Source organism: Mya arenaria, chromosome 16, assembly GCF_026914265.1.
Source record: "Mya arenaria isolate MELC-2E11 chromosome 16, ASM2691426v1".
In the NCBI taxonomy this organism is placed as follows: Eukaryota; Metazoa; Mollusca; class Bivalvia; order Myida; family Myidae; genus Mya; species Mya arenaria.
This window is the reverse complement of record NC_069137.1, coordinates 2,623,968-2,768,146: the sequence shown is the minus strand read 5'-3', so window position 1 is coordinate 2,768,146 and position 144,179 is coordinate 2,623,968. Positions and strand designations below refer to the sequence as shown.

At 35.1% G+C, this 144,179-nt stretch overlaps 4 protein-coding genes across 7 annotated transcripts in view; all 4 read right to left on the bottom strand.

The window, feature by feature from the left end:
• LOC128222352 (unconventional myosin-Va-like) overlaps positions 1–4,180 on the bottom strand; it is a 5,876-nt gene extending 1,696 nt beyond the window's left edge. The window contains exons 1-4 of the mRNA XM_052931328.1: positions 4,144–4,180; positions 2,711–2,838; positions 1,910–2,067; positions 499–670 (exon numbers count right to left, since the gene is read on the bottom strand). Coding sequence (XP_052787288.1) covers positions 499–670; positions 1,910–2,067; positions 2,711–2,838; positions 4,144–4,180 — 495 coding nt within the window. The remainder of the gene's footprint in view (positions 1–498; positions 671–1,909; positions 2,068–2,710; positions 2,839–4,143) is intronic.
• Positions 4,181–12,202: 8,022 nt separating this feature from the next.
• LOC128222351 (unconventional myosin-Va-like) lies at positions 12,203–18,260 on the bottom strand. The gene is made up of 5 exons (XM_052931327.1): positions 18,224–18,260; positions 16,793–16,920; positions 15,992–16,149; positions 14,397–14,568; positions 12,203–13,465 (listed from the first exon to the last, which is right to left on the bottom strand). The coding sequence occupies exons 1-5, from the start codon at positions 18,258–18,260 to the stop codon at positions 13,226–13,228; spliced, it is 735 nt and encodes a 244-aa protein (XP_052787287.1). The 3' UTR covers positions 12,203–13,225.
• A 7,996-nt stretch (positions 18,261–26,256) lies between these two features.
• Positions 26,257–32,309, bottom strand: LOC128222350 (unconventional myosin-Va-like). Its single transcript, XM_052931326.1, has 5 exons — positions 32,273–32,309; positions 30,842–30,969; positions 30,042–30,199; positions 28,451–28,622; positions 26,257–27,519 (listed from the first exon to the last, which is right to left on the bottom strand). Exons 1-5 carry the CDS (start codon positions 32,307–32,309, stop codon positions 27,280–27,282), a joined length of 735 nt encoding a protein of 244 aa, XP_052787286.1. The 3' UTR covers positions 26,257–27,279.
• Positions 32,310–36,832: 4,523 nt separating this feature from the next.
• On the bottom strand, positions 36,833–124,174 carry LOC128222244 (unconventional myosin-Va-like). Of its 4 annotated transcripts, none has more exons than XM_052931197.1 (47): positions 124,028–124,174; positions 121,760–121,870; positions 117,645–117,698; positions 115,766–115,877; positions 115,096–115,152; positions 106,721–106,865; positions 105,738–105,894; positions 103,623–103,753; positions 103,044–103,138; positions 102,011–102,118; positions 101,186–101,292; positions 100,246–100,275; positions 95,980–96,111; positions 94,618–94,751; positions 94,205–94,286; positions 93,198–93,338; positions 92,704–92,798; positions 91,518–91,629; positions 91,107–91,232; positions 90,493–90,590; positions 89,774–89,972; positions 89,332–89,385; positions 88,511–88,668; positions 86,472–86,586; positions 86,132–86,323; positions 85,553–85,642; positions 85,118–85,260; positions 84,562–84,646; positions 83,290–83,392; positions 82,866–82,999; positions 82,256–82,369; positions 80,741–80,884; positions 80,239–80,330; positions 79,215–79,287; positions 78,917–78,997; positions 73,656–73,782; positions 71,741–71,930; positions 55,239–55,359; positions 50,954–51,031; positions 50,081–50,174; positions 46,737–46,883; positions 46,340–46,491; positions 45,651–45,891; positions 44,903–45,030; positions 44,102–44,259; positions 42,499–42,670; positions 36,833–41,566 (listed from the first exon to the last, which is right to left on the bottom strand). In XM_052931197.1, the coding sequence occupies exons 1-47, from the start codon at positions 124,052–124,054 to the stop codon at positions 41,327–41,329; spliced, it is 5,679 nt and encodes a 1,892-aa protein (XP_052787157.1). In that variant the 5' UTR covers positions 124,055–124,174; the 3' UTR covers positions 36,833–41,326. The 4 variants fall into 4 exon arrangements, with proteins under 4 accessions (XP_052787157.1, XP_052787160.1, XP_052787161.1 ...); XM_052931200.1 differs by lacking the exon at positions 78,917–78,997 and adding an exon at positions 76,678–76,701; XM_052931201.1 differs by lacking the exon at positions 78,917–78,997.
• Positions 124,175–144,179: the final 20,005 nt, after the last annotated feature.

Sequence of the window (144,179 nt, the reverse complement as noted above, 5' to 3'; positions counted from 1 at the left end):
AGAGATTAAAGATTTTGACAATCTTAAAATCGAAAAAAATCAGTACATAATTCTCACAGGAATTATGGAATTATAAATGCAACCAGACCCTACCTGGACAGAGGAGAGGCGATATGTCTTGTTTCATTTTAAAAATGCTGTCTATCTTTTGGTATAATATGACAACAGCTAATACAATTGCTGCTAAATATAACACTGTTATCGGTATTCAATATAGCACTACTAGGGTCCATATAATATCACTCGAGTCCATACAAATCAGGTCCAAAATTCTGAGATCCATATATAAGGAGTTTCATTCAACTGAAGGTAGCTGTTCAACTACTGGTTGGTGGAGATAAGGGTGACCGCCAACCACAGGTTTTCAAAGGCGCAATAAAAAGACTGCTGATTGGGTTGCCACTAATTGCTATTTTTTATCCATCTACTTGGTAAATTTGAAAGCCCTGCAGTAACTATAACACTACTCAGTTCTATGCAGTAAAAACAGCCCTTTACCTGGGGAACAGTGAGTTTGGAGCACATGTCACACACACTGTCCACGTCAGCGTCGGTTTTTCGTGCCTGAAGAAGCTGGGAGGTTTGGACGATGGGTTCCAGGCTGGAACCCGCACCTGATTCCTGGAGTTTGTTATCACGTAACCATTGTTCCATGTGGGATAGGTTGTACCTGGAAGATAGCAAGGTTAATGGATAGTTCAACATCAAGAAATGCGATGGGTGGCTTAAAGATTTTAAAGTTGCACTCTCACAGAGAGACCATTTGACAACTTTTGATTTTTTCGTCCTGGAATGAGCCAATTTTGCATCTGATATAAGACTGCTGACAAAAGATCAGATCGGAGTTTTTATATTTACTTGAGGAAGTTAACATTTAATGGCCAAAAGTGCTACTAATGCTTTAAGGAAACATAATTTTTTCGGCATAATAAACAATATTGATGAAAACCTGTGATCTGATCCTATGATCTGGCCCCAATTTCTCCAAACATCTTAAGTCTCTTAAAGCAGGATTAAGCTAAACTCACTATTTTTTTTCAATAACTTGTATAATATTTACTTCTTTAAGAGTTTTTATACTTTAGATAGTAATTATCTGTATGTTTATTACATTTAACCATTTTTCATAAATCAAAAATGAATTTAAGTATGTATTTTGGCTAATTGAAATAAGCTACTTAAGTCTGTTAAGCTTAAGAAGTTTTTAGAAATTTGGGTCTGAGCATCAGTAAAGAGTAACTAGAAATGTGTCCATAGGACACGGATGCCCCCACTTCGATTTTTTGTCACAGAAAATAAGCCATAATGATTATTCAGGATAATCTGCACATATAGGATAAGTTGAGTTGAGTTGGGTTTTACGGCATCGCAAGACTGTATAGGTTATATGGCGCCATTCAGGCAGGAAAAAACTTGTTGGATCCACATTGGACACATACTTTTCAAGAATTAGATTGGAAACATATATTTTTGAAGTATTTTTGGCAAAAAAGGGCCGTTACTCCTAAATGACTAAAGCGATTTCCATGACTATCGAACTTGATCAAGATATTATGGTCACAAACATGTTAAAAGTTTGGTGAGGATTGGACAAACGGTTTTCAAGAATTAGATCGGAATATATTTTTGAAGTATTTTTGGCAAAAAAGGGCCGTAACTCCTAAATGACTAAAGCGATTTCCATGACTATCGAACTTGATCAAGATATTATGGTCACAAACATGTGTTTAAAGTTTGGTGAGGATTGGACAAACGGTTTTCAAGAATTAGATCGGAAACAATCTTCGGGACGTACTAACGTACAGACAGACAGACAGACAGACAGACGTACGGACAAGGGCAACCCTATATGCCGCCACTTTGTGGGGGCATAAAAACGAATACAAAGGGTGTGTAACCACTGACTCACCGTATCTGCATGCCTTTGGACCAGTTACACATCTCCTTCCTGAGTAGGAGATTGTTGAGTGCACTCGCACCGAGGAAGTAGTACACTTGACGAAATATCTGTTTAACCAGCTCCGGGTCCACAGCGTGTTGTGTAAGAACTCGTACAAATTGGTTCATCTGTAATTTAGAGTTAAAGCGTATGATTATTTTTATGTTAATGGGATTTCCCATTCAGAAATGTGCAATTTTACAAACACAAGAGTGATAAAACTACTCACACATGCCGCCTTGGCAAAAAATTTTAACTTAAAAATCCATTGCATAAGCAGCTTTTTTATTATGCTGATTATAACAAGAGATGTTTGTCAAATACAATACCACTTGAGGGCTGCTTGGTTAGAGTTGTATAAAGGTGTTTTAAGAACGAAACATGTTATGCAGATTATAACAAGAGATGTTTGTCAAATATTAAACAACTTGAGGGTTGCTTGTTCAGAACTGAATAAAGGTGTTTAAGAATAAAATCATTGATTTTAATGCTTGTCTTAGGAAAGTGAAGACAAACATTTTAAACTGAACTGTGAACTCAGTTTTCATACAAATATTGACCTTGACCTTTGACCAACCAACTGATATCCAAAAGGTCTTATATATGTATTTTAAATTATAACACAAAATATAAATATGGTTTTAACATGGATGCATTTATTTATTTTGTATTTTTATCATGTATTTAAATGCCATGTTATGTACATTTTATTTCTGAAATAAATCTATCTAACTATCTATAAAGCATATAAAATATTAAAAAATTACATACAGCCTTCATGAGACTATCGAGAGAATGTTCTGGCGTGTCATCTGCACGACTGGAGCTGCGACCTCGGAGCCCGCTTGGTTTGCTACCCGTAAGGCCCGCAATAGCTTCATGGTCTAATACTGCTGCCACTGTAAAGGGAAGAAAATCCTGACCATTTTGTTCTCAGCTATTCATATACATGTACCTATACAACACGATTATAAAGGAGCGAACATCAGCATTGGTATGTCGTGTAGCAGCTGATGAAGGGGAGTAATTCAATAATTATCTAAGCATTCAAGGAGTTATTGGCGATGCTCTACATATGTGTACTGTAACAAGTTTGTAATCAGTTTCATGTGAATATCTACAGACTGCGTTGTGGGATTCAGTTTCTGTTTTAAACTGTTTTTTTTTTTTTTCAATTTTAAGTAACAGTGATCTTGACATTGACCCTATTGGCTCCAAATGCAATCCCATGGTAGTCCTGTATTAGGTCTTCCTACATACCAAGTTTAATCACAATATGTCTACCCTAACAAACTATTCAGTACAATACAGTTTTAAGCCAGGACTGAAACTACAGTCTTTCTACATTGCCCACAACAACATCCAAACTATCATACCTCAACAAAAATAGATAGGCTAAAAAATAATCTTTCAATTGAATAGCAAAACAATTGTTGTGTAAAAGATCCATCAAAATAAAAGATAAAGTGTGTGTTAACTTGAGGCAAGATACTATGCAGCAGAATTGACTGAAACACCGCGTTGCGTTCTCGATATATGCCTCTTGGTTTACAATGAGGCAATATACTATGCAGCAGTATTGACAATAGCACCGCCTTTCCTCCCCATTACATGCCTCATGGGTAACATGGAGGCAATATACTATGCAGCAGTATTGACTGAAACACCGCGTTGTGTTCTCGATATATTACCCCATGATGACATTGAGGCAAGATAATATGCAGCAGTATTGACCATAACACCGCCTTGCCTCTCCAAAACATGCATCATGGTTAACATTGGGGCAATATACTATGCAGCAGTATTGACCATAGCACCGCGCGCCTTGCCTCCCCAATACATGCCTCATGGTTAACATGGAGGCAAGATACTATGTAGAAGTATTGACTATAGCACCGCCTTGTATTCTCGATATATTACCCCAGGTTAACATTGAGGCAATATACTATGCAGACGTATTGACTATAGGACCACCTTGTATTCTCGATATATTACCCCAGGATAACATTGAGGCAATATACTATGCAGAAGTATTGACCATAGCACCACCTTGTATTCTCTGTTACCCCAGGATAACATTGAGGCAATATAATATGCAGAAGTATTGACTATAGCACCGCCTTGTATTCTCGATATATTACCCCAGGATAACATTGAGGCAATATACTATGCAGACGTATTGACCATAGCGCCGCGCGCCTTACCTCCCCAATACGTGCCTCCCTTGCCTCCCCAATACATGCCTCATGGTTAACATTGAGGCAATATACTATGCAGCAGTATTGACTATAGCACCGCCTTGCGTTCTCGATATATTACCCCAGGATAACATTGAGGCAAGATTATATGCAGCAGTATTGACCATAACATCGCCTTGCCTCCTCGATGTATGTCTCATGGTTAACATGTACGCAAGATACAATGCAGCAGTATTGACTATAGCACCGCCTTGCGTTCTCGATATATTTCCCCATGATAACATTGAAGCATGGTTCTATGCAGCAGTATTGACTATAGCACCACCTTGCCTCCTCGATATATGCCTCATGGTTAACATTGAGGCTAGATACTATGCAGCAGTATTGACCATAGCACCACCTTGCCTCCTCGATATATGCCTCATGGTTAACATTGAGGCAAGATACTATGCAGCAGTATTGACCATAGCACCACCTTGCCTCCTCGATATATGCCTCATGGTTAACATTGAGGCTAGATACTATGTAGCAGTTTTGACCATAGCACCACCTTGCCTCCTCCATATATGCCTCATGGTTAACATTGAGGCAAGATACTATGCAGCAGTATTGACCATAGCACCACCTTGCCTCCTCCATATATGCTTCATGGTTAAAATTGAGGCAAGATACTATGCAGCAGTATTGACCATAGCACCACCTTGCCTCCTCCATATATGCTTCATGGTTAACATTGAGGCAAGATACTATGCAGCAGTATTGACCATAGCACCACCTTGCCTCCTCCATATATGCTTCATGGTTAACATTGAGGCAAGATACTATGCAGCAGTATTGACCATAGCACCACCTTGCCTCCTCCATATATGCCTCTTGGTTAACATTGAGGCAAGATACTATGCAGCAGTATTGACCATAGCATCACCTTGCCTCCTCCATATATGCCTCATGGTTAACATTGAGGCAAGATACTATGCAGCAGTATTGACCATAGCACCACCTTGCCTCCTCCATATATGCTTCATGGTTAACATTGAGGCAAGACACTATGCAGCAGTATTGACCATAGCACCACCTTGCCTCCTCCATATATGCCTCATGGTTAACATTGAGGCAAGATACTATGCAGCAGTATTGACCATAGCACCACCTTGCCTCCTCCATATATGCTTCATGTTAACATTGAGGCAAGATACTATGCAGCAGTATTGACCATAGCAACATCTTGACTCCTCGATATATGCCTCATGGTTAACATTGAGGCAAGATACTATGCAGCAGTATTGACCATAGCAACATCTTGACTCCTCGATATATGCCCCATGGTTAACATTGAGGCAAGATACTATGCAGCAGTATTGACCAGAGCACCATCTCGACTTCTCGATATGCCCATCTTGGTTAACATTGAGGAAATATGCTATCTAGCAGTATTGACCATAGCAACACCACGCCTCCTCGATATATTCCTCATGGTTAATATTGAGGCAATATACTACGCATATTGTATTACAACAGTCTAATAGCAATGGTTTGAATATCGCCTGAAGTATTTCATTAAGAATAAAAAAATGACATATTTTGTTAGATATGACTTTAAGCAGATATTACGATATTTATATTTTTAAAGGTTTTGAGTGTCATTGAGACAAGTGTGAGGTTGCACAATGATTATTTAGTTGTACCTCCCAACCTGATTGTGCCAAGGTGGTGGTAACCCCAGCATTTATTGATAAAGCTATGTTGATGCATGTATAGTCTGTCTGAGTTGTTTATACGTATTGAGTCTCTTCTTCGTTGTATTTCGGGCACGAGCCAAGCGACGTTTAACAGTTGACGTCATGTTGTTGAATGTTTGGCAAATGGACATGTCCCTGTATTTTCCTTTTCGTAATATTTTCTCTGACGTCCGTTGAATGAATCATTAATAAACTAGTTGTGTAAACATATGTGTATGTGTATGCAGTTTAGCTTGTTATTTAGTTTGCTATTTTACAAATATTTAAATATCAACATGTCTCTTTGTTAACAACAATGCCGTTTTATATTCAATTGTACACGAGCTGATAACATTTTACTTGAATAAATACAATATTTGCTTGAATGTTTTGCAAATGGACTAAGTTCCTTAGTCACTCACAGGACATAATTTGTATTAATGATCCTATGGAGGATCCTTCCCTTAAACGTAAACCGGACGCCGACGCCAGCACCGGGGGCTATTAGTAAAGCCTCATTATTATTCGAAAAGTCGAGCGAATAATTACTCACTTTTTTCCTGCGGAGTCAAGCGTAAGATAACATCATGATTTATTGCGCTGTCAAGAATAAAAAAAACAGGATATTGTACTGAAAATCAAGCATGACGAAATACAATATTTTATTTCGAAGTAAACCATGAAATAACACATTGTTTTACTGGACAGTCAAGCATAATATAACACCCGTGTTTTACTGCACAGCAAGCATTCATTAAACTATATTTTACTGTGATTTTAAAGATAAAAAGCAGGATGTTTTTCTGCGAAGTCAAGCATAAAATAACAAGATGTCTTACATAAAATAAAGCAATTCTTACTGCGCACTTTAAGCATAAAAGAAACCGATGTTTTGAACACGCACGATTTAAGCAATAACAATTCAAAATAAATATACAATAAACTCATCATATATACCAAGATTGGTCATAATATGTCAACCCTTAATAAGTTATTCAGTACTAACCATTTGTCTATTTTTAGAAAGTGGCATTGATCATGACACTTGGGACCCCAAACACAATCCCATAATAGGTCTCAATAAACTCATCATATATACCAAGATTGGTCACTATATGACAAACCTTTACTTAAATTAATTGATACCATTGGTGAATTTGACGCTGCCCTCCCGCCCGAGCAACGACACAAGTCATTCTAATAACCAGTCTTTGTGTAAACCAAACAAAACAATGTGCCTGTCAAAAGCAATACAAGGTAAAGAAAGTATAATTAAAAGGCCATATATTGTATTAAGGGCTAATATGGAGTTATGTGACCTAATTGCAAGATGGTCGTGAATAAGTGTGTTAAGTATTCAGTCTAATGTGCCATTAAAATGAAGGCTAAAACTTTAACCTGACACAGTGCGTCATAAAACTTTAACCTAAGTTCCTTCGTCAATCACGGGACATAATTAATTTGTATTTATGATAATATGGAGTTATGAAACATCATGTGTGATGGTCCTGACTAATTATGTGTGATCAATTATGTGATGTATTAAGTGCATTAAAAGGGTTTTGGAGTTAGAAGTGAAAATGCCAACCTGCCCTTAATCTTTAACCGGACGCCGACGCCAGCACCGGGGCGAGTAGTATGAGCCTCATTATTATTCGAATAGTCGAATTAAAAATAAGTTTTACTGCGGAGTCAAGCATAAAATAACACCATGTTTTATTGCGCTGTCAAGAATTAAGAACAACAACATGATATTGTACTGAAAAGTCAAGCATAAAATAAGGTAATACTTACTGCGCACTTAAAGCATAATAAAAGACGATGTTTTGAACATGCACGATGCATGTTACGCTTTATTATTCCATAGTTAGCAATCACAATTCAAAATAAATATACATTGTACAAGTGGGTTGAATGCAAAACTCAATTAACATATTAAAACAACTCTGATATTTGACACAGTTTAGTAAACACTAAATGCCATATAGTAAATTATTTAAAACTACAATGATAACCACAATTTTAAAGGGGCGTTCTAACGTTTTATAGTATCAGACTGAAGTAATGTATAACTAAATCTCAGGGTCGCTTGTCGGATGAATATATCAACAAAAGATGTAAAACTAGAGTTCCGCGAAGCGGATTCACTGCCGCCTGTCGGAAGTGATCATCAATATTTTCTTAAACAGGTCACAACGACCTTGACCTTTTAACTACTGACGACGAATTATATACGGGTCTTCTACTGACCAAAAGCAATGTGCATATCGAGTTTAAAGACTACTCATATTCGGCTTAAACAAAGACTTTAAGATAGGAAAAATCAACTCAATTGTATCACATTTTTGAAAAAAAAACAACGATCATCCCCATACAACCTGTGAGAGTCCCTTCTTAACGGCTCAGGTATTTAATGCAATCTAGAAATCTTCTAAAAAAGGCGTTCAAGGAAGCAGACAATTACACACAACAACAATAATATAGTTTAAGTATCATCTTTAACATACAGTTATAAAATAACTTGGTTTAGATGTAGCAGCTTATCAAGGTATACGAATTACAACATTCTTTATACTATTGCAGTTTGCCATCGTTATGCTTTTGCAGAAATTGTGTGTATATTTTTTTTAAATTTTTGGTACCCGATGTTCAACCATGTGATATTTAAATGCCCAATGATCCTATAGTATTCTGCTATTATTTGACAGGGTGTGATGTGAATAGAAATAATATGTTAAAATTGATACTGTAAGCTATTCCAAACATCTTCTCTCGCCTTGAAAACATACCAAACTGGTCAGTTCATGGTCGACATCAGTAGATAAACAAAGTGCAATAACGACATACAATGAGTTGTTGTTGTTTTTTTTGTATAAAATTACATATCATTATTCATTACTCTAGTCGTCTTTGAAATTCTACCAAAATTATATTGGATCAAAAGATATCAAACCTATGATACTATTGCTAACGGCTTGATGATAAGACAAGCTAAAAATTACATTGCATACCTTAATATCAAATATATTGAAAGACGAAATCAATGGAATGCATTTTAACCATCTAAATACTTCCGGGTAGCTCATATGAACAACATATAATGTTTATGATCTTATATTCATATCTGTACATGATTTGTTTTTGTTTGTGTTACAAAATATTAATATAGTTCAATCTTATATATAAAGATATATATAAAGTTATATATAAAATAAATGTACATTGAAGTAGTCTGTTTTACAAATTTGATTTTATCTACTAAATCTTTAGCATTAGATATCCAGGAAAAAAACACAATATTTTTTTAAAGTCTCAGAATTCTTCAAATAGAAAATATTCACAAATTGTACTAAAACAAATACTGTGAACTTACACTGATCATGTTGACTTAAGAGATTTCAAGAAATATGGGTCAGAACATGCAAATGCACTACAGACTTTGACAAGCCAAAATATTATTTATCAATTTCAGATTTTGACAATATATCTTGACATCGTATAATTCACAAAAAAATCGTTTTAGCATACACCATTTGTTTATTTTGAACGTATAATTACCACATTGAATACTTTGATTGTGCTCATATTTTGTATATCTGGAATATAAAAATGTTTTTATTATTGTTTCAACGGAATATACTTCAACAACAACAGTAAATCACCATCCACAAGATGCCCATGACCATCAGAATATGTCGACACTGCATGCTAAGTTGCTAACATCTTTGTGCCATTATATAAATACATTAGTTATTTTGTTGTCATTTTCCTCCGAAATACCAATTTTCATCAAAATGACCATAATATTTTCTTTCAGCATGGTACATTATAGATTTCTTCCTGTGTTGCTGTTGTTGATTTTTACAGTAAAAGCAGACTAGAGCACATTTCTAATGTACATATACAACAAATAAGCAACAAACACGCATTAGATAAATATCCAATCAAGTATGACTATCACTCAATGGGCTGATTGTTGAGAACAGTATTAAAATTAACAACAAGATACAAGCATCTTTATTTGAAGTCGGTACATATACATATTAAGTTGAATTAACAACGTTGATACCGTGGTCATCGTCAACTTTCAAAGTGATACTGTTCTGGAAGATTAATGGATACACTTGTGATCAGCTGTATTTAATCTCACTAAAATTGAAAAACTGTTTTAGCTGAACTAGATTATAGTTTAATATGTGCGCACATCATCAAATGTTTCACCTTTAAAACTTCAAATCAATGACGCTTATCACGTTGTTAACTTTAACAAAGTTCTTAACAAACGGCCCGTTGTTTATTTATTATACATTTAATACAATATTTAATGACATTTGTGTAAACTCATAACAGTAACAAAAGCCATTTTCCTATACTTATATTGCATATATGTATCTGGGGAAAAAACTTTGTAGAAAATGTCTATGTATCAAACTTAACAGATGTAAATTTATTTACAAAATCTAACAAGTAAACAAAATATCTGTATAATGTGTATATTAACCATAAAATAATGCATACTTGAAAACATACTTGAATGTGCTAGTATACTGTAGTTTGTTTTAATTTCCCAAATGTTTAAGTTTTGCAAAGTTTCCACAATCAATCAGGTTGCAATTTGAAATCTAACACAATATTTTTTTCACCATTGCATTTAGGTGCAATTAAGGGCCTCGCATAATTTAGACCTCGCCAAATAGGCCAAAGACATTAACTTTGGTAAAAATAGTGAAACTAGTGTCTATGGAAATTAAAGCATTCTACAGTTCACTGAACATTTCCAAAAAAATGTCATGCAGAGGGAACCAATTTATTAAGTTATAGAAATATTTAATAAAAATATTACAGTGTTTTCGTTATGTTAAAAAAAACGGTAAAAAATATGCGAATTGTAAATAAAAAAAATATGTTTTAATATGTAGCTCTTTAAAGAATATTCAATACAAACTCTTGTCTACAAAAGTACAAAATAGAAGCACAATTTTCTAAACAAACTACAAAAATGTTTGACATATTATGTATGCGCTTTGTGTATATTTATCCGGATAATTACATGAAGGAACATACATATGATTTATTAACATTATATGTGCTATTCGACTGACAAAATTGACCTTAGATTTAAAATTTCAAAATCATAGACAAGAATTGAACTCAGTTCCATTCTGGAGTAGGTTATTTTAAGTGACATGCCCCTGGAATATAAAAATTAAGGTCAAAACTAAATTGACAAACAAATGTTAACACTTATGCCTTAAGTCGATATATTTATATCCTGAAATGTATGCTGTATATTTCTATTCCAATCTGCAAACAAAGTTAAAAGATTGTCTCTGTAAAAACTGAGACAGACAAATCCTTTGTATGGTATCAGTTTTTGTGTCAGTATATTAATGAAATCTGCTCATATTTATGATTACATGATTACATGAACTTCATAAACAAATGACAAAGATATCAAAATGATTTGATACAATAAATCGAGCACACATGTAATGAATATGTAGAAGCTTTTTTGCACTCACATATCAAAATGTATGCCATTTAACTCTTAAAACAGTGGACATGTAGTAGTAACTATGTCATTTTATATTTTAACAACAAGAAAATGATATGCTTAAATAGTTAACAACCATTTTTTATACACACTAAATGCAAGTTCAACTATAACTTACTGTTTACAAATGAACGTAGCATTTCAAGTCTTTGATGCATTGAATGTTCATGGCTTTAAGTACACCCCAAGTTATCCATTAATGAATCATACCTTTAAAATAGTGTTGATTTTTTAGCAGTACGAATTATTTTTAATTCCAAAACTTATTAAAAGACTGAAAAGTATGCTCTGCTACATTCATTTGCAAACAGAAGTATTTAACAGAAAAAATATCCCTATATTGTAAACACTGAAAAACAATGCATTAAACTGAGTTTGTTTTTAACATGATATTTATCACTTTCATGATATTCTTCAAATAAAACAATGCTTAACATAACAACAATCATTTATTTATAACAATATAGCAATACTTGTTTTATCATTATAAATTATACAATTAAAATACATAATCAAAATTCTTATATTCTACTTTTAAAGAAACCTAAAGTAGTTCAAGTACAATTATGGAATGTGCCATATGACTCATTATTAGCCACTACTCTCGAAACACACACTATTGGATATGACAAAATTTACATATTGATAAATAATGTTTTAAAAACAAAAAACCTATTGGGCTCTATGGAAGGGAAATTTGGGGTTGGAATAGAACTGCACTACTTGAAAGCATGCAAAATCATCCTTTTCTTTCATAATAAGCCATTTTGAAAAAGTATTTGTGTACACAACGTGTGATATAAAGATTATATTTTCACTTATACTTACTGATCAGCATGCAATAAATAACCACTCATGATAACACATCACAATATGACTATCAACAAAGCCATGAATATCAGCATGACTTTTCACATTGGCATACAAAATCACATGGCTGTGATAAGAAGACATTTACTACACTATCCGATGGGATCACTGGGAGAGAGATTTGGGGTTGGAATGAAACAGCATCACTTAACAACATGCATGAGATAAACAATGAACTCATTGCCTCTTTATTTATTTAAATAAAGTTATTGAATAAAGTTCTTTTTGCTACCAACTTAAAAATGATATAATGTACAACAATGATAGAATCAATTCTGCTATATAAAAAAAATCTTTATCCAATCCTAGGCTGACTTCATTAAATGAGACAACTGTTTACATACACTTATGGCAGTGTGCACAGCTAAATGTATTTCTAAGGTGATTTAGGATTTACAGAAAAAGTGGAAAAGCTTTCATCCAATAGATAAAATCATCCTTGGATCTATAGTGCACATGAGTATAGGTAAAAAAGTTGACCATTATCATTGAAACATGGTTAAGTGTCAAAATAATATCAATCCATCAAAAAAATGTGATTCGAAAACATGTAATTTATCTTCATTCTACAACAAAACTTAACGATGGCAACTACAACTTTCATATTTGACATTGCTACAGCTTGCCATAGCTAAGGCTACACCTTAAATAAGCCATTCATATCTTACATGTAGCTAGAAGGTCACCATGGATACAATGTTATTTTAAGAATTGGTACAATTTAACATTACCATGGTTAAGTGTAGTTTACCATTACTATAACTTTTCATTGGTACAACATAGCATCACAATTGCTACAATTTTATATAAAACATGGCAACTGGCAAGCTAGCATCTGCAGTTGTTTCGGCATATCATTGGCTAAACTTTTATTTTGCTATTGGTCCAGTTTTATCATTACCATAGCTACACACTTAATGAATCACGAGAGCTTGTAAGTTACAAGCTAACATCTTGAAACAAGCTTGTTTATATGCAGTTGTTCAGGGACTTCTATGGTTTCTAGGATGATTTTGGAAGGGGTGAACGGGAATGTAACAGAATACGAGAATTTCAGGTCCATAAGGAGGGAATTGTCAGTGTTTACACGTTCTTTCAACTTCTGCTGAATTTTGCGTATGAACGATATTGGAACCCGCTCCTTAAACTCGTCCACTGGCGTGTAGAGGTTCAGGATTTTGACAATCTGTAAATAGAATAAAGTACAGTACATATTAATAGAGGTAACAAAGACAATGCTGTTAAAATCTGACAATTTAACATTTGCCACTTTTGACCGATTTTGATCTCGCTGGACTGATTGCAGTTAAAGAAAATGGCTAAAAAATGGTCAAATCTGATTTTTACTGTTTATATAAATGTCAAAGGAATTATTAATTCCCCAGATTAGGTTCAAGATATCTGTAAATAAAACAAAATACATATTGCATAGCATACTAGGATTTATGAACACCCCAAGGTTCAAGATTTTGACAGTCTGGTCATAGAACAAAATACTACAGCTATAATAGGATTTATGAACACCCCCAGTTGAAGCTCAAGATTTTGACTGTGTGAAAATAGTTCAAAATACAGAACATAATACAAGAGCTATCACAGGAATTACGAATACACCCAGAAGAGATTAAAGATTTTGACAATCTTAAAATCGAAAAAAATCAGTACATAATTCTCACAGGAATTATGGAATTATAAATGCAACCAGACCCTACCTGGACAGAGGAGAGGCGATATGTCTTGTTTCATTTTAAAAATGCTGTCTATCTTTTGGTATAATATGACAACAGCTAATACAATTGCTGCTAAATATAACACTGTTATCGGTATTCAATATAGCACTACTAGGGTCCATATAATATCACTTGAGTCCATACAAATCAGGTCCAAAATTCTGAGATCCATATATAAGGAGTTTCATTCAACTGAAGGTAGCTGTTCAACTACTGGTTGGTGGAGATAAGGGTGACCGCCAACCACAGGTTTTCAAAGGCGCAATAAAAAGACTGCTGATTGGGTTGCCACTAATTGCTATTTTTTATCCATCTACTTGGTAAATTTGAAAGCCCTGCAGTAACTATAACACTACTCAGTTCTATGCAGTAAAAACAGCCCTTTACCTGGGGAACAGTGAGTTTGGAGCACATGTCACACACACTGTCCACGTCAGCGTCGGTTTTTCGTGCCTGAAGAAGCTGGGAGGCTTGGACGATGGGTTCCAGGCTGGAACCCGCACCTGATTCCTGGAGTTTGTTATCACGTAACCATTGTTCCATGTGGGATAGGTTGTACCTGGAAGATAGCAAGGTTAATGGATAGTTCAACATCAAGAAATGCGATGGGTGGCTTAAAGATTTTAAAGTTGCACTCTCACAGAGAGACCATTTGACAACTTTTGATTTTTTCGTCCTGGAATGAGCCAATTTTGCATCTGATATAAGACTGCTGACAAAAGATCAGATCAGAGTTTTTATATTTACTTGAGGAAGTTAACATTTAATGGCCAAAAGTGCTACTAATGCTTTAAGAAAACATAATTTTTTCGGCATAATAAACAATATTGATGAAAACCTGTGATCTGATCCTATGATCTGGCCCCAATTTCTCCAAACATCTTAAGTCTCTTAAAGCAGGATTAAGCTAAACTCACTATTTTTTTTTCAATAACTTGTATAATATTTACTTCTTTAAGAGTTTTTATACTTTAGATAGTAATTATCTGTATGTTTATTACATTTAACCATTTTTCATAAATCAAAAATGAATTTAAGTATGTATTTTGGCTAATTGAAATAAGCTACTTAAGTCTGTTAAGCTTAAGAAGTTTTTAGAAATTTGGGTCTGAGCATCAGTAAAGAGTAACTAGAAATGTGTCCATAGGACACGGATGCCCCCACTTCGATTTTTTGTCACAGAAAATAAGCCATAATGATTATTCAGGATAATCTGCACATATAGGATAAGTTGAGTTGAGTTGGGTTTTACGGCATCGCAAGACTGTATAGGTTATATGGCGCCATTCAGGCAGGAAAAAACTTGTTGGATCCACATTGGACACATACTTTTCAAGAATTAGATTGGAAACATATATTTTTGAAGTATTTTTGGCAAAAAAGGGCCGTAACTCCTAAATGACTAAAGCGATTTCCATGACTATCGAACTTGATCAAGATATTATGGTCACAAACATGTGTTTAAAGTTTGGTGAGGATTGGACAAACAGTTTTCAAGAATTAGATTGGAAACATATATTTTTGAAGTATTTTTGGCAAAAAAGGGCCGTAACTCCTAAATGACTAAAGCGATTTCCATGACTATCGAACTTGATCAAGATATTATGGTCACAAACATGTGTTTAAAGTTTGGTGAGGATTGGACAAACGGTTTTCAAGAATTAGATCGGAATATATTTTTGAAGTATTTTTGGCAAAAAAGGGCTGTAACTCCTAAATGACTAAAGCGATTTCCATGACTATCGAACTTGATCAAGATATTATGGTCACAAACATGTGTTTAAAGTTTGGTGAGGATTGGACAAACGGTTTTCAAGAATTAGATCGGAAACAATCTTCGGGACGTACTAACGTACAGACAGACAGACAGACAGACAGACAGACAGACAGACAGACAGACGTACGGACAAGGGCAACCCTATATGCCGCCACTTTGTGGGGGCATAAAAACGAATACAAAGGGTGTGTAACCACTGACTCACCGTATCTGCATGCCTTTGGACCAGTTACACATCTCCTTCCTGAGTAGGAGATTGTTGAGTGCACTCGCACCGAGGAAGTAGTACACTTGACGAAATATCTGTTTAACCAGCTCCGGGTCCACAGCGTGTTGTGTAAGAACTCGTACAAATTGGTTCATCTGTAATTTAGAGTTAAAGCGTATGATTATTTTTATGTTAATGGGATTTCCCATTCAGAAATGTGCAATTTTACAAACACAAGAGTGATAAAACTACTCACACATGCCGCCTTGGCAAAAAATTTTAACTTAAAAATCCATTGCATAAGCAGCTTTTTTATTATGCTGATTATAACAAGAGATGTTTGTCAAATACAATACCACTTGAGGGCTGCTTGGTTAGAGTTGTATAAAGGTGTTTTAAGAACGAAACATGTTATGCAGATTATAACAAGAGATGTTTGTCAAATATTAAACAACTTGAGGGTTGCTTGTTCAGAACTGAATAAAGGTGTTTAAGAATAAAATCATTGATTTTAATGCTTGTCTTAGGAAAGTGAAGACAAACATTTTAAACTGAACTGTGAACTCAGTTTTCATACAAATATTGACCTTGACCTTTGACCAACCAACTGATATCCAAAAGGTCTTATATATGTATTTTAAATTATAACACAAAATATAAATATGGTTTTAACATGGATGCATTTATTTATTTTGTATTTTTATCATGTATTTAAATGCCATGTTATGTACATTTTATTTCTGAAATAAATCTATCTAACTATCTATAAAGCATATAAAATATTAAAAAATTACATACAGCCTTCATGAGACTATCGAGAGAATGTTCTGGCGTGTCATCTGCACGACTGGAGCTGCGACCTCGGAGCCCGCTTGGTTTGCTACCCGTAAGGCCCGCAATAGCTTCATGGTCTAATACTGCTGCCACTGTAAAGGGAAGAAAATCCTGACCATTTTGTTCTCAGCTATTCATATACATGTACCTATACAACACGATTATAAAGGAGCGAACATCAGCATTGGTATGTCGTGTAGCAGCTGATGAAGGGGAGTAATTCAATAATTATCTAAGCATTCAATGAGTTATTGGCGATGCTCTACATATGTGTACTGTAACAAGTTTGTAATCAGTTTCATGTGAATATCTACAGACTGCGTTGTGGGATTCAGTTTCTGTTTTAAACTGTTTTTTTTTTTTCAATTTTAAGTAACAGTGATCTTGACATTGACCCTATTGGCTCCAAATGCAATCCCATGGTAGTCCTGTATTAGGTCTTCCTACATACCAAGTTTAATCACAATATGTCTACCCTAACAAACTATTCAGTACAATACAGTTTTAAGCCAGGACTGAAACTACAGTCTTTCTACATTGCCCACAACAACATCCAAACTATCATACCTCAACAAAAATAGATAGGCTAAAAAATAATCTTTCAATTGAATAGCAAAACAATTGTTGTGTAAAAGATCCATCAAAATAAAAGATAAAGTGTGTGTTAACTTGAGGCAAGATACTATGCAGCAGAATTGACTGAAACACCGCGTTGCGTTCTCGATATATGCCTCTTGGTTTACAATGAGGCAATATACTATGCAGCAGTATTGACAATAGCACCGCCTTTCCTCCTCATTACATGCCTCATGGGTAACATGGAGGCAATATACTATGCAGCAGTATTGACTGAAACACCGCGTTGTGTTCTCGATATATTACCCCATGATGACATTGAGGCAAGATAATATGCAGCAGTATTGACCATAACACCGCCTTGCCTCTCCAAAACATGCATCATGGTTAACATTGGGGCAATATACTATGCAGCAGTATTGACCATAGCACCGTGCGCCTTGCCTCCCCAATACATGCCTCATGGTTAACATGGAGGCAAGATACTATGTAGAAGTATTGACTATAGCACCGCCTTGTATTCTCGATATATTACCCCAGGTTAACATTGAGGCAATATACTATGCAGACGTATTGACTATAGGACCACCTTGTATTCTCGATATATTACCCCAGGATAACATTGAGGCAATATACTATGCAGAAGTATTGACCATAGCACCACCTTGTATTCTCTGTTACCCCAGGATAACATTGAGGCAATATAATATGCAGAAGTATTGACTATAGCACCGCCTTGTATTCTCGATATATTACCCCAGGATAACATTGAGGCAATATACTATGCAGACGTATTGACCATAGCGCCGCGCGCCTTACCTCCCCAATACGTGCCTCCCTTGCCTCCCCAATACATGCCTCATGGTTAACATTGAGGCAATATACTATGCAGCAGTATTGACTATAGCACCGCCTTGCGTTCTCGATATATTACCCCAGGATAACATTGAGGCAAGATTATATGCAGCAGTATTGACCATAACATCGCCTTGCCTCCTCGATGTATGTCTCATGGTTAACATGTACGCAAGATACAATGCAGCAGTATTGACTATAGCACCGCCTTGCGTTCTCGATATATTTCCCCATGATAACATTGAAGCATGGTTCTATGCAGCAGTATTGACTATAGCACCACCTTGCCTCCTCGATATATGCCTCATGGTTAACATTGAGGCTAGATACTATGCAGCAGTATTGACCATAGCACCACCTTGCCTCCTCGATATATGCCTCATGGTTAACATTGAGGCAAGATACTATGCAGCAGTATTGACCATAGCACCACCTTGCCTCCTCGATATATGCCTCATGGTTAACATTGAGGCTAGATACTATGTAGCAGTTTTGACCATAGCACCACCTTGCCTCCTCCATATATGCCTCATGGTTAACATTGAGGCAAGATACTATGCAGCAGTATTGACCATAGCACCACCTTGCCTCCTCCATATATGCTTCATGGTTAACATTGAGGCAAGATACTATGCAGCAGTATTGACCATAGCACCACCTTGCCTCCTCCATATATGCTTCATGGTTAACATTGAGGCAAGATACTATGCAGCAGTATTGACCATAGCACCACCTTGCCTCCTCCATATATGCTTCATGGTTAACATTGAGGCAAGATACTATGCAGCAGTATTGACCATAGCACCACCTTGCCTCCTCCATATATGCCTCTTGGTTAACATTGAGGCAAGATACTATGCAGCAGTATTGACCATAGCATCACCTTGCCTCCTCCATATATGCCTCATGGTTAACATTGAGGCAAGATACTATGCAGCAGTATTGACCATAGCACCACCTTGCCTCCTCCATATATGCTTCATGGTTAACATTGAGGCAAGATACTATGCAGCAGTATTGACCATAGCACCACCTTGCCTCCTCCATATATGCCTCATGGTTAACATTGAGGCAAGATACTATGCAGCAGTATTGACCATAGCACCACCTTGCCTCCTCCATATATGCTTCATGTTAACATTGAGGCAAGATACTATGCAGCAGTATTGACCATAGCAACATCTTGACTCCTCGATATATGCCTCATGGTTAACATTGAGGCAAGATACTATGCAGCAGTATTGACCATAGCAACATCTTGACTCCTCGATATATGCCCCATGGTTAACATTGAGGCAAGATACTATGCAGCAGTATTGACCAGAGCACCATCTCGACTTCTCGATATGCCCATCTTGGTTAACATTGAGGAAATATGCTATCTAGCAGTATTGACCATAGCAACACCACGCCTCCTCGATATATTCCTCATGGTTAATATTGAGGCAATATACTACGCATATTGTATTACAACAGTCTAATAGCAATGGTTTGAATATCGCCTGAAGTATTTCATTAAGAATAAAAAAATGACATATTTTGTTAGATATGACTTTAAGCAGATATTACGATATTTATATTTTTAAAGGTTTTGAGTGTCATTGAGACAAGTGTGAGGTTGCACAATGATTATTTAGTTGTACCTCCCAACCTGATTGTGCCAAGGTGGTGGTAACCCCAGCATTTATTGATAAAGCTATGTTGATGCATGTATAGTCTGTCTGAGTTGTTTATACGTATTGAGTCTCTTCTTCGTTGTATTTCGGGCACGAGCCAAGCGACGTTTAACAGTTGACGTCATGTTGTTGAATGTTTGGCAAATGGACATGTCCCTGTATTTTCCTTTTCGTAATATTTTCTCTGACGTCCGTTGAATGAATCATTAATAAACTAGTTGTGTAAACATATGTGTATGTGTATGCAGTTTAGCTTGTTATTTAGTTTGCTATTTTACAAATATTTAAATATCAACATGTCTCTTTGTTAACAACAATGCCGTTTTATATTCAATTGTACACGAGCTGATAACATTTTACTTGAATAAATACAATATTTGCTTGAATGTTTTGCAAATGGACTAAGTTCCTTAGTCACTCACAGGACATAATTTGTATTAATGATCCTATGGAGGATCCTTCCCTTAAACGTAAACCGGACGCCGACGCCAGCACCGGGGGCTATTAGTAAAGCCTCATTATTATTCGAAAAGTCGAGCGAATAATTACTCACTTTTTTCCTGCGGAGTCAAGCGTAAGATAACATCATGATTTATTGCGCTGTCAAGAATAAAAAAAACAGGATATTGTACTGAAAATCAAGCATGACGAAATACAATATTTTATTTCGAAGTAAACCATGAAATAACACATTGTTTTACTGGACAGTCAAGCATAATATAACACCCGTGTTTTACTGCACAGCAAGCATTCATTAAACTATATTTTACTGTGATTTTAAAGATAAAAAGCAGGATGTTTTTCTGCGAAGTCAAGCATAAAATAACAAGATGTCTTACATAAAATAAAGCAATTCTTACTGCGCACTTTAAGCATAAAAGAAACCGATGTTTTGAACACGCACGATTTAAGCAATAACAATTCAAAATAAATATACAATAAACTCATCATATATACCAAGATTGGTCATAATATGTCAACCCTTAATAAGTTATTCAGTACTAACCATTTGTCTATTTTTAGAAAGTGGCATTGATCATGACACTTGGGACCCCAAACACAATCCCATAATAGGTCTCAATAAACTCATCATATATACCAAGATTGGTCACTATATGACAAACCTTTACTTAAATTAATTGATACCATTGGTGAATTTGACGCTGCCCTCCCGCCCGAGCAACGACACAAGTCATTCTAATAACCAGTCTTTGTGTAAACCAAACAAAACAATGTGCCTGTCAAAAGCAATACAAGGTAAAGAAAGTATAATTAAAAGGCCATATATTGTATTAAGGGCTAATATGGAGTTATGTGACCTAATTGCAAGATGGTCGTGAATAAGTGTGTTAAGTATTCAGTCTAATGTGCCATTAAAATGAAGGCTAAAACTTTAACCTGACACAGTGCGTCATAAAACTTTAACCTAAGTTCCTTCGTCAATCACGGGACATAATTAATTTGTATTTATGATAATATGGAGTTATGACACATCATGTGTGATGGTCCTGACTAATTATGTGTGATCAATTATGTGATGTATTAAGTGCATTAAAAGGGTTTTGGAGTTAGAAGTGAAAATGCCAACCTGCCCTTAATCTTTAACCGGACGCCGACGCCAGCACCGGGGCGAGTAGTATGAGCCTCATTATTATTCGAATAGTCGAATTAAAAATAAGTTTTACTGCGGAGTCAAGCATAAAATAACACCATGTTTTATTGCGCTGTCAAGAATTAAGAACAACAACATGATATTGTACTGAAAAGTCAAGCATAAAATAAGGTAATACTTACTGCGCACTTAAAGCATAATAAAAGACGATGTTTTGAACATGCACGATGCATGTTACGCTTTATTATTCCATAGTTAGCAATCACAATTCAAAATAAATATACATTGTACAAGTGGGTTGAATGCAAAACTCAATTAACATATTAAAACAACTCTGATATTTGACACAGTTTAGTAAACACTAAATGCCATATAGTAAATTATTTAAAACTACAATGATAACCACAATTTTAAAGGGGCGTTCTAACGTTTTATAGTATCAGACTGAAGTAATGTATAACTAAATCTCAGGGTCGCTTGTCGGATGAATATATCAACAAAAGATGTAAAACTATAGTTCCGCGAAGCGGATTCACTGCCGCCTGTCGGAAGTGATCATCAATATTTTCTTAAACAGGTCACAACGACCTTGACCTTTTAACTACTGACGACGAATTATATACGGGTCTTCTACTGACCAAAAGCAATGTGCATATCGAGTTTAAAGACTACTCATATTCGGCTTAAACAAAGACTTTAAGATAGGAAAAATCAACTCAATTGTATCACATTTTTGAAAAAAAAAACAACGATCATCCCCATACAACCTGTGAGAGTCCCTTCTTAACGGCTCAGGTATTTAATGCAATCTAGAAATCTTCTAAAAAAGGCGTTCAAGGAAGCAGACAATTACACACAACAACAATAATATAGTTTAAGTATCATCTTTAACATACAGTTATAAAATAACTTGGTTTAGATGTAGCAGCTTATCAAGGTATACGAATTACAACATTCTTTATACTATTGCAGTTTGCCATCGTTATGCTTTTGCAGAAATTGTGTGTATATTTTTTTTAAATTTTTGGTACCCGATGTTCAACCATGTGATATTTAAATGCCCAATGATCCTATAGTATTCTGCTATTATTTGACAGGGTGTGATGTGAATAGAAATAATATGTTAAAATTGATACTGTAAGCTATTCCAAACATCTTCTCTCGCCTTGAAAACATACCAAACTGGTCAGTTCATGGTCGACATCAGTAGATAAACAAAGTGCAATAACGACATACAATGAGTTGTTGTTGTTTTTTTTGTATAAAATTACATATCATTATTCATTACTCTAGTCGTCTTTGAAATTCTACCAAAATTATATTGGATCAAAAGATATCAAACCTATGATACTATTGCTAACGGCTTGATGATAAGACAAGCTAAAAATTACATTGCATACCTTAATATCAAATATATTGAAAGACGAAATCAATGGAATGCATTTTAACCATCTAAATACTTCCGGGTAGCTCATATGAACAACATATAATGTTTATGATCTTATATTCATATTTGTACATGATTTGTTTTTGTTTGTGTTACAAAATATTAATATAGTTGAATCTTATATAAAATAAATGTACATTGAAGTAGTCTGTTTTACAAATTTGATTTTATCTACTAAATCTTTAGCATTAGATATCCAGGAAAAAAACACAATATTTTTTTAAAGTCTCAGAATTCTTCAAATAGAAAATATTCACAAATTGTACTAAAACAAATACTGTGAACTTACACTGATCATGTTGACTTAAGAGATTTCAAGAAATATGGGTCAGAACATGCAAATGCACTACAGACTTTGACAAGCCAAAATATTATTTATCAATTTCAGATTTTGACAATATATCTTGACATCGTATAATTCACAAAAAAATCGTTTTAGCATACACCATTTGTTTATTTTGAACGTATAATTACCACATTGAATACTTTGATTGTGCTCATATTTTGTATATCTGGAATATAAAAATGTTTTTATTATTGTTTCAACGGAATATACTTCAACAACAACAGTAAATCACCATCCACAAGATGCCCATGACCATCAGAATATGTCGACACTGCATGCTAAGTTGCTAACATCTTTGTGCCATTATATAAATACATTAGTTATTTTGTTGTCATTTTCCTCCGAAATACCAATTTTCATCAAAATGACCATAATATTTTCTTTCAGCATGGTACATTATAGATTTCTTCCTGTGTTGCTGTTGTTGATTTTTACAGTAAAAGCAGACTAGAGCACATTTCTAATGTACATATACAACAAATAAGCAACAAACACGCATTAGATAAATATCCAATCAAGTATGACTATCACTCAATGGGCTGATTGTTGAGAACAGTATTAAAATTAACAACAAGATACAAGCATCTTTATTTGAAGTCGGTACATATACATATTAAGTTGAATTAACAACGTTGATACCGTGGTCATCGTCAACTTTCAAAGTGATACTGTTCTGGAAGATTAATGGATACACTTGTGATCAGCTGTATTTAATCTCACTAAAATTGAAAAACTGTTTTAGCTGAACTAGATTATAGTTTAATATGTGCGCACATCATCAAATGTTTCACCTTTAAAACTTCAAATCAATGACGCTTATCACGTTGTTAACTTTAACAAAGTTCTTAACAAACGGCCCGTTGTTTATTTATTATACATTTAATACAATATTTAATGACATTTGTGTAAACTCATAACAGTAACAAAAGCCATTTTCCTATACTTATATTGCATATATGTATCTGGGGAAAAAACTTTGTAGAAAATGTCTATGTATCAAACTTAACAGATGTAAATTTATTTACAAAATCTAACAAGTAAACAAAATATCTGTATAATGTGTATATTAACCATAAAATAATGCATACTTGAAAACATACTTGAATGTGCTAGTATACTGTAGTTTGTTTTAATTTCCCAAATGTTTAAGTTTTGCAAAGTTTCCACAATCAATCAGGTTGCAATTTGAAATCTAACACAATATTTTTTTCACCATTGCATTTAGGTGCAATTAAGGGCCTCGCATAATTTAGACCTCGCCAAATAGGCCAAAGACATTAACTTTGGTAAAAATAGTGAAACTAGTGTCTATGGAAATTAAAGCATTCTACAGTTCACTGAACATTTCCAAAAAAATGTCATGCAGAGGGAACCAATTTATTAAGTTATAGAAATATTTAATAAAAATATTACAGTGTTTTCGTTATGTTAAAAAAACGGTAAAAAATATGCGAATTGTAAATAAAAAAAATATGTTTTAATATGTAGCTCTTTAAAGAATATTCAATACAAACTCTTGTCTACAAAAGTACAAAATAGAAGCACAATTTTCTAAACAAACTACAAAAATGTTTGACATATTATGTATGCGCTTTGTGTATATTTATCCGGATAATTACATGAAGGAACATACATATGATTTATTAACATTATATGTGCTATTCGACTGACAAAATTGACCTTAGATTTAAAATTTCAAAATCATAGACAAGAATTGAACTCAGTTCCATTCTGGAGTAGGTTATTTTAAGTGACATGCCCCTGGAATATAAAAATTAAGGTCAAAACTAAATTGACAAACAAATGTTAACACTTATGCCTTAAGTCGATATATTTATATCCTGAAATGTATGCTGTATATTTCTATTCCAATCTGCAAACAAAGTTAAAAGATTGTCTCTGTAAAAACTGAGACAGACAAATCCTTTGTATGGTATCAGTTTTTGTGTCAGTATATTAATGAAATCTGCTCATATTTATGATTACATGATTACATGAACTTCATAAACAAATGACAAAGATATCAAAATGATTTGATACAATAAATCGAGCACACATGTAATGAATATGTAGAAGCTTTTTTGCACTCACATATCAAAATGTATGCCATTTAACTCTTAAAACAGTGGACATGTAGTAGTAACTATGTCATTTTATATTTTAACAACAAGAAAATGATATGCTTAAATAGTTAACAACCATTTTTTATACACACTAAATGCAAGTTCAACTATAACTTACTGTTTACAAATGAACGTAGCATTTCAAGTCTTTGATGCATTGAATGTTCATGGCTTTAAGTACACCCCAAGTTATCCATTAATGAATCATACCTTTAAAATAGTGTTGATTTTTTAGCAGTACGAATTATTTTTAATTCCAAAACTTATTAAAAGACTGAAAAGTATGCTCTGCTACATTCATTTGCAAACAGAAGTATTTAACAGAAAAAATATCCCTATATTGTAAACACTGAAAAACAATGCATTAAACTGAGTTTGTTTTTAACATGATATTTATCACTTTCATGATATTCTTCAAATAAAACAATGCTTAACATAACAACAATCATTTATTTATAACAATATAGCAATACTTGTTTTATCATTATAAATTATACAATTAAAATACATAATCAAAATTCTTATATTCTACTTTTAAAGAAACCTAAAGTAGTTCAAGTACAATTATGGAATGTGCCATATGACTCATTATTAGCCACTACTCTCGAAACACACACTATTGGATATGACAAAATTTACATATTGATAAATAATGTTTTAAAAACAAAAAACCTATTGGGCTCTATGGAAGGGAAATTTGGGGTTGGAATAGAACTGCACTACTTGAAAGCATGCAAAATCATCCTTTTCTTTCATAATAAGCCATTTTGAAAAAGTATTTGTGTACACAACGTGTGATATAAAGATTATATTTTCACTTATACTTACTGATCAGCATGCAATAAATAACCACTCATGATAACACATCACAATATGACTATCAACAAAGCCATGAATATCAGCATGACTTTTCACATTGGCATACAAAATCACATGGCTGTGATAAGAAGACATTTACTACACTATCCGATGGGATCACTGGGAGAGAGATTTGGGGTTGGAATGAAACAGCATCACTTAACAACATGCATGAGATAAACAATGAACTCATTGCCTCTTTATTTATTTAAATAAAGTTATTGAATAAAGTTCTTTTTGCTACCAACTTAAAAATGATATAATGTACAACAATGATAGAATCAATTCTGCTATATAAAAAAAATCTTTATCCAATCCTAGGCTGACTTCATTAAATGAGACAACTGTTTACATACACTTATGGCAGTGTGCACAGCTAAATGTATTTCTAAGGTGATTTAGGATTTACAGAAAAAGTGGAAAAGCTTTCATCCAATAGATAAAATCATCCTTGGATCTATAGTGCACATGAGTATAGGTAAAAAAGTTGACCATTATCATTGAAACATGGTTAAGTGTCAAAATAATATCAATCCATCAAAAAAATGTGATTCGAAAACATGTAATTTATCTTCATTTTACAACAAAACTTAACGATGGCAACTACAACTTTCATATTTGACATTGCTACAGCTTGCCATAGCTAAGGCTACACCTTAAATAAGCCATTCATATCTTACATGTAGCTAGAAGGTCACCATGGATACAATGTTATTTTAAGAATTGGTACAATTTAACATTACCATGGTTAAGTGTAGTTTACCATTACTATAACTTTTCATTGGTACAACATAGCATCACAATTGCTACAATTTTATATAAAACATGGCAACTGGCAAGCTAGCATCTGCAGTTGTTTCGGCATATCATTGGCTAAACTTTTATTTTGCTATTGGTCCAGTTTTATCATTACCATAGCTACACACTTAATGAATCACGAGAGCTTGTAAGTTACAAGCTAACATCTTGAAACAAGCTTGTTTATATGCAGTTGTTCAGGGACTTCTATGGTTTCTAGGATGATTTTGGAAGGGGTGAACGGGAATGTAACAGAATACGAGAATTTCAGGTCCATAAGGAGGGAATTGTCAGTGTTTACACGTTCTTTCAACTTCTGCTGAATTTTGCGTATGAACGATATTGGAACCCGCTCCTCAAACTCGTCCACTGGCGTGTAGAGGTTCAGGATTTTGACAATCTGTAAATAGAATAAAGTACAGTACATATTAATAGAGGTAACAAAGACAATGCTGTTAAAATCTGACAATTTAACATTTGCCACTTTTGACCGATTTTGATCTCGCTGGACTGATTGCAGTTAAAGAAAATGGCTAAAAAATGGTCAAATCTGATTTTTACTGTTTATATAAATGTCAAAGGAATTATTAATTCCCCAGATTAGGTTCAAGATATCTGTAAATAAAACAAAATACATATTGCATAGCATACTAGGATTTATGAACACCCCAAGGTTCAAGATTTTGACAGTCTGGTCATAGAACAAAATACTACAGCTATAATAGGATTTATGAACACCCCCAGTTGAAGCTCAAGATTTTGACTGTGTGAAAATAGTTCAAAATACAGAACATAATACAAGAGCTATCACAGGAATTACGAATACACCCAGAAGAGATTAAAGATTTTGACAATCTTAAAATCGAAAAAAATCAGTACATAATTCTCACAGGAATTATGGAATTATAAATGCAACCAGACCCTACCTGGACAGAGGAGAGGCGATATGTCTTGTTTCATTTTAAAAATGCTGTCTATCTTTTGGTATAATATGACAACAGCTAATACAATTGCTGCTAAATATAACACTGTTATCGGTATTCAATATAGCACTACTAGGGTCCATATAATATCACTTGAGTCCATACAAATCAGGTCCAAAATTCTGAGATCCATATATAAGGAGTTTCATTCAACTGAAGGTAGCTGTTCAACTACTGGTTGGTGGAGATAAGGGTGACCGCCAACCACAGGTTTTCAAAGGCGCAATAAAAAGACTGCTGATTGGGTTGCCACTAATTGCTATTTTTTATCCATCTACTTGGTAAATTTGAAAGCCCTGCAGTAACTATAACACTACTCAGTTCTATGCAGTAAAAACAGCCCTTTACCTGGGGAACAGTGAGTTTGGAGCACATGTCACACACACTGTCCACGTCAGCGTCGGTTTTTCGTGCCTGAAGAAGCTGGGAGGCTTGGACGATGGGTTCCAGGCTGGAACCCGCACCTGATTCCTGGAGTTTGTTATCACGTAACCATTGTTCCATGTGGGATAGGTTGTACCTGGAAGATAGCAAGGTTAATGGATAGTTCAACATCAAGAAATGCGATGGGTGGCTTAAAGATTTTAAAGTTGCACTCTCACAGAGAGACCATTTGACAACTTTTGATTTTTTCGTCCTGGAATGAGCCAATTTTGCATCTGATATAAGACTGCTGACAAAAGATCAGATCAGAGTTTTTATATTTACTTGAGGAAGTTAACATTTAATGGCCAAAAGTGCTACTAATGCTTTAAGAAAACATAATTTTTTCGGCATAATAAACAATATTGATGAAAACCTGTGATCTGATCCTATGATCTGGCCCCAATTTCTCCAAACATCTTAAGTCTCTTAAAGCAGGATTAAGCTAAACTCACTATTTTTTTTTCAATAACTTGTATAATATTTACTTCTTTAAGAGTTTTTATACTTTAGATAGTAATTATCTGTATGTTTATTACATTTAACCATTTTTCATAAATCAAAAATGAATTTAAGTATGTATTTTGGCTAATTGAAATAAGCTACTTAAGTCTGTTAAGCTTAAGAAGTTTTTAGAAATTTGGGTCTGAGCATCAGTAAAGAGTAACTAGAAATGTGTCCATAGGACACGGATGCCCCCACTTCGATTTTTTGTCACAGAAAATAAGCCATAATGATTATTCAGGATAATCTGCACATATAGGATAAGTTGAGTTGAGTTGGGTTTTACGGCATCGCAAGACTGTATAGGTTATATGGCGCCATTCAGGCAGGAAAAAACTTGTTGGATCCACATTGGACACATACTTTTCAAGAATTAGATTGGAAACATATATTTTTGAAGTATTTTTGGCAAAAAAGGGCCGTAACTCCTAAATGACTAAAGCGATTTCCATGACTATCGAACTTGATCAAGATATTATGGTCACAAACATGTGTTTAAAGTTTGGTGAGGATTGGACAAACAGTTTTCAAGAATTAGATTGGAAACATATATTTTTGAAGTATTTTTGGCAAAAAAGGGCCGTAACTCCTAAATGACTAAAGCGATTTCCATGACTATCGAACTTGATCAAGATATTATGGTCACAAACATGTGTTTAAAGTTTGGTGAGGATTGGACAAACGGTTTTCAAGAATTAGATCGGAATATATTTTTGAAGTATTTTTGGCAAAAAAGGGCTGTAACTCCTAAATGACTAAAGCGATTTCCATGACTATCGAACTTGATCAAGATATTATGGTCACAAACATGTGTTTAAAGTTTGGTGAGGATTGGACAAACGGTTTTCAAGAATTAGATCGGAAACAATCTTCGGGACGTACTAACGTACAGACAGACAGACAGACAGACAGACAGACAGACAGACAGACGTACGGACAAGGGCAACCCTATATGCCGCCACTTTGTGGGGGCATAAAAACGAATACAAAGGGTGTGTAACCACTGACTCACCGTATCTGCATGCCTTTGGACCAGTTACACATCTCCTTCCTGAGTAGGAGATTGTTGAGTGCACTCGCACCGAGGAAGTAGTACACTTGACGAAATATCTGTTTAACCAGCTCCGGGTCCACAGCGTGTTGTGTAAGAACTCGTACAAATTGGTTCATCTGTAATTTAGAGTTAAAGCGTATGATTATTTTTATGTTAATGGGATTTCCCATTCAGAAATGTGCAATTTTACAAACACAAGAGTGATAAAACTACTCACACATGCCGCCTTGGCAAAAAATTTTAACTTAAAAATCCATTGCATAAGCAGCTTTTTATTATGCTGATTATAACAAGAGATGTTTGTCAAATACAATACCACTTGAGGGCTGCTTGGTTAGAGTTGTATAAAGGTGTTTTAAGAACGAAACATGTTATGCAGATTATAACAAGAGATGTTTGTCAAATATTAAACAACTTGAGGGTTGCTTGTTCAGAACTGAATAAAGGTGTTTAAGAATAAAATCATTGATTTTAATGCTTGTCTTAGGAAAGTGAAGACAAACATTTTAAACTGAACTGTGAACTCAGTTTTCATACAAATATTGACCTTGACCTTTGACCAACCAACTGATATCCAAAAGGTCTTATATATGTATTTTAAATTATAACACAAAATATAAATATGGTTTTAACATGGATGCATTTATTTATTTTGTATTTTTATCATGTATTTAAATGCCATGTTATGTACATTTTATTTCTGAAATAAATCTATCTAACTATCTATAAAGCATATAAAATATTAAAAAATTACATACAGCCTTCATGAGACTATCGAGAGAATGTTCTGGCGTGTCATCTGCACGACTGGAGCTGCGACCTCGGAGCCCGCTTGGTTTGCTACCCGTAAGGCCCGCAATAGCTTCATGGTCTAATACTGCTGCCACTGTAAAGGGAAGAAAATCCTGACCATTTTGTTCTCAGCTATTCATATACATGTACCTATACAACACGATTATAAAGGAGCGAACATCAGCATTGGTATGTCGTGTAGCAGCTGATGAAGGGGAGTAATTCAATAATTATCTAAGCATTCAATGAGTTATTGGCGATGCTCTACATATGTGTACTGTAACAAGTTTGTAATCAGTTTCATGTGAATATCTACAGACTGCGTTGTGGGATTCAGTTTCTGTTTTAAACTGTTTTTTTTTTTTCAATTTTAAGTAACAGTGATCTTGACATTGACCCTATTGGCTCCAAATGCAATCCCATGGTAGTCCTGTATTAGGTCTTCCTACATACCAAGTTTAATCACAATATGTCTACCCTAACAAACTATTCAGTACAATACAGTTTTAAGCCAGGACTGAAACTACAGTCTTTCTACATTGCCCACAACAACATCCAAACTATCATACCTCAACAAAAATAGATAGGCTAAAAAATAATCTTTCAATTGAATAGCAAAACAATTGTTGTGTAAAAGATCCATCAAAATAAAAGATAAAGTGTGTGTTAACTTGAGGCAAGATACTATGCAGCAGAATTGACTGAAACACCGCGTTGCGTTCTCGATATATGCCTCTTGGTTTACAATGAGGCAATATACTATGCAGCAGTATTGACAATAGCACCGCCTTTCCTCCTCATTACATGCCTCATGGGTAACATGGAGGCAATATACTATGCAGCAGTATTGACTGAAACACCGCGTTGTGTTCTCGATATATTACCCCATGATGACATTGAGGCAAGATAATATGCAGCAGTATTGACCATAACACCGCCTTGCCTCTCCAAAACATGCATCATGGTTAACATTGGGGCAATATACTATGCAGCAGTATTGACCATAGCACCGCGCGCCTTGCCTCCCCAATACATGCCTCATTGTTAACATGGAGGCAAGATACTATGTAGAAGTATTGACTATAGCACCGCCTTGTATTCTCGATATATTACCCCAGGTTAACATTGAGGCAATATACTATGCAGACGTATTGACTATAGGACCACCTTGTATTCTCGATATATTACCCCAGGATAACATTGAGGCAATATACTATGCAGAAGTATTGACCATAGCACCACCTTGTATTCTCTGTTACCCCAGGATAACATTGAGGCAATATAATATGCAGAAGTATTGACTATAGCACCGCCTTGTATTCTCGATATATTACCCCAGGATAACATTGAGGCAATATACTATGCAGACGTATTGACCATAGCGCCGCGCGCCTTACCTCCCCAATACGTGCCTCCCTTGCCTCCCCAATACATGCCTCATGGTTAACATTGAGGCAATATACTATGCAGCAGTATTGACTATAGCACCGCCTTGCGTTCTCGATATATTACCCCAGGATAACATTGAGGCAAGATTATATGCAGCAGTATTGACCATAACATCGCCTTGCCTCCTCGATGTATGTCTCATGGTTAACATGTACGCAAGATACAATGCAGCAGTATTGACTATAGCACCGCCTTGCGTTCTCGATATATTTCCCCATGATAACATTGAAGCATGGTTCTATGCAGCAGTATTGACTATAGCACCACCTTGCCTCCTCGATATATGCCTCATGGTTAACATTGAGGCTAGATACTATGCAGCAGTATTGACCATAGCACCACCTTGCCTCCTCGATATATGCCTCATGGTTAACATTGAGGCAAGATACTATGCAGCAGTATTGACCATAGCACCACCTTGCCTCCTCGATATATGCCTCATGGTTAACATTGAGGCTAGATACTATGTAGCAGTATTGACCATAGCACCGCCTTGCCTCCTCCATATATGCCTCATGGTTAACATTGAGGCAAGATACTATGCAGCAGTATTGACCATAGCACCACCTTGCCTCCTCCATATATGCTTCATGGTTAACATTGAGGCAAGATACTATGCAGCAGTATTGACCATAGCACCACCTTGCCTCCTCCATATATGCTTCATGGTTAACATTGAGGCAAGATACTATGCAGCAGTATTGACCATAGCACCACCTTGCCTCCTCCATATATGCTTCATGGTTAACATTGAGGCAAGATACTATGCAGCAGTATTGACCATAGCACCACCTTGCCTCCTCCATATATGCCTCTTGGTTAACATTGAGGCAAGATACTATGCAGCAGTATTGACCATAGCATCACCTTGCCTCCTCCATATATGCCTCATGGTTAACATTGAGGCAAGATACTATGCAGCAGTATTGACCATAGCATCACCTTGCCTCCTCCATATATGCCTCATGGTTAACATTGAGGCAAGATACTATGCAGCAGTATTGACCATAGCACCACCTTGCCTCCTCCATATATGCCTCATGGTTAACATTGAGGCAAGATACTATGCAGCAGTATTGACCATAGCACCACCTTGCCTCCTCCATATATGCTTCATGTTAACATTGAGGCAAGATACTATGCAGCAGTATTGACCATAGCAACATCTTGACTCCTCGATATATGCCTCATGGTTAACATTGAGGCAAGATACTATGCAGCAGTATTGACCATAGCAACATCTTGACTCCTCGATATATGCCCCATGGTTAACATTGAGGCAAGATACTATGCAGCAGTATTGACCAGAGCACCATCTCGACTTCTCGATATGCCCATCTTGGTTAACATTGAGGAAATATGCTATCTAGCAGTATTGACCATAGCAACACCACGCCTCCTCGATATATTCCTCATGGTTAATATTGAGGCAATATACTACGCATATTGTATTACAACAGTCTAATAGCAATGGTTTGAATATCGCCTGAAGTATTTCATTAAGAATAAAAAAATGACATATTTTGTTAGATATGACTTTAAGCAGATATTACGATATTTATATTTTTAAAGGTTTTGAGTGTCATTGAGACAAGTGTGAGGTTGCACAATGATTATTTAGTTGTACCTCCCAACCTGATTGTGCCAAGGTGGTGGTAACCCCAGCATTTATTGATAAAGCTATGTTGATGCATGTATAGTCTGTCTGAGTTGTTTATACGTATTGAGTCTCTTCTTCGTTGTATTTCGGGCACGAGCCAAGCGATGTTTAACAGTTGACGTCATGTTGTTGAATGTTTGGCAAATGGACATGTCCCTGTATTTTCCTTTTCGTAATATTTTCTCTGACGTCCGTTGAATGAATCATTAATAAACTAGTTGTGTAAACATATGTGTATGTGTATGCAGTTTAGCTTGTTATTTAGTTTGCTATTTTACAAATATTTAAATATCAACATGTCTCTTTGTTAACAACAATGCCGTTTTATATTCAATTGTACACGAGCTGATAACATTTTACTTGAATAAATACAATATTTGCTTGAATGTTTTGCAAATGGACTAAGTTCCTTAGTCACTCACAGGACATAATTTGTATTAATGATCCTATGGAGGATCCTTCCCTTAAACGTAAACCGGACGCCGACGCCAGCACCGGGGGCTATTAGTAAAGCCTCATTATTATTCGAAAAGTCGAGCGAATAATTACTCACTTTTTTCCTGCGGAGTCAAGCGTAAGATAACATCATGATTTATTGCGCTGTCAAGAATAAAAAAAACAGGATATTGTACTGAAAATCAAGCATGACGAAATACAATATTTTATTTCGAAGTAAACCATGAAATAACACATTGTTTTACTGGACAGTCAAGCATAATATAACACCCGTGTTTTACTGCACAGCAAGCATTCATTAAACTATATTTTACTGTGATTTTAAAGATAAAAAGCAGGATGTTTTTCTGCGAAGTCAAGCATAAAATAACAAGATGTCTTACATAAAATAAAGCAATTCTTACTGCGCACTTTAAGCATAAAAGAAACCGATGTTTTGAACACGCACGATTTAAGCAATAACAATTCAAAATAAATATACAATAAACTCATCATATATACCAAGATTGGTCATAATATGTCAACCCTTAATAAGTTATTCAGTACTAACCATTTGTCTATTTTTAGAAAGTGGCATTGATCATGACACTTGGGACCCCAAACACAATCCCATAATAGGTCTCAATAAACTCATCATATATACCAAGATTGGTCACTATATGACAAACCTTTACTTAAATTAATTGATACCATTGGTGAATTTGACGCTGCCCTCCCGCCCGAGCAACGACACAAGTCATTCTAATAACCAGTCTTTGTGTAAACCAAACAAAACAATGTGCCTGTCAAAAGCAATACAAGGTAAAGAAAGTATAATTAAAAGGCCATATATTGTATTAAGGGCTAATATGGAGTTATGTGACCTAATTGCAAGATGGTCGTGAATAAGTGTGTTAAGTATTCAGTCTAATGTGCCATTAAAATGAAGGCTAAAACTTTAACCTGACACAGTGCGTCATAAAACTTTAACCTAAGTTCCTTCGTCAATCACGGGACATAATTAATTTGTATTTATGATAATATGGAGTTATGAAACATCATGTGTGATGGTCCTGACTAATTATGTGTGATCAATTATGTGATGTATTAAGTGCATTAAAAGGGTTTTGGAGTTAGAAGTGAAAATGCCAACCTGCCCTTAATCTTTAACCGGACGCCGACGCCAGCACCGGGGCGAGTAGTATGAGCCTCATTATTATTCGAATAGTCGAATTAAAAATAAGTTTTACTGCGGAGTCAAGCATAAAATAACACCATGTTTTATTGCGCTGTCAAGAATTAAGAACAACAACATGATATTGTACTGAAAAGTCAAGCATAAAATAAGGTAATACTTACTGCGCACTTAAAGCATAATAAAAGACGATGTTTTGAACATGCACGATGCATGTTACGCTTTATTATTCCATAGTTAGCAATCACAATTCAAAATAAATATACATTGTACAAGTGGGTTGAATGCAAAACTCAATTAACATATTAAAACAACTCTGATATTTGACACAGTTTAGTAAACACTAAATGCCATATAGTAAATTATTTAAAACTACAATGATAACCACAATTTTAAAGGGGCGTTCTAACGTTTTATAGTATCAGACTGAAGTAATGTATAACTAAATCTCAGGGTCGCTTGTCGGATGAATATATCAACAAAAGATGTAAAACTAGAGTTCCGCGAAGCGGATTCACTGCCGCCTGTCGGAAGTGATCATCAATATTTTCTTAAACAGGTCACAACGACCTTGACCTTTTAACTACTGACGACGAATTATATACGGGTCTTCTACTGACCAAAAGCAATGTGCATATCGAGTTTAAAGACTACTCATATTCGGCTTAAACAAAGACTTTAAGATAGGAAAAATCAACTCAATTGTATCACATTTTTGAAAAAAAAACAACGATCATCCCCATACAACCTGTGAGAGTCCCTTCTTAACGGCTCAGGTATTTAATGCAATCTAGAAATCTTCTAAAAAAGGCGTTCAAGGAAGCAGACAATTACACACAACAACAATAATATAGTTTAAGTATCATCTTTAACATACAGTTATAAAATAACTTGGTTTAGATGTAGCAGCTTATCAAGGTATACGAATTACAACATTCTTTATACTATTGCAGTTTGCCATCGTTATGCTTTTGCAGAAATTGTGTGTATATTTTTTTTAAATTTTTGGTACCCGATGTTCAACCATGTGATATTTAAATGCCCAATGATCCTATAGTATTCTGCTATTATTTGACAGGGTGTGATGTGAATAGAAATAATATGTTAAAATTGATACTGTAAGCTATTCCAAACATCTTCTCTCGCCTTGAAAACATACCAAACTGGTCAGTTCATGGTCGACATCAGTAGATAAACAAAGTGCAATAACGACATACAATGAGTTGTTGTTGTTTTTTTTGTATAAAATTACATATCATTATTCATTACTCTAGTCGTCTTTGAAATTCTACCAAAATTATATTGGATCAAAAGATATCAAACCTATGATACTATTGCTAACGGCTTGATGATAAGACAAGCTAAAAATTACATTGCATACCTTAATATCAAATATATTGAAAGACGAAATCAATGGAATGCATTTTAACCATCTAAATACTTCCGGGTAGCTCATATGAACAACATATAATGTTTATGATCTTATATTCATATTTGTACATGATTTGTTTTTGTTTGTGTTACAAAATATTAATATAGTTCAATCTTATATAAAATAAATGTACATTGAAGTAGTCTGTTTTACAAATTTGATTTTATCTACTAAATCTTTAGCATTAGATATCCAGGAAAAAACACAATGTTTTTTTAAAGTCTCAGAATTCTTCAAATAGAAAATATTCACAAATTGTACTAAAACAAATACTGTGAACTTACACTGATCATGTTGACTTAAGAGATTTCAAGAAATATGGGTCAGAACATGCAAATGCACTACAGACTTTGACAAGCCAAAATATTATTTATCAATTTCAGATTTTGACAATATATCTTGACATCGTATAATTCACAAAAAAATCGTTTTAGCATACACCATTTGTTTATTTTGAACGTATAATTACCACATTGAATACTTTGATTGTGCTCATATTTTGTATATCTGGAATATAAAAATGTTTTTATTATTGTTTCAACGGAATATACTTCAACAACAACAGTAAATCACCATCCACAAGATGCCCATGACCATCAGAATATGTCGACACTGCATGCTAAGTTGCTAACATCTTTGTGCCATTATATAAATACATTAGTTATTTTGTTGTCATTTTCCTCCGAAATACCAATTTTCATCAAAATGACCATAATATTTTCTTTCAGCATGGTACATTATAGATTTCTTCCTGTGTTGCTGTTGTTGATTTTTACAGTAAAAGCAGACTAGAGCACATTTCTAATGTACATATACAACAAATAAGCAACAAACACGCATTAGATAAATATCCAATCAAGTATGACTATCACTCAATGGGCTGATTGTTGAGAACAGTATTAAAATTAACAACAAGATACAAGCATCTTTATTTGAAGTCGGTACATATACATATTAAGTTGAATTAACAACGTTGATACCGTGGTCATCGTCAACTTTCAAAGTGATACTGTTCTGGAAGATTAATGGATACACTTGTGATCAGCTGTATTTAATCTCACTAAAATTGAAAAACTGTTTTAGCTGAACTAGATTATAGTTTAATATGTGCGCACATCATCAAATGTTTCACCTTTAAAACTTCAAATCAATGACGCTTATCACGTTGTTAACTTTAACAAAGTTCTTAACAAACGGCCCGTTGTTTATTTATTATACATTTAATACAATATTTAATGACATTTGTGTAAACTCATAACAGTAACAAAAGCCATTTTCCTATAATTATATTGCATATATGTATCTGGGGAAAAAACTTTGTAGAAAATGTCTATGTATCAAACTTAACAGATGTAAATTTATTTACAAAATCTAACAAGTAAACAAAATATCTGTATAATGTGTATATTAACCATAAAATAATGCATACTTGAAAACATACTTGAATGTGCTAGTATACTGTAGTTTGTTTTAATTTCGCAAATGTTTAAGTTTTGCAAAGTTTCCACAATCAATCAGGTTGCAATTTGAAATCTTACACAATATTTTTTTCACCATTGCATTTAGGTGCAATTAAGGGCCTCGCATAATTTAGACCTCGCCAAATAGGCCAAAGACATTAACTTTGGTAAAAATAGTGAAACTAGTGTCTATGGAAATTAAAGCATTCTACAGTTCACTGAACATTTCCAAAAAAATGTCATGCAGAGGGAACCAATTTATTAAGTTATAGAAATATTTAATAAAAATATTACAGTGTTTTCGTTATGTTAAAAAAACGGTAAAAAATATGCGAATTGTAAATAAAAAAAATATGTCTTAATATGTAGCTCTTTAAAGAATATTCAATACAAACTCTTGTCTACAAAAGTACAAAATAGAAGCACAATTTTCTAAACAAACTACAAAAATGTTTGACATATTATGTATGCGCTTTGTGTATATTTATCCGGATAATTACATGAAGGAACATACATATGATTTATTAACATTATATGTGCTATTCGACTGACAAAATTGACCTTAGATTTAAAATTTCAAAATCATAGACAAGAATTGAACTCAGTTCCATTCTGGAGTAGGTTATTTTAAGTGACATGCCCCTGGAATAAAAAAAATTAAGGTCAAAACTAAATTGACAAACAAATGTTAACACTTATGCCTTAAGTCGATATATTTATATCCTGAAATGTATGCTGTATATTTCTATTCCAATCTGCAAACAAAGTTAAAAGATTGTCTCTGTAAAAACTGAGACAGACAAATCCTTTGTATGGTATCAGTTTTTGTGTCAGTATATTAATGAAATCTGCTCATATTTATGATTACATGATTACATGAACTTCATAAACAAATGACAAAGATATCAAAATGATTTGATACAATAAATCGAGCACACATGTAATGAATATGTAGAAGCTTTTTTGCACTCACATATCAAAATGTATGCCATTTAACTCTTAAAACAGTGGACATGTAGTAGTAACTATGTCATTTTATATTTTAACAACAAGGAAATGATATGCTTAAATAGTTAACAACCATTTTTATACACACTAAATGCAAGTTCAACTATAACTTACTGTTTACAAATGAACATAGCATTTTAAGTCTTTGATGCATTGAATGTTCATGGCTTTAAGTACACCCCAAGTTATCCATTAATGAATCATACCTTTAAAATAGTGTTGATTTTTTAGCAGTACAAATTATTTTTAATTCCAAAACTTATTAAAAGACTGAAAAGTATGCTCTGCTACATTCATTTGCAAACAGAAGTATTTAACAGAAAAAATATCCCTATATTGTAAACACTGAAAAACAATGCATTAAACTGAGTTTGTTTTTAACATGATATTTATCACTTTCATGATATTCTTCAAATAAAACAATGCTTAACATAACAACAATCATTTATTTATAACAATATAGCAATACTTGTTTTATCATTATAAATTATACAATTAAAATACATAATCAAAATTCTTATATTCTACTTTTAAAGAAACCTAAAGTAGTTCAAGTACAATTATGGAATGTGCCATATGACTCATTATTAGCCACTACTCTCGAAACACACACTATTGGATATGACAAAATTTACATATTGATAAATAATGTTTTAAAAACAAAAAACCTATTGGGCTCTATGGAAGGGAAATTTGGGGTTGGAATAGAACTGCACTACTTGAAAGCATGCAAAATCATCCTTTTCTTTCATAATAAGCCATTTTGAAAAAGTATTTGTGTACACAACGTGTGATATAAAGATTATATTTTCACTTATACTTACTGATCAGCATGCAATAAATAACCACTCATGATAACACATCACAATATGACTATCAACAAAGCCATGAATATCAGCATGACTTTTCACATTGGCATACAAAATCACATGGCTGTGATAAGAAGACATTTACTACACTATCCGATGGGATCACTGGGAGAGAGATTTGGGGTTGGAATGAAACAGCATCACTTAACAACATGCATGAGATAAACAATGAACTCATTGCCTCTTTATTTATTTAAATAAAGTTATTGAATAAAGTTCTTTTTGCTACCAACTTAAAAATGATATAATGTACAACAATGATAGAATCAATTCTGCTATATAAAAAAAATATTTATCCAATCCTAGGCTGACTTCATTAAATGAGACAACTGTTTACATACACTTATGGCAGTGTGCACAGCTAAATGTATTTCTAAGGTGATTTAGGATTTACAGAAAAAGTGGAAAAGCTTTCATCCAATAGATAAAATCATCCTTGGATCTATAGTGCACATGAGTATAGGTAAAAAAGTTGACCATTATCATTGAAACATGGTTAAGTGTCAAAATAATATCAATCCATCAAAAAAATGTGATTCGAAAACATGTAATTTATCTTCATTCTACAACAAAACTTAACTATGGCAACTTCAACTTTCATATTTGACATTGCTACAGCTTGCCATAGCTAAGGCTACACCTTAAATAAGCCATTCATATCTTACATGTAGCTAGAAGGTCACCATGGATACAATGTTATTTTAAGAATTGGTACAATTTAACATTACCATGGTTAAGTGTAGTTTACCATTACTATAACTTTTCATTGGTACAACATAGCATCACAATTGCTACAATTTTATATAAAACATGGCAACTGGCAAGCTAGCATCTGCAGTTGTTTCGGCATATCATTGGCTAAACTTTTATTTTGCTATTGGTCCAGTTTTATCATTACCATAGCTACACACTTAATGAATCACGAGAGCTTGTAAGTTACAAGCTAACATCTTGAAACAAGCTTGTTTATATGCAGTTGTTCAGGGACTTCTATGGTTTCTAGGATGATTTTGGAAGGGGTGAACGGGAATGTAACAGAATACGAGAATTTCAGGTCCATAAGGAGGGAATTGTCAGTGTTTACACGTTCTTTCAACTTCTGCTGAATTTTGCGTATGAACGATATTGGAACCCGCTCCTCAAACTCGTCCACTGGCGTGTAGAGGTTCAGGATTTTGACAATCTGTAAATAGAATAAAGTACAGTACATATTAATAGAGGTAACAAAGACAATGCTGTTAAAATCTGACAATTTAACATTTGCCACTTTTGACCGATTTTGATCTCGCTGGACTGATTGCAGTTAAAGAAAATGGCTAAAAAAATGGTCAAATCTGATTTTTACTGTTTATATAAATGTCAAAGGAATTATTAATTCCCCAGATTAGGTTCAAGATATCTGTAAATAAAACAAAATACATATTGCATAGCATACTAGGATTTATGAACACCCCAAGGTTCAAGATTTTGACAGTCTGGTCATAGAACAAAATACTACAGCTATAATAGGATTTATGAACACCCCCAGTTGAAGCTCAAGATTTTGACTGTGTGAAAATAGTTCAAAATACAGAACATTATACAAGAGCTATCACAGGAATTACGAATACACCCAGAAGAGATTAAAGATTTTGACAATCTTAAAATCGAAAAAAATCAGTACATAATTCTCACAGGAATTATGGAATTATAAATGCAACCAGACCCTACCTGGACAGAGGAGAGGCGATATGTCTTGTTTCATTTTAAAAATGCTGTCTATCTTTTGGTATAATATGACAACAGCTAATACAATTGCTGCTAAATATAACACTGTTATCGGTATTCAATATAGCACTACTAGGGTCCATATAATATCACTCGAGTCCATACAAATCAGGTCCAAAATTCTGAGATCCATATATAAGGAGTTTCATTCAACTGAAGGTAGCTGTTCAACTACTGGTTGGTGGAGATAAGGGTGACCGCCAACCACAGGTTTTCAAAGGCGCAATAAAAAGACTGCTGATTGGGTTGCCACTAATTGCTATTTTTTATCCATCTACTTGGTAAATTTGAAAGCCCTGCAGTAACTATAACACTACTCAGTTCTATGCAGTAAAAACAGCCCTTTACCTGGGGAACAGTGAGTTTGGAGCACATGTCACACACACTGTCCACGTCAGCGTCGGTTTTTCGTGCCTGAAGAAGCTGGGAGGCTTGGACGATGGGTTCCAGGCTGGAACCCGCACCTGATTCCTGGAGTTTGTTATCACGTAACCATTGTTCCATGTGGGATAGGTTGTACCTGGAAGATAGCAAGGTTAATGGATAGTTCAACATCAAGAAATGCGATGGGTGGCTTAAAGATTTTAAAGTTGCACTCTCACAGAGAGACCATTTGACAACTTTTGATTTTTTCGTCCTGGAATGAGCCAATTTTGCATCTGATATAAGACTGCTGACAAAAGATCAGATCGGAGTTTTTATATTTACTTGAGGAAGTTAACATTTAATGGCCAAAAGTGCTACTAATGCTTTAAGAAAACATAATTTTTTCGGCATAATAAACAATATTGATGAAAACCTGTGATCTGATCCTATGATCTGGCCCCAATTTCTCCAAACATCTTAAGTCTCTTAAAGCAGGATTAAGCTAAACTCACTATTTTTTTTTCAATAACTTGTATAATATTTACTTCTTTAAGAGTTTTTATACTTTAGATAGTAATTATCTGTATGTTTATTACATTTAACCATTTTTCATAAATCAAAAATGAATTTAAGTATGTATTTTGGCTAATTGAAATAAGCTACTTAAGTCTGTTAAGCTTAAGAAGTTTTTAGAAATTTGGGTCTGAGCATCAGTAAAGAGTAACTAGAAATGTGTCCATAGGACACGGATGCCCCCACTTCGATTTTTTGTCACAGAAAATAAGCCATAATGATTATTCAGGATAATCTGCACATATAGGATAAGTTGAGTTGAGTTGGGTTTTACGGCATCGCAAGACTGTATAGGTTATATGGCGCCATTCAGGCAGGAAAAAACTTGTTGGATCCACATTGGACACATACTTTTCAAGAATTAGATTGGAAACATATATTTTTGAAGTATTTTTGGCAAAAAAGGGCCGTAACTCCTAAATGACTAAAGCGATTTCCATGACTATCGAACTTGATCAAGATATTATGGTCACAAACATGTGTTTAAAGTTTGGTGAGGATTGGACAAACAGTTTTCAAGAATTAGATTGGAAACATATATTTTTGAAGTATTTTTGGCAAAAAAGGGCCGTAACTCCTAAATGACTAAAGCGATTTCCATGACTATCGAACTTGATCAAGATATTATGGTCACAAACATGTGTTTAAAGTTTGGTGAGGATTGGACAAACGGTTTTCAAGAATTAGATCGGAATATATTTTTGAAGTACTTTTGGCAAAAAAGGGCCGTAACTCCTAAATGACTAAAGCGATTTCCATGACTATCGAACTTGATCAAGATATTATGGTCACAAACATGTGTTTAAAGTTTGGTGAGGATTGGACAAACGGTTTTCAAGAATTAGATCGGAAACAATCTTCGGGACGTACTAACGTACAGACAGACAGACAGACAGACAGACAGACAGACAGACAGACAGACAGACAGACGTACGGACAAGGGCAACCCTATATGCCGCCACTTTGTGGGGGCATAAAAACGAATACAAAGGGTGTGTAACCACTGACTCACCGTATCTGCATGCCTTTGGACCAGTTACACATCTCCTTCCTGAGTAGGAGATTGTTGAGTGCACTCGCACCGAGGAAGTAGTACACTTGACGAAATATCTGTTTAACCAGCTCCGGGTCCACAGCGTGTTGTGTAAGAACTCGTACAAATTGGTTCATCTGTAATTTAGAGTTAAAGCGTATGATTATTTTTATGTTAATGGGATTTCCCATTCAGAAATGTGCAATTTTACAAACACAAGAGTGATAAAACTACTCACACATGCCGCCTTGGCATAAAAAATTTACTTAAAAATCCATTGCATAAGCAGCTTTTTTATTATGCTGATTATAACAAGAGATGTTTGTCAAATACAATACCACTTGAGGGCTGCTTGGTTAGAGTTGTATAAAGGTGTTTTAAGAACGAAACATGTTATGCAGATTATGACAAGAGATGTTTGTCAAATATTAAACAACTTGAGGGTTGCTTGTTCAGAACTGAATAAAGGTGTTTAAGAATAAAATCATTGATTTTAATGCTTGTCTTAGGAAAGTGAAGACAAACATTTTAAACTGAACTGTGAACTCAGTTTTCATACAAATATTGACCTTGACCTTTGACCAACCAACTGATATCCAAAAGGTCTTATATATGTATTTTAAATTATAACACAAAATATAAATATGGTTTTAACATGGATGCATTTATTTATTTTGTATTTTTATCATGTATTTAAATGCCATGTTATGTACATTTTATTTCTGAAATAAATCTATCTAACTATCTATAAAGCATATAAAATATTAAAAAATTACATACAGCCTTCATGAGACTATCGAGAGAATGTTCTGGCGTGTCATCTGCACGACTGGAGCTGCGACCTCGGAGCCCGCTTGGTTTGCTACCCGTAAGGCCCGCAATAGCTTCATGGTCTAATACTGCTGCCACTGTAAAGGGAAGAAAATCCTGACCATTTTGTTCTCAGCTATTCATATACATGTACCTATACAACACGATTATAAAGGAGCGAACATCAGCATTGGTATGTCGTGTAGCAGCTGATGAAGGGGAGTAATTCAATAATTATCTAAGCATTCAATGAGTTATTGGCCATGCTCTACATATGTGTACTGTAACAAGTTTGTAACCAGTTTCATGTGAATATCTACAGACTGCGTTGTGGGATTCAGTTTCTGTTTTAAACTGTTGTTTTTTTTTCAATTTTAAGTAACAGTGATCTTGACATTGACCCTATTGGCTCCAAATGCAATCCCATGGTAGTCCTGTATTAGGTCTTCCTACATACCAAGTTTAATCACAATATGTCTACCCTAACAAACTATTCAGTACAATACAGTTTTAAGCCAGGACTGAAACTACAGTCTTTCTACATTGCCCACAACAACATCCAAACTATCATACCTCAACAAAAATAGATAGGCTAAAAAATAATCTTTCAATTGAATAGCAAAACAATTATTGTGTAAAAGATCCATCAAAATAAAAGATAAAGTGTGTGTTAACTTCTAGTTTCTTTTTTTAAAGATTTTTTAAACCCAAAACATACCAATAGATGGCTGTATTGTGGCTTCCATCAGCTTAATTAACGTCTGGTAAATCCACACGGCAAGGTCACTGAAGACTTGCCGATATTCGGCAAGATCAAAGTTCCGTAAACAATGTTCATTTTGCCGAGGAGTGTTTTCTTGTTGGAATTGTTTTTCTCCGCTGTACTGTTTTAATGTGTGCAGGAAACGACAGGTGTTTGCAAGCCACAAAGTGACACGGTCAAGGTCGTCATGATGTTTCTAAAATTAGATATTACATAATGATTCTAAAAATAGATCTGGATTTCACAAGATTTGTATCATTTCAATGAGTGAAAAATTTGTCAAGAATTGGCAGGCAATAAGACTTAATGTCACACTATGAAGGTCATCATGATGTTTCTTAATATAGATATAACAGTTCTTATGTTTAATTTCATTGGCACAGTAGTCACAGAGTGTGATGTTTTTCTGTGTGATAAAATGATGAACAACATTCCTACAAAGTTTTTCCAGACTAGGTCAAGGGAGAGAAGCACTTGTCATAAGATTCTTGGATAATACCAATCAATATATCATTATCAACATTTTTTTGTTGTATGTAACTAACATTTAGCCCATGTTAGGATGAAGAGACAAATTTGTGTTAATACTTTCTAACTAAAATTATCATTAAATTTGCAAAAAAATCAAATCAATAGAACATTACCTTGACAACTTTCTTGATTCCGTTGATGGTGCTGGTCAGGAATGATCTAACTTTCTCATCATCGTTCACATAGTCAGTGTGACGAACGCACATGAACAGGACGTAGGCTGGAAGCCCAGGTAACAGACCAGAAGCCACCTTTGGTTTTAGCTCTGAAAAACAACATTGTATTCTTATATACTTATTGAGTTAGTTAACATCATCATCATCATCATCATCATCACAATACCAATCATCAGCATCATCATCATCACGATTATAGCTCCAAATTTAATCATCATTTTATTTCATAAAATTTGAAACTAGTTTATAAAATGTCTATGTGAAGAAAGCTCTAAACTGTGAAAGACAAAATGGCCAGAAAGAGACTAAACTTGCCAAGACAAACATACAGTACCTAGTATTAAAGCTTTCAACAGCGCAGTTTCATCTTCTTTCTTATATTCCAGCATGCCCATGTAGTTCCTTTCCCGATGTTTCACCTGGGCCACATTTTCCACGCTCTTCGTCTCTTCTCTCTCTAACTCTGCTTGAATTTCAGCAGCTGAAAAGGGGAGATAATCAATTCAAAGGCAAGAAATGTCTGTTCAAACAGAATAACAACTCCCAAAGCATCTTTTGTTGGCCAGATGCATCTATTGTGTTACATGTCCGGTTTCTTTTTATTTATTCTCTCTAATTCTGCTTGAACTTGTGTCATTGAAACGGTGGAAACAATTCAAACCTCAAGGGAGGTTATGACTAAGGGGAATAACTGTTGCCCTTCCTCATAAATGTCCCTATGTTTTAAATATATTTTCATTTCGTTTTTCTAGTTCTGCTTGAATTACTGTCACTAATAAAAGGGACTGATCATAATCTTTGAATGCAACATTTTCCACAGTCTTTGCTTTTTCTTTTTCTAAATCTGCAGGCCGGTTCTACAATTTAAATAGTGAAGAAAAATACTGATGACCCAAGGGAAGTAACTCAGGGTTTTAGGCTCCTCATACTCTGCCTTATTAATTGCCACAGAAAAGGGAGATTATAAACTTCCTCTATGATTGTCCTAAGCATTATTTTCAGAGCATTCTGTATTATTTTGCTCTTCACTTGTAGTAGAAAAAGGGAGGTAAATATGCATGAAAAAAACTTCAATTTGACTTTATTACAATTTACTTCCTGCTGTTATCTTTTGCAAAAATTAATATAGAAGGTATAAATATTTGTTATGATTATATTTATAAATATTCCCTTGACAATATATTTTTACAACACTGATTCATTCACAATTGAAGAAAATACACGTTTTAAGACAAAAATGAACAAAATATTTAAATTAAAAGAAACCACAACTACAGATAAACATGAAAAAAAATCATTGAAACTCGCCTCGAAGCATGCAATATTCACTTCCTACTTTAATTTGATCAATAGCAAGTGTAAATGGATATTAATTATGGAGATTGGACGTCCTATCATTAAATAATGATAACAAACACGTTCAACGTTCAATCATTAAATACTGATAACAAACACTTTCCAAACTTCCTATTTGAATGATGTAACTTGGTCCTGACAAATACAGGTAGTGACTGCCATTTGACATGCAACCCTTTAGGACTATGTAACCATTGTTAGTATTTAAACAAAACGTAAGAGGATTTAGAACAAAACAACACGTCATCTTAGTGCAATAACGTAATAACTGCATATAAAAATTGAAGCAGATATTGAGTTCTTGCACTACAGTAACTAATAACCTGCCATTTATTTATCTATCATCTCTAATGACATTGCAAAATTCACCAGGAAAATAAACATACGTGTTTGTTTACAACGCTTTCTCTTCCTTACAGTAAGAAATCTTTGTCTTCACAATAAGGCATTTTCTGTTTAGTTAAGTAAGGTATTGAATGTACAATTATGTGAAATGTTGATGCCTGCAGATAACCTATCCAGCTTACTATGAAGGGCTATCTAAGCCAACTGTTGTTATGTATATATATTTTTTTCACAGGTCTTTTGACTAATTTGGACATAAAGCAATTTTTTTGGTCAACATTTATTACTGGATAAATATGGACCAATCAATAAACATTTAACTCTGACCAAACATTAATATAACCATTTTCCCACAATTGGCTGCTTAAAATTTATTATTTCACTTTTGAAGCCCTAGAAATAGTTTTAAACTTGTTGTGTACAGTTTGTAAGAGGTACTAATGAATCAATCGTTTGTATTTAAAACAAGTTTATGCAAGAATACATTTCATTGGGTCACAATGAAAACACCTCCTATTATCTCTTGAATGGTTTTTACAAATTATAAAAAATAAACATTTTTATTGCCATGCAAAGTCAAGCAAATAAATAAAGTAAGTGATAATGAAGTGTTTAATATTTTAAACAAAATTGGCTCACTGTTCAGAACTTTGTTTAAGATAATAATGGTGTTAACAGCTTTGTCGTTAACCTCAAAAGGTGAACTATTTGACCTCATGTACTCATATGTCTAAATATAACAGGCACAGACGAAACAGTTATCTCAAATCTTATCAGAAATGCTACAGAACACATGTGAGTCCATGCAACTTCCCGTGCAGTAAAGCTTTATAAGTCAACAACAATGATGTTCACCACGATGTTAACTTTCATGAAGTTCTGAACAATCGGGACACTCATTTTAAACAAAACACAGACATTTATAATTATGTTTCTTCTTACCAGTTGTAGGGCTAAGGGACATTGAGGATGTAAATAGGGGGCGGTAGGGTCTCCCTGGGGCTCCTTTAGTATGCATTGGTCAAGAAACAGAGTTATAATAACACAGTATAAGCTACAGGACACGCCCACCTGACAAACATTTAACTATGTTTAATGACAGAGTTCCATAGCTGATGGACATTGACAGGGATAATTCTGATAAGCAATTTCGCAATTTCTCACATAAAAATTGTCTAAATCGCATTGAAAATACATAATTCAAAGATATTCTTGCGCTTCCGCTCAGTTTTTCGTGTTTTGTTGTTTATTGCATAACAGCATCATGGTATTATAGATTACGCCTATGGATTACAGCGTGGTTGTCGACTATGGTCTACCTGTACGTTATAGAATTATTGATATTATCACGAAATACAATACTGTCCATCATTGTTTTATCACTGCATTATCCACTTCTTATTAAAAATCTCACTGAAATTAAAATTCTCTCACCAATTTTGAACACATAGGAGCAATTTTCTCATGGAAAATCTGACATAGAATTTACCCTGCATTGAGGATGCAAATAGAGAACCACATGGCTTCCTTGGGGATCTGTTGAACTTGAACTACTTTCCCACTGCAAGGCTAGCTTATAGTAATAAGAATAGAACCTACAGTTTCAGCCAATGAGATTGCAGATAGGCAATCAATAAGTAGTAGACTCAATCATTAAGAATTTTTTAAAAACTTTTGTGTGTGTTTAAAAGGTCCGCCTACTGCCACTCATCCAATACACACTCCTTGCGTCAGAATTTGCATTGAAAATGTATCTACCAGGTTGTATTCTAAGTCAGTTAGATGACCTGAAGTAATATCTTAATGATTAAGAAGGTCTTGTTCATTACGCTCACTCCACCTATTCTAAATCATTAAGAATCTAACTAAAACATAGATTCAGCTGAAGTTTATTTCTTTGGTACATTTGTAGATACTTTGAATACCTTTGGTAATACTTCCAATTAAAGGCAATAACTGAATCAAGAATAAGCCTACCTTCACCCTCTTTCAACCTCTTGGCATACACCTTCAGCATTTTCTTCAGCTTTCTGATCTGCTCAGCTTGCTGGTCTACAAGTTCGCTCAGGTCCTGAAATGAATGCAGACACTTCTATAAAGATCAAACTAAGACTAAAATTCCGCAAAGCTGTTGGAAGCACCCATACATAATTCTAGTTAATGTCACCATGACATTGACCTATGACCAAAAAATCAAAAGGTTATCCACTGACTGTTCTTATTTCACAGAAGTTTGAAGACCCTACAACAAATTAGTCAAAAGTAATAGTCAATACTTAACGATCGCACTCGGCAGTGTGAGGACGACGTGGACAGCAATGTCAAACAAATTTATCTACATTGTACATGTGTCTGCATTGCTTTGCCAGCGTCTTAGCAGTTACTCTGGGGTTTTATGTATATGTTAGCAAGATTGACTTAATCCAATAAAAAGTAACATATGAAATATGAGCTTTCAGACCTTGTAGCAGCTAATTTGTTATTTTTTATAAAAGCTAGAGTATGTGTATAATGCTGTAATAGTGGCAATAGTTGCGTATACAACTGTACCAAGTTTCTCCTGAATAACCTAAAAGTTTTTTTATTTATGCAGTCATCGAAATTAGACTTTTGGATGAACAAGCCCAAATTCTTATACTATTGCTTGGAATCAAATTTTTTAACAAGCCTTGCTATATAAAATTCAGAATTTGAGCAAGCCATGAAGACATTTTTCCAGTGCAGGGCTTGCGGGCTTGTGCTAATTTCGACCACTGTTTATGGCTAAGGTCAAGGTGTTTGCAAAAAGACGACAATGACGCCAATAATACTTCAAACAAAAACAGACGAGATAATTAAGACAAGGTTTACCAGGTTTTCTGAGGTGAGTCTGGTGATTTCATGCTGCATAGTAGCATCGATTTTGGCTTCACTAGTGAGGGACAGCGACTGAAATGTAGAAGATGGGTGTTAGTTGACCTTTATACCCAAAAACAAAAAATCGATATGGAACATCTACAAAACGTGCTACATGTGCAAACAAATAATGGCGACGCTGCCAGACAAAATATTCCCCAGTCGTCTGTTAAACAAAGATTGAATTAGGAACTTAAATAAGAGAGCTTAAAATGATTTAAATAACAAATATTTCAGGGCTATTCCAGTAAAACATTTAACCCATGGGGGGAAGGCAATTATTTAAAAAAAATATATAGGTGGGTGTCTTTTCTTGCTAATTTGGACCCCACAAGAGTAATTTTACTTCTGTAGAGGGGTGGCATAATTTATAAGTGCCGTCCCCCTGGGGGATATATGTTTAAATGGAATAGCCCTCAGTTTAGTTCTTACTTTAAATAGAGTAATTTACTTCAATACTAAATATTGTACAGTAAAACGTATAGAATCAACATTTATACACTAAAGACAACCAACATACTGATGCATAACTCACAAATAATGCAACATAAAGGGTAACACTCCATACAAAGAAGAATTGTTTATGACTTCAAAAAATATTGGGTATTTCTTTTTACTATACCTTTCATAAAATAAAAAAAAGATTTTTTTTTTTTTTTTAAATCTATTCCAACTTTGTTTTTGGTGTAAGATGCATTTTAATACAGATATTCTAAGTACATTTATCAAATAGATTCTGCCCGTTATATTACAGTTGAATCGGAGCACTCTTTAAAGCAGCTTAAGGTTTTACGACCAAGATATGTTATTGAAACAGCTCCTAGACATTTAAATACAAAACATTTTCTCATGCATGCCATACCAAAGCATCCTTGAGAACACATCGTTACTCATGTTTTGTGGGTGTTTAAGCCAAACAAGGGACACAACTCAATTTCTATTTGAGCCAGAGTAATTGGCCTTGCTGTACATGTTCATAATATCTCTCAAAACAGGTGTACTATATTCCATTTGGATATCATGAACATTTTATTATGGCCAAGTTTTTACTATATTACGACGACGACAATGATACCAACAACACTGAGGCTAAAACAATACCTAGACAAACTTAAATGTAACCCACTCAACTACTCAAAAACTGAACCATGCCTTCATACACAAACATGTTAAATTTCATGACATTCAACTAATCTTTTTCATATATTAATTAACCGTAATACTAATTTATTCAAGACTCATTGTGAAAACAGTTGTTAGCTAATATAGATCACATTTAAGTCCCCTCACGGGTAGAAATCATAAAACTTGTGCCATTTTGGAGAGGCCATGAGAAATTTTCCAAAGAGGGGATTGGACGCAGAACCTATTGGGAAAGAGGCGGACACAGTTACCACTAATGTTACTTTTTCTAATTTTGGACCTACTGTCACAAATTGCATTCTGTTAATAGAGGAAAATTTCTGACATTCCAGGTTGATGGTACATGATGCTCTCAAACTTACCCGTTCTTGCCTTCGTTTTTTGGCATTCTAAGGACGATTAAGCAATATTTAAATGCAACAAACCCTGATGACCTATGCAGTAACTTTGTATCCTTATTTCTAGTGTTGCAATGCAAACCCTAGACTTTTTTACGTTTCCTACATTTACATGAAAATCCTAGAATGAATTATAAAGTTTTGACTGCTGGGCATATCTATGAGGACATAATCTTGGTTTAACCAGATGAATTCAAATATGCAGTAAGGAAAAGTGATCTTAAACCTAGTTATCATCTTACATACATAATAACTCAAAACAATTGTTTTATATAGTTTCAGTATTGTTTCTTGTACCCATCCATGACAACAAATACAGAAATTGTGGTTTTACCAAAGTAATTAAAGTATACAGTACATCATATTTGTCTTAAACATACTTATCCTCGTACATACATATCAACAAAAAACTTTTTTTTTTGTTAGTTTCGGTACTGGTTCCGTTTTGTAGTGGGCACATCCATGACAACAAAAACGGTAATCGTGGTTTTACCAAAGTGATTCAAGTATGTGGTATAATTATATTTATCTTAAACCTAGTCATCACCTTACATACACAACATCCCCATTCAAAACAAAGTTTTCTTTACTTTCAGTTTTGTCATACAAACACAAGAAAGTTTATATTTTATTTCTTGTAATGGGCACCCATATGAGGATAAATACTGTAATCATGATTTTACCCTGGTAATACAACTATTCAGTAAGGAGGAAAACGAATATAACCTTTAGCCTAATAGCTATCTTACATACATAAACAACACAAAACAAAATTGATAACAATTTGACATAACAAGAGCTGTCACAGAGACAGCGCGCTCGACTATTCCGCCGCTTTTCAGTGTAAGGATTGAAAAGTTTTGGCAAAACATGCATGGATCACTGTTAAATTAGATTTCAATGCAATACATGATGTGCGGAGATATTAACATAAATGTGGTTACATGCAAAATTTTAACCAGAATTTTTAAGTGTAATAATAAAGGTCCATTATTTGCAAAACACAGTTATCTAACTTGATTATTCAATTAGGTTGGGTGGTTGAATACCATTGTATAAAGTCTCAATGCAATACCGTATTTTCTCGACTATAAGGCGATTCGCTTATAAGACGGCCCCCTAACTTTGCCTATGAAATCGGGTGCTTTTTGTTTCGACTCGCTTATAAGACGGGGTCAACTTTTAAGCAAATCTAAAATGCTAAAATTCTTCCTAATGTGTAAAAATGTTCAAGCTCAATGGACAATTATCGACTTTCGCGGTAACTGTTTTTGTTTTACTCAAAGAAAATGGCGGTCAACTGTGAGCTCTCTATTTGGAGGTAGGTTAAAAATGAGTACATAATTTTGCAGGACAGGTCGTTACTTATCGAAATTGTAATAATTAATCAATAACAACATATGTTTGTTTTAGTTTATTTTTTTATTGAAGACACCAATGAAGTTCTTCGGCAAAATAAATGTGTGCTAACAAGCAAGACCTTAACCAGATTTTCTGAGTCGAATAATAAAGGGCAATTATTTGCATTAAATGCAAACAAGAGTTATCTAACTTGGTAAATTAAGTAGGTTGGATGGTTGAGTACCATTGTATCAAGTCTCAATGCAATACCTCAAGCAGTTGCTGAGATATTAACCTATGTGTGCTTGCAAGCAAAACCTTAACCAGAATATCTAAGTCAAATAATAAAGGCCTATTTTTGGCATTAAATGCAAAGTAGAGTTATCAAACTTGGTTAATTAAGTAGGTTGGATGGTTGAGTACCATTGTATCAAGTCTCAATAAAATACCTCAAGCAGTTGCTGAGATATTAACCTATGTGTGCTTGCACGCAAAACCTTAACCAAGGGGTGACGCCGACACCGACGCTTGGGTGAGTAGTATAGCTCTCCTTATTCTTCGAATAGTCGAGCTAAAAATAATTATACAATGTCACAATATTTTTTTTACAGTAATATATTTCATTATACTAAATCATGCCACAATTAATGCAAATTTAAACATAAACTTATAATACAATACTGAGGTATACATACTGCTCTGATATCGCTCAGCTTTGAGGTAATGTGGAGAAATGTATTCAGTTTTAAAATTATACCCCTGTGGTAAGTGGTCCACAGTTACCTATTTCCATACTATCATTCTTAATGATATTGTATAAATGGTTATATTTTTTGTATGAAATATAGTTCATATTAGATTGTGTGTATCTTTTTTAAAGAATTGAACAAAAGGAATGTTTTATCGCTAAAAAACTAAGCCATTAATTTTATTAACTGGAGCATACATTTATCTAAAATATTCATAATTATACTTTAAGACTCCAACAAAATTTCCAATTGTGTAGTATTTCCACCAAATAAAGTATTGGTTTTGAACATACAATGAAGGCCAAAGGAGTATTTCTAACTTTTCAAAGGTTGATTGTCCATATAACTTAGGCCAAATGTGTATTTTCTAAATTTCCAGTAATATATACGTATGCATGAGGTTTTGTACTTATGGATGTGGTCTTTGTACGTATGGTTTGTCCATACGAATTTGGTGAAAGGTGTATTTCTAACTTTAAAAAGGTGTACTTTTAAAGTTTTAGTAGGCCTTTTGTCTTAATTATTTTGGCCACAGGTGTATTATTTTTTACTTTTCAAAGGTGATTTGCCTTCACTTTTTTGGCCAAATGTGTATCGGTATTGTCTTACCTTTTGTATGAGTTGGTTTTGTTTCTCATTTTCCTTCTTCAGGTCTGTAATCTCCTTCTTGTATTCGCTCGTCTTCGCATTCAGTTCCTTTTCTGTATTTTGTAGCTGTTGTTCCAACAATCTAAAAATAGAACAATTTGAAAATATTAAATCATTTCTAAGAATAATATATATGTGTTTATATGTATAGTCATGCTTTCCAATGGGTTATTGAAATAAAACGGTGGATTATATCTCGATTAATCCAACATTTGAAAAAGTGCTCACTCAATGAAATACATATCCCAAACAATTATCTTCTATATTATCAGTTCAATTCAAAAGATAATTCTGACTTCTTTTATTTTTAAGTCGTATAAGTCATAATCTTTTAATCCCACCAGACAATTAATAAGATTTAGGAAAAGGGAGACATTCACCTTGATATACTCAAAACGTAAAACACATCAACTTACCTTAAGTTTGGGTAAAAAATCACATCAACCTACCTTATGTTTGGGTAAAAAACACATCAACTTACCTTATGTTTGCGTAAAAAAACATATCAACTTACCTGATGTTTGGGTAAAAAACCACATCAACTTACCTTAAGTTTGGGTGAAAAAAACACATCAACCTACCTTAAGTTTGGGTTAAAAAAAACATCAACGTACCTTAAGTTTGGGTTAAAAAAAACATCAACCTACCTTAAGTTTGGGTTAAAAAAACATCAACTTACCTTAAGTTTGGGTTAAAAACCCATCAACCTACCTTAAGTTTGGGTTAAAAACCCATCAACTTACCTTAAGTTTGGGTTAAAAAACCATCAACCTACCTTAAGTTTGGGTTGAAACCCATAAACTTACTTTAAGTTTGAATTATAAAACCCATCAACCTACCACAAGTGTGGATAAACAACTTAAGTTTGAAACTGTGAGTACAAAGAAACTGATAATTCACAACACAACTATTTGATCTGATTTGGTTTGTTTTAACTGGTGTTTCAAGATATCTTACTAAATTTAAAAATATCCAACAAAATGTATAATGAGGCTACCTGGTACGTCTATATACTATCAATATAGTCTATGACCTACCCTGTGATATCCGTGTGATATGACTGACTGTTAAACTTATGAGAAGGGGGGAGTGAGCTAGTACAATCGTCACACAAACATGCCCTATCCTCCTCAACCAGGCTGTCCTCACGGGAATGTACACTTTCCCCTCCATGTGAGTGGGCCCCTTCTTCGTTAGCCTCATTCAGATTTTCTCTCATACACAGTAAGTTTGCATAGTCGTCTTTTACTGACATTTCAAATCCCTTTTTGTTCGAACTGTTATGGTCAACAATATGGTCAAACACTTTGTGTGCAACATGCTTGCTTTTATCACTGCTGTCACTCTTGTTTTTAATACCAGCTGAACTACCGTCACTATTCTTGTTTCCCACTTGGGAACCAATTTGAACACCATTAGGCCCAACTTTGTCTAAATTTTGATAAGTTTCATCAGAACCAATTTTCATTTGACCGATATCCAGACTGTTAATGTATTCATGAACATGATCACCATTAAGTAGTTCACTATTATGCAACTGAATATCAGCCTGCCTATTCTGTTGAATGCCACTATTTCTACTACTGCCGCTTCTTATTGATCTTGGAGAATTACTTCCCTTTGAATCAAAGCTCTTTTCTAAAGAGGAATTTCTCAAAGTTATAAATTCAATAGATCGATCACTTTGAGGCAGTCCATGCCCAGAATATCCAGATTTCTCCAAATCACGAACAGCTGACAAGTCATGTGATAATCTATTTTTAGGAAGTTCAGACTGTTTACAACTTTCACAATCACATGCACCATTCTCAGTATGAATAACAACTAAATCCTTAACGCAGTCTGGACAATGACATGGCATCTCTGATTGGCTAGAATGTTTAAATAAACATTGCCTATCAAACTGACACTGTTCACATTTACAAACATAATCCACCTCTTCCCAATGATTCAAGCATTCTTCACAGTAACAAGTTATCTCCCTTTGATCCTCAGAATATTCAGGATTGATAATTACATCCCTTGACTGTGAGCAATGTTCACACTGACATTCCGCAACGTCGGTCTGATTTATACAATCCTCACAATCACACACAATTTTCGCTGACCCTGCATCGCTGCTTTGACGTATTATCTCCCTTGGTGAGAACTTGACTTCTTTTGCAATGTTTTGCCTCAGATTCTCACCCTGATTTACCTCCCTTGGAGGAAGTTTGAGGTCACTTTCAGTATTTTGTCTAACGGTTTCTTCCAAGTCCGCTGGTTTCTTTGCCTTTATGTTCTCTTTTTTCACTTCACCAACAGTAAAGTACACTTTGTTAGTGAAAGTGTTTTCAACATATTCCTCATTATCATCAATATTGTCATTGATGTAATCATAATCATCATCATCCTCATTACCAGCAGGTCTATCTTTTTGCTGATACTTGATTTCTCCTTTTTCACCTTTTGAAGACAAAGCCATATTTCCAATGCATTCTTTGTCTTTATTACTTAGTCTCATGCTACCATCAGTTTGGACGTTCTGCTTGTCCGTATTATCTTCACCTTTTTCAGTTCTTGGGTTCTTATTTCTGAATGGTTGAAACTGTTTGACATCGACATCATACTGAGACAAACTGAATTCCCTTGTAACAGTGCCACCATCCTTAATCAAATCAAATTTGCCAACATTTTCAACAGCCTCATCATCTTCAAATGGATCGTCATAGTAATCATCCTCACTACCAATCATATCATCAGTTTCAAAAGGATTGGAACCAGGCTGACCAATCAGATTATCAGTATCAAAAGGGTTAGAACCAGACTGACCATTCTGATCGTTTGTCTCAAAACTATAATCTGAGGGTTGTTCAATAAATTCAAATGCAGAATTCTCAGCATTCTCTTCCTCCGGATTTGGTACATAATTATCTTCGAAGATGATTTCACTGGATAAGTTTGTTGGAAACCTTCGAACAGTCCTTGGATTTGTTGCTTCCAATTTCTTCCAAAGTTCTTCAATATCTCCCATGATCGCAGTTGTTCCAAATAACCTCAACAATCAATTTCAAGGCATTCCACAGAATGATCGTAGTTGTTCCAAGTAACCTTTACAATCAATTTCACACACTACACAAAATGATCGTAGTTGTTCCAAAAATCCTTTTTCAATCAACTTCAACGCACTGAACACTATTATGTCCAAGAATTTTATCTTAATGTGTCACACAATGACTACGGCCCCTGAAATCAGAAACACAACAGTTGTACAAGTAAACTAAATGCTGAACCTTAACTTTTCCAACAATATCTCTATATAAAGAGCTTAACTGGGTATTTCACATGTATATAATGCCACTTATACTGTCTCACTTTAGAGGTCATGGGTCAGGGAACCCCAACATATCCACATAGCAATTTCAGTATTCTGCAAGAGCAGAAAAGCAAGAGTTACTGGTCTTGCTACTCATTTACTCTAACAATGTCACATCAACTTTTTGGCAGAAAATTAGATGGAAACACAAAATATGTGTTACAGTATAAGTTTAAAGCTGATATTTAAGGTATCAATCGAAAAATTGGTTTTATCCGTGAATTATTTGGGATCCTACGAAATATTGTTAATGTCGACCCCAGAATGAAGGGACCTGCAAAAGAAAATATGATAGAAACACAAAAAAATGTTTTCAAGTTTCCAGCTGTAATTAAGTATAAATTTAATAAAAGGTTTTATCTGCGAATTATTTGGGATCCCTTAACAGGAATAAAGTTAGTGTTGTCCCAGAATGGAGGGACATTTTAAGAACCTCCGAATCAGAGACATCATAAGTTTTTGGCAGAACATTAAATAGAAACACAAAAAATGTTTTTTTAAGAATCCAGCTGAAATTAGGCAACGATAATTTTTTTATTTATCTGAAGATAATTTTAGTTAGTGGTGACCCCTGTCCATGATTCTTAACTAATTTAAATTGTAGATCAACTCTAATAATTCATCGGAACAATTACACTACAGGAATAAACTATGTTTGAACTTCTACCAAATCATAAGGGTGTGTTTAAAATTAGCTCCTCTAATTGAATAATTTCAACCTTCAAGAATAGAAACTTGATAACGAAAGATTTTTAAACGGATTGTTAAGTAAACTTTAATAACATTAAAGAATTTGACACTGAAATGCTAATGGTTTAATCTCACATTTGAAGCAAACTTAAGTCTGATTTTTTTCTACCAGTTGATCAAAGCCAAGTTTAATAGTATTTATGTTATCTAAAAATATATACATAAAATAAATTCAAACAGTATAAAATTTAACATTTTCGACAAAATTGCAGATTTTTTTATGTTTTTAAAAAATATAAACAAAAAATGAAAAATTCAAACAGAATAAAATTTAATATTTTCAACAAAATTGCAGATACATGATTATGCGCCATTACCGTAATCAGTAATCATGAAATGATCTTACCATAATCCTTAATATTTTGTTTATGTTTCCAGTTTTTATAGCAATTTAGTATTCAATCACACTTTTAAAGCACTTTATTTGATAATTTGAAGTCATTTTAGTCCATATTCAGCTGTGTTATTATTTTTCATTTAACCCATTTAATTATCCTGAAAATAACTTGGATTTTGTTCTGTCATTTGTATATCCAACTGTATGGTATTCCAACAATAAAACCCCAAACAATAATATAATTCTGCACCGATTGTGTATACATGACCAAATACTTGTGAAAGCGCAGAACTAAAGTATATATTACCCTAACAAATTACAAGATAATTCTTTATCGCGTTATCCCACCTATATAAAACACTTCCTAAATAGCTTTAAGCATAATGGCTTTGAATGCAGAAAATGTATATCATTGTGTTATCTATTGTAATGATTGCATAAAAAGCTAAGCTGTAAGGTGAGAATAACAAACAGTTCTTTTTAATTTACATCAGAGTACAGGTGTAGGATCGTGTTACAATTTGAGACAGACAAAATGTTATAATATCTGTTTAACAATAAGAAATTGGGAGTTAATGTCCTTAAACTGATTAAAGATGCACTCTTACTCCCATATAAGTTGTACCACAATAAATAAAATTGTTTTAAATTACCAAAAAGGATGAATAAATGTCGAAAACAAAGGTTCTTATGAAGGATACAAAGTTTAATTTGAAAGGAGGTGCCAAAAATATGGTATTTCTACTTTATGGGCTAGACCATGGTAGATCGCAATAAATCTTTTTGCACTCACCAATCATTTAATATTTGTGCGTTTTCAGCTATTAAATACAAGTTACATTCTTGTTATCAGTAATTAAATGCATTATTTAGTAAGTTATTAAAGGTTTATCACTCAAAAGCTTTGTTTGTTTATACATGTGTATGCATTGATTTTAAATCGAGTGTCCTTTAAAAATGCATTACTTTGTTAAGAGTTGAAAGTTGCATTTATGCACTGTGACAGATGTTTCTTTTTTTTATTATTTCATTTTCTTCTCACAATCTGTCTACACAATCATGTTTTCAATAAATGCTATGTTTAGCGTATTAATGATTATAATAAGTTATAGTTATAGCACCTAAGTGCAATTGAATTATACACAACGCGAGCATAGTTTGTGTATAATGCATACTTTTATTATTATGCCTGAGTTGTGTGAAGTTAACCGTTTAAGTTTAATCAGTACATATATGACGATTGTAAAGAAAGTTATGGTAAGGCCAAACAAAAAAATTGTTTGTTTAGGGAAACCTTCCCAAAATTTCTAGGTAGGGTAGGTAGGGATTTTTTTTTTTTTTCAAAATCTGTCGTACGTTCAGAGTGTTTTCTTGCACATGGCAGTCTTTCCTCCATTACTGTCATTGCCTGACTTTGTTTTATCATATAAACAATAATTCTGATTAAAATCTGCATTTATCCCCCCTTCGTAACTCTCGATTCGCTAACGAATATTTTTTTTGCTCAGAAACGGAAAAAAATAGTCAGCACATTTTTATAGGTAGGGTCGGGTTACCCGAAAACGACATATTTTTTTTTTAGGCCTAACTTATACTAAGTCACTCTCGTTGACACGATTTTCCGAGCAATGTGATCTTGTGTTGTGGGGAAAACTGGAGTATCAGAAGAAAACCCACTTGTCTGGCTATGTAACTACAAACAAAACTGACACATGCGCCCAGACCGGAAATAAAACCCTGGTCGCCTATCGTTTCAACATGAGGAGGCCCGGGTTCGATTCCAGGCTTGGGCAAATTGAGTTTGGTTGGGGGACACATATGTGTAGTCAGACAAGTTGGTATCCCCCACAATACAAGACCACACTCTTGCACATAGATCGTGGCAATGATAGTGACTAAGTTAATAGATCTTTCATCACTTACATATTAAAATAAATTAAAAAAATTCTAAAATTACAATTTTAAAATTTTGTGCAAAAATAAATAAATATTTAAAAGAAAATTTTATAAAAGATATCTCACCTGCCTTAGAAAAGTGTAAATCCAGATATAATCTGAGCAGCTGACTGTCACAATGTCTTCATATAAATAACTCCAGGAGATGTTAATCCACTGTTATTGTACTATTAATCCTCCATATGTTGAGAGGGCACAGGGGCACGTTAATCTGGACAGTGTTCATGAACTTCAGGATATGTATTTGAGCAGCTGGCTACCACAATGTCTCCATATTAAACTCCATGAGAAGTTAATCCACTGTTATTATAACGTTAATCCGATATGTTGGGGGTGGCTTCTGCACTAATACAGTGTTCATGACCTCCAGGATATGTATTTCAATTGTCATCATAAGGTTAATACCATTTGGCACATATTTTTATGTGCATAATTATACAGACTATGAAACAACGTTTTTGTTAATCCTCTGCTGTAATTAATTTTGTTAATCCTATTTACCTCCCTTGTTTGAGCTAATACTTACTTTACTAAATGTTCAACCCAACTAAATAAATCTTAAAGAAAACAACAAACAAAATTAATCAGATTTATAATTGTCCATGCTAATCCATGTCCTGCCTGCATTTCAAAGTATTCAGATTATTTTCACAGTTTGAACCACCTGTGAACATTGATCAGTTTTAATGCATCTTCAGCAAGCTATAATCAGATGTATCCTTTGCCATGTGTTCATGCTATTGTAACAACAATTTACTGTATATGTTGAAATTATTAGGTGTTCTGTTCTGTCCTGTTCATATTTTATCCAATATTTGTCTCTGATCTTCACAAACTTGGGAAGTTAACATTGCATGCATGTAAGCTTTGAGCTCTGCGCAATGGTCACTTATTGAAAGTTGTATAATGTTGAACAGTTAACAATGTGTTCTGTTCATATTTTATCCAAATTTTATGTCTGGTATTCACAAATGTGGGAAGTTAACATGACATGCATGTAAGCTTAATTTCGCTTAGTCACTAATTGGAAGTTGTACAATGGTGAACAGTTAGCAAAAAAATGTTCTGTTCTGTTCCTATTTTATCCAGGTTGCGTCTCTGGTCTTCACAAACTTGGCAAGAAAACATGACATGCATGTAAGCTTAGCTCTACTTCATCATTTCTATGTCAGAGAAGGTTAAAATAATCCATCATAGTATATAACCATCCTCCAATTTTCTATTGATGAAACACAATCCCTTCATTTGTCAATTGAATGTTTAAATGACAAACCAGCATATTGTAGTAATTGTCATATCAACCTCGTTTCACTAAAGTAGGCTGCGAAAATGCTGTTCTCAACATCAGATGAAGTCAAGCTCCACTAATTCACTAACTATTCCACAGTATTCAAATACTGAACTAACTTTCATGGTATTTAAATCATGTAATTATAAAACTGCAGTTTTTTGGTCCGCTGATTTTTCACCTGTTCTGATATTAATACAGTCTCTTCATGTGCTAGCTACATGCAGGTATTTCTTAAATTTTCTAATAAATGATCTTTTAAAGCATATTAATACAACCTTGATGGTAATTGATTCTCACAATTCAAGTTGTTCAAATTCTTTCCACATTCAAATACACAAATAATCACAACTCCAAATTGTCACTATCTGCCCACCATAAAGACATTTCATTTAAATCAAAAACCCTTAATCTCCACAGTGACCATCACATTTTTCCCTAAATCCATATAATCACAGCATTTTGTGAATCTGCACAGGTAATTTAGAGGTATAAAATTCATAATCCCAAAAGTCCTACTCTAATTTCAGTGTAATTTAATATCCATCACATTTTTTCACAAAATCACAACAAAAATCACAAAATCCACTCAGGTAAATTGAAAGTATAAAATATCAATGAAATCATAGACTGGCCGACTAGGTGTGTCCCTACTGTTCTGTATACTGTATACAATGCTGTTAAACTTCCGTAAAACCAGTTTAACTCCACGTTCGTACACTACATTTCTATCGCTTCACCACAAAGGAAGTTTATCTGTTTTTGTCCGCTAATTCAAGCATTTAATAAGTTTGACAATAATCATTTAACATCATCTGCATTTTAAGCTACTGTTTTTACTTAAGTGTTAATTTTAATGAGGTGTAGAAACTGTTTCACATTATAATTTTTACATTTTTTTGCCATGTAATTAACCTTTTTCAAGCCAACTCAGCCTTGATTTTACAATACATTATACAATGTCTGAATGTTAAGCTAATCTCTGAATTTATTAAGTCTGAACTTTAAAAGGGAGAAGAAACCGTTTGACTGAATAATTCTAAGTTTACATTTATATTGGCAATGAAGTCATATTTCTAAATAAGATGTCGGAAATTTTAAAGTGATTAGACAGTTTCAATTTAAAAATATATATATTAATATATGACAGAGGAAGTTTACATTCTTCAAGCTAACTCAGGCATGCTATTACAATAAATAGTATACAAGGTCTGCATATTAAAGCTACACTCTCGTCAATTTTCGATTGGTAAATATGAACAAATGTCTTATATCACTGGCTTCCAGATATTCACGAAAAAAAATGGCTCATTCAAAGACAAAAAATTAAAAGTTGTCAAGACGGTCAATCTGTGAGAGTGCAGCTTTAAGCTACTGTTTATAATTATGAAGTTTGAATATGAACAAGAGAAGACACCGTTTTACTTATGTTTTTTTCAATTTATGTTCATGAAAGTTTATCTGTATTCATGAACTGATTCAAGCATAAAATTACATTAAGAAAAAAATCATGAGTTGCATGTCAAACTACTAAGATTTAATAAATTTAAAAACATGCTTGACTATTTCAGATACAATGTTTTATAACTTCCTTTTGTGGTCAACATTATATTTTGTCCAATGAGAAGGCAGTATTATCAGCATTCACCCATTATTGATTTTAATCACATGAAGCAGTAAATACAATTAGAGACTGTCCAGATTTAGTGAGTAGTTTACACAATATAATGTAGACCACTTAAAAACTTAAAGATTGCACCTTTAATTATTGTACTTACACAAAATGAATGGTTATTCAAATGAATACTATTGCATACATACTTAAAATCTTTAACGATTATTTAAAGGTGCTGAATTTATCTTGACAACATTAATTTAAAACTTTGGTTTCAAGTTAAGTTATCTTTCTTACTTTAATCTCACAAATGGCAGGTACTCATTTGAACAGAATTCTGTAAATTCATGCCTAGAAGAATACAATTTTTAATAACGTTACTAGAACTTAAAGAGCAAATTGAGCATTTTCTTGGACATTGAGTTTTAAAACAATTATAACATTATAGAGCTTTTTTAAGTTTTAAAAAGAAGGTCATAATAATTCTTATTGAAACAAGTGAGTTTTTTTCAAGCGTCACACAAATTATTTATTTTCAATATATTATCCAATGAAATGTGAATGTGTCCCTTTAAATCTTCCTTTAAGAAACCGCATTTGGAGGTTTTAAATTTCTTCTTACAAACACAGTTTACCCGAATGTATATTGCAAAACATCTATTAAACACTGCCCTGTTTAACCAAATCTTTATCTTCCTTTCATCAACTCAAGATGAAACCAAAAACCATCTATCTGATATTGTATTTAACATCAGTTACACCTTTTTCACATTCAACCGTCAAATTGCAGGTGATACCTCCTCGACTCAAAAATGTTACAGTTTTTGAAGATATTTTGCAACAAATCATTTCATAAAAGTGTCACTTCAAAACTGATTTATGATTAACGAAGTCTTATTAAAATATGTTTATCATTTACAATAAAAGCCAAGAAATTGTTTATTTAACGAATGTAAAGAACACTGACATGTTAAAGTTTTACATTGTTTATATGTTCTGTTACGAAATATTACTGTGAGTTAAATACACATGGGTAGATTATAAATACGCAGGGAAAAGTAGTGCAAAATATTGTAAAACAACAACAATTTATTTGAAGTCCGATGGAACTTGTAAACGGGCAATGATTAAAAAAAACAACTTTGTACAGTCAGAATTTGTTGGCTTTAATCGCATGGCTATAAATATCCTTGATCGCTTTAACCAAATTAAAAGGACCAATTTTTTTTACTTTATATTCATGTAAAATTTGATGAGATGGCTTGATTTCTCAGTGGTTGTTTTTTCTACACACTCAATGTTATTTTTTCGGTCCCTAGTAAGAATTTCACACTTTGTTTTGTTTGCTTGGCTTGATGTCATTTTAGCGGTCCCTAGTAAGAATTTCACACTTTGTTTTGTTTGCTTGGCTTGATGTCATTTTAGCGGTCCCTAGTAAGAATTTCACACTTTCTTTTGTTTGCTTGGCTTGATGTCATTTTAGCGGTCCCTAGTAAGAATTTCACACTTTGTTTTGTTTGCTTGGCTTGATGTCATTTTAGCGGTCCCTAGTAAGAATTTCACACTTTGTTTTGTTTGATTGGCTTGATGTCATTTTAGCGGTCCCTAGTAAGAATTTCACACTTTGTTTTGTTTGCTTGGCTTGATGTCATTTTAGCGGTCCCTAGTAAGAATTTCACACTTTGTTTTGTTTGATTGGCTTGATGTCATTTTAGCGGTCCCTAGTAAGAATTTCACACTTTGTTTTGTTTGATTGGCTTGATGTCATTTTAGCGGTCCCTAGTAAGAATTTCACACTTTGTTTTGTTTGATTGGCTTGATGTCATTTTAGCGGTCCCTAGTAAGAATTTCACACTTTGTTTTGTTTGCTTGGCTTGATGTCATTTTAGCGGTCCCTAGTAAAAATTTCACACTTTGTTTTGCTTGCTTGGCTTGATGTCATTTTAGCGGTCCCTAGTAAGAATTTCACACTTTGTTTTGTTTGATTGGCTTGATGTCATTTTAGCGGTCCCTAGTAAGAATTTCACACTTTGTTTTGTTTGCTTGGCTTGATGTCATTTTAGCGGTCCCTAGTAAGAATTTCACACTTTGTTTTGTTTGATTGGCTTGATGTCATTTTAGCGGTCCCTAGTAAGAATTTCACACTTTGTTTTGTTTGCTTGGCTTGATGTCATTTTAGCGGTCCCTAGTAAGAATTTCACACTTTGTTTTGTTTGATTGGCTTGATGTCATTTTAGCGGTCCCTAGTAAGAATTTCACACTTTGTTTTGTTTGATTGGCTTGATGTCATTTTAGCGGTCCCTAGTAAGAATTTCACACTTTGTTTTGTTTGATTGGCTTGATGTCATTTTAGCGGTCCCTAGTAAGAATTTCACACTTTGTTTTATTTGAGTGGCTTGATGTCATTTTAGCGGTCCCTAGTAAGAATTTCACACTTTGTTTTATTTGAGTGGCTTGATGTCATTTTAGCGGTCCCTAGTAAGAATTTCACACTTTGTTTTATTTGAGTGGCTTGATGTCATTTTAGCGGTCCCTAGTAAGAATTTCACACTTTGTTTTATTTGAGTGGCTTGATGTCATTTTAGCGGTCCCTAGTAAGAATTTCACACTTTGTTTTGTTTGATTGGCTTGATGTCATTTTAGCGGTCCCTAATAAAAATTTCACACTTTGTTTTATTTGAGTGGCTTGATGTCATTTTAGCGGTCCCTAGTAAGAATTTCACACTTTGTTTTGTTTGATTGGCTTGATGTCATTTTAGCGGTCCCTAGTAAGAATTTCACACTTTGTTTTGTTTGATTGGCTTGATGTCATTTTAGCGGTCCCTAGTAAGAATTTCACACTTTGTTTTGTTTGATTGGCTTGATGTCATTTTCTTGGTCACAGGTAAGATTCTATTATACATTGTATAATTCTGTAAATAAATGCTATTTAGAAAAATACAACCACCCCAGTTATTTTTCTTTCCAAAAACATAAAGATGAAAGGCTAAGAAATATTTTTTCTCCATTCTAAATGATGCACGATCAATACTGGACCTCATAAGGAGTAAATTGCCTGTAAAACTAATATGATTGATGAAGTGTTTTTATCCCTGCCATTATAAATAATAAGCTTACAGAGTCATAGGCTGATAATTGAAACAAAGATTGAGAAAAATTGGGCACTCAGCTGCTTATAATTTAAAGCTGCACTCTCACAGATTGAACTTTTAGACAACTTTTCATTTTTTGTCTTGGAACGAACATTTTTTTGCGAAAATCCATGGAAACCTGGAGACTGCTGACAAAAAAAGTAGATCGCAGATATTTATATTTAAGTTCAAAAATTGATGTTTTATGCATGTTTCTTAAACCGTTACTGGTAAGCCATAAAACATTAAATTTCGAACAGAAATATAAAAATCTATGATCTGATTTGTTGTCAGCAATCTTATATCATTGGTTTGAAGACATTTACGCAAAAATTTGCTCTTTCCAAGACAAAAAATAAAAAAGTTTGAAAAAACGGTAAATCTGTGAGAGTGCAGCTTTAATGTCTAGTACAAATGCTTTGACCATGGATACATAATAAAGCATTGTTTAGATATCATGCATTTGAAGAAAGAAAATATTTTATCATGGCAGTGTAAGTTTGTTATCATAACATGTCATTGTCACCATTGATAACATTTGTATCCTATATGTATGTCCCTTGTAGTTGTGTATGGGCTGGGAGCCTTTTGTACAATAAACTTTAAAACTTGAAACTTGTCGCATACATGGGAATACCAATTGGTTTTATCAGAGGTTATAACATGATAGATAATTTAGCCAGATTATTAAGGAGACAGAATGGACACTGACCAAGATTCTGGTAAAATGCCTGGAAATGAAAAAAAAATATATCAGGCCTTACAAGCATGATTTCTGTACTACCTAAGTTAAGTTAAAGCTGAGCTACAAAAAGTATATTAATCACTCAGAACAATAACATGGTCAACATCATCAGTGTTAAACGTTCGCTACTCCTTAGCCATTTTTATCAAAAACAACCTCGGATGTATTTGGACGGTTTACATACTCAAAAAGCAGTACCTTTTAGTCCGCTGCAAGTAGATCGTGTAGTTATCTTATTTAGCAATTAAACTTTATGACTTAACTCTTGGAAATCTTAATTATGTTTGCAACAATACTCTTCACTGGTAATCAATATAAACTTAGATCAATAAATTCAACTTTAAAACACCACATTTAATAAATGATATAATTAAAAAAATTACGAACTACTTCAACTGATGTACCGGCATGCATCGGAGGTTGTTTTCGATAAAAATCGCAGAGCTGTTCCGAATGCAGTGTTAAACACAAGCTACTGAATTAAGACCTTAAAAACTCCCTTTGCCCTCAATTATAATGTTTGCAAATTTGAGATATTTCCGGCAAAACTCCCTTTATAGCTGCAGTCTCACAGATTAAACATTTTGAAAACTTTTCATTTTTGTCTTGGACGATCCATTTTTTTGTAAAAAAATAATGGAAACCAGTGATATAAGAAGGATGACAAAAAATCAGCTTGCAGGTTTTCATATTATATAATTCATCTTTTATGCATTTCTCTTAGTGTTAGTAACACTTTTAGCAATAAAACATTAATTTTCGAAAGCAAATATAAAAAAATGCAATCTCATCTTTTGTCAGCAGTCTTATATCACTGGTTGTTAGATATGTACACAAACCTTTGCTACTTCCAAGACAAAAACTAAAGAAGTTATAAAAAAAGGTTAATATGTGAGAGTGTAGCTCTAGTCACATGCTACGCCCCTGGTAGAAAATACATTTTTGTCAATTCTCCTTTTTGCACATCTAATTGGACAGGTTACAACCACCAAATACTTTTAAAACATTTGCCTAAATATTGCATTCCTACCACTGTCAAGCCGTTAACTATGTGACATGGAAATGCATGTCAAGTACTGATGTTGAGTTCTGACTTTAATGGCCAACAAACAAACCATAACATTAGTAACACCATAGATGTAACAAGGCCTTTGTTCATCTTTATCACACATGTTTTACAAGGACATCATACAACCATATTCTTGTTCTTACAAAAGCCCAGTCAAGTTCATATTTTATCAATTTCAACCACATTTTTCCAACTTTATTTTTTATTAATATGTAATCTCACTGTCTAATTAAAACAAAGCATTGCGATAGCCGTCACCTGGTGTTGACGCAATGTGATTTCTGCCCAGTGCTCTGAATGTCAAAGTGAAGAAATTCAACCAAGCGCGGGTAAACGGCGGGAGTAACTATGACTCTCTTAAGGTAGCCAAATGCCTCGTCATCTAATTAGTGACGCGCATGAATGGATTAACGAGATTCCCACTGTCCCTATGTTATTTGTTTCTAATTTACTTTCTGTGGTTTCTTACACAATGCTTTACAAAACTGAAATGTAATCCTTCTCATATTTCTGTCCACAAAGAGAAGGACTGCAGGGAAGCCCCTTGGTAACTTGTATTTCATTCTGATCACCAGGGTCACTCAGTTTCTTTTTGAAAAGAGCCCTGAAATCTGCATTCAATCACTTTCCCATGAAGCCTGAAAATAAGCCACTTTCCATATGGCGCAAAATCAGCTACTTTCCTGTGTGGCCTGCATTCAGCCACTTTCCACTGAGGCCTGCATTCAGCCACTTTCCACTGAGGCCTGCATTCAGCCACTTTCCACTGAGGCCTGCATTCAGCCACTTTCCACTGAGGCCTGCATTCAGCCACTTTCCAATGAGGCCTGCATTCAGCCACTTTCCAATGAGGCCTGCATTCAGCCACTTTCCAATAAGGCCTGCATTCAGCCACTTTCCAATAAGGCCTGCATTCAGCCACTTTCCAATATGGCCTGCATTCAGCCACTTTCCAATGAGGTCTCCATTCAGCCACTTTCCTGTGAGGCCTGCATTCAGCCACTTTCCACTGTGGCCTGCATTCAGTCACTTTCCACTGAGGCCTGCATTCAGCCACTTTCCACTGAGGCCTGCATTCAGCCACTTTCCAATATGGCCTGCATTCAGCCACTTTCCAATAAGGCCTGCATTCAGCCACTTTCCAATATGGCCTGCATTCAGCCACTTTCCAATATGGCCTGCATTCAGCCACTTTCCAATAAGGCCTGCATTCAGCCACTTTCCAATAAGGCCTGCATTCAGCCACTTTTCAATGAGGCTTGCATTAAGCCACTTTCCAATGTTGCCTGCTTTCAGCCACTTTCCAATGAGGTCTCCATTCAGCCACTTTCCAATGAGGCATGCATTCAGCCACTTTCCAATGAGACCTGTATTCTGCCACTTTCCAATAAGGCCTGCATTCAGCCATTTTCCAATCATGCCTGCTTTCAGCCACTTCCCATGAGGCCTTTATTCAGCTACTCCCCACCTTCCAGTGTTGGAAACTTTCAATTTGAAGGCTTTCATTTTTCTATCTAAGTCACACAGACAAGATATCTCAAGGGAACTAAACTCACAATCACAAACCCTGACAAACTATGCCACAATGTGTACACTATTGCCAATTTATTGTTTCCTTCTAATCTTCTCTTGACCTAAAGACCACTCAAACAATAGGAAGTCCTTTCATTACAATATGTGTGGGGGAACTTAAAAAAACACAAAAAAAACCTTACCTAATTATGTCCCTTTGAGATGTATGCGCCACTATTAGTGTCTTCATTACCACATTGTCTTGCTCAATGTATAACTGCTTTGCTACAAAATGTGTCAACTTCTCCTAGTAACACAATCCTATCTTCCAAGGGAGCTAACTCTCAAAATAATTAAATAACTTACCAAATTATGTCCCTAAGAGATATTTGTATGCCATATTCAATTCACTTTCTTCATAAAAAAAATCTTTCTGGTCTTTTTGGACTTCTTGGCCACAAAAAAGGTACCACTTTTCTGTAAACAAGATCAATTCAAGGGACCTAACTTGCAAAATACTAAAAACTTACATAATAATGTCCCTTTGAGATTTATACGCCATTGTCAGCTCAATGTCTTCAATCAAAATTTCCTCCTGCCAATTTGTAGGACCGTTTGGCAATAATCATGATGAGTCAAGATGCTCTTTCCTGTAATCACGATCATATCAATCCAAGGGAACTAACTCTAATATTAAAAACTCACCTAATTATGTCCCTTTGAGATTTATATGCCATTGTCAGCTCATTGTCTTCATTTACAATCTCCTCCTGTCCATTGTACGACTGCTTGGCAATAGAATGTGTGGAGATGCTTTTTTCTGCTAACAAGGCCCGTAACTGTAGACACTCCTCTCGCCTCCTCTCTAGTTCATCTGCCTGAGCTTCAAACTGTTCTGTAAAGGGAGATAATCATTTGTTAACTATTATTACTATTATCTAAAATTTGACAAAGGGATACACTGTTTTAAATTTCATAAAGGGAGGTAATATTGTTGACTTTAATTAGAAATGGAGTTGATTTTACTATAAGTAATTTTATTTCATGATTTCATAAAGGGAGGTAATTTTGACATCCACTTTTAAAAAGGGAGGTAATATTGTTGATTATCTGAATAGGGCAGCACATACAGATCACAGCGTAAAGATTTTGTATTGCAATATTTGTTGTCATTCCTTTATATTAATCTGCAGTTACTGGACATAACCATTTACAATTTCTCAGAAACTACAAGCAGCCATTTAAAATTGAACAGTGTGCATGGCAATTGGAAAAGGCATTTACAAGCAATGGAGGTCAAAGGATAATATAGGTCAAGGTATGATTATATGGATATAATGTAATATGATGCACATGACCAGTGTTCTGTAAGCCTGCATAGATCATCATTGTGTATTTGGGATGCAATGGGTCACTATTATTTATCATTAAGTATAATATGCAGTAAATAGTAAACGTTGCATACAATGATGATAAAATTCCACTTATCTGATGAGATGTATAAATTGATTATCCAGTGGTTTATAATTGTAAATCCTTAAAATAGCTCTTTGAATATGAGGGACTCGTTCCCAAAGCAAGGATGAAGGGAGTAAACCCTTGTAAAATTGTTACAAAAAAAGGTAATATGTGTGGATTTCAAAGTAAACATTCTACTGATTTTGATGCAAATGTTTGATGTGCAATAAACAATCCTTACATCATTTCTGTACAATAGTCTAAAGATAAAATGCTCTCAACTCTGATCTCAGGAGCTTTATTCAAACAATTTTGAGATTATAAAAATCACTGAATGATGTGCACTTATTTTTGGGAGAGGAATACAATTGCTGACATCAAATTTTTAGGTCATAGGTCACTGAAGGTTATTCATAGCTAAATTGAAAAGCATTCAGAAACGATGATGCAAAGGTTTTAATAACTGTATATATCAAAGGTAGATTTGGCGTAACATGGTATGCAGAATGCTGTTCCAGGTAAGGAAGAAAAAAGGTTCTATCTTTTCCTTTATTCAATGTCACTCAGAAGCTTTAAGCTTTCAACCTCTTTTTCAACATGAAGGTATAGTGTCACATAATGACATACAATTACACAAGAGTGACAAATCGCTGAAGGTCAAGAGTGCATATAATACAGGTGTCAAAGGTCATTTAAGGTTAAATACCACTTATTATTTTAGCTCCATCTTTAGCGCCATCTCCGTCAGTCTTCGCACGTCTCATGCGACCTTCATTTATATCACAAAACTAACTAACTTCCTAACAGATCTCATCTTAAAAGTGTGTAAGGGTGGCAGTCAAATTACCTTAACAAGTTTATTCAATTTAAAACAAAGATTTTCCACAAAGCTGTTTAAGGTATCAAGCCCATATTCAATATGAACTGTTATAGTCATACATCATTGACTTCATTCACTGTATTGGTTGGTTACACCTCCCAATCCGATATGCTACACCAATCTTAGATCCAATTAAGACCAATATTAAATACCAGTCCTGGAGTCCATAAAAAGATAAGTCAGGGCATTTTCAGAAAATAACTAAAGAAATACTACTGCAAAAACAAATTATGTTATCAGGATGACCTAACTTTCTATTATTTTTATTTTTTAGAAACTCACCTAAGAATTCCTTGCCCGCAGCTGTGGGCTTCTGTCCTTTGTTGAAGTTTGATGTCTTAGCGATGGATTCCATCAGCTTGGCCACCTCACGTTTCAGCTTATCATTCTCATTTTCAAGTTCTTGCATCTATGAAAACAGATGAAGAAAAGGTGTCACTGAATGGATATGATATCCCCATCTAAGCTTCAAATGAGTAAAAACATTGTCATTTGATGTGGATAATACCCTTACATGATTGAAATAAATCAGTTTTATCAGTATTCTACTTTTTCAATCAATATCATACCTAAGTAGGAACATTTCACTGTATTAAGAAAATGAGCTTTAAACTTCATTATATAATGATTTCCTCTTTATATAGAGGGTTATTATTTGTTTCAGTGTAAGATTGTTATATATTTCACTAAGTGAGCACCAAAAACTAAAATTCATGTCAGGCAAAAAATGAGGCAGGTGTTCATGAGGTTTTCAATATTGTGATCTTACACAGAAACAATTTTCTTTTTTATTATATGCCTTAAAATGACATAAAATGACATTTCATTGTAGCTGTTCTGAAAAGCACTCATATTTGTATACAGAATTTACATCATTTTGGAAATGACATCACTGAAAATGTATCCTAGCCCTGTGTGCACTGACACTTGACTTGGAATAGCAAACAGGCTTAAATTCCATAACAGTGAAAAATATCAAAATGTTATTTCATATAATTTTTATTTCACAAATAAATCTCTTCAAATCACCTTCAAACATATAATATGTTTCCTTGATTGTAAATTCTCATTTTCTTTTTAGTTCTTTCATTTTAGATAATATTATAGAGACTTTATTGCATTTTTCAAATATAAAATAAAGTTGACACTAGAAATATATAAATCAAAATATGTAATTATTAAAATAAAATGTTTCTAAAAACGAGAGAAAATATGAGTAGATATGTGGTTCAGCCTAAAAAATTATTTGTTCCTGGCTACATGCCCCTTAAGATATTGTTTATTTAGGTTTTTTAATAAACATGTTCATTTACTTTCAAAGGGCATTATCGTTATCATTTTGATGCAACAAAGAAACAAATTGAGTTTACGTGACAAATAAAACGAATCAGTTAGGTAACCAGAAACAACTTAATTATTTTTTAGGCCTAAGTATCATATATATGCATATTATCTATATAAAAAATAAATTGAATACATTCTTTACATTAACTACTGTGTAACATTAAGCAGTCTTGCCAACTTCAAGTTAGTATTCGATGCAAATGCTACATTCAAACATTCTTAGTAACTTCAAAGTATACATCTGAGGTTTTGGCAAAATGTTTACTCAGCCCATATGACTGTTGAATTATCAATTTGCCATTTTTAGTTTAGTTTTTAGTTTGTTAATGGCAAAATGCTAAGCTTGCTGATCTGTCATTAAACTCTGTGAAGTCTGGTAACAAACCAATACAGAAACAATCGATATGATACAAATGTAAGATCAGCAAAGTTTCAAATGAAACTAACTTGATTTCAGTTCTTACATTCATTTGACAACAACTCTATTTAATCACAGGTCAAGCAGAAATACAGCTTATAGTAAATATGAAATAAGCAAACAATATGACATCATAATTTATTGTTATTGAAAATAGTAATGTGAAGTCCATGATGTATTAAAGGTCAAGGGGTCTTTTACGGTAATTACCTTTCTTTTTGTAAAAAAAAACACAAATCTGAATTGATAGCAAAAGCTGACAATACATAATTTTACTTTAAGAATAATTTCTGCTTGTCCCAGGTCTTTTGTAACCTGCTCTAGTTCACTATGTTTTCTAACAAATCAACACAAAACATTACAATTAACCTATATCGCTGCTATAATACATTTTTAATAGCCACCAACACCAAAACCACTCCAGACATTTCCCACAAAACCATGCTAGCTTTAGAATCCATCTAGCCTTCACAAATAAAAAACGTAAGCCAGTAATCATTCATTTTTGTGAACAACAATTTTTGAGAAAAACACTTGTATTTTTTAACTACAAGTTTTTTAGCTCATTTTTTTTGTTAACAAGAAAAACAAATCTGTAAAAATTACTAATGGTCAAAATGTTAAACACAAAATTATGTTTTTCAAAACTAGACTTCAAAATTAAAAAAAATGCCAACAAAAAATGCATGACACAAATAAAGCTTTATTATAATGCTTATAGAACAATAAAATAAACATAAATATAATACAGCACCACTCTAATGAACAGAAGCAATTATACACTAACAGAACTGAAAGATAAAACTACAGTTGATAGCAATATGGTCTGATGCTGTAATGTGTTGAAATATAAATCTATCATGGCGTTGTTTCAGAGATTTTCAGTTAAATCATTGTTACAATTTAGACATTTTTTTCATATTTTAGGAGATATATAAAAGAAGGAAAGCAAAAGAAAAAAAAATAGTAAAAAAAAAACAACAACAACAACTGTAATCTCAATATAAACCTTTACGTTTTTAGAAAAAAATCCAAGAAAAATGCCAAATCATTACAGCATCATTTAAAGTAGCTCTATTTTCAACTATAAAACATATTGCTATCACCTAAGAAATAAAAGAGCAATTTTGCCAACTGGGGTGGTGCTTGGTTGTGTAAGCAATTATGTAATACTTTGTTATGCAAAATTGTACATTTTTGAGTAATATTATTCCATGGAATTTACATAAAAGTTATCAATATGCACTTACCTATTATCACTATCAAGACTTTATAATTATCCATATATACCATGGAATTATGGTCTTTCAAGAACTTATGATACAAATTTTTTATAGCTACTACATATTGTTTGTCTTGGGTTTTATAGTCTCAGGACTGGATAATCCAATCCAACCATGTCCTATTAGACATGTTGATTTGACCAATTAAGATGGAGCTGGTGGTGAAAACAGTTTTAATTGATTAACATTAGCTCCACCCCAACAGGAAAGGTTACAGCACACTAATTTTCAAGCAGAAACGTTATGAGGGGATACATACCGAAAGACAGAAATATGCATTCTCCTATAGATACGAAAATTAATAGTTGGATAACAAATGAATTATCAATGCTATCCATGATTCTTGGGGATGATAAAAATCAAAAATAAATAACTATCGAGTGGGATGGGGGGGGGCTTATCACATCATGTGATAGCTCTAGTAACATGTTCTACACATTTTTTGCCGAATAATTCAAATCCTGAAAATAGAGTTCAATTATGATGAGGGATTAAGGACCGAAGCAGGGTATTTAAGGAGTTGCATCCCTGTTAAAGTTGCTTTCAAAGCCAATTATATCCATTTGAAGGCACTATTTTAAATGCCCGAGTACAGGAAAAAAAACTCATGTACAAATTCAATGTAGGATTCTTTGAAATTGAAGGGTCTTTCAATCCAAGTTTGAGGATAAATCCTGAATTTTATCATCCCCGGACTCTGAATGTACATAACATCATAAATAATGAGAAATACAAGGTACAGTCGAACCCTGTTCGCTCAAACTTGCTTGGCTCAATTTTTTCGTTGGTTCAAACCAGATATATAAGACTGATTAGTTTATTCTAAATGTGAGCATTCCGACTTGGCTCAAACTCCCCGAGGCTCGAGGTATTTTCACCAGACAAATGGGGTTCGACTGTTTGTGAATTAACCTAGATGAAATGTGATGAAGGGATTAAAATAAACATCAATGGAACACATAAACTGTTGGGGCCTGAACATTTTCAAAAATCAAAGTAAACCACGAAAAGAATACACAATGAAAAAGTTGCATATGATGAAGTGTGTGCATTAGTCCTTCCTTTTTGTACTTTTTAAAACACAACAACATGTTTGACAATAACTTTTTTTTTAAATTGTATTTATTTTTTTCAATTACCCTTTTAGAAATAATTTTGATTGATTTTGCTGAAGCCATTATTGATTATGATCATTTTTCTGCACAATTTAATTATTGTGACACAATTTTGTACAAAATTAGATAATAATTTAAAAAATATTTCCGCACTTTTCACACTGGGCCCCCATTTAAGGTCCCTCCCAATTAGTATTTTTAGCAGTGCGCAGGGGAATCAAACCTGGGACCTCTGAATTGACAGTCAAGTGTGTAGCCACTAGACCACAGATCCGCCTTTACAGCCAGAGGTTGTATTTAATATAGTTCTTAACCTTATCCTTAGACGTGCCTCAGTGATTCCATTCAGTCTATTGGCCGGTTAATTGTTCAGGCCAATCAAAACACTCAGATTCTTCTCTGACTTAAAATTATGTTAAATCTTAGGAGGGCCCCGGGGTCAGTAATTAAAATTGATTTTATCCTTAGACATGCCTCAGTGATTCCATTCAGTCGATTGGTCAGCTAAAAATACAGGCCAATCAAAACATTTAGTTTCTACTCTTAAAAATTATGTTCTAGATCTTAGGTGGTTATGGAATAACTGGTAACTAATAGTCCTATTATGGTTAATTCCACTGAAAATAAATTATTTCATAAAAATTATTTGAAATGAAGTTAGATGATAAGTATAACTGAAAGAGGATAAAATAAAGCCTTGGAAAAAGTATGTTACAGAAATACTAGTGTTAAGTTACCCAGGGAGTGATAATACACTCATAGTTAAAATATTATTAGTTGTTTCATTCGGTCAAAAATTTAAATACTTGTTGAAACATATTACAAAATTATTTTATATTATCATGAACTTGCTAATTCAGTGCTCCAGTTAGACTTAAATAGCAGGGTGGCGCGCCAAGCTGCCCTTTTCCGGCACCCTGCTGCCTTTTTACTTCACAGTGACCCGCTGTGTTCTTTTGTTTGATAAGAGTCAATTTTAAAAAATTAGTATAAAAAATGAAAAATATATATAAATTTGACACTAAAGTAAAAATAAAATGTATTCATTGGGACCATTTGTATTGAAAGTAATTACAACAAAAACGCAATAACAATTGAAAATTGGCCCTTGCTAGAGGCCCATTTAGGCTCATTCCATGCCATGGAAAATGCCTTAGCATAGCACCCTGCCTTTTTAAAGTCTTGACTGGAGCACTGCTAAACCAAATACTCCCCAGATAAAAAACATGAACAATATCAAGAGTAAAAGCACAAGTATGTCGCAATCTAAAGAATTATATACAATGTAGTTTAAAACACACTCAGGATTACCATACAAAAGAAACAGATTAGACCCGAAAAGAACAAGAAATGAAGGGGGGTTGTATCCCATTACACGAATACCTTCAGACTCTCATATGCTCTACTCTCTGACAACAGACTAACTCCTTCACTTGATGACTTTCCAGAGTTTTCCCTATAACCCTAGGAAGTTTAACAGTGTAAATGATTACTGTAAAATATATTTTGACAATTAAATAGATATTCACAGTCTGTAAAAAAAATACATAAAATAGTTGTGCGAGCTTAAATTCATTGTATCTTGCCTTGCAGACATAAGGCAACCCATGTATAGTTAAGTGCAATGTTATATTGAAATAAATATCTGTAACAAATGTCTTATGATTCTTTGAGAACATACCTTAAGTGTGTTAAAGGCAGAGTCACCTGGCGTTCCTTCTTTAATCTGCTCTTCCAATTTGTCTAGTTGCAACCTGGAAAATCATTATTTTTGGCTATAAAAATCAATTACTAAAAATGTAAAAATGATTGACATAAATTGTAAAATCATGGATTTAAACTGAAAAAATCATGGACTTGAGCAAAGTCCTGTAAAACCATGGATTTAAACTGTAAAATCGTGGATTTGAACTGTAAAATCATGGACTTGAACTGTAAAATCATGGAAAATCATTGACTTAAACTGTAAAATCGTGGATTTGAACTGTAAAATCATGGACTTAAACTGTAAAATCATGGATTTGAACTGTAAAATCATGGACTTAAACTGTAAAATCGTGGATTTGAACTGTAAAATCATGGACTTAAACTGTAAAATCGTGGATTTGAACTGTAAAATCATGGACTTAAACTGTAAAATCATGGAAAATCATTGACTTAAACTGTAAAATCGTGGATTTGAACTGTAAAATCATGGACTTTAACAGTAAAATCATGGACTTGAACTGTTAAATCATGGATTTGAACTGTAAAATCATGGACTTGAACTGTAAAATCATGGAAAATCATTGACTTGAACTGTAAAATCATTGACTTGAACTGTAAAATCATGGATTTGAGCTGTAAAATCAAAGAGTTGAACTGTAAAATCAAAGAATTGAACTGTAAAATCATGGATTTGAGCTGTTAAATCAAAGAGTTGAACTGTAAAATCATGGACTTTAACATGTAAAAACATATACTTTAACCTTTCGCAACTGTCAACTGAATTATCCTTACTGTAGCTAATATGTCTTGAATACATCATTTACTTGCACTGATTAAATCATTAACTTGACTTATAATGGTTTTGTTTTAATTGTAACTAATGCCAGATTAATTGTGTTATAAAACCATGCCAAAGACAAAATAAAGGTCTTCACAGTTCCTCGACGGCCTTTTCTTTAAAAAAATAATAATTGAAAAATGCCCCGAGTCAAATGTACCTGAGTTGATGTTTTTCCTTTTCCAGTACTTTGATTTTGTTTTGCAGTTTCAACATAAGACCAACATCAATGTCCTGCACTGGAGGTGCTGGCTAAAAATAGAAATAGGGTGCTATAAATAGAAACTAAGCGCTATAAATAGAAACTTAGTGATGTCATTGACATGCGTAAAAACACCAATGTTCTGCATTGGAGGTGACAGCTGGAAAAGAAACAGTTGTCACTTTAAAAAGAGAATAAACCAGCAATATACCACCTATTTTAGTAAATATATATTTTATTGAACACATTTATTACATCATTTCCAGAAATAGGTTCACTCTTTGCCTTAAGTTTCATCATCACACAGTAACATTCATTAGTCTTATTCTCCAATTGAGCTGTAATAACTCATGTAAATTATTCAATAGCTTCTAAAGAGACCTGCCTTCCCTATTCACTAAAATGTTTTAACCCAAACAAACCATTGGCCATGTCCATTCCCAAAAAACAGGTAAACTACCTTCTCTTGGTCTGATTTCTCTGATGCAGCAGCAGCAGCAGCGGCAATTGGTGCGGAGGATTCTTTCATCACTGTTTCCATGGCAACAGCAGTTGGTGGGGCAGGTGCTTGCTTCTTCTTTTTCTCCGTACCATATCCCTGATCCTGAAAAATAATCAAACAAATTTTATCTTTCAGTCCATTTATTCAGGCACTTTATTCATTATTGAGGCTTTTCGCTAAAAACTCAACTACATAATACATTTTTCAACCACTTGTTTCAACATTCAGACAATCAAATCATTATTCAGAAACTTTTGTCATTAACTCAGGAACTATAATCATCATTCAGGCACATATAGCAGTTTCAGGCATTTTTAGAGAGTTTTCAGGCACTTAAATCATATTTGGGGGGGGGGGGACTTATCATAATTCAGGCACTTGAATCATTATTCAAGAACTTTCATCATAATTTAGGCAATTTGATAATCATTCAGCATATCTTACCATTACTTTTAGACACTTATTTCATTATTTAGGCACTATTATAATTATTCAGTCACTTTTACAATTTATTTAGGCACTTTTATAATTTTTTAGGCACTATTATTATTATTCAATCACTTTTACCCTTTATTTAGGCACTTGATCATTATTTAGGCACTGATATCATTATTCAGTCACTTTTACCATTTATTTACGCACTTGATCATTATTTAGGCACTGATATCATTATTCAGTCACTTTTACCCTTTATTTAGGCACTTAATCATTATTTAGGCACTAATATAATTATTCAATCACTTTTATCCTTTATTTAGGCACTTGATCATTATTTAGGCACTAATATAATTATTCAATCACTTTTATCCTTTATTTAGGCACTTGATCATTATTTAGGCACTAATATAATTATTCAATCACTTTTACCCTTTATTTAGGCACTTGATCATTATTTAGGCACTAATATAATTATTCAATCACTTTTACCCTTTATTTAGGCACTTGATCATTATTTAGGCACTAATATAATTATTCAATCACTTTTATCCTTTATTTAGGCACTTGGTCATTATTTAGGCACTAATATAATTATTCAATCACTTTTATCCTTTATTTAGGCACTTGATCATTATTTAGGCACTAATATAATTATTCAATCACTTTTACCCTTTATTTAGGCACTTGATCATTAATTAGGCACTATTATAATTATTCAGTCACTTTTACAATTTATTTAGGCACTTTTATAATTTTTTAGGCACTATTATTATTATTCAATCACTTTTACCCTTTATTTAGGCACTTTATCATTATATAGGCCCTAATATTATAATTTAGGCACTTTCAGAGAGATCTCAGGTGCTTAAAAGTTTTTTTGGCACTTTAATCATTATCCAGGAACTATTTGTGAGTTTTTGGCACTTATATCATTATTAAGGCTCTTTAATTATATTTCAGGCACTTTTATCATCATTCAGGCACTTTAATAATCATTGCTATTCAGTCACTTAAACTCTTTATTCAGGCACTTACATCTTTGTCTTTGTCTTCTTCCTCCTTCTGTCCTTCAGGTGTCACAGACTCCAGGCTCAGCATGCTGATTTCTGATGGTGTACGCTTGTGGCCCTTGGTAGGACTTTGTAACATCTGTGGAAAATAGAGAATACCAAATAACTCACAATCAAAGAAAAATCTGGCTATAAATGAGTACAAAAAATTACAAAAACCTTAGTACTTCTCATGACTTTTTCCCATTGAGAAATTACCAATTACAGAATGGTAAAACCGGGCTGGCGGGCAGGCTGTTTACGGGCAGTTGGGGGTTAACAATTCTGTGTTTTTATTCCATGTCATGAAGCCAAAACTTTTTATCCAATTGTTATGAAATTTTGTCATAATACTTGTCCACATATTGTCTAGAACTGTTATTGAGCTATACACTGGTGCAAGTTTAAGAACCTGGGTAGCTTAAACCAGGGTAACTTTCTGTCGGTGCACTTTGCTCTAAAAACCTATAACGACTAACAATCATATTAGAGCACATGCCGAATGGACCTTGTCCGAGTGTGAGTATAAATAAGGTTAAACACCACTCAACATAATAACTTAACTTATCAGCATCAGAGAAAATCAATGAACGAACCTGCATTTCTCCTTGCATATTTTCAAATCTCTGTAAGAGCCTATTATGTTCTTTCACCAGCCTCTGGTGGTGCTGCCTCTCTGATTCCATCTCTTGGACAAGCAGCTTTCTTTTTTCTTCCCATTCCTCACCATCTGTAAAACAAGATTTGATTGGTTGAAATTATGTAAGATGGGGTTTGATTGGTCTTTTGAAAACATAAACTGTCAAATCATAAATATTCAAGGGACAATAATTTTCATGGATTATGACTATCAACCAATTAAAGTGATTGTAGTTTCGACAAAGAGGTAAAGAATATAGTCGGCAGCTGCGACACCATAGTTATGCAACCTCTTACATATAATTTTTCTCTGAGCAGCACAACTGTAACAAGCAATGTCATTGGTTGAAATTACTTAACAAGTGGTTTGATTGAATTTACCTTTAGTATTCAACATAGATTCCATCTGTTCTTTAACCTTTTTGTTGGCTGCATCTAACTCTGATTTAATATCAATGTTCTCTAACCGCAGCTCACCCACATCCTGTAAGAAAGGATTTCATTGGTCAATTTCAGATCTATGTCAAAGAATTATTGCATTTTTCATTTTAGTGTTTCATTCCATTGGCAATTTTTTCTTAAACCAAATTAGAAGTTATCTAATTGGTCAAGTTTATCTTATAACACAGTAAGGAGTTATTTCATTGGTGAGTTAAATTTCTGTTGAAATGATTTTATTTTTCACTTATCTTTAATAATCGGGAAATCTTTTAGATTATTTTAAAAGAGATAAACCTGCAGCTAACTGTATAAAACTGGTTGATTCTTTGGGTTGGTCAGTAAGCCCAAATGATTATTGATTGGTCAGTATTTATCCAATAATAACAGATTTATCCAGTAATAACAGATTGACCAATCAATCACATCAATTAAATGTGCAAAAAGCCAAAAGATAACCTAGTGGACACTTATCAAAGTTATATACAACTGGCAGCTAATATTTAAATGTACATTATTTTCAAAATATATTTCGTTGATTAATAATCTGTACAAGCCAGTGATTTTTTATATATTTTCACGACCTTTTCCTTCCAAATTGGGAAATTTTATGACTCTTGGAAAGCACCAAATCTAATTGTTCACCCCCTGTTCCTACCAAATTGGGAAAATTTCTGACTGGTAAAGTACCAAATCTAATTGTTCACCCCCTGTTCCTATCAAATTTGGAAAATTTCTGACTCTGGACAAGCACCAAATCTAATTGTTCACCCCCTGTTCCTATCAAATTTGGAAAATTTCTGACTCTGGACAAGCACCAAATCTAATTGTTCACCCCCTGTTCCTATCAAATTTGGAAAATTTCTGACTCTGGACAAGTACCAAATCTAATTGTTCACCCCCTGTTCCTATCAAATTTGGAAAATTTCTGACTCTGGTAAAGTACCAAATCTTATTAAAATATGTAATATAATAGGAAATAAACATGTATGGAATTTTTAATGCATACATTATACTATTTTAGAGCTGGCCTTGCAAAGATCTTGTTTATTTTTCAAGAATTACATTGCTTTTTTATTCATTCACGTGTACTGTGTTCACTGAATTGAGAAAATACAATGAATTTTGGGGGAAAATGGACACTTTTTCGCAAGGAGAAACAGCCTTTAGAGGCAATGAATGCACCAAGTCAAATCACTGCAAGCGAAAGCTAACCTGTTCGTATTTCTGCTGCAGTAAGTCTTTCTCCGAGATGAGGTCCTGCTTTTCTCCTCTCTCATGTTCTAGCTCTATACGGAGCCTGAAAACATTCAAACATGCTTCAGAATTGTTAACCAAAGTTATTTTCAGCTCGTCTGGTTTTTTTTCCAAGAGATACTAGTCAAGGCATTGGTGTTTTCTTCCTTAGCATCATTGTGCAAAATCTTAAAGCTTGGCCATAAAATTTACAAGACATGCAAGGGGAACAGTTTCTGTTATTGAAATTATACTTTTGGATGTACAATCGTGAATTCTTATACTATTGTTTGGCATCAAATTGTTGAACAAGTCATGCATTATAAAATTCATACTTTCAGCAAGCCCAGAAGACATTTACAAGCGCAGGGCTTATGGGCTTGTGGTAATTTCGACCACTGCAGTTTTGACACTAGTTATGTCAAAAACACAAAATGATGTTATTCAGTGTAGTGATACTATAAAAGTTATACTTGTGCTAACTTATACATGTAGCTGTCTTTACAATGAAGCTAAAAAATTAGTATAAGCTAACCTTCTCAACTCCTCCTCCAGTTCAGTAACTTTGTTAGAAGCCTTTACCCCTTCTGAGCTTGCCACCAGCAGTTTCTGTTTCTCTTCCTCCAAAGCTTTGATTTCGGATTTTTGTTTCTGAACGATACCACTGCTTTCCTTTTTCTATAAATAGAATGTTCTATTTTTAGAATTCTGTAAAACTGGAAGGGGAATGGAATGCACTATTTTTAGAATTTTCTCAAAATGCCAGAGGATTTCCTTGTGATAAAAAATAGCTGAATGTACAGGGATTCCTTTGGTGTATTCATATAGAAAAACCTTACTGGTTAGAGGTACCATTGATACCAGGTATTGTTTCAGCTGTATACCCTTCCAGCTGTCTACTCAAATTATTTTGCAGGAGTTCCTTGTTCTATTTATAGAAAAACTAATCTATTTATAGACAGGGAAATACCTTGGAGTCCAGTTGTTGTTGTAGCTGTATAATCTTGTTCTCCAAACCTTTGTTAACGCCCTTCAAGTTGTCTACAGACTTGGCTTCAATCTGAAAACAGATATGTGAATGATAGCTTATAATGTATTTTGAGCATCAGCTTACACATAGTAAATATTTTTATACTACAAGTAAGTATATATGTATTATGTATTTTTAGCTAGAAAATGTTAAAAATAATGTAAGGTCAATTTTATTCGTCAAAATAATCATTACCAGTGTATGATTAATCTTACAAGTAAAATTAGTTTAACAAATGAAAAAAATATTTAAAAACTTAAAATAATAATAATAAAAAAGTAATTGCGAAATAAAACATTTGAAATTAAAAAAATGTATTTTAAAGTGCAATTTGTTCAAACCAAAATATGATCAGTCAAATTACACAAAAACATTCATATAAATGCAAAACAAAATGTACTTTTTTAGATGTAAAACCAAATATCATTGGTCGAAGACATATTTGTAAATCTGATAATGATTGGCCAAAAGTGTTTTTAAAATTGTAAAACCAATTCTGATTGGTCAATATTTCCATACCTTTAGCCTCCTAAACTCTGCCTTTGCTTTCCTCCTTTTGAAGTGACCTTGAATTTTGATGACTCCATAGAGAACTTTCTTGTATCTTTTTCTCGCCAAGAATGCTCGGATTTGTGACTGGATAATTGTTGTTTTGTGTTCGTACAAACGTCGCTGGAAATCACGCCGACCGAAAAATCCTCGGATGGCAGACTGGTGATAGAAATGAATTGAATGTCAAGAAAAGCAGCAAAGAGCAGTAGAAGTAAGTAAAATTATTAACTTAGACAAAAAAATAATCAGTTATGACAAATAATATCACAACTTTGTATCGGAAAAACAACTCCAAAAAGGTTATCACCTGTATTTTGACAACAGCTTTCTGCTTCGAGTGAAATGACTTTCTTGTGATATAACCTCGCCAGTTTTTCTGTATGATAGTGGCTGCATGAGTCTCTCGAAGATATTGAGCATACCTGAAAACAAATATAGGTCAGATTGAAATGATTTTAAGGTGCAGAAACCCTTCAAAAGTTTGTGTATATTTGTGGCTCTTAAATAGCGTAACCCAAATATCATAGAAAAGGTTTGATTTTTTTTATCAAATCTAGCGCTAACAAATATAAATACTGAACACATGACACAAATCGAGGCTGCAGAAACCATGCCTGAGTTCTTGTATAATAGTTGGTGCATGAGTTCCATGTAGATATTAAATATATGTTAACCTAGGACTACACTAATAGTTGTTCCCTTAGTTTTGTCCATATACCAAGTTTCATGGGAATTTCTCAAGTGAGTTCTATTTTCTTTTTTATATTTTGCATTATACCAGCATCAAATCAAAGTTTAACTTAAACACCAAGCCTGAGTCTATGAAAAACAGATCAAACTAGAACTGTAAGCCAAAGGCTAACGAATACCCCCCAACCCTTCCCTGTCTAGGTTGTTTGCCCTGGCCTTAGTTATGGTATCATTAGAAAGCACAAGGCAATACATTTATTTAGTTTATTTAGAATACCTATTACTGAATCAGGGACTGCCATGGCACTGCAGCAGAGATCACAAAATGGTCACTATAGTATGAAGGTGGACGGGTGAATTTGACAGTCTGCCAACCCAATTTCTGTTTACCCACCCCCACCACCTCCCCCCCACACATGAGTACCAAGGAAATAATACAGGTGCACAAAATCACATATACAAAGGTTCACATCATGGTCATGGATAGCTGAAAGTTTGAGAAAAATATATTGAAAAATGACAAAGGAGTAGGCCACCAAAGCGAATATTGTAACAAATTTAAGGCCTGTATGCACCTAACTTCAGGACTTTTGATGGTCTTTTTAAGGACAAAATCAATTAAAGGTCTTTTTAAGGCCATGCAAACATTCTGATTAATACAGGTGCACCAAATCACATATTCAACAGTTCATATCATGGTCATTGACATCTGAAAGTTTGAAAAAGATTTATAGAAAAAATGACCAAGGATTAGGCTAGACAAAGCTGTATAATTTTTGCCTATTTTAACTTATTCAGGGGCCATAATTGGAGACATGATCATGTGATTCCAACCACAATCACAGGGGCAAATGTTCTCACCATGGCTAAAAGTTTGAAAAAGATTCATTCAAAAATGACGAAGGAGTAGGACGAACAAAACTAATTTTACCCAATTTAACTCATTAAGGGGCCACAACTCCACTCAGGATCATGTGACTCCCACCAAATTCATGGAGGCAAAGGTTTACATCATGGCCATTAATATTTGAAAGTTTGAAAAAGATTTGCTCAATAGCTTCAAAGAAGAATCCTGGACAAAGCTAATTTTGCCCAATTTAACTCATTAAGGGGCCACAACTCCACTCAGGATCATGCGACTCTGACCAAATCCACGGAGGCACAGGTTTACATCATGGTCATTAATATTTGAAAGTTTGAAAAAGATTTGTTCAATAACGACAAAGATGAATCCCGGACAAAAAAAAAACGGACGGACAGACAGACAGACAGACGGACAGACGGACAACCCGATTCCAGTATACCCCCCCCAAACTTTGTTTTGGGGGGTATAAACAGAATGCCTAGAGGCTGTGTTACAGAAGCAATTGTTTCCAATACCTTATCAGAAGATTTGGAAATGTTGTATTATTTATTAAAGGCAAAGCAGTCCTCTTCCATGTCTCTGAGCCCCAAGCACAGATTTGCAAAGCTAGTAAACTAAAACTCTGACTGTACAAAATTTACATCTAATGTTGCCTAAAAACAATCTATACCTTCTTGCTCGCAGCCTGGGTCGTGTCTCTGCACTGGGAATGCATATTATTTTCAGCTAGCAAAACTAAAACTCTGACTGTACAAAATTCAGATCTAATGGCATCTGAAAACAATCCATACCTTCTTGCTAGCAGCCCTCGGCCATATCTCTGTACCGCGAGTGCAGAAATGCGTAGTTTCTGGTACTTGCTCTTTATCAGCCAACCCTTAACGTGTTTCTGGATCATTATTCCACAGGCACGTAACTTGTCTGCTCGGAGCTTTTCTAAATAAGCAACCTGGGGTAGAAATAGGAACAGAATTAAGAAATGTGATGAAAATTCATCGTCTGACACACAAAGGGCATGATTTTACATAAATTTCATGATTTAACAAGGAACATCATATGAGGTTAAAATGGTCTAAATTATATTAAAGCTATATGATCACAGACTAAAAAGGCTAAGCTGAGCGATGTATTACTCCTAGGAGGCTATTTAGTATGATATACAATTGTTCTAGCAGACCTGGCAGGCAGAATTAATGCAGAAAATTTGAATATTTTTAAGGAATTTTGCCATTATGATATTTTGACAAGAAACAAGTGCATAAAGAAGCTAATTATATAAAAGTGCAATATTTTTCAGCAGGGTTTAATGAGTTCCATATTCTGCACAGTTAAAGCCAACAGCCTTGTTTACAATTATTACACAGAGAATGAATGTAAGTTAAAAATCTGCCTCACCTGACAAAATAGGAACAAAATTAAGGAAAGTGATGAAAATTCATCGTCTGACATACAAAAGGTATGATTTATTATGAGGAACACTCTTAACAAGGAACATCATATGAGGTCAAAATGGTTTATATACTATTAAAGGTATATGACCACAGGCTGAAAAGGTTAAGCTGAGTAATGTATTGCTCCTGAGAGACTATTAAGTATGATATTCAAGCCTCACCTGACCAGCTCTGAAGAATATCTTGGTTTTACCAAATCTGTACTTGTCTGGGTCCTGTGAAAAGAAAAGGCAGATAAATATTTCATGATTTATTTCACACAAAAATGAGCTAACTGACTACTGAAAAAGTCTCAAAATAATGGAAAATCAACCACATAGAAAAAATCTGGAATTAGGGAGTTTGTTTAACATTCATACCACAAAATGATGTAGGGACTTTTTTTTAACATTCATACCACAAAATTATGTAACATTGCAATCTTCAATTTGAATACATTTTTAGCAAGTGTCAGAAATGAAAGTCAATATTTAACTTGTTAATCTAACTAAATAAGCCTTTCGTAATATAATATTTCCAACCTTTTAATTTTAAATCTGTTTGTTCGTTCTTTAGTTTCAATCCACAGCGAATGTTCGTTTTTCTTGTACCACAGTCAATTACCTGAATGAGTTTTGGCAGTACTCGCTGGCATGACTTATGAAAGTCCTTTCGGTCAATATCTTTCGACTGAGCCAAAACTCGGTATCTTTGGAAGAACTCAGGATACGTCCATCGTGACGGGAATCCAGCAGCGCTGATACGTATAGTCTCCAAGACACCACAGGCACGCAGCTGCTCAACGGCTCGTTTTGGTTCAAATCTGTGGATAATAGTGGAATAGGACTGAAAAAGCTAGGCTTTTATAGACATTAGAATGATAGGCTACTACAGGCAATTTTGATCCCATAAAACCTACTGGTTTTCAAAACCTCTAGGCAACAATGAATTAATTGCTAGATTTTTATCCCCACCCGCCCACTCTTTTTACACCACTCTTTATTAACAAAAAAAAGTATGTTGAACTGGGGTCTGTATTTGTGTATTGGTCCTGTTCTGTCTCCGGGACCAGCGTTTATTCATACCTATCGTGTTGATGTAAAACATTCACATGGAAAAAAGGAGTTTTGTTACCATCATGTATGTGGTTGGTCTAAAAAAACACATGTTTATGCCCCCTTATGCAGTAAGAAAGAGTAGAAACACATACTCCAAGGTTAACAGTCACCTGAGAGAAAAAGAAAATTAAATCCCGCCCCCCCCCCCCCCCCCCACACACCCCCTTAAAAAAGGATTTAAGTTGTATTATTGGCCTTAAGGCAAAAAATATTTACTTAACTTACTCAAAGGCTGCCTTCAGGTCATTTGGTTTGATACATCGAATGTAATGTGGTGAGGTAGAGTTCAGTGTTTGCATCAGAAGAAATAGTGACTCTCTGAACTGAAAAACAGATTTACATTTTGTAAGAATATTCGCCAAATAATCACAGATAATCATTCAAGGAGATGAAACTAAAGGAAAACTAGGATAAATATTGCCCCCTAAACCTGCCAAACTTCTTCCTTTTTTGATACGTTTACAGAAATTTCTGTGAAGCTATCTTACCTGTGATCCAACTGTTTTTCATATCTGTTTATAGCCACCCTGTGGTCCAGACGGTCATGCAAAAATATTGCTTTGTTGTTGTTTTTGAAATCACAATATCACCTGTGTTAATCCATAACAAGCTTGTAAGATAGAACTTATGTTGTCTTGATAACCTTCTGGGACACGCTCTTACCTGTGATCCAACTGTTTTTCATATCTGTTTATAGCCACCCGGTGGTCCAGACGGTTGTCGCAAAAATATTGCTTTGTTGTTGTTTTTGAAATCACAATATCACCTGTGTCAATCCATAACAAGCTTGTAAGATAGAACTTGTGTTGTCTTGACAACATTCTGGGACACACTCTTACCTGTGATCCAACTGTTTTTCTCATTTGCTTGGAGCCGCCCCGGGGTCCAGACTGTAAGGCCTGCACCCTCCCCTTGCTGTCATCCCCTGTGCCCATGTCGGCAAACAACTCCCCAACCAGCTCAAACTGTGAAATGCAGCACATTTCAAAGTTCTTATTTAAAGTTTGAGACTCAAGGCACAAAACATTAAATATTGTTTAATAGTACAATTGTTACTTAAAGAGCAATACTGATAAAAATTGCTTCATATACTTAAAATGACATATCTTACATTAGTAAAATCACCTTCTGCCTACATTTTTTCTATTTAAAAATTATGTTTTTAAAAAAACTTTGACAAAAGATCTCTATTAGTCTTTTTTATGGCCCAATAAAATGTGAACGAGACTGTCTATCTTCTTATAACTTACCTCTGAAGCTTTCATAATGTTCACATGTTCTTCAGAAACTGCGTCACGATTCTTGTCAAGGAAACCGGTAGCTGTGTAGGTGACCTTGTCGGCAAAGTGGGCAATTATAAACCTGCAATCACGACAAAGAGCTATTTTTCATACACCTGACATACCTAACCAGATACACACAAATGCATGAAGTAAACATTTTTTTATTCTTTCCTGGTTCAACTATTGATTACGGTTGTCCATTTTGAATTGATTACTGATGACGACATTTGTTTGATTATCCATCACTACCCCTGTGTGTCCTTGTCTGAGCCTTGACAGGTATCATGTTATGCAGAATAAGTATTTTAAAGGGACTGTACATCAGATTGGCACCAAATGTTTTCTGTAACGAATCTTAGGACAATTATTTAATAGAATGTGTAACGCTTTGATATCATAATTGTAAAAAAAAGTACCAAAATTTAAAAAAAAAATTGTGTCGGAGACCAGGTCTAAACCCGTTTTCCAAAATTGCAGTATAGCATCGTATCCACTGAGCTACAACGGCTTCCTCTAATCATGTGACATAATTAAGCTATACACCTAACTCGGTAATATCACGTGATAACATCGATTAGCCAATCACGCATAAGGAATTAATTCTACTAGGTAGACATACACAATAATCTTTTTTAATGGAAAAAAAACAAAATAACTGCTTAACTTAAAAAAATTGTAAACTATGTGGTGCTAAGTTTCAATGCATTGTACACATTAATCCCAAGTTTATGACAGTTTTCGACAATTTTCTTTTTTTCTTGCAAATTGATCATCTGGTGCACAGTTTCTTTAAAGTTGATCAAATTGATAAAAACAAGCCATGGTAAGTGTTCACAGCAATCAGTGAACCGTATTGTTTACGAAGGTTATGGGGAAAGAAATACTAGAATAAAAACACTCTCTGTACAAAGTTGTCTCCCTTTGAAAATATTTCTTCTAGGGCTGCAGCATTTTAAAGGCAATAATCTAGTCAAGCAATGACGAAACTGGCTGATTTAAGTAGGTACTGAGACCTCATGGATATGTTTAAGTTTGATTGAAATACAAGCAAAAGACTGTATCACATTCTTAAGCAGAAGGACACCACGCTATGGCATAAGCTTTTTTGGCCTTTGGCAGATGGCTGCATCATTTATGATACAAAAATACCAACCCTTCGTTTCCTATCCGTGGTTTCTGGAAGTGGGAGTGTTTGAGATGTTTTCCATACAACTTCTGACACCAGTTCACGTCAGATCCTTTCGGCATCTAAAAAATGTACATGAGAATGTAAATATATTGATTTTACATATATACAAATGTAAGGAATCATTATATTAAAATCTGAAAATCTCCATTAACATCAAATGTTGAGTCCAGATTTGCAATTTTCTCTATATTATCAAAAGATTTGATAGTTTTGAAAGAAACATAGTTTGTCAAAGCTTTTAATCCATAACAGGATTATCTAACACAATAATATTTAATTAACTTTTGAGAAAACCCAATTGTATTCAATAGAGACAATGATTTTGTATTTTGCAAAATTTCATCGAGAAAGCCAAATTTTTGCCTCATTTAAATCTATGCATGTTTTGTTGTTATAGTAATCTATCAATAACTTTTGGAAAAACCCAAATCTATAAATAGTAACGATGGGATCCCTACCTTGCATTCTTCATCAAGAAGATCAAGAATTCCGAGTTTTGCCTCGATTAAATCGATACAGGGTTGGTTGTCATAGTAATCGATGAAGGACCATTCAATCTTTTCCTTGACATATTCTTCTTGTTCTAATTTGAACACATGCTGAAATGGTAATCAGAATAATGATATAAACAAGAATGAGGCAGAAATGATTTGTTTAGATTCTCAGGCAAACATAGAAGCATAACTTGTGGTAGGTTATTTCATGTGGTTGTGTAAAATAGAGCACTACAAGGAGATGTTGTTTTTGCTATTTTTCTTGCGTTCATGTGGGTTTATCAAGGTCTGTCCGCGCGTATTGGCTTGACCCCGTTGTTACCACATCATGACTTAAATAGTTGTAAAATGCCATAAGGGACATGAGATAGAAGTGACAGCAATTTTCAGTCAATTCCAGACATTGGAAGACTTGAAGGAATAAGAGTGTGATACAAGAAATCCATGTGCGATATCACAACTCTTTGCAAAAACACTTCTTGATTATTTAAAGCGCTCGTTGTAAAGCACAGATACACGGAATACAATTTTCTTGGGTTGAACTAGTACTGAGTACACCATTTTCCCAGTACTATCCTTTAAATGCTTTTTTTCCTCTTATTTTGCCCTTTCCTTCATAGAGAAGTGGCCACTTTAGGTGCCCCTAGTTAATCCCCTTGCGATACATGATTAGAATAAAATTGCTTATCTACGAGGACAAGTTTTTTAAGTTTTTTAAAGGGCATAATTTGAACAGCTCGTATGGTTTCCTGGTTATGGTTAAGGCAAATGTTCTCATACACAAACGGTCCCTGAACACTAAGTTATTAAAAAACCTCAACTTTATTAATTCAAAGGAACAGACTAGCTAAAACTAGAGCTGCTATTTCTGGATTGACGGGACAAGGTGATTCCTATATAGCCCACTCTACAATGTGGTGGGGGTATAAACAGGTAAGGATAAATCAGTTGAAGAAATACCATTTACTCACCATGTTAAAGATTTGCTGTAGTTTTTCATTGGCATAGTTTATACAGAACTGCTCAAAGCTGTTTATCTTGAAAGTCTCAAACCTGTAAAAACATCATAATAACTTTTTTATAACTAGAAACGATTTAAGTGTACTGTCAGAATTTAATGTTTAACATACAAGGTCCCTAATAATTGACTCCATAATCAAAGAATAAAAATTGTCTTTTATCTAGAATCAACCCCAAAATCCTTAGTTTATCCCTGCAAAGGTATGTCTTGATCAATTCTTTTTGTGTTTAGTCATCATCACTTACCCAGTTGCAGTACTGTTTAACACCTTGTTAAGCTGTGTTAACATCTACTGAAACAGCTTGGAATAGATACACATATACTTTAAAACTGACGATTATTCATAAACAAATGTCAACTTACCCATAAATGTCGAGTACCCCGATAAATCGGTGTGTTTTTGCTGTACTGTGGAGGGACTTGTTTATCTGCGTGACAATCCAGTCAAACAGTTTGGAGTAGATACATTTAGAGAGGGCATCCTGCGCAAACATCGCCTGGAACAATTTGAGATCAATCAATGTAACTTGTGTGAAAGACATAGATTTTTGGCATCAATTTCATGTTTTCATGTATAAGGTGAATGTTGAAAACTCCAACTGAGACAATTTTGACCATAAGATATTATTGGCTAAGTCTTAATTATCTGGTGGTGGTGTTAGTAGTTTATACTCCGGGTCCCGGTGTGAGCACATTGAAGGGTCCCAGAGTGACAATTCAACCACCGCACACCTATCCTGGGCAGAACCAGTACTAGGTGCCTTCACCTCTGCAAGGAACTGACAACTTCTGTACATGCCAGGGTCAGTGGTACAAAGCAAATGGTCGTAGAAAGGATTTCATAACCAATCACAACAGAAATGACCTGGTCCGCCCGAGAATCGAACCCGGGTTGTCCGAATCACAGTCCAACGCTCTACCAATTGAACTAACCGGGCGGACTCTTAATTATCTGACACTGTTGGTGGTACTGTCAATGATGATGTTGCTGTTATTGTAGTAGTATTTTCATAAATAAGCCATGTATTTAATGAATTTAAGCTCCTATTAAATGAATCCTCTTTTTTGAACTTTTGCAAATGGGCAATATTTTTTTATAAAAGGGGGACAACTATGTTATATATGAAACAGTGAGTTACCTCCCATCAAAACTGTTCCTCCTAAAACTTAATACGTGAGTGTTTTTGACAATGTTTAACCAATTTTCTTTCAAAATGAAATTTCCTGCTAACAAATCAATACATAATGGGAGATTATCATAAAGGAGATAACTATTAAAATAAAACAGAAAGTTATCTCCAATAAAGTTGTTTGACCTGCCTTTGAGGCTAGTTTTGCAGAAGGTAAAAATCCATGTTATAAAAATGTTTAATGGTAGACTTATTATAGAAGAGAGAGAAGAGCTTTTCAAACGATGGCCTGTTGATTTGTTGCTGTTTTCAGTCAAAAAAGAGACATGAACTCAAATATTACTAAAAACAAATATTATTTAAAAGCACAGTTCAGGAACTTGTTCTACATGTGTTTATAGTCTCTGGCAAGACCAAGAACCAAGTTTTATTTGAAAATATTTCAGTGCCTAAGTAATGGCCGAGATTAAAGTTTTGGAACCCCAATGATGCAGCCAACAACAACACCAAGACCATGACAACACATTGATTTCTTTTAATCTAAAAAAGAAAAAAAAAGATGGAATAACTATAATGAAAGATTATCTCCCCTTACCTGAGCTTTTGTAAGTGGTTTTGTCAATGTCTCTCCAACCGTTGTGATCTTCTTGTTGCAAATCCAAGTCCTCATCTGCTGTTCATCCACCCCAAACAGTTTACAGGCGATTCCTATCGAAGGATCTGTGGGCTGAAAAGGGGAGACAATAAATGATATCAAGGGAAGTAATTGGTTAATTCAAAGGTTTAAATTTTGTAAAAAAAAAAATACTTTAAAAATCCTCTCAAAACTTATAGTTCATTGTAAATCATAACCAATAAATGAGTAATAATATATTTCACTCCTTTTGGAGGGTCCTTTGAGCTGAAAAATAATGGGAGATAATGCATGCTTAAATGATTTGTGTGTAGTCAATTCAAAGAAAATAACATAGTGATTTTCATTCTTCAAATGTTACAATCATGTAATTGTTTTGTAAGTAAATGATTTAAAAATATTGTTACTCAGAAAGAATGGTCATTAAACTGAAATATGAAGGGAGATAATTTATTAATTCAAGGGTAGTAACTTTGTGTTATTTCTTTTTCATATACTTAAAGTAGTGAATAAAAAATTATCAGTCCTGATCCAAAAAAAAATTGTTCCTCACTCCTTTTGAAGGTTAGAAAGACCGAACTTAAATGAGATATTAAATGAAAATTTAATCAAAGGGAAATAATCAGCATAATCAAGGGAAGTAATTCATTCATAAACAAAGCAAAAATAACAGAATAACTTCGCATACAAACCAAACGAAGTTATGAATACTTTGAATCAAAACCATGCATAGTTAACTTTTAGCCATTTCAACTATTCACAACCCTGAGACTAAAGCTAATCTGCTCTATAAGCACAAACTAATAACTTGTGATCTAATCAAAGATTCTTTGGACATCCATGCTAATCGACATCTGCTGTACAACAAAGCTTGTCATTTTATTAAGCTATTGGCAAAGCCAATAATGTTAAACTTTGAAGCATGTTGACCTTGAACAATTATGGTAAAAAGGTTAAAACTTGCAATTGACTTACCTGTAAATGAAATGACCGGACAAAATACATAAAGCTGTTAAATTGTGTACGCATGGAATTGTGAATAACTTCCTTTGCAGTATTTTCATCTATAAAACTTTAGGCTTGATATATTCAATTTTGTATATTCTTGGTCAAAACACCAAGCCCTTTCAAATGTCATTTATTTTTTCCCCAGTATGTTCTTGACCAATTTAGGGCCCAAAGTTTCACTGCATTCACAAAGGTAAAACAATTTACATTCTTTACTCATAATAAACTGAAAATATCTCAGAAATTACTTCACATTTATTGTTTAATATTTGATGGGTTGTTTTTGTACATTAAAACTTTAAATCATTAATCGCCATTCATGTTTCTTTTAAAAAAATATGTTTTTGATTATTTCTGTGCCCCTGGGTTCAAACATTCCTCCAATTACATTTTGGATGTATACGTGACGTTGTCTGCGAAAATGAGTCCTGTGATCATCAAATACCAAATTTAAACAAGCAATTAGATTGTAGAATTTTTTTTTAAAAATGTTTAATATTTTAATTCAGGGGATTTTTTTCTCCATTTTTTAAGGAAATGGTGGCGCGCTCTTTTGATAGGGGGAAAATAGTGCTTTTTGGTAAAAAGGGGGAAATAAATAGTTCATATTACGTTCAACTTGTTTTCAAGCCTTTTATTTAACAAACATAATAACATATTCATGAAGGGCACAAAATTTCTACATCTGCTATTAAAATGTTAGAGTACAATGCTTCTCAAAATATATATATTTAAAAAGTTATTACCAGTTTTTTTTCCTGGATAGGGGAAAAATATGCATTCTTTTTAAGGACGGGAATGGGGTCGTAATTCAGCCCCCAAAAGGATGATAAAAAAACAAAACAATGAAATTCAAGATTATTTTTAAAAACAAAAAAATCAAAATAGCACTGATTGACAATGGACTAGGCACAATATTGTGCAAAAATTACCGTGTCACTTTTACCTTTTCACGACTCATTTTCGCGGACTTCGTCATATATAATCATTACACGTCATACCCTTCAGTTAGTAGCAGCATTCAGTATGAAAATGTTAGTTCCATTATGTCTCTCCCAATAAAATTAAAAAAAATCTTCTGAAAGCTTCCCTACTAAGCTAAAATACAAAGCATATAATTCATATATATTTCTTAGGTTTACTCTTTTGGGTACCAGCATTCCAACATATTGTTAGTATAAATGCACATTCATATACAATTTTCAGTATTTACCCCCCCCCCCCCCCCCCACCTCCCCCCCAACAAGCACACATATGGCCATTGGTGGCATTATGTTCCTCTCAAAAAATAAAACAAAATCTTCTGAAAGCTTCCATATTAAGCTTTACAAAAAACGTTATTTATATATTTTTCTTAGGTTTACTCATTTGGGTACCAATATTCAAACATATTGTTAGTATTAGTACGTTACTGCACATTCATATACAAGTTTCAGGTTTTTTTTATCCCCCCAAGCAAGCTAACACAGTATGTGTATACCACGTGATAAATTGCATCATAAATGCTACGTCAGAAGGCAATATTGGAATAAAGACTTTAAACATTACAAGAATACTTCACGATTTCTTCACCATTTTAAATGAAACATAGCGCAGTCTACTCCTCTTACGGAACCCGCCTTCTGCCTTTTACCAGAGTTTGATTGGGGGTTTCCTAATAGAAAATTCAATAAACCCAAAACAGCCGTCTGACGGAGCACTGTTAAAACATTATTTTGAAAACAAGTTTGTCGAAGTGTCTGATGAAACTTACCATTTTATCAAACTCCGGAAATAAAACGAAAGCAGGGCTCTTTAATTAACAGCATAGACTGCCTTTTGTTTCATTTAAAATGGTGTAGTAATCGAAGAGTTACCTTTGTTTCAAGTCTTCATTTTAAACAAAATGTTGTCTTCTGATGTTGCAAACGTGACGTAAATTATAATGTGGTATACACACACTTTACATAAGGACATGGGTGTGACCATTGTTTGAAGCATTCTCTTACTGCTTTTTAAGCCTTTGGGATTTAAAGCTCACAATAGGGGCTCTACAAAAAAACATCATGCACATTTTATATTTTCACCAGCATAAAACAGGTGAAACAGGCAGCTATATCATTTAATATACTATTTATCATTAATGTGTTTTGACATTTATCTCAACTCATGAAACTTTGTTTTCAAAATTTTCTGTTTCTTCATTTACTTTCAGAACCTTTACTACCATTTTATGTCTTGCAATTCTATATTTTTTTATTACTGTAAGCAAACTTGATGTTGAGTGTAATAGCAGCAAATATTATGTAATAAAGAAAATATTTACAAAGAAGTCAACATATTAAGCACTAAACTAACAGTTATACAATTATGTTATTAAAAACTGTGCTTTGAAAATCGAATAGTGGATATTAATTATAAGATATTAATTTCTAAAAAAAACAATTTAATTGGTGAATTATTTGATTGGTGCAAAAACAAAATAAAAAAATTAAAAAAGTTATGAAAAAAAATTATGCTGCTATATTTCATATTTTTGACTCATTTTTATCAAAGGTTGAAAACTTGTTTAATAAATTAGGTATTGATCAGCTAATGAAGAATATTTTAGACAACACAAATACTGTAGGGCATATCTGAAGCAGTAGTTTTCACACACTGTATATAAGGCAGTGTCCGACACTAACGGTGTCCCTGGATTTCATGCAGGGACACCTAGGCACCATATCAAAATATAATCTTAGTTGTAACTTCGAAAACCTAAAATTTGTAGAAAATGTCAAAGTTAGAAACAAAAGGGCCCAAGAACCTCCCTGTCATGTATTCCGATGACTTTAATCATTTAAGTCATGTAAATATATCTTTAAGTGAAAATTTGTGTATAACTTATAAACGACAATCTAATAAAAAGGGACACAAAACTTCCGGAATGAGTAATAAGTTTCAATTGTTGGTGTCCCTTCAGGATCCCTGGGATTCAGAGTTAGTGTCGACCCCTGAGAGAGATCTGGTTGGCTGCATTTTCATCTGGTCTTCAACGAAATCCAAATTGGATGAGGCAGCAAGTAAAATCTCGATAAGTTTTTGATAGATCTCATTACTTTTATCAAATTTAAAAAATAAACATAAAATTTCAACGTTTGTAATAACAATCAATTTTTTTCTATTTTCGGGATATTAAAATAGCCACCACAACCCACAAGCAAACAAACCTGTTGTGTTTCTATGGTTACCACTTACATGTATAAAACACCCTGCATCTTCACCTTCCTGTTAGAGAGTACACATAAACTGATGATGTCATACACACTAATTTATGATGTCATACCCATAAACAGCGAATGTCATACACACAAAAACAAATGTCATTCCCATAAACTGATGATGTCATACACATTTACTGATGAGTTCATACACATTAACTGATGAAGTCATACACATTAACTGATGTTGTCATACACATTAACTGATGATGTCATACACATATAGTGATGAGGTCATACATTAAGTGGTGAATTGATACAGATAGTGATGATGTCTATCACATAAACTGATGATGTCATTGCCTTCCATGGCTAATGATTAATCCATTTCCAAAATGTTATGTACGTAATCCACTAAAGGTTTTAGCCAATAAACTAAGAAATGAAAATATAATTTATAAATATTTAAGTTAATCCAACCTATTTTAACAAACTTAAAGTTAATGTCATTGTTCTAGAGAATTAGTGTTATAATATGCCCCTTAGGTTAATGAAACGTTCAAATGTTCTGTCATGCTTAGCTTTAAATGAAAACAGCCATTCAAAAAGTAAGAAACAAAAACATGCAATATCACATTTCAACTAAAAAGACACTACACATTTCAAGTAACATAAATTAAGACACAAGAGCTGTCACAGGAACGTGACAAATGTCCCTGATGTGGCCAATATCAGAGTAACCTTGACCTTTGAGGTGAGAGAATAAAATGCTATGTGCAACACATTTTTCTATGCAGCGTTACAATTCTTTTAAGTTTGATTGAAATTTGATGATAGTAACAGATGGCCACTCAGACAAACAGACGGCCAGTGAAGATTTGATACACATAGTGATCCAGACAGACAGTGAAACTCCCTTTGAAGGTCAAATCATCTTTCAAAATATTTTGTGTACATAATTGATTTTTTTTTCTTACCGCCATTTGAGAACTCTCGCCATCTTTTTCATTGATTTTCACGTTTCCAAAATGGAGGACTCCGGCAAAAACCTGGAATATCACCATGATGTCTTTCTCTGAGAAACCTGGAAAAACAAAACACACAACATAGATAGTACAAAACCAGCAAGCCTGCAACGGCAGGACTGTGACTGGCCTGGCAGCTGTTGGCTGAGACCATTTTTATGAACACAAATGTTTAGAACTATGATTTGACCTAGTGACCCAGTTTTTGACCTACAGTGGTCTTAAATATCATACTGACAAATATTCTGACCTTTTTCCTAAAGATCGGATGAAAATGGTTCTTTTTATGATGCTAAAAAATGACTTAAACGCAAAAATGTTATTAACAACATCGCCAACATGTACACTTTAAAAGGTCTTATTACAATGACTGCTTGGAGACTAGCATTGTCAATACAAGCTAGTTTGAAGCCCATAATACATCATTTTACATGATTTAAATAAATTTTTGTCGCCGTCTCAGCTGAGTTTTCCCGTATAAAGATAGTGCATAATGGTTTTCCAGTTTGTAGAGTGTATATTTAGCATGTTAAATCGGTTGATTAGAACAGATACATATACTGACGTTTTTTTTAAATGAACTGGAATCAAACTGGTAGACAAATTTGGAATATGCAAAAACTTTGAAAGATACATTTGTAAGCCATGTGATACATCAGTAATTAAGATTCAATGCATTGTACATGAAACGATATGAATTTTAAGAAAAAAAATCACAATTTTATTTATTTATTGCAGTTGTATCATCTGGTGTCTAGTCCCTTTAATAAATCTTACCAAGTAGTCTCATGGCCTCTTTCAGATTCAAATATTCCTCCTCGTCATTGACCCCATCTATAGCAATGTTCTTGCCCTGGCTGGTGTAGAAGTACTTGTCTGCAGTCTCTGAATTAATTAATATACATTTACACATTTGAGACAGTTTAAATACCCTTTAAAGATGTACTCTTACTCCCATATAAAGTTTACCACAATTAATTCAATTGTTTATAATTACCAAAAAGGATGAATAAATGTCATCAACAATGGTTCTTATGAAGGATACCGAGTTTAATTTGAAATAAATAAGCATAAAACACTGTATTTCTACCTTATGAGACTATAGTAGACCACAGTAAATCTTTTAGCATTCACCAATCATTTAATATTTTTATGATTTCTGCTATTTAATACACGGTTAAAATCTTGTTATTATTTTCCAAAAATGCATTATTTAGTAAGTAGTTAAAGTTTTATCAGTCAAAATTGATGTTTGCTATATATAAAAAGGATGCTGAAAAGGGTATTTTAATTGGCTAAATTTTATACTAAAGTGACACTCTTATTCAAATTAATTAAAATACCCTTTTCAGCATCCTTTTTCAAACAATCTAACTTTATCAATTCAATACAGTCGCAGCACTTTTTTTCAGGCCTTTAACAACGATGATGTAAATTGCTTAGTTTTTTTAAGGGGTTTAAAAATGAAAAATTGCTTAGTTTTCTAAAGCATTTAACAATGAAATAAAAGTTTAGTTTTTGAACAATGATGATAAAAATATCAAGACAACGACAATAGGTAATAATTATTTCTTTTTTTAAAGCCAACTTTTTTAAATCCAACTGATTCAGAAACCAGAAACAATAACAGTTATTTACTGGTCCAAGGCAAACAGATTACTGAAGTTTCATAGTCCTAGGTCAAAGTTATTGTATAAACAAAACATTGTCTACTGACCGAACATCCACGATAACCTACATACCCCTGCTGAAAAAAATATTGGTTTTATGCAGTTTTCATGCTTTTAAAAAAGATTAATCAACAACTTACGAAGGCTGAACTTTTTCAATTCTGGTATATTTCTGGATGCACAAAGCTGGTAGAAGACATGGTAGTTTCGCTCGTCGCTCGCTTGAAATACCACTCTGAAAAGATGAAAACTAAACGTGTAGAAACTACCTAAACTTTTAAACAAAAAGTTTCTATGGTCTTGCTGCTAACAATACAAGTTTTATCTCAAGGCAAATCATATTTTTACCTTTATAATAATGACAACCGGATAACAAAATAAAAAAAATATTTCATCTTTTGGAGAGGAGAGTGTGTGTGTGGTGGTGGTGGTGGTGGGGGGGGGGGGGGGGGGGGGGGGGGGGGTCAAGTCCTTTATTGTTTTGTTCCTAGATTTTACACTGGGGATAGGTTGGGGAGTTTGTGTGGAGTTTGGGGTGGGGGGTGGAATTGGGAGTTGAAGTAAGGGAGGAGGGGATTACGGATAAAGGGTAACTGTTTAGTCTTTAATTATTTCCTTCCTACATTTTTACCTGTGAATAAGATGGGGGAGAATGATGGAGGTCGAGGGGAGAAGGGGATGGGGTGGTGGTGTTGTATGGAATCCTAAATCACTCTCACCTGGATTTTTCCAGCAGATACGTTCTCATATGAGCTCCGATAATCTCATTGGCACGGCTGAAGCTGAGTTCTATGTACTTGCCGAATCTACTGCTGTTGTCGTTCCTCGTTGTTTTGGCATTACCGATCGCCTGAAATAATATCCAATTGACAATGATAATGTTAATTGCTATAAGGAAACCAGACCATCACATTATAGAGGTATTGAACACTGGCACCAGATTTTCAAACTCAAATTATTTGTTTTTAAAAATAAAAAAGCAGCTTATAATTCCAAGCTAAAAATTACAATGCCAGAAATGTGAAAAATTATTGATTTTTTTTCATAAATAAACAATTTGTACTGTCAATATAGAATATATTTTGTGCAAAAGTACAATGAAACACAATAAAACAAATATACAGTAGTATATGGTTATTGGATAGTGATTAAAGAATTTCATTCTTCAAGTCATACTTCTCATTTATTAAATGCATAATACAAATATGTGGAGACACCTTTTACATTAGCAACGTAAGATGATGACATGAGTATTCTAAACTTGATAACATAAGGATTGATATAATATTTCTGTTGGATATATTGGAATCGCAGATCCTCGCAGAAGTTACAAACAAGTAGAAAGTGGTATTTATTTTCAATACATTCAAATTGACATACTACCGTATTTTCTCGACTATAAGACGGGGAAATTGGGTCCCGATTTTTACCCCCAAAGTAGGGGACCCGTCTTATAAGCGAGTCGATAAAATATTAAAAAAAGATTCAAGTCAAAATCAGTTAAATTTTACATAGGGTATTCATCTATCCAGTCTATCGTCTGCTGATATAAGTATGGGGCAATTAAGTAAACAACAACACGAAATCTCTTCACCGCGCGTGCTCTGACGTCACACAGTGTACCGTTATATCTGCATTTTTTCTCATGGCGCGTGTCAGTATAAGTAGTTTGACAGATATATCAAATCAATAAATTGGAATCTTAATATGATGTTGGTACCTAACTGTCAATTTGATTAAGCAAACAAATGACAATGCGAATATGAATCCTTTATGTTCGTCGCCAATCAAAGGACAATATTGCCTAAAGCATTATTGCTAAACAAACACCTATTCATGCCTCGGCTTTTCGCAGTTATGTTATTGAAGCCATTTATTTTGCCGAAGAACTTCATTGGTGTCTTCAATAAAAAAATAAACTAAAACAAACATATGTTGTTATTGATTAATTATTACAATTTCGATAAGTAACGACCTGTCCTGCAAACTTATGTACTCATTTTTAACCTACCTCCAAATAGAGAGCTCACAGTTGACCGCCATTTTCTTTGAGTAAAACAAAAACAGATACCGCGAAAGTCGATAATTGTCCGTTGAGCTTGAACATTTTTACACATTAGGAAGAATTTTAGCATTTTAGATTTGCTTAAAAGTTGACCCCGTCTTATAAGCGAGTCGAAACAAAAAGCACCAGATTTCATGGGCAAAGTTAGGGGGCCGTCTTATAAGCGAATCGCCTTATAGTCGAGAAAATACGGTATATACATAATCTTTTAAATAATATATAATCAATACACTAAAGCCAGCCAAGCTCACATGCTGCTATGTTTATCTATTAAAACACAAATTAACTCCGCCTTGTGCTAATCGGACCACTGAACAAGTTTTGACAATAATCATTCCAAACATGTTTGGTAATAATTAGATAAATAATGGTTTAAGAGCGGGTTAGAGGAAGCCGCCTGACCAACTGACTGCTATGGGCCTTTGATCACATACATGCCATATTTCTGAGAGGCTTCCACGCAGATTTTGATCTAATTTCCATGGGATTTTGATATTACACCAGGGGATTTTTACGCAGCGAAATTTAGTGCAATATCTACATTTATGAAATAATAATAAATACAGAAGCACACTCTTATGACAATAATTTTTGGCCTTCGTTATCATGGTCCATCATGGAATTTCACACTCATATTATTCTGGATGCTTTCCTCGAGTTAGTTCTTAAAAAAAAAATCAGGGGGATTTTTCCCCCGGCCAGGGGATATGGCATGTTTGCTTTTTCATGATATGCCCCATGTTCAAAACCAACATTTAAATCCACTAACCTCCATAATAGGGTTTGACGCCAAGACTCTCTTCTCTACTTGTGTCTCTGTCTGTGACCCGCCTACAGTGGCGAAATATCTCATGGCATATTTGGCTGACACAGTTTTACCCGCGCCGGACTCCCCACTGACAATGATAGACTGATTTTGCTCAAATCTGCAATAAAAGCATTGTAATTTTAAACAAATGTCACCAATAGAATTTTCTTTGTCTAAAGTAACAAATGTACATGAAGTTTTATATAAGCACATAAAGCTGACACTTTTTCACCCGACTCCTTTCTAAGGTTTATAGACTGATTTTGTTCAAATCTGTCAAAAAAAATATTGAATATCTGTCAAAAACATGAATGGGAAGTAATTCTGACCTTTACATTTTGTAATAAGCTTCGGCAGCTATATCATAAATATGTAAGTCCATAGCTCCTCTGTCATTCCTGATAAACCCCTACATGATGTCAATGTTTCCTTGTTTCAAAGGTAACTATAAAATTCAAGGGAGATAATGTTCACCAACAAAGGCAAGTAATTCATTCTGTGACTCTTTTTTTATATGCTCCTCAGCCACTGCGTATATATGTGGGTCAATGTACTTGCCAATGTATTCCTAAATGATGTCCTTGATGTATATGCACAACACCAGGGGTGATAATAATGGACAAAAGGGGAAGTAATTCTCACCATGACATTCTTTTATAAGCCTCCTCAGCCACTGCATATATATGTGGGTCAATATCCCCCATGTCCTGGCCGCAGTATGCTTGTATGTTGTCATTGCTTTGTATACACCATTCAAGGGAGATAATAAGATAAAAAAAGGAAGTAACTCTCACCGTTACTTTTTTTTAAAAGTTGCCTCAGCCACTGCATATATATGTGGGTCAATATCCCCTATGTCCTGGCTGCTGTAAGCTTGTTTGTCATTGCCTTGTATACCACAATAAAGGGAGATAATATGATCAAAAAGGGGAAGTAATTCTTACCGTGACATTCTCTTATAAGCCTCCTCAGCCACTGCGTATATATGTGGGTCCATGGCCCCCATGTCCTGGCCGCTGTACGCTTGTATGATGTCATTGCTGTATATGTCCAAACTCTCATAAGGGTTTATGGCTACCAGCACGATGCCTAAAAAACAAGAGAGAAAAAAACATGGTTTAAAATATTTATACTCATATTTGGACACCCCATTATAAATATCCACAGTCACTAAAATAAATAATTGTGCTTGTCCTATGTATTCAAGCCCCAACTAAATGCAAATTTAAGCTGCCAGTGTTGTTGTTTTTTCACACTTGAGGAAATGATGGCCTGGCCCTTTGATAGGGGAAAAATAGCATTGTTTTGACAAAAAGGGTAAAAAATTAAACAAGATTCATATAATGTTAAACTTGTTTTCAAACCTTTCATTGAACAAACCAATCGACATATTCATGAAAGGCACTATATTGCTAAATGTTAACAAGGTCTGTTTTCTCTATTTTCTTTTATTTATTGAATTTATTAAAGGGGATTTCTTTTACCTGGGTAGGGGGGAAATATATTACTTTTAAATGAGGGGAATGGGACCAAAAAAGGCCTAAAAACACTTAATCCAATGGATAGAAATCAATGTCTCTTGTTTTGACCACAAAACTGACCATCAAAATCTAGTGACCATGCTTTTTAAAACTTGATATGTAATGGAAACAATACTCATAAAGACAAAAAAAAACACTGCAAACTAGTTAAAATAAATAAATTAAAGATAAAAGGACAAGACTTAGTACTGATAAAGAGATATCATAAAAGTCATGAAAATTGTCAGATATGATTTTATTTGCCCATATAGCAGTCAGTCGCCTATAATTATGTACAAATTACATGTCAAACCTTGCTGTCAATCAAATGCTAACAAGACTGGTCAGTGCAGTGGGGAAGGTATATCATTTTTAATAACTTAGATTATAACCTACATTCCCAGCCAATTAAATCACCCTACTGCGTTTAATAAGTACCTTTCTTAATCATGAAGAATTGCAGTCTTACATCTTGATGTCATAATTTTGTTCTCTGCCTTCTGCTAAGTCAGTGAGTGATATATTTGAGAAATATCATACCTTACATAAATGTGTCCTTTCTTTGTGTATATAAAGTTGATCGGTCTGTATATCAATGTATTTTAATAAAAAACGAACAGTTTTTATCAAATTATGACGTCAGCGGTCCGTATCATGCTTTTTCGGCCGGTCAGGACCTCGCTAAAAATATAATATGGACCGCTGACGTCATATAATATGGACCGCTGAAGTAAAAAAACTGGTGTCTGCTGCTTCCTATTTTTCACAGCAGCATTTTTTATACGATAAACTTACATAAACACACAAAATCTTAAATTACTATCAATCTAAGATGCTTATTTCATACGGCTTAAGTTCTATTAAACATGATACGTTAAATAAAAGGCATTGAACAAACATTTCTTAAACCTCATACATGTTTAAGGTCTAGATTAAGGAATGTTTGGCATGATAATCCCCTGCTGTGCATCTTCTGCTAATTGCACTGGTGTCACAGTAGGGGCCAATTTCCTGTTTATTTGCTTATTGGCTCAGGGCCATTTACAGTCCATTTCTATAATAAAATCTCCAAAATTGCACAGCAGGACACTCAGATCAGTGATCTGATAAGAGGGATCAAGGCAAGTAGATAAAGATCAATACACAGGGGTTGTGTACTGTACACAGATTATGGGAGGGGGGGGTCACTTATAGACTTAAACTAGGCCTTTAATTCATACATGAATGATAGTACATGTCCTTTAGCATATCATATTTGTTAATCTAACTTTTTGCAAGACATCCAGCTTGTATACAATTAAGTGCTTTTAAAAGTCTTATTAATATAAAGGTATATTCTGTTCGGTAAGAACTGCAGAAAATATATTTCCCCTGCATGAGCTCAAGAAAGAGTATTGTTAAGTTGTGGAACCAGGGATATATTTTCAGTGATATACATATATATAATTTGACACAACAATTTATAAGTGTTTTTATTCAAAATTGCATTTCATCAAAAATTAATAATAACATTCCCTATGCATGTGATATATGTTTTGTGTTTGTAAGTATGAGATTGCTTAAATTTAATAAGCATTGAATTGCATATATATATTCTGTTCTGTTCTGTCCTGTCCCAGTTCACAACTATATATAGCATATTAACCATAGTCTGCACTATCTTAATTGAAATTAGTCATCAACATATGGAAGATAACAATATTTGTACACTATTGATAACTTCCTGTAATGATATCTTCAATTTCCTTTCCAAAGGCCGACCAAACAAAAACTGTGGTTTTGGTAACCCGACAGACCAATAGTTTTTAGCCTGACCCTAATTATTTTTGGGGGGTAACACGGGTAGTTCTAAAATATAAACCTTAGTATGTGGAACTTGTATTTGTACAAGATGACATTAATTTACCTTAATTAATAGCATAACTTTATTGGCAGCATATATGTCAGAATATGTCTGTCATTGATGTACACTTGGTACTAGCTACACAATTGAATAATGTTCCAACATTAACGTTTGCCCAACCTGACTAGCCATTTCCAGCATGCTACAGGAACCACAACATAATTATAGTTTGTCCTAAATACACACATTTTTTACAATGTCCTTGCTTGATAATGTGAAGGATTCAACTTTCATTCACTCTTTCATATATGGCCTAAATTACAGACATAATTCATTAAATAGTCCTTGAAAATGATTTCTTTTGCTAAACTTGTCCAGTTGGGCAAGCTATTTTCAAAATATCCTTGCCCAAAACTTTAATTAACTTACCTAGTTTCTTATTTTTATTTCTTTATTCATGGAGCAACCTTTTGTCCTAGCTTTTTTTTCTTTTTCAGTTGTTCTACATGGCGAAAACCAAACTTCACTACATAATTACATAACCAATGCAAATGATTGTTGCAGCATTTTATTTAACTTGACAGACCTGGCAGACAGGTTTAAATTCTAACTTGTCTGTCTGGAGTTTCACTTATTTCCATATTCGGGGAAGGAAGTTATTTCAAAAACTGTAAGAGGTAACATAATTATGAGGGCTACAACAATATAATGGAGAACGCATAGCAATATATTGTTAACTTAATACAGGACGAATTATTCAAGTCTCGTCATCATAAATTGCCATGTTTAAGCATGAATCATTCAATAAACACAGCTAGAGCTGTTAGACAGGGAAACTTTACGGTAACATTTATCTTTTGCATCAAACTTTGTGTTTTTGCACTGCAAGGCAAGTTTCTCCCAATCATACACAGTGGGATATACTGTCACCTTAGAGCATAATTGAATAACTGCATATAGAAATACGAGCAGATATTGAGTTCTTGCACTAAGATGACAGACAGTACGTGCCTCTATGCTGAGAATCAAATACTGAATCTGTAGTTCAATATCTTCAGCCAATACATGGGTATATATCAGTTTACTAATATATCACTGCAGCCCTTATGCTTACATACTCTCAGCATTATACCACAATGATGAAAATCAAATACTAAGTTTGTTGCTCAATACTTTTAGCCAATATGTGTAGAGGTTTTAGCCAGACAACACGAGACAGGATGCTGCTGAATTGGGGCAGGGTGCTGCAGAAGAGGGACAGGGTGCTGCTGAAGAGGGGCAGGGTGCTGCTGAAGAGGGGCAGGGTGCTGCAGAAGAGGGACAGGGTGCTGCTGAAGAGGGGCAGGGTGCTGCTGAAGAGGGACAGGGTGCTGTATAAGACTGGCAGGGTGCTGCAGAAGAGGAAAAGGTTGCTGCTGAAGAAGACAGGGTGCTGCTGAAGAGGGACAGGGTGCTGTATAAGACTGGCAGGGTGCTGCAGAAGAGGAAAAGGTTGCTGCTGAAGAAGACAGGGTGCTGCTGAAAAGGGACAGGGTGCTGTATAAGACGGGCAGGGTGCTGCAGAAGAGGGAAAGGTTGCTATAGAAGAGGAGCAGGGTGCTGTAGAAGAGGGACAGGGTGCTGTAGAAGAGGGTGTAGGAGAGGGGCAGGGTGTTGTAGAAGAGGGACAGGGTGCTGTAAAAGAGGGACAGTGTGTTGTAAAAGAGGAACAGGGTGCTGCAGAAGAAGGGCAGGGTGCTGCAGAAGAGGGACAGGGTGCTGTAGAAGAAGAACAGGGTGCTGCAGAAAAAGGGCAGGGTGCTGCAGAAGAGGGACAGGGTTTTGCAAGAGGTACAGTGTGCTGTAAAAGAGGAACAGGGTGCTGCAGAAGAGGGACTGGGTGCTACAGAAGAGTGGCAGGGTGCTGTAGAAGAGGGACAGGGTGCTGTAGAAGAGGGACAGGGTGCTACATAAGAGGGGCAAGGAAGGTGCTGCAAAAGAGGGACAGGGTGCTGCAGAAGAGTGGCAGGGTGCTGTAGAAGAGGGACAGGGTGCTACATAAGAGGGGCAAGGAAGGTGCTGCAAAAGAGGGACAGGGTGCTGCAGAAGAGGGACAGGGTGCTACATAAGAGGGGCAAGGTGCTGCAGAAGAGGGGCAGGGTGCTGTAGAAGAGCGTCAGGGTGCTGCAGAAGGGGGACAGGGTGCTACAGAAGAGGGACATGGTGCTACAGAAGAGCGATACAGTGCTGCAGAAGAGGGACAGGGTGCTGCAGAAGAGGGACAGGTTGCTACAGAAGAGGGACAGGGTGCTACAGAAGAGGGACAGGGTGCTACAGAAGAGGGATACAGTGCTGCAGAAGAGGGGCAGGGTGCTGTAGAAGAGGGACAGGGTGCTGCAGAAGAGGGACAGGGTGCTACAGAAGAGGGGCAGGGTGCTGCAGAAGAGGGACAGGGTGCTGCAGAAGAGGGACATGTTGCTGCTGAGTTGGGATAGGGTGTTGCAGAAAAGGGACAGGGTGCTGCAGGTGAGGTTCAAAACTTGCTAAAGTGAATAAAAACAATATTCATTGATATTTTTCAAACATCATATTAAAAAAACAAGAAGATCAAGAAGTTAAACAACAAGAGGCACATCAGTGCCTGTGCTCCACTGGCCAAAAGGTTCAAGCAAAGACCACCTAACGAACATTTTCGTCAAGTTTCATAGAAATACAATCATCAATTTTTGAGGAGAAGTTATTTAAAAAAAATTTTTACTTTAATAGCTCTGGCTGCCATGTTGTGCAGTGGACCGAAATGATTTGGGCAATTTGAGTAAAGGAGCACCAAACAAACATTTCTGTCAAGTTTTATCGAAAAAAGGTCATCGGTTTCGACGACAAGTCGTATAAAGTTTTTTTTATTTTTTAGCTCTGGCAGCCATGGTGTGCAGTGGACTGGAACCATTTAACAAATTTTGGTTAATGACCATCCAAGGAACATTTCTATTAAGTTTCATCAAAATCTGATCATCGGTTTCTGAGAAGATGTTCTTTAAAGGTTTTTCTATTTTTTTGCCCTGGCAGCCATGTTGTGCAGCGGACCGGAACCATTTGAGCAATTTTGGTTAAGGACCACCCAAGGAACATTTCTGTCAAGTTTCATCAAAATCTGATCATCGGTTTCTGAGAAGATGTCGTTTAAAGGTTTTGCTATTTTTAGCTGTGGCGGCCATATTGTGCAATGGACCAGAACCATTTGAGCAATTTTAATAAAGGACCACCCAAGGAACATTACTGTCAAGTTTCATCAAAATCTGCCGAACCGTTTCAGAGGAGATGTCGTTTAAAGATTTTGCTATTTTTAGCTCTGGCGGCCATATTGTGCAATGGACCGGAACCATTTGAGCAATTTTGATTAAGGACCATCCAAGGAACATTTCTGTTAAGTTTCATCAAAATCTGATCATCGGTTTCTGAGAAGATGTTCTTTAAAGGTTTTTCTATTTTTTTGCCCTGGCAGCCATGTTGTGCAGCGGACCGGAACCATTTGAGCAATTTTGGTTAAGGACCACCCAAGGAACAATTCTGTCAAGTTTCATCAAAATCTGCCTATCCGTTTCAGAGGAGATGTCGTTTAAAGATTTTGCTATTTTTAGCTGTGGCGGCCATATTGTGCAATGGACCAGAACCATTTGAGCAATTTTAATAAAGGACCACCCAAGGAACATTACTGTCAAGTTTCATCAAAATCTGCCGAACCGTTTCAGAGGAGATGTCGTTTAAAGATTTTGCTATTTTTAGCTCTGGCGGCCATATTGTGCAATGGACCGGAACCATTTGAGCAATTTTGATTAAGGACCATCCAAGGAACATTTCTGTTAAGTTTCATCAAAATCTGATCATCGGTTTCTGAGAAGATGTTCTTTAAAGGTTTTTCTATTTTTTTGCCCTGGCAGCCATGTTGTGCAGCGGACCGGAACCATTTGAGCAATTTTGGTTAAGGACCACCCAAGGAACAATTCTGTCAAGTTTCATCAAAATCTGCCTATCCGTTTCAGAGGAGATGTCGTTTAAAGATTTTGCTATTTTTAGCTGTGGCGGCCATATTGTGCAATGGACCAGAACCATTTGAGCAATTTTAATAAAGGACCACCCAAGGAACATTACTGTCAAGTTTCATCAAAATCTGCCGAACCGTTTCAGAGGAGATGTCGTTTAAAGATTTTGCTATTTTTAGCTCTGGCGGCCATATTGTGCAATGGACCGGAACCATTTGAGCAATTTTGGTAAAGGACCATCCAAGGAACATTTCTGTTAAGTTTCATCAAAATCTGATCATCGGTTTCTGAGAAGATGTTCTTTAAAGGTTTTTCTATTTTTTTGCCCTGGCAGCCATGTTGTGCAGCGGACCGGAACCATTTGAGCAATTTTGGTTAAGGACCACCCAAGGAACAATTCTGTCAAGTTTCATCAAAATCTGCCTATCCGTTTCAGAGGAGATGTCGTTTAAAGATTTTGCTATTTTTAGCTGTGGCGGCCATATTGTGCAATGGACCAGAACCATTTGAGCAATTTTAATAAAGGACCACCCAAGGAACATTACTGTCAAGTTTCATCAAAATCTGCCGAACCGTTTCAGAGGAGATGTCGTTTAAAGATTTTGCTATTTTTAGCTCTGGCGGCCATATTGTGCAATGGACCGGAACCATTTGAGCAATTTTGGTAAAGGACCACCAAAGGAACATTCCTGTGAAGTTTTGTCAAAATCCGCTAATCAGTTTCAGAGGAGATGTCGTTTAAAGTAAAAGTTTACGCACGCACGCACGCACGCACTCACGACGGACAATCTGTGACGACATAAGCTCCATGGCCTTCGGCCAGTGGAGCTAAAAATGATATTCTCCCTTTTGCAACCCTGATGTATTTTTTCTATAAAGAGTATAATTACTGGCCTAGTTGCCTACTTTCATCAATATTAGTAATTAAGTATTTAATATCAAATTTGACCTTTATGACTTACAGCTGTTTTTCATTGAAGCCGTATTCCCCATTTATCTTAATGAGTTGGTCAGTGCATTCAAAAACAAAGAGATCATAACATGGTCAATATTTACTCACCACAACATCATAAAATTACCATTAAGACAGAAAATGTCAGTCTGTGTTTATACATTTTAGTGGAAGAATTTGGGCATTTTGTATGTCAATTATACTCCTGAATCTTCCCATTAGACTTGAAGACAAAAATCCTTATTGAGTATTTTTCAGTTCAGTATTGATGGTCAAATTCTATGAAATGCCGTAATTATGGTCAGATAATATGAATATTTTAAAACGATGGTTTGTGGCTGTTTATCATTTGATTATATGGATATTTCAAGATTGTTATATTAAATTATATGAGTATTTTAGGTCTGTTTATCAAATAGATTCTATAAATATTTCAGGACTGTTATAATTATATGAATATTTTGGGTCTATTTATCAAATAGATTCTATAAATATTTCAGGAGTGTATCATTAGATTCTATGAATATTTAATGCTGTTATATTAAATTATATGAATATTTCGGGTCTGTTTATCAAATAGATTCTATAAAAATATTTAAGGGCGGTACATTATATTAAAATATATGACTATTTTGGGTCTGTTTATCAAATAGATTCTATAAATATTTCAGGAGTGTATCATTAAATTCTAAGAATATCTCTGGTCTGTTTGCCATTTATAGAACCTGTGAATATTTCAGGGACCTTTTTTTTACCATAAGACTCTATGACCCATGATTTCAGCACTGTTTAATACTTAATTCTTTGGATATGGAGTGTACACAAAAGTGAGATGATGGATGGACAGACAATACTTCTCCTCATGTAAAGCATGGCTGGGAGACATTATTCTCTATGCAAAGAATTTTTCTTGTATACTCGTGGATAAAATGGTCTTTAAATGAGTAATGTTAAATCAACATTGGATTTGAAAATAATTACTTACCACAATAAGTGTAAATGATGTTCCTCTCTTCGAATCTGACCTTCAGGTTGTATAGCACTGAAAAATAGGTTATATAATACACTGAAATATTGTTGATACAACATTGAATAAAGATCATATAAAACTGAAAAATAGGTTATATAAAATATATACGAATTACTGATTATATGATTCAGAAAAAGCATATGATTTATTCTAGGTTCTTGTCATAAGACACTTTTATAAATCACCCATATTGTTGGAAATGTTTGCAATATTTGGATTTAAGGTCGAAATATTTTTTATTTGTATTTCCTGATACTTTCCCAAAGCTATTTCCGTGTAATTTGAAGTATTTATTTCAATGTAAAATAGGTGACAATCATGAAAACTGGGTTTGAATTTTCAACCCCTATGTCACACTTTTGCCTCATTATTTTGAAAAGCACCCACATAACACTGAAAAAGTCATGGAACACTAAAAGGGTTACATTAAAACCACTACCATACAAAATGTATGTAAAAGACTGTAAATATGCAAAACATGGTACGTCACTTTTCTGTTCATTTCTCAAAATATTTTTCTCGTACATATGTGTACAATCAATACCACAAGAAAAGTCGTGAAGACATATGACAAAGAGACTGAGGTAATTTGAAAATTACATGAAAGAACATTTCGCCAACTCACCCTCAGGTTCGTTGAGGTAGCTGAGCGAGGTAAGATCATTTTCTCCGATCAGAATCTCCGGGTTACGCAGATGTGGCAGACCAGCCTTGTCCTTTATCTGTATTACTGAGTCCTGAAATATTCATTGAATCTAATGATAAACAGTCCTAAGATACTCATACAAACTGAAGATATAAAATCCTGAACTGTTCATAGAATCTACTAAAATACAGTACCAAAATATTCATAGAATCTAATGATTAACAGCGCTAAATATTATTCATAATATCTAAAGACATACAATCCTGATATATTCATAGAATCTAAAGATATACAGTCCTGAAGTATTCATAGAATCTAAAGATATACAGTCCTGAAGTATTCATAGAATCTAAAGATATACAGTCCTGAAGTATTCATAGAATCTAAAGATATACAGTCCTGAAGTATTCATAGAATCTACTGATATATACATGTACTGTCCTGAGATATTCATAGAATCTACAGATTTACAGTCCTGAATTATTCATAGAATCTACTGATATATACATGTACTGTCCTGAGATATTCATAGAATCTACAGATTTACAGCCCTGAATTATTCTTAAAATCTGCGGTTAAACAGTCCTGAAGTATTCATAGAATCTAGCCATCATTCTGAAAAAAATCATACAATCTAACCATAAATCCTGCATTTCATAGATTTTTACCATCAAAACAGAACTTTTCATAAAACCTCATCAAATGTACTGCATTTAATAGAATCTGTTTATCATAAACTTTAACTTTGCTATAACATTTGTACATTCTGACCAAATTGGCTTATACTTAAGTTTACATGTTCATGGTCTCTGATCATAAAATCTACTGAAATTCATAAAATACGACTTTAAAGTTAAAATATTCTGCGATAGGGAAAGATATAGTTGCACAATTCAGAATGTGTTAAATTTATCAGTACTATCAAAAAAATAATAGAAAGGTATTAAAACTCAAGAAGAAGCCATTGCGTATGTTAGTGGATGCATGTATGGATAAATATGGATTTTGTTAAGAACAGAGGATTATACTGTAAAATAAAACTTCAACATAGAAAAAAACAGTAAAAGAAGGTTTTCACTAAAAGCTTTAAATCACAGACAAATAAAAAAGTTAGTCACTATATGCTTATATTACAGATAAGTAAAGACTTTAGTTACTAACAATATATGCTAAATATGCCAGAATACTATTATAATGCTATAAATAGTAAACATTTCAAGCAATAATACACTGTAGAAAAAGCATTGCGGCTAGTCTCTTCAATGATCTGGAAATCATTATGAAGTATTCTTCAGGGATATGCCATATATATTACATTTTGGTTGGAGTGGTATTTCTGCAACATCAACAAATAATATAAAATCAATGCAGATGATGTGAAATCAAATTCGTTCATCAGCCTGAAATTTGGTAGTTTTACGAAAAGTATACCTTTCTGTAGGTACTTAAATTCATTGATGTCTGCTTTCTGCAGTATTGGTCGTATGACTTTAACGTTGATAAGTGAATAGTTATGGAATATACTTTAGGAACAAATATTTTGTTGTGATTTTGAACCATGGTTTGCCCAGCCCTCAAAAACAACAAAAGATTAAATGTCCGACGAATAAAAATGAGCTCCCAGTAAGTTAAAGAATAATAAAATATTTACACTCCTATTTCACATAAAGAATTAAATAAAACCACAAAAATGACTGACAATACATTTTCAACATTAAAAAGACTAGCCCCAATGAAGAATATTATCACACTCAGTGAGTGAGACAAGTCCACAATAAACATCACACCAAGAAAAGTCTAGAAAGTTTACATTGTACAAGATCTACCACACCCACACACAGTGCAAGCTTTACTTTACCGTTTCCTTGGCCGATATCTTCTGGTGCAAGTGTGCGGAAAATGAAGAAGCACCCTGACACGAAACAAAATCATTAAACAAAATAAAACAAACTAACTCATGCAGCCATCTATCAAATTACGTTGTTGTGCAGGCCTTTTTCTATAGTACCCATGGGTCCGACCATTGGACCAAATTCACCCACAAAATATAGATTTTTCCCAAACTGGTGAATTCAATTGTGTGATGTTAAGTTTTTCATCACAGAGATCAGTATGCAATATTAAAAGTTATGGTTGCAATAGATAATTATTCTCCAAATAATAAGGATTTATATTTCAGGTCTTTTGAAAGGGAAAAGAAACTAATATTTTATTAACTTCCTTAGAAAAGACAGAAAAGCTTGTTCTTTCAACTGAAAATGTTCCAAAATTTTTATGTAATGCAATGATTTTTTTTCTCAAAATAGAATTAGAGACACAAATTTTCTCAAAATGTCTAGGGTCTTTTCACCAAAATGGGTAGAAAAGAAACTAATATTTCATTAACTGCCTTAGAAAAGACAGAAAAGCTTTTTTTTAACTAAAAATATTCCCAATTTTTTATGTAAAACGATGATTTTATTCTCAAAATTGAATATTAATTTCGAGACACAAATTTTCTCAAAATGTCTAGGGTCATATCACTGAATTGGGTAGAAAAAAGCCTGTAGTGTATGTATGTATGTATTTCTTTAGACCTTGCGGTCAAGGATAACCCGTGAAAGTGCAAGCACTTATTTCCAACGGGGTCCTTTGTTTTTGCTGAAGGGACAGCACGCTGAAGAGACAGTGGTGGGATACAAGGAAGTCCGGGTGCGATACCCTAGCTCTTTTTCAAAGAGACCCCTTGGTTCTATTACGTGCTTGGTGTAAAGCACCGATACACGGGGTACAACTTTCCTGGGTTAAACCAGTACTGAGTACACCACTTTTCCAAGCACTACTCTTTAAATGCCGAGCGCCAGGCAAGGGAGCTACTTGTATCAACTTTTAACGTCTTTTGGTATGACGCGGCCAGGGATCAAACCCACGGTCTATTGGTCAAGGTTTGAATTTACAAAATGGAAAACAATTCTCCAAAATAATAACATTAATAACATGATGTTTAACCATAGTCAAAATTAAGATGTGCAAGGAATTATATTTTTAACGAAGAAATATCTAAAAATATTCAGGCCTGATATCAATTGTTTTTGGTCATAATCGATCATGACGATCATGGCGATTCAACCAGTGTGTTGTTTTTTACTCTTTCCTCTAGTAATTTGCACAATTAGGGTATAGTCAAAAACCGATTGTTCTATCAATAATCGGTTTCTTGAGTGGAATCGATTATCAATAGTCAAACTGGAACCAATTCCCTAAACTAATAATAATACAAATTTACTGAACTTAAATCAACACATTCGACTTAAATTACACCAATACTGAAGAAAACCCACAGAATAAATAAACAATTCATATGTTATGGAACAGATTACATTCATCAATGTCTGACTTTCTATTCATGCAAAATTGTTGGATAATAAATGAATAGTTCACTACAAATACTAGAGCTATTGTACCTTCCAGACCCCTGAATGGTAAAATTATAACAGCATAAAGCATCATTCAAATTGTGAATCATTCACTTATATACTATTTTATAGTTATCAGCTTCTCTATTGATATACATATTATCATGAATAACAATCCTATTTTGGAGTATTCTTAAAATATATATATATATATATATATAACATTTAAACAGAGTTATCAGCCTTTCTTTCCATACACATAATTATTGTCACTGGTAACACTCGTACTTAGTTTTACCTTTAAAGTGGTGCTCATATTAAAAATCATTACAAACATATCAGTGATTTTTTTGGAATTATTTTCATGGCCTGTTCCTTCCAAATTGGATTTTTTTTTTACTTTGGGAAAGCTACAGAATCATGCTAACATAGCAAATTTACATTATTTCACTTTTTATTTAGGGGGAATAGCCTTTTGAAGACTGTAAATTGCACCAAAAAATTCACTGTACATGTATTACAAACATTAATTTTCAGTGATAAGCCTTTACCTTCTTAGTAAATTTATAATGCATTAATGGAAAATATTAATTACTCATTTTTATAACAAGATTGTAACCGTGCATTTAAAAGCTAACAACGCACAAATATTATATGACTGGTTGGTCCTAAGAGATTTGCAGTGATCAAATAGTGTCTCATAAGGTAGAAAGACCATATTTTCTAAGCCTTTCTTTCAAATTAAACACACTACCCTTCATAAGAACCATTGTTTTTTTTAGATATTTATTCATCAGATCCTTTTTTGTAAATTAAAACAATCATATAAATTGTGGTACATCTTATTTGGTAACTAGTAAGAGTGCATCTTTCATTATTTTTGTTATGGTCCAACTAAGGCCAGCATTTTAGTTTTGAGCATGACGCCGCTGACAATTTCACCAAAGCAGTCAAGGCACTGAAAACACCTCCCCTTTCTTTGAAAACAGTCCAGTTTAACCCTTTAGCACATAGACAAGTGGCCAGATTACACCTCCCAGTCAATAGCCATCTTACTGATAAGCAGTCCTTATCTGCATAGGTACTTTTCTGGATATTTGAAAATGAGAAAATGAATACAGCAGTATGACCTTAAAATCAATGTTACTCCAAATAATTGTGTCCAAATCTTTTTTATGTGAATTCATTTTTTATAGATAATTAAATTATCTAATAAATGGTGTCAATGATCAAATATTAAATTATTTTATTTCAGCTGTGAATGAATTTTCAAGATGGATTTGTAACATTTCTTTGAAATGTCATAATTGCATTAAATCAAAGCCAAAGGGTAATAAAATGCTGGGATCGATCTAATTTTTATTACCCCTATCATAAAAAAGACCCATCTGGATTAAAAAGCCGACAATTTATGTTCTTGTGTATTAATACACAGAAATATGTCAGGAATATCCGGTGTCATCCAGCTGAGAGATCCAGTCCAAGGTGTCTGTTTAACTTTATAACCCCCTCATAAAATTGTTTACAAAAAAAGAAAGCCGATAAATGATTTTCCGGTATGAATAAAAAGATCTAGATCAAACAAAACGCTTGCACATGACCTATTTTACAGCCAAAACTATGATGGACATTATATAAGCTTCACAGAAAATTTACCCATCATTTTCTCATTTACTAATTGTTTCTTTTGTTTGTAAACAAAATATTACCTTTAAGTAAATATAATCTCAATTGATTTTAATGGTAAACTGAACTGACGTAATATATTTAATGATTTACGCATCAATGAATTTGGGGGAAATTCCATACAGTACTTAGCTCGTGGTCTTATTACGTCACAATGGGATATCACACCTGCGATTGGGAGTATAAACACCTTCTCAATTTAGCAGACGATATTTTCAAGGGAAAATCAATACACAAAAGGTTAAACTTTAATTTTATAAACATCCGGGATATTGTTTACAAAAAGAAAGATGCAAAATTGAAATATTGAAATGACCCTATTGAAATATGCGGGCCATGCGTTTACATCCAGTAATGGATACGGTCGGCCAAATGCGTATACATCTGGTAATGAGCTATGTCGGCCTATCTCGTATACATGCGCTAAAGGGTTAAATTATTACCTGATCTTACACATAATCTTATCAAACTGTTAGTAACACATTATCCGTCCGATTGTTCAGAACTTTGTTTAGTAAAATAAGTTGTTAACAGTCATTTTCAGTTAGCTTTCAAATTGTAACTGCTCTGGAAGTTTTATTGATACACTTGAGATCTGCTATATTTCTATCAAGAATTGAAACAACAGTTTTAGATAAACTTATAACTACATATACATTATATGTGAGAACATAGTCAAATATTTCACCTTTTTAAGTCAACAAAGTTGTCATTAACAATGTTGCTAACTTTAACACAGTTCTTAACAATCGGCGTAATGCATCATAAAAATGATATTTTCTTAACCTTTATCTAATCATATCTTAAAGGTTATTGTTTCTTACTGTAAGTTACACATAATTGTATCTTACACATATTTCTGTACACATTATCTTATCTTATCTTATCTCACCTCGGCCTCCTCATACTGAACTTTAATCTGACACGGGGCTGACTTGAAGTCCTCCAAAAGCTCAGCGCCACGCCAAACTAAATCGGAGTCCGCCAGCCATACTCGTGCACCCTGAAAATAGAAATTACCAGGAATATTTATATATATATATTTTTATATATATATATTTACTTTACACAAATTCATTTAAGCCAACATGTTAAGCTTAAGTCCATTTCCTAGGTTGAAATGGGGTCCTCTTTGAGAGGCAAAGAGAATGTTCCGCGGATGGTTTCAACCCACCCATATTGAAAAAAATTGAAAACATAAGACTGGTGACTTTTTTCAAAATTGATTGGGAAAAACTCCTCTGTATTTTCAAAGTGAAGCTCGATTCCTAGCCCAAATTTCTCAGACAGCTTAAAACATACATGTACGTACAGAATTTGAGCCAGCCCACAAAGCATTTTAGCAATGCAATGCTTGCAGGCTTGTGCTAATTTTGACCACTGTGTAAATATTAAACACATTTCCCTCACACAAAATAAATTATCTTAATCCTGTCAAAAGCTACTCAAGATGTTTTGAGAAATTTATATGGTACCGACTTCTAACTGAAACTGTCATTGTGCCAATTAATATTAACCGCAGCTTACCTTCTGAAAATTTAGTATTAACTCTTTTTCATTCAACCCTGTTTGAATAAAAAATCGCTGATAAATATCCCCTATAAACTCCATATTCTGAAACTTTACACTGGTTTTACGCCTTTTTTCTGATTCTAGTAAAAATGTTATTCCATGCAAACAGAGGGCCGAGCACGAGACAACTGTAACTCTATCTAAAGATTGTACAACATATGTCTTGCCCTGAACCCTCAAACAGATTTTCAACACAGAATGTGCTATTTATAAACATGTGTCCTTTGGTGCCATAATAACTGGCTATTACATGCATTCATTATAATTATTTCATTTGCATAATTATGTACGGATGGCATTTAGTTATTTTTTCAGAAAAAAAAAAAAATGCGTAAATGTGTCAGACCATAAAATAAAACTATATTAATTGGAAACAGCTATTTTCCAGAGAATATGCAAATAACATGCTGGTATCTACTAATATATAAATTATTTATTTTCACGTCATAACAATTTTCATACTAAACTTTAATCTGACATTTCCCTTCATTCAATCCATCAATATGGAAATATTTTTTAATGCAGTGTACAAAATAAATGGTAGCCGATTGCCCCAGGTGACTTTAAGATAGCCTGACTGGTGATGAAATCATTGGGTTTGTAATTAAAAAAAATTGTCAGGTGAATGCTTACATGTACCACGACACTTTTAACTGACTTCCAGCAATTTCTCATTTGTATGGATGTATTCTGATGCATTAAGTTCACATATGCAAAACTATGTCTTGAACCTTAAAGAGGTAAATAAGTAAAACATATTTTTTAGTCATGCTCAGGGTTCGAATTTAAATTTTTGCGAGGGCTTAAATTTTCAACTTGCAAAACCAGACAATCAGTCACATTTTTTTAAGGGCAAACCTTTGAGTTTGCTAGGAAAAATTATATATTGTATGGAAAACAATGGTTTAACCCTTTAGCGCATGTATACCAGATAGGCCGACATAGGGTATAGTGTTATTGTTTAAATGAATGATCATGTAATTGTACAATAAACGATATCACAATATATATAACACTGACAGTACGTACTGAGGAAGTCTGATCAGGTCAGTATTGGTCTGTGCAAAATATTTTGAAAATGTTCCTTTTGTCATCTGTGTTGAGGGTCAATTTAATGTACAACAGCCTCTTCCACTTCGAAACAGTTTTAACGGACGGATTATTTCATTTTGGCTTCTTTTTTTGGGAACCGATTGATCATTGCCATCAGCCATTGGCGATTTTAAAATCAACACATGTAAAAAACTTATCTTTTAGCTTGTCATCATTATACAGACTGTATCTCGATATGATAATCGCTAAATATATGATGCAGCCAGAGATCGAACTTACGACCTCCGGACCTTTCACTCCATAGGCAGATGCCTTAACCACTAGGCCACAGAGACAGTTTGTTTTGTTTTAAATATTTCAACAGTCTACTTAAGTTACTTAGCATGAACATTCACACAGAATAAGAATGCAGACATGTTTTCTAACACGTATAAGTCATTTTAAAATTAGTCATGTTTGTCAACAAATCGATTGAACATGAAATGTCATAACATTGATATTAAAATGATATGTCAGAAACTCGCGAAATACTGACCTTCGTGTATAATTCGCTCGCTGACATCTTTAGGGTCACTTATCCATTTAACAGCAATTCTGAATTTCAAACCTAAATCAACATGACAATAAAATCATCAATTTAAACAATATTTCCTTGATTTTTCGTGTATTCGTCCGCCATAATTATTTGACGTACACCCACTTTCTCGCGAGAATCAATATCGACTGTGTACTCATTATTGGCCCTTTGTAACGCGCATCTGTAGTTTTCAATTTGATACAGTCTGATTATGAAATTCATTACTTTACGGTCACCGGTATCTTGTCTTATTTGCGCCGGTATGAACTGTAAAGACACTCCAGATATTGCAGAAGGATATATTTATCCTCAATTTATTGTGACTGATTGCAGATGTACTGTTACAGCGTCCCAAATATGAAGTTTTAGAAAATAAAATATTACAGCAAGGTGGATTTCGCAGGGACGGGTTAGGTCTAGGTTATTAATGGCGCCTTTAAACGTGGACCTGTATAATACTCGCAGGTTTTTGGGCCCAAGCTGCATGTGGCCTATAGTGATGGCAGAGAAACATTATTTTTAATGTTCTCTGGCATAATGCTTTTTTATTCTAACTATAAAATATGTCACATCGAATACCTCATAGAATTGATTTAATTTCTTCTGACAGAAAATAATAATGTATTCATTCTGATTGAATGTTTCACTTAGCGGCAAATATGTAGTAAAAAAATCCGCGTTTAAATTTATTCGACCTTTCTTTGTCGTGTGAGACAGATGACGTTTAAAAATAGAATTAAACCTATATCAATTTATTGAGCAGCTTTTGGTCATATATTTGTTACGTTGTTTCCGAAAAGAAGAAAGCTGATCGTAAATGGCTTTGTGGGACGTGGTATAAACCATTTGTAAAGAAATTTGGGGTTGTTATACATCAAGGAATGGTGGACATTGTTTTCAATTTTATTCATGGTGGATCTGCCAAATGTCAACAAGAAAGAAAGCGACGGTAGATTACCTTTTATTGAATTCGGTTAAAAAACAGAGGGGTGCGAGAAGTTATGGAAAGACGGGCATCAGGGCAGTGTTCGATATTTGCACCCCTATTTGATTCCCCGGGGAAGATAGCTGCCCATATTTCGAAGACTGACGAGAATGGCTATGTTACGGACCCAAACGAATTAAGGACCGTATTCAGATGGGGAAGTAACTTTGAAGTCGTATGAGTTCGCATCGTTAGAAGCGAAGGAGACGGGGCTTTGCAAACAGAAAGAAAAAGAAGTATTACAGAAGGAACTTGACTAGAAAGTAAGAAGGTAAAGGCCTTAAAGAATGGTAATTTATTTTGTTCCTACTGTGATAAGAGGGGAACTGGATGATAAAGTCAATAAGTATAGATAGTTTAAAGCATTTCCCAATTTTTAAAGTGAAGATGCAAAACAGTTGAGGAAGCTTGGTTTGTCGCTGACGGAATCTGACTCGGATGGTCATAACGTCATTTCGGATGATTTAGAAGTTTCGGACGATTCTTCACCTTACAGATGTCAGGGACTAAATATTATTTTAGACAGGGAAAATAGAAGGATGGTTTTCACTATTTAGACACATGAATTCTGAATAAGCCATTCACCCAGAAGAACCATCCTGCTGTGATTCGGACCTTCGCTCTTAAAAAATAAACCCTCAGATATTGTGGGGCGATGAAGATGACAAGGCTGTTTGGTTTTGTACCCCTTTTCAAACAAATAAGTGTTCTTACAAAGTACCACTCTCATTGGTGTTCAAAGGCAAGTTGAAAATGGCACATCACATATGTGCAGCTTGTTGGATGAACGAACATAAATATTGTCCACATACAGCCTCAGCATCACGATGGTGTCAGCTGCCAAAATTTTCATTTGGTGATTGAACTTGTGATCTGTTTTTACAAACAATGTGTATGGAACAAGCAAATAGTGATATTCATAAAATAGATAAGAATAGTGATATAATTTGCATTATTTTAACTTTGAAATATTTAATTATTTACTTCGTAAATTTACTTTCAGTTTTGGTTTATAGTTTCTGCTATATTGATGTTGGGGGGGGGGGGGGGTCATTGCTTTTGAATTTTAATTTGATTGGCTGTTCCTTTTAGGGGTATAAATAAATAAAAGGTTTTGCGGTTTTTCATTAGAACATTTTATTCTTCGAGTTGCAAGTTTGATAGTTTGTAGAAAATGTGTCAAAACCTTAACACGAGGACAAGAACTGATATGGCTCTCAGTCTGTTGGGATGGCATTCTATTGTATCACAGATCGATCTACGAAAGCTCATGTTTTTCCACAAACTATGCACTTTAAATGCATCACTACTTGTGAAGAAGGTGTTCGACTATAGGCTACAGTTATTCTGTACTCGCGGTAATAGCAGCCAACTTGGCTTTATCCCAGACATCTTCAAAATCCTTAGCAAATATGGATTAGATCAGCACATACACACCTACAGATGTACAGCAAAGCTTTCTACAAAACTGGCTTGGAAACGGTCAATCAGAACAGCTATCACGGGCTTCTACAGCTCTAATATTATTGTAATATTAATTGTTGGTTATCCTTTTATTTGCATGTCTCAGTGCGTTCTAAGGCTTTTGAACATTAAAACGGATGCAGTAAAATCAAAGGTATTTTTATAAAAGCATATTTTCCTGAGCACCTTCTATTACTTGTATTTCAATTTCGGCAAGTTTTTGAACTAGGTGCCACGAGATGTTTTTGGATATTGATTTTTTTTCTATTTCATTTTTTTAATTCTTTTCTTGGAATAAACTAAAATAATAGAAATAAGTATTCAGTGTAATGTACATCGCATTGATGATAATAGCCACAAACTCAGAAAATATAAGCTCAGTTCTAAAGTATATGCTTTATCTTACAAAATTATTACATTAACATCGTCATCCTTGTGTAACAACTTTGTGCCTTATAACATGTAATATATATTGCTGTACATACTGTATATATGACCGTTTGTTTGTTAAATATGTTTAAATCACTTTCGGGTGGAAATAAAGAGAATAATAAAGAACTTCATCGAACCGGTTTTATATTGATGTTTTTTTTTAAGTTATGGGAGCAAGAACTAGATGTATGAATGATTGATACGTCTTGAAAAAATACCTATATAGATTATCATAGATAAGGATTTATTAAGATGTATATAATAATAATCAGTATGATTTGGTGAACGTATTTTCATAAAAATGACTTTAATGTATATTTGTGTCTTATTTATAGAACTATTGAATGTAATAATTATGATTGGGGAAAAGGCATAATCGCACCACTTTTTAAGAAGGGTGATTTAAACGACGCTTAAAATTATAGAGGAATCACTCATAAACATCATAGCCAAAATTTACTCACCAATTCTCCTTAATAGATTAGGAGATTGGTCAGTTGTGAATGAAAAGCTCACAAAAAATAATTTGGTTTTCAGAAAGGAAAATCTATATCCGACTGTATTTTTATTTTACAATCGATTATCATCAAGAGTTCGAAGCGAAACACAAAAACGTTACTGTGTGTTTATTGACTAAGCTACAATTTTTTGACCGCATTGACCACACATATCTATGGCACTAGTCGTTAAATAAAAATGTAAGTGGCCGCTTTGTCGATGCTCTTAAAACGATGTATAACTGTGTTAAGTCGTGTGTTAGATATGAAAATGTGATGGTTGTAAAAATTTAAAACACTGTTATTATAAAAATTTAAACATGTATAGAAATGATCCATGTGATGTAAATAGAAAGAATATGGTAGAATCCAGAAGCTTGTATAAGAGTACTGTGAGAAAAAAGAAATGTATGTATGATAAAATGCAGACTAAGAAATTAGAAAGTGTTAGATTATCAAATGCTAAGATGTATTGGAAAATGTTAAAAGGGTCAGTTGTTAAGGACGAATGTGGTAATTTGTCAAATGCAGATTTTCTACAATATTTTAAGGCTATTAATGACCCAGATTCAACATTTTATCAACCTGGTGAAGATATTTTGTATTTTCATGATAGATATATGAATGAAGAATTGAATATAATAAGCTCATTTGGACAATTATTACACTTGTTTCGCATTTCCCTTTTATGCCTTACTAAATTGTCTTTTTAATTGTTGTGATTAGTGACAATAATGAAATACAATAAACTAAACTACTACTTAAAAATCCAGATTTGATGTTAAAGTGTGATTATAACTGATTATAATTGATTATGCATGACTGTGTTATGGCCAAATGTTAGTTTTAGCTTTAAAGTGTGTTCTTTGTTTCCTGTTTCACTCTCCCTTGCCTTTATTAAAGAGGTGAAGATTATAGTTTAAGTGGGTCTGTTAAGTTTAAGCTCTACTGGCCAAACTCAGAAGAGCTTATGCGATGGTACAGTTTTCATTGTTCGTGCCTCTGTCTGAACGCAATTGCTTCTGAAAGTTTGTTCAAATCATGCCCTTTGGTCATTAGTGGCAAAGACCCGAAGTCCACAAGTTTCTTTGAAAATATTATTGTCTGAAACCGCTGCGCATAGACCCTTGATAGTTTGCATGTAACATCATTTAGTGGTCCTTTACCAAGATTCTTTAATTATGCCTCTGGGGACACAAGTTTCCTTTAGACTTATACAAGAAAAAAAATCAAAAAATACTTGCTTCAAACCGCTAAGCCTAGAACTTTGATATTGTTTTATGTAGAATGACCCTCTACCAAATTTGTTCAAGTTATGCCCCTGTGATCAAATCTTGCCCGAGCTGTTTTGACCCACTTTCTTATTTTTGAAGCTATAGTTATGGAATTTGAACCATATAAACAGTTGTGTAATCTTATATTAAAAGCGTGCTTAGATGACATTGCTTGCGACCGTTTGATCTTCTTTCTTATTTTTGAAGCTACTGCACTGGAATTCCAAGTGTACAGTATGCAAACAAATATCAATATTGATATTACCAGGTTACCCTTTGACCTGTTTTATTTAAAGAAACTATAGCAACAACATGTACATTCTTAAAACCAAATGTCAATGTTGTGCTTGGATGACCGTGACTGTGACCCTTTGACTTGCATTATTTTTTTAAAGCTACAGCAATACAATTTGGACCATGTAAACAGTTTTGAAAACAAATATCAATGTGTTGCTTGGATAACTTTGATTGTGACCTTTTGATATACTTTCTTATCTTTGAAACGACTGCATTGAAGTTTGGACCATGTGCACTGTTTCGGAACAAAAACAAATATTGATTGATGTCCCTTTGACCAACGTTTTATTTTTGAAGTTACAGCGATGAAATTTCGACTATGGTTTTTGAGTGTTGAGAACAAATCTCAAGCTTGGATACTTGGTGGGTAGTAATGTCAAATGATACTCTACCAAGATTCTTCAAATTATGCCCATGGATTCAAAATTGGTTCCGCCTTGAGGCAAACCTGGGTTATACAAAATACAAGTATAAAGGAAAAAGATATTTGGTGTGTAACATTGTCTAGTAAGATTTTTTTTAATTTGTCACTCAGTTGATTGATTTGGGGTCATCAGGTCCCTCTTGTTATTGTATCTCAATTAAACATTTACAGCAGATCGATATCCATAAAAGTTAGGTTCCTTTTGAAAACCAGCCAGTTCCGCTCATGTGTGAGTAGATTATGACCTTTTGATATTGTGTAGCCTAATCAAAGTATATCCCAAGGGAGACAATTGTTACATATAGATGTGTATTATTGTTGTGTTTGCCTCCCTTTGTCATTTGAAACATATGGCTTACTTTTTACTTACGTGTTTTGTTACTAGTATTTACATGCTTTTGATATGAACTACTGTCACGTATTAAACAAGCTTATAACTAATCTGCTTACTATTTTTTCCATCCTAACAAGTTGAACATGCAACGTTTTCAGCTAATCCAAACACAAAACATTCCAAGTGAACTATAAATATGTTACCTTCTACCCATACATACATGCTCTGGATTGAAAATAAATACCAGAGCCATGTCAGTAGAGCATAGACTCTCATGGGCCACTTGTCCTATACTTTAATTATATTTTTTTCTGTATTTCGGTATCAAAAAGTTAGATTGAATTAGCTGAATCAGGGGCGTAGCTTGGCCAAAATCAATGTGTAGGCCCCGTTGTTCTAGGGAGATCCGGTGGCATGCGTTCCCTAAAAGATTTGTAATCCTATACCGCCGCAGCTGTATTTTGGGGCAATTTGAGGCATATTTGAGGAAAATAAATTTTATAATTTTGCACTGTTTGGATAGCTTAAAAGTATATTCCATACATGTTTTAAAGCAGTTCAAATTTAAAAAAATAAATAAATAATGATAATAGAAAAACTCTCCGTACTGTATTCAGAATATATTTATTACATGTATACATAACCGACCACGTCAATAAACGTAATCAAACTATAAGAGAGCGGAACTACGTAGAAATCGTACAAATCAAAAAGTTTCTGTAGCAAAGGCCGACTACACTTGCTTCAGAATAAGTTTAGCTTCCTGAACTTCCTTGAAGCGAATGTATTTATAACTTTATTAATGTCGACGTCCATGTCCTTGTGAATTTGCAGTAGTGCCAACGATGACATCCTGTCTGTGCTCCTGGTCGACAGCAAATAGTTCTTGATACGCTTTATAGCACTAAACGACCGTTCGCATGATGCTGATGTCGGTGGCATTGTCAACAGTACTCCGAGAATGTTATAAATACACGGGTACAAATCTTTGCTCGTCTTTCGGAGCGTATCTTTGAGCAAAGGCGGTCTACTCTCCGCGAGATTTCACCGAAATCTCCACCTCGTAACTTCGTTACCGAAAGATTCAAATGAATGCTGGAGATCTGGAGCATATGCGGCATATATGGACGGAAGCATTTCATCTTGTAAACCTGGCAATCGGTTTGGCAGAAGATACTGTGCTGCGATGCGGTCTTCATTGCTTAAAATGCTGGTCTCCATTTCCAGTATCAAATGGTCAAGGAATACATTGAACAGTGTTACTCTCCAATAGTCGGAAACTGTATCTACATCCGGGTTAGCGCGGTGATTTTGCCTAACAGCTCTTCTTGGTCTCGACGGGATTATATCAAATTCCGCGGCAACATTTGGAGCTTTTTCATAGAGAGCGCACCACACGTCTGGGTCGTTTCGCTCATTGTTCATTAGCTGAATGCCGACCTTAGCCTCAACAATTGCATGCAATAGATCGTTATCTTCTTTTTGCAATAGGTTTGTTAATGCAACCGTGAAACTAAGCACATATTCAGCCACTATCAATGCTATAATGAAGTCAAAGCAATGTATCCCTGCCAGATACTGCCCTGCTTTGTTATCTCCGTCGTCATTTAGTGTTTCAAGCGTATGAACTTCAAAGGGAAATGCGTTCTTGAACATCGCCAGGGCATCGGCGCGACTCGACCACCTTGTTTCGCACAATGTACGCAGTTTCGTTCGCTGCTCCATTTCCTCTTTAGTGGTGGCATCTCGAGATAACTTGTCCACGAAAGCTGCTAGCCGTTTTGCAGAGTAATCGAACATAAAACTTATGTTCTGCACAGTTGACATCATTGTTCGAACACAAGGAATATTGGAGCTGTGAACCAACGCGAGATTCAGGCAATGGGCTTTGCAGTGTACGTAATTAGCATGCGATGATCTTTCACGAACAAGAGCCTTAACTCCTCGATATTTCCCCGACATGTTTGATGCCCCATCGTAACACTGCGCTCGAACTTTTAAGACATCAAGGCCGGCTTCTTGTAAAAATGACATAATATTGGCACAAAGTTCAGTTCCTTTGACAGAGGCACACTGAACGAAGCCCCAAAATTCCTCTCTTACTGTACCCTTATTGTCAACAAATCTGACACAGAGCGACAACTGTTCTTTAGTTGATTTGTCGGTAGCTTCATCTACAATTATTCAAAAGTATGGACAGTTCCGACAGTCGCTAAGAATCCTTTCCTTGACCTGTTCAGCGCAAATGTCAATGGGTTCGTTTTGGATGTCAGGGAAAGAGTACTTGGCATTATATTGTGCTCTAGCTATGTGCTCCGACAGAATTTCATCATTGTGTGCAAATGCAGTAAGTATTGCGTAGAAAATAATAGTTTCCTCTGTATGCCCTCGTAGTGGTATATTTTGCTTTTCATAGAGAACTATTATTTCAATCATTCTATGCAAGACATGTCTGTTGTTCTCCACTGTTGTTCTAGCGTTGTCCGACAGTTTCTTGTTAATAGACTTACTTTTCCATTCTTTATGTCTTGATAACGTTCAGCTCGAGCGAAAGCATAAATATGACACGTTTCGTTTTAATGACGTTTAACCAACGATGACAAGTTCTTCCAATCGGTCATGTAACAACCCGTTCATTTCATCATTTCATCATTAAGTTAACTGCGCGATGGTAGTCAATGTCTTGTAAATGTAATGTCAATGTATCGTCTGTATGTCATGTATGTATCTGTTATGTACTTGTTTTGTATGCAAGTGTCCATTCCGGTTCTCGTATGAGTGAGCTATTTATAGATATATAGGGGGCGCTTTATCTAACCAAATTACCCGTGCTAACCTTCCCGGCACAATCACTACCATCTAAATAACCGAAGTGAACGGACCCACTATCCTGACGAATAGTATAATCTTGCAAAAGATTATTTATCGTATTGCTGCCGGTATGTTTTAATTATGATACCTCATGCATTGTTGTATTCCTCTTAATCGTTACGATAGTATTATTGCATTATTGTAATAATGATGTTTTATCGTTGTTGAAACTATATTGTAAAAAAGGTATCAATTGTGTTTACAGGCTTATTTCGTAAGTCTACCACTGGTTATAGTCATACCAGATGTAAACGTTACGGCCATCAGTCCCTCCAAACAGGAAAAAGTTCACACAATAAATCGCATCCTTTGACTTGGAATGCTGCAACCATTTGTTCCCCAATAGCCATTTACCATTCAGTTTTCGTCGTTTGCCTCCAAATGTCCTGTAAAGCAAAATATTTAATTGTTAAGCATTGAAGAGATAATTCTAGAATAATGGTTTCGGACGGACGGACGGACAGAGGTAAATAAAAAAAAATCACCAACTGGTTACAAATGTAATATGGGTCAAACGTTATATTTATTTTATTTATCGGATGGATCGAAAATTCGAACCGGGGTCGCCTGTGTGGTAGGTAAACACTATACCACTACACCACGGTAGCGGTGGTGGTGATGGTGGTGGTGATGGTGGTAGTAGTAGTAGTAGTAGTAGTAGTAGTATTAGTAGGTCTACTTGGTCTGAAGTTGCGCATCAACGCTTTGTTACTTGGTCTGAGGTTGAGCTACAACACTTGACTACTTGGTCTGAGGTTGAGCTACAACACTTGACTACTTGGTCTGAGGTTGACCTACAACACTTGACTACTTGGTCTGAGGTTGAGCTACAACACTTGGCTACTTAGTACGATGTTGAGCTACAACACTTGACTACTTGGTACGAGGTTGAGCTACAACACTTGGCTACTTGGTACGAGGTTGAGCTACAACACTTGGCTACTTGGTACGAGGTTGAGCTACAACACTTGACTACTTGTTCTGAGGCTGAGCTACAACACTTGACTACTTGGTACGAGGTTGAGCTACAACACTTGACTACTTGTTCTGAGGCTGAGCTACAACACTTGACTACTTGGTACGAGGTTGAGCTACAACACTTGACTACTTGGTACGAGGTGGAGCTACAACACTTGACTACTTGGTACGAGGTTGAGCTACAACACTTGACTACTTGGTACGAGGTGGAGCTACAACACTTGACTGCTTGGTACGAGGTTGAGCTACAACACTTGACTACTTGGTACGAGGTTGAGCTACAACACTTGACTACTTGTTCTGAGGCTGAGCTACAACACTTGACTACTTGGTACGAGGTTGAGCTACAACACTTGACTACTTGGTACGAGGTTGAGCTACAACACTTGACTACTTGTTCTGAGGTTGAGCTACAACACTTGACTACTTGGTCTGAGGTTGAGCTACAACACTTGACTACTTGGTCTGAGGTTGAGCTACAACACTTGGCTACTTGGTACGATGTTGAGCTACAACACTTGGCTACTTGGTACGATGTTGAGCTACAACAATTGACTACTTGGTCTGAGGTTGAGCTACAACACTTGACTACTTGGTCTGAGGTTGAGCTACAACACTTGACTACTTGGTCTGAGGTTGAGCTACAACACTTGACTACTTGTTCTGAGGCTGAGCTACAACACTTGACTACTTGGTACGAGGTTGAGCTACAACACTTGACTACTTGGTACGAGGTGGAGCTACAACACTTGGCTACTTGGTACGAGGTTGAGCTACAACACTTGACTACTTGTTCTGAGGCTGAGCTACAACACTTGACTATTGGTACGAGGTTGACCTACAACACTTGACTACTTGGTACGAGGTTGAGCTACAACACTTGACTACTTGTTCTGAGGTTGAGCTACAACACTTGACTACTTGGTCTGAGGTTGAGCTACAACACTTGGCTACTTGGTACGATGTTGAGCTACAACACTTGGCTACTTGGTACGATGTTGAGCTACAACAATTGACTACTTGGTCTGAGGTTGAGCTACAACACTTTACTACTTGGTCTGAGGTTGACCTACAACACTTGGCTACTTGGTCTGAGGTTGAGCTACAACACTTGACTGCTTGGTACGAGGTTGGGCTACGACACTTGTTTACTTGGTAAGAGGTTGAGCTACAACACTTGACTACTTGGTACGAGGTTGAGCTACAACCAGGGCTGCTTGGTACGAGGTTGGGCTACGACACTTGACTACATGGTATGAGGTTGACCTACAACACTTGACTACTTGGTACGATGTTGAGCTACAACACTTGGCTACTTGGTACGATGTTGAGCTACATCACTTGACTACTTGGAACGAGGTTGAACTACGACTCTTGACTACTTGGAACGAGGTTGAGCTACGACACTTGACAACTTGGTCTAAGGTTAAACTACGACACTTGACTACTTGGTACGAGGTTGACCTACAACACTTGACTGCTAGGTACGAGGTTGGGCTACCACACTTGACTACTTGGTCTAAGGTTAAACTACAACACTTGACTACTTGGTACGAGGTAGAGCTACAACACTTAACTACTTGGTCTGAGGGTGAGCTGTAACACTTGACTACTTGGTACGATGTTGAGCTACAACATTTGACTACTTGGTATGAGGTTGGGCTACATCACTTGGCTACTTGATACGAGGTGGAGCTACAACACTTGGCTACTTGGTACGAGGTTGAGTTTCAACACTTGACTACTTGGTACGATGTTGAGCTACAACACTTGACTACTTGGTACAAGGTTGAGCTACAACACTTGACTACTTGGTACGAGGTTGGGCTACATCACTTGGCTACTTGGTACAAGGTTGAGCTACATCACTTGGCTACTTGGTACGATGTTGAGCTACAACACTTGACTACTTGGTACGAGGTTGAGCTACAACACTTGACTACTTGGTACGAGGTTGGGCTACAACACTGGACTACTTGGTACGAGGTTGGGCTACATCACTTGGCTACTTGGTACAAGGTTGAGCTACAACATTTGACTACTTGGTACGAGGTTGAGCTGCAACACTTGACTACTTGGTACGAGGTTGGGCTACAACATTTGACTACTTGGTACGAGGTGGAGCTACAACACTTGACTACTTGGTACGAGGTGGAGCTACAACACTTGACTACTTGGTACGAGGTTGAGCTACAACACTTGACTACTTGGTACGAGGTTGAGCTACAACACTTGACTACTTGGTACGAGGTTGAGCTACAACACTTGGCTACTTGGTACGAGGTTGGGCTACAACACTTGACTACTTGGTACGAGGTTGGGCTACATCACTTGGCTACTTGGTACAAGGTTGAGCTACAACATTTGACTACTTGGTCTGAGGTTGAGCTGTAACACTTGACTACTTGGTACGATGTTGAGCTACAACATTTGACTACTTGGTACGAGGTTGGGCTACATCACTTGGCTACTTGGTACGAGGTGGAGCTACAACACTTGGCTACTTGGTACGAGGTTGAGTTTCAACACTTGACTACTTGGTACGATGTTGAGCTACAACACTTGACTACTTGGTACAAGGTTGAGCTACAACACTTGACTACTTGGTACGAGGTTGGGCTACATCACTTGGCTACTTGGTACAAGGTTGAGCTACAACACTTGACTACTTGGTACGATGTTGAGCTACAACACTTGACTACTTGGTACGAGGTTGAGCTACAACACTTGACTACTTGGTACGAGGTTGAGCTACAACACTTGACTACTTGGTACGAGGTGGAGCTACAACACTTGACTACTTGGTACGAGGTTGAGCTACAACACTTGACTACTTGGTACGAGGTTGAGCTACAACACTTGACTACTTGGTACGAGGTTGAGCTACAACACTTGACTACTTGGTACGAGGTTGAGCTACAACACTTGACTACTTGGTACGAGGTTGAGCTACAACACTTGGCTACTTGGTACGAGGTTGAGCTACAACACTTGGCTACTTGGTACGAGGTTGAGCTACAACACTTGACTACTTGGTACGAGGTTGAGCTACAACACTTGACTACTTGGTACGAGGTTGAGCTACAACACTTGGCTACTTGGTACGAGGTTGAGCTACAACACTTGACTACTTGGTACGAGGTGGAGCTACAACACTTGACTACTTGGTACGAGGTTGAGCTACAACACTTGACTACTTGGTTCGAGGTTGAGCTACAACACGTGTCTACTTGGTACGAGGTTGAGCTACAACACTTGGCTACTTGGTACGAGGTTGAGCTACAACACTTGGCTACTTGGTACAAGGTTGAGCTACAACACTTGGCTACTTGGTACGAGGTTGAGCTACAACACTTGGCTACTTGGTACGAGGTTGAGCTACAACACTTGGCTACTTGGTACGAGGTTGAGCTACAACACTTGGCTACTTGGTACGAGGTGGAGCTACAACACTTGGCTACTTGGTACGAGGTTGAGCTACAACACTTGACTACTTGGTACGAGGTTGAGCTACAACACTTGGCTACTTGGTACGAGGTGGAGCTACAACACTTGACTACTTGGTACGATGTTGAGCTACAACACTTGACTACTTGGTACGAGGTGGAGCTACAACACTTGACTACTTGGTACGAGGTGGAGCTACAACACTTGGCTACTTGGTACGAGGTGGAGCTACAACACTTGACTACTTGGTACGAGGTGGAGCTACAACACTTGGCTACTTGGTACGAGGTTGAGCTACAACACTTGGCTACTTGGTACGAGGTTGAGCTACACCACTTGGCTACTTGGTACGATGTTGAGCTACAACACTTGGCTACTTGACTACTTGGTACGAGGTTGAGCTACAACACTTGACTACTTGGTACGAGGTTGAGCTACAACACTTGACTACTTGGTACGAGGTTGAGCTACAACACTTGACTACTTGGTACGAGGTGGAGCTACAACACTTGACTACTTGGTACGAGGTTGAGCTACAACACTTGACTACTTGGTACGATGTTGAGCTGCAACACTTGGCTACTTGGTACAAGGTTGAGCTACAACACTTGGCTACTTGGTACGAGGTTGAGCTACAACACTTGGCTACTTGGTACGATGTTGAGCTACAACACTTGACTACTTGGTACGAGGTTGAGCTACAACACTTGGCTACTTGGTACGAGGTTGAGCTACAACACTTGACTACTTGGTACGAGGTTGGGCTACAACACTTGACTACTTGGTACGAGGTTGGGCTACAACACTTGACTACTTGGTACGAGGTTGGGCTACATCATTTGGCTACTTGGTACGAGGTTGAGCTACAACACTTGACTACTTGGTACGAGGTTGAGCTACAACACTTGACTACTTGGTACGAGGTTGAGCTACAACACTTGACTACTTGGTACGAGGTTGAGCTACAACACTTGACTACTTAGTACGAGGTTGAGCTACAACACTTGACTACTTGGTACGAGATGGAGCTACAACACTTGACTACTTGGTACGAGGTTGAGCTACAACACTTGACTACTTGGTACGAGGTTGAGCTACAACACTTGACTACTTGGTACGAGGTTGAGCTACAACACTTGACTACTTGGTACGAGGTTGAGCTACAACACTTGACTACTTGGTACGAGGTGGAGCTACAACACTTGACTACTTAGTACGAGATGGAGCTACAACACTTGACTACTTGGTACGAGATGGAGCTACAACACTTGACTACTTAGTACGAGATGGAGCTACAACACTTGACTACTTAGTACGAGATGGAGCTACAACACTTGACTACTTGGTACGAGGTTGAGCTACAACACTTGACTACTTGGTACGAGGTTGAGCTACAACACTTGACTACTTAGTACGAGATGGAGCTACAACACTTGACTGCTTGGTACGAGATGGAGCTACAACACTTGACTACTTGGTACGAGGTTCAGCTACAACACTTGTCTACTTGGTACGAGGTTGAGCTACAACACTTGACTACTTGGTACGAGGTTGAGCTACAACACTTGACTACTTGGTACGAGGTTGAGCTACAACACTTGACTACTTGGTACGAGGTTGAGCTACAACACTTGACTACTTGGTACGAGGTTGAGCTACAACACTTGACTACTTGGTACGAGGTTGAGCTACAACACTTGACTACTTGGTACGAGGTTGAGCTACATCACTTGGCTACTTGGTACGATGTTGAGCTACAACACTTGACTACTTGGTACGAGGTTGAGCTACAACACTTGGCTACTTGGTCTGATGTTGAGCTACAACACTTGGCTACTTGGTACGAGGTTGAGCTACAACACTTGGCTACTTGGTACGAGGTTGAGCTACAACACTTGGCTACTTGGTACGAGGTTGGGCTACAACACTTGACTACTTGGTACGAGGCTGAGCTTCAACACTTGACTACTTGGTACGAGGTTGGGCTACAACACTTGACTACTTGGTACGAGGTTGAGCTACATCACTTGACTACTTGGTACGAGGTTGAGCAACCTCACTTGTCTACTTGGTACGAGGTTGAGCTACAACACTTGACTACATGGTACGAGGTTGAGCTGCAACACTTGACTACTTGGTACGAGGTTGAGCTACAACACGTGTCTACTTGGTACGAGGTTGAGCTACAACACTTGGCTACTTGGTACGAGGTTGAGCTACAACACTTGACTTCTTGGTACGAGGTTGAGCTAAAACACTTGTCTACTAGGTACGAGGTTGAGCTACAACACTTGGCTACTTGGTACGAGGTTGAGCTACAACACTTGACTTCTTGGTACGAGGTTGAGCTGCAACACTTGACTACTTGGTACGAGGTTGAGCTACAACACTGGACTACTTGGTACGAGGTTGAGCTACAACACTTGACTTCTTGGTACGAGGTTGAGCTAAAACACTTGTCTACTAGGTACGAGGTTGAGCTACAACACTTGGCTACTTGGTACGAGGTTGAGCTACAACACGTGTCTACTTGGTACGAGGTTGAGCTGCAACACTTGACTACTTGGTACGAGGTTGAGCTACAACACTTGACTTCTTGGTACGAGGTTGAGCTAAAACACTTGTCTACTAGGTACGAGGTTGAGCTACAACACTTGACTACTTGGTACGAGGTTGAGCTACAACACTTGACTACATGGTACGAGATGGAGCTACAACACTTGACTACTTGGTACGAGGTTGAGCTACAACACTTGACTACTTGGTACGAGGTTGAGCTACAACACTTGACTACATGGTACGAGGTTGAGCTACAACACTTGACTACTTGGTACGAGGTGGAGCTACAACACGTGCCTACTTGGTACGAGGTTGAGCTACAACACTTGACTACTTGGTACGAGGTTCAGTTACAACACGTGTCTACTTGGTACGAGGTTGAGCTACAACACTTGACTACTTGGTACGAGGTTGAGCTACAACACTGTACTACTTGGTACGAGGTTGAGCTACAACACTTGACTACTTGGTACGAGGTTGAGCTACAACACTGTACTACTTGGTACGAGGTTGAGCTACAACACTTGACTACTTGGTACGAGGTTGAGCTACAACACTTGACTACTTGGTACGAGGTTGAGCTACAACACTTGACTACTTGGTACGAGGTTGAGCTACAACACTTGACTACTTGGTACGAGGTTGAGCTACAACACTTGACTACTTGGTACGATGTTGAGCTACAACACTTGACTACTTGGTACGAGGTGGAGCTACAACACTTGGCTACTTGGTACGATGTTGAGCTACAACACTTGACTACTTGGTACGAGGTTGAGCTACAACACTTGGCTACTTGGTACGAGGTTGAGCTACAACACTTGGCTACTTGGTACGAGGTTGGGCTACAACACTTGACTACTTGGTACGAGGCTGAGCTTCAACACTTGACTACTTGGTACGAGGTTGGGCTACAACACTTGACTACTTGGTACGAGGTTGAGCTACATCACTTGACTACTTGGTACGAGGTTGAGCAACCTCACTTGTCTACTTGGTACGAGGTTGAGCTACAACACTTGACTACATGGTACGAGGTTGAGCTGCAACACTTGACTACTTGGTACGAGGTTGAGCTACAACACGTGTCTACTTGGTACGAGGTTGAGCTACAACACTTGGCTACTTGGTACGAGGTTGAGCTACAACACTTGACTTCTTGGTACGAGGTTGAGCTAAAACACTTGTCTACTAGGTACGAGGTTGAGCTACAACACTTGACTACTTGGTACGAGGTTGAGCTACAACACTTGACTACTTGGTACGAGGTTGAGCTACAACACTTGACTACTTGGTACGAGGTTGAGCTACAACACTGGACTACTTGGTACGAGGTTGAGCTACAACACTTGACTTCTTGGTACGAGGTTGAGCTAAAACACTTGTCTACTAGGTACGAGGTTGAGCTACAACACTTGGCTACTTGGTACGAGGTTGAGCTACAACACGTGTCTACTTGGTACGAGGTTGAGCTGCAACACTTGACTACTTGGTACGAGGTTGAGCTACAACACTTGACTTCTTGGTACGAGGTTGAGCTAAAACACTTGTCTACTAGGTACGAGGTTGAGCTACAACACTTGACTACTTGGTACGAGGTTGAGCTACAACACTTGACTACATGGTACGAGGTGGAGCTACAACACTTGACTACTTGGTACGAGGTTGAGCTACAACACTTGACTACTTGGTACGAGGTTGAGCTACAACACTTGACTACATGGTACGAGGTTGAGCTACAACACTTGACTACTTGGTACGAGGTTGAGCTACAACACGTGACTACTTGGTACGAGGTTGAGCTACAACACTTGACTACTTGGTACGAGGTTCAGTTACAACACGTGTCTACTTGGTACGAGGTTGAGCTACAACACTTGACTACTTGGTACGAGGTTGAGCTACAACACTGTACTACTTGGTACGAGGTTGAGCTACAACACTTGACTACTTGGTACGAGGTGGAGCTACAACACTTGACTACTTGGTACGAGGTTGAGCTACAACACTTGACTACTTGGTACGAGGTTGAGCTACAACACTTGACTACTTGGTACGAGGTTGAGCTACAACACTTGACTACTTGGTACGAGGTTGAGCTACAACACTTGACTACTTGGTACGAGGTTGAGCTACAACACTTGACTACTTGGTACGATGTTGAGCTACAACACTTGACTACTTGGTACGAGGTGGAGCTACAACACTTGGCTACTTGGTACGATGTTGAGCTACAACACTTGACTACTTGGTACGAGGTGGAGCTACAACACTTGACTACTTGGTACGAGGTTGAGCTACAACACTTGACTACTTGGTACGAGGTTGGGCTACAACACTTGACTACTTGGTACGAGGCTGAGCTACAACACTTGACTACTTGGTACGAGGTTGGGCTACAACACTTGACTACTTGGTACGAGGTTGAGCTACATCACTTGACTACTTGGTACGAGGTTGAGCAACCTCACTTGTCTACTTGGTACGAGGTTGAGCTACAACACTTGACTACATGGTACGAGGTTGAGCTACAACACTTGACTACTTGGTACGAGGTTGAGCTACAACACTTGACTACTTGGTACGAGGTTGAGCTACAACACTTGACTACTTGGTACGAGGTTGAGCTACAACACTTGACTTCTTGGTACGAGGTTGAGCTAAAACACTTGTCTACTAGGTACGAGGTTGAGCTACAACACGTGTCTACTTGGTACGAGGTTGAGCTACAACACTTGACTACTTGGTACGAGGTGGAGCTACAACACTTGACTACTTGGTACGAGGTTGAGCTACAACACTTGACTACTTGGTACGAGGTTGAGCTACAACACTTGACTACTTGGTACGAGGTTGAGCTAAAACACTTGTCTACTAGGTACGAGGTTGAGCTACAACACTTGGCTACTTGGTACGATGTTGAGCTACAACACGTGTCTACTTGGTACGAGGTTGAGCTGCAACACTTGACTACTTGGTACGAGGTTGAGCTACAACACTTGACTTCTTGGTACGAGGTTGAGCTACAACACTTGGCTACTTGGTACGAGGTTGAGCTACAACACTTGACTACTTGGTACGAGGTTGAGCTACAACACTTGACTACATGGTACGAGGTGGAGCTACAACACTTGACTACTTGGTACGAGGTTGAGCTACAACACTTGACTACTTGGTACGAGGTTGAGCTACAACACTTGACTACATGGTACGAGGTGGAGCTACAACACTTGACTACTTGGTACGAGGTTGAGCTACAACACTTGACTGCTTGGTACGAGGTTGGGCTACAACACTTGACTACTTGGTACGAGGTTGAGCTACAACACTTGACTACTTGGTACGAGGTTGAGCTACAACACTTGGCTACTTGGTACGAGGTTGAGCTACAACACTTGGCTACTTGGTACGAGGTTGAGCTACAACACTTGGCTACTTTGTACGAGGTTGAGCTACAACACTTGACTACTTGGTATGAGGTTGAGCTACAACACTTGACTACTTGGTATGAGGTTGAGCTACAACACTTGACTACTTGGTACGAGGTTGAGCTACAACACTTGACTACTTGGTACGAGGTTGAGCTACAACACTTGACTACTTGGTACGAGGTTGAGCTACAACACTTGACTACTTGGTACGAGGTTGAGCTACAACACTTGGCTACTTGGTACGAGGTTGAGCTACAACACTTGACTACTTGGTACGAGGTTGAGCTACAACACGTGTCTACTTGGTACGAGGTTGAGCTACACCACTGGACTACTTGGTACGAGGTTGGGCTACAACACTTGACTACTTGGTACGAGGTTGAGCTACACCACTGGACTACTTGGTACGAGGTTGAGCTACAACACTTGACTACTTGGTACGAGGTTGAGCTACAACACTTGGCTACTTGGTACGAGGTGGAGCTACAACACTTGGCTACTTGGTACGAGGTGGAGCTACAACACTTGACTACTTGGTACGAGGTGGAGCTTCAACACTTGGCTACTTGGTTCAAGATTGAGCTACAACACTTGGCTACTTGGTACAAGGTTGAGCTACAACACTTGACTACTTGGTTCGAGGTTGAGCTACAACACTTGACTACTTGGTACGAGGTAGAGCTACAACACTTGAGTACTTGGTACGAGGTTGAGCTACAACACTTGACTACTTGGTTCGAGGTTGAGCTACAACACGTGTCTACTTGGTACGAGGTTGAGCTGCAACACTTGAATACTTGGTACGAGGTTGAGCTACACCACTGGACTACTTGGTACGAGGTAGAGCTACAACACTTGGCTGCTTGGTACGAGGTTGAGCTAAAACACGTGTCTACTTGGTACGAGGTTGAGCTACAACACGTGTCTACTTGGTACGAGGTTGAGCTTCAACACTTGGCTAATTGATACGAGGTTGAGCTACAACACGTGTCTACTTGGTACGAGGTTGAGCTTAAACACTTGGCTAATTGATACGAGGTTGAGCTACAACACTTGGCTGCATGGTTTTAGGTTGAGCTATAATGCTTGGCTACATGGTCTGAGGTTGAGCTTCAAC

Coding starts and splice junctions, on each gene's coding strand:
- LOC128222351 (XM_052931327.1), bottom strand. CDS start 18,260: ATGTATTGGGGAGGCAAGGGAGGCACGTATTGGGGAG. Junction 16,921..18,223: donor GGGAGGCACGTATTGGGGAG/GTAAGGCGCGCG, acceptor TTCCCTTTACAG/TGGCAGCAGTATTAGACCAT. Junction 13,466..14,396: donor CCAAACTCACTGTTCCCCAG/GTAAAGGGCTGT, acceptor TTCTATTTACAG/ATTGTCAAAATCCTGAACCT.
- LOC128222350 (XM_052931326.1), bottom strand. CDS start 32,309: ATGTATTGGGGAGGCAAGGGAGGCACGTATTGGGGAG. Junction 28,623..30,041: donor TCCAAAGGCATGCAGATACG/GTGAGTCAGTGG, acceptor GCTATCTTCCAG/GTACAACCTATCCCACATGG. Junction 27,520..28,450: donor CCAAACTCACTGTTCCCCAG/GTAAAGGGCTGT, acceptor TTCTATTTACAG/ATTGTCAAAATCCTGAACCT.
- LOC128222244 (XM_052931197.1), bottom strand. CDS start 124,054: ATGTCAGCGAGCGAATTATACACGAAG. Junction 102,119..103,043: donor ATTGAAAAAGTTCAGCCTTC/GTAAGTTGTTGA, acceptor TAATTAATTCAG/AGACTGCAGACAAGTACTTC. Junction 78,998..79,214: donor CTGCCTTTAACACACTTAAG/GTATGTTCTCAA, acceptor TAAACTTCCTAG/GGTTATAGGGAAAACTCTGG.